Raw genomic sequence first — 144,179 nt, 5'->3', positions numbered from 1 at the left:
TTTTCTAACACGGTCTGGTTCAATGACACGAAGGATCATGTTTTGTGGGGCTTCGGATGCCATTGCTATAATGAAAACACATTTTAGGTTAACCAACATGTACATAAGTTGTTGGTTAACGGTAAGGATATCCAGTTAGGGTTGCCCAGATTTATAAATTGCTGTAAAGTTTAGATTATATATCTGCTGTGCATCAACCAATCCCAAATTCAATATTCAGATTATGCACTGATTGATGTGAATCTGTGATTTATAAAGAATTTCTTACCAACAGAGTGGCCTCAATTTTGTTTCACGTGTATAAACCTCTTTGTAGTCAGCAGCAGCAAGCCATTTATCTTGTATGCAGAGAGCGGAAGTGTATCATTGAAGTCAGAGTGCAGGTGGACTGACAGGCTTTTCTCTGTGGCTGACAGTTTGTACGACCCCAGTTGTTCTACATACCAGGAGTCATAATCATAACAGAGAAAGAAAACATTCTGATTCAGAAGGTAGATCTGTGCTATTTTGCAAAATTTAGAGAGACCCGAAATTCAGGGAAAGCCTCTTTCAGTATCTGTCTGTGATCACTGATTTGGCTAATAAAATAGTCCAATGTTTCATCAGTAAATGATGGACACAACGCTAATTCAACCACCTCTTTTAATTCCATCAAAACTGCCCATGCAGCATCACCCTCTGGTACTTTCCTACCTACAAGTAGTGGAAGTAGTGTCTGAGCAGAGTGGCATTTTCATGCCCATTGCCTCCTGTTGTTCCCCGAGTCAGGAATGTTTGGGGAATTGGATAAGGTCTATTTACTTTATCAGTGTACTGATATTGGAATGATGCAATCGTTTGGTTCAAATACTCTAAAGAGAAGTACTTCAGACAAATCATCTCTTTAATACAAAGAGCAAGTTCAACAGGAACAATGCCCTCTAAAAGATCATGTAGTATATCTGGAGGAAAACCTGTAATTGGATGGAAGTATTGCAATGTCTCACGTAAGACACAATCACCTTTAACACTAAACTGGCTGCTCAAAGTGTCATTTTCCAGGACATTTTGTACATGAAGATTATGACTGGCTTTGTTTCTGTGAACAAACTCTTCCACTCTGACTTCAGCTTCTTGACACTGCTCACCTTTGGCCATGCAGAATCTGCAAATATATTCTCCTCTGAATGACTCTAAAAAGCCAGCTAATCCATGGGCAGCCAGATTGTCAGCAGACACACAAAAGATGGTACCTTTCACATTCCGACCAAGAGATTCAATGAACACACCATCCCGTTCAAGAGTGTGAACATCACATAGCAATGGAGCAAGTACAGCTCCATATCCGTATTTCTGAAGGTCTGTCACTTTAGCTAGCAGCGCTAGTTGGATAATGTGTATTGCTGATCTGTATTTGGGTGGCAGATTTGCAAGGACCCAGTATACTGCACAAAGTTTGTAAATTTTATGTGACGTGCCAAGGGGGTTAGCAACTTCAAGCTCATCAATATAAAGCTGGATTGATAAATTTAGACCTTCTGTGGAGAATAACTGATTTTCATGAAAATGAGAACCATCATGATAAGACATATAATGACCAGGCTCAGAGTTTGGTTCTCTGATATTGCTAAGAAGGTCTGTGTTTTTAAAAAACTGAGTCATTTGAAGAATTGGAACATAAACATTGGTATGACAAGATGACTCTACAATGTATTCTATTGGCAATACCAATGGGTAGTTGTCCGCGATAAACTCCTTTCTCCGTTTGGAAGATGACACCTCAGCGCCCTTAGCAGTAGAAGTAAATACAACATTTGAGTCCATGACAGCACTGACAACTTCATTAAGCACAGAATCTGTAATATTGTAACCATATATCATTTACTGCCTCCCTGAACAATGGCTGAGATAAAGAGAAAATCTGATTTATGTGGTCCACTATTTCTTGTGTAGCTGTGTTTGACACATGCAAAATAGCCTGCATCTTAAGAAATAAAGAAGCTACATTAACTTTAAGCTGACTTTTTAGATTCAAAGTATCACAATGGTCATCATCCTCAGTTTCTGTGCTCTGACCCAGACACTCTTCGAGCAATTCACCGGTGACGACAGAGCTAGTGGCTCGGTAATTGATGGAATGGTCAAAGACAACATCTTGAAAGTCTGATGCAAAACTGGCTTTGTGCACTCTACTTTTATGGGAATTGAATGAAGAGTACACTTTTGTTGTCTAGGTGCAATCTTTGTATGGACATGCTACTGTTTCATGCTTTTTTAAGTGTATTCTTAGGTGACTGAGGACTACAGATTCAGAAAAAGGTTGCTGAAAAGTGCATAGATAGCACTTGAATGTGAGAAGTTCCTGACTCTGCCCTGTGCTGCTGCTAGGTCCTGGAGTATGGTATCTTGACAAATGAGTACTCAGTGCACTAAGTGTCTGAAATGTGCATATGCAATCATGATGGAGGCATGGTAGTGGGCTAACTCTGGAAAAGTGGCTGTGCTGTAATCTACAATATTTAAATAAATGTGTTCTGGTAGCGGAACAAGCCGAACACAACTTACACTGCCAGGTCATACTGGAGGCATCAGCATGAAAGAGAAAAAATGTTCTAGTTTCCACCACCTTCAGAATTATCCACAACTTAAATTTAGCAGCCTAAATTTTCCTCATACTTAACTAATACAGCACATCAAAAACACAAATATAGATCAAAACGTAAATGGCAACCTATTATCAGATAAACACCTACTATCATTAGGGGGCAATACAGGATTTTACACTCAGTTTGGTAGGACGAGTAGACACGTTTTATGCGGTGTCAGCTTAAAACTTTAACAAGGGATCGCGTGCAAAACAGAAAAAGGGATCATTTCACAAAACAGACACATGCAACCGTGATAGTCTGCAGACTGTGATAGTCTACACACTGGTAGACGATCAAACCCACTGATGTGTGTTCACAGTGATGTATTTCTCAGCATCTTTGCTTTGTGGTCAACAGGGCACACATCTGCACAATCTGTAAACAGAGTCATGTATTAACAGAGAATTCCTTACTACGGCTCAACAATTTCATGGTGCCAGGACAATCTGGGACCACTGTTGTGGAAATGGATCACATTTACAGAAATACAAGCAACTGAGGCAGACTTGGCTCATCACTGAATTCACAGGAGTTCACAATAATTTGTTTTTCAGTTTTTCTTACATAATTAAATGAATATTTTAAACTGTTCCTGACACACCACTTATTATTGTAGATGGTGAACATTATTTTCAAACCTTTACAAATAATTTTTTAATTGAAATAATTTCAAATTCAGTGAACTGAAAACACTGAAAACTGATCAATGTTTTCTTTAATAAAATAATAAATGAGTAAGAAATCTCCAAACACTGCGGAACTGTCGAAACACTGCATCAAGATTGCTGTTCATTAGGTGCCAATCCAATACAGAAATTATATATTATATATTCATTTTTATGAATTATATAATCATATTTTTACTTGTCTATTAAGCTTTTACTTTTTACTGGTTACATGTACCTGCCCACTGTGGCATAAACTGGACAGAGCTCTCTTGGTTGCTTGCCTACTACTGGTATTTGTCAATCCTTGAATAAAAATTAAGGATGAAAAATTATTTTTGATTTTTTCATACTCATCTGTTGCGTAACACTATCGCTCATTATTTAAACAACTGTATCTTTATTTAACATGAACCACAGTCTCTATTTTACTCAGGTCTCTAACAAGCTAAGTGTTTGTGTTCTTTGATGTTTTATCAGATGACAGATATAACAAGAGAGATTTAAACCAAGGTCAAGGGACTAAGGATTGAAAGGAATTCATTACACTCTAATGTCCCCAAAGAAGCTTAATTTAATTTTGATGTTCATACATATTGTTTTTGTATATAACTACAAAGTTTTGTAAACCTTCTCCCATCTCATGCTTTATTATTTTGGACATACCTAACACCAGAGAGTCTGAAAGGTCATATTGCACCCATCAAATGCACCATCACAATAGAGAAAATTCAACGGTTAAAAGACTGGAAGAGTCGGCCACAGATGACAGAACCACGCACTCTGCCTACCACGAAAACTCTTTCTGGGAGTATTTGTGTGGAGAATTAGGAATATCCAATGTTCTGCAACACAGAACAAGACTTAGAAATATTTACAAGAGACATTCAAAGGTAAACCAGTGATGCCTTTATAATTATTTTATCTCTGGAAACTGAATAGATTGGACCGGTAGTTCTTATTGTTTAGAGCTTAGCTTGACCAATTTTCAAAATACGGTTTAACAGCTTATATTAAGCCCTTATCATGAGCACAACAATTGTAAAAGAGTACATAACATCATTTATTATTATAAAAATATTATTATTCTAAAATTATTATTGTAAAAAATAATTAATAATAATAATAATAATAACAACAACAACAACAACAACAATAATAATAATAATAATAATAATAATAATAATTCATTAAGATAATTAGTTTTGGTCCAAGCCTTTTAGGATTTCACATACATTGTACAATTACCTATTTTATGAAAGCCATATTAATATTCCCTTAATGTACTTTCTTAAAAATCAAACTTTTAGGAACTTGGAGAAGAAATGACAAGCTCTGTTACAGAAAGAGCCCCTAGCCCTTTGCCAGTTGATGAGGATAATGTGAGTTTAAATATGTAAACATGTGTTCTTCCAGTGATATTTAAATACTACAGTTTATAATTTTCATGATTTTGGTTTAGTCAAGAAAGCATACATATCAATAGGTAATAGATTGTGGGGAAGTAACCAGCTATGATCATAAATGATGTGAGAACATAACTTGCACTAGCTCAGTATAGGGTGTCAAAGGGTTTACAAGCCTATAATCACTGTGTTATTCTGTAGTTACTCATACAATTAATGGACTCAATAATAATAATAATAATAATAATAATAATAATAATAATAATAATCATAATAATAATCATAATAATAATAATACATTTATAATGATATTCTACATTTGTAAATAAAATAATACTGTGTTATTTTAGTCCACTCTTAATTTTTTAATGTCTTAACTGTGCTTTACTCTGAAGATGAAATTGAGTGATATGAATGTGGTTATATATGTTATGTTATCTTAGTATTCAAAATAGTATTGAAATTTTATATCTACAACTGTTTGATATGACTGTCAGTTAATCTCATCAGTGACACAATGCATACACAATGAAGGGGAAATTAATTACTTGAAATAAATTGTGTAAACTGAGCCAGCCTAAATGTCTTGACTATCACCAATATACTTTATTTCAAGAAAATTAAGTTAAAATATGTATCTCTTTACTTTATTTATCCTATCATTCGAGTTTTAATAATATGCATCCATAACATTTCCAGAGTTACAAAAAACAAAATATAATAGGATATACAATAGTGTCTAGCCTATGGTGTCATACTTTAATATATATAAGTTATAGGTAAATAGGCAAACGAACTAGACAAGAAAAAAAAATTAATTATTCATTTTCATGTATTCAGAAACACTAACAGAGAAATAACATTTGTTTTAAGCATTCTTTTTTACCTTACATTTTTCAGCAGCTGGAACCTGCAAGACCTTCAGACTTAAGAGAATGATAAACACAGTGTGAGTGATTCACTCCAGGAAATACAGGTCTGATCACACATCATCAGACATACCTAATAGTGCTTATGGTTTAACTTTGGTAAATTAATTTATGAAATATAGATTGTTTTGGAGGATATATATCATGAAGCAAAGAAAAAATATATGGACTGATTGAGTGCTGTATTACAGGACAAAGAACAAAGCACCAGGTCTTCAGCTTCATCATATGGCAGTAATGAAACTGAAAATATGGATGATCAGCACATTTTCACCCATTCTTTGCCAAAGCAACCCTGCTTCTTTTTTATCACTAAAAAGACTGGCAAAAAATAAGATGTAAACAGCACAAAGGGAGATTCAAAAACCTGCAATGGACTAACATAATTGCAAAGGGACTTCAGTCAGTCCATCTTTACTGTTCTTTTGCATTCAAGCGCCACAGTGTTAAGGCAGTAGGGTCAAAACAAAAAACACCACTTTTTCATTGTTTGGCATATTGTGTTTTTGAGCACTGTCCAGTTTGTGCAGAAGTTAAAATTGAGGATGAGTCAACTCTGAAAGCTGTAGTTACCTTTCAGGGAGATGCTGTGTGTCACAGTACAGAGGAGCTGAAGAGGAGACCAATTAGAGCTGAAGCTCGGAAAGAAATAGGGATGACACTAAGTGGAAAACCACCCAGGGCACTGTATCTTGAATCTCTGCATAAATTGGAAGAACCTGTGGTGGAATCTGGATGCAGAGATCAAGCTCCAAGTCCTGGAGTTGTTAAAGTGATTTCTTGCCAGCACCGAAAAAAAAGAAAGCATGAGAATGAAATGATGAGCCTGCAGCTAATGATTGAGGAACAAGCAGGCACTGATGATGACGTGCTGCAAAAGGTAATTTTACACCCTAAAGGTGTAATGCTATGGTCTCAAAAGACCATAGAAATATACCATCAGAGGACAGTGGATGATATTCTATATTTGGATGCAACAGGTAGCATCATTCAAAAAGCGAGAGGAACAGAAACTCCGTTTTATGTTTATGAACTCGTTGTAAGGAACCCATTAAAAGGGGCCTCACCACTCCCAGTTGCAACTTTCCTAACCTGTGATCATACAACTGCATCTGTGAATTATTTCCTGAATGCATTTCACACCGATTATCTGAAAATATATGGACAGAAAATCACGACTAGGCCAATTATGGTTATTTGTGATGGATCCATTGTCTTAATGCAATCGGTATCACTTACATTTTGCAAAATGACCTTGGATAACCTCCTACATTTGTACTTTGAGATTGTCACTGGACAAGCCAGTAGTAAACACTTCAGGATTCCAATTCTTCATCGTTGCCGTAGTCATGTAATGAAAAATGCCAAAGACTTGTGCAAAAAACAGTAAGTTATTCTTTTTGGTTTATTAAATAGGTATTATAGACATTTTAATTAATATAAAAAGCCATTTTGATTAAGTGCTTTTAATTTGCATTGCTCCCAAACACTACCGGCTGGCAATGCATGTCTTTGGCTTAATGACATGCACCAGTACACTGAGAGAGCTTGATGAGGTTGTAATCAGTGCTGCAGTTTTGTTCTCAAGTACTCACAGTGGTGAAAATGTGAAGAAGCACTTTAACAACCTGCAGGTGATGCTAATAAGACTGCAAACGTCAGATGTGGATGAGATCAACACTGTTCCAGAGGAGTTTATGGTAAACGCACACACTATATTATATTATATTAATCTTATTGGGTCCCTGGAGGACTAGTGCCACAGTGCTCTCACCGGCCAGGGAACCAACCCTAGCCACTGGGGTTGTGTGCAACAGTGTGCTCTCAGTGCCAGTCCCAAGCCCAGATACAATTGGGGAGGGTTGCTTTAGGAAGGGAATCCAGCATAAAAACTGTGCCAAATCAAATATGCCGACCAATGATCAGCTGTGGTGACCCCTAATGGGAGCAGCCGAAAGAGGAACAACATTAACCATATTACATTAAATTAAGTTAATTATATTATATTAAGTGAATTGTTTATACATCTCTGTGCTTTTCAGACTGATATGGGAGTAGGAGCTAATCCATTTGAGAAACATTTCAGAGCAACCCTTGAAAATGCAGTGTTTGACAGTACAGGAGACAAAAATATTTATTTTTGTCCAACATTTACCACTTCTCGGGTCTTTTAAACCTGTTTCTTTTGTGACTGTCATTTATTACAAATAGTCAAAACAATCATCAGAAGGCGTAATTTGTAAACAAACAAACAAACAGACGTAAACAAAGGAGGTCATTTTATAGAAACAATGTTTAATTTATTCATCATACCTATAGATTTAGTTCATTCATTACAGAATAATTAATCTTTCATAATGTAACGCCATTATAGTTTCTAGTATATACAACAGTTTCTAAAAAAATTTTCTAAATTGACTGTTACTTGTTGTGTTTGTTTAACCTTTAGAGCTTGTCTGAACTAAACTTCCCATTGAAAGAACCATTGCCCGAAGATTATCCAAAGGCATCTTCTGTGACCACAACTAGGGCTGAAACGATTAATCGAGTAAATACAAAAAATCATCGAGGCTAATTATTTGCCTCGAGGCTTCGTTTAGTCCACATGTGTCAAACTCAAGGCCCGTGAGAGCAATCAATAAAAGTCTATGCTGCTTTATATCGTAAGTTGACCATAAACTACATCTCCCTCAATGCATGTCGATTTTGCGACCCGAGAAGTGAGTGCAGTGTCCGCCACTAGAATGCAGTGTTTCCACATTAGCGTTTAACTAAGCAGTATTGAGAAGCATCTACAAATAATAACAACAAAATGTTCAAGAAGAGAAAAATTGATGCAGAAGGAAGACAATTTAATGAAAGTGAATACATGTTTGTGCTTCAAAGAGAAAAACCGATATGTCTTGGAGTACAATATGGCATTTTGACACCAGACACGGAGATAAGTCTGCCAAATTTAGCCTCCAAGAAAACAAAAAAAAACAAACAAAAAAAAATAAATTGTACAAGAACTAAAAGGCAAACTGCAATCACAGCAGGACAAAAGCAACAGCCCAAAGTGATGCAGCTTTATTGCTAGCTTTATTGTGGCTGAAGAAATCGCCAGAGCTTCAAAGTGTTTTTCAGAGGGGGCATTTACAGACTTTACAGACCAAATACAGACTTTTAAAAATATAAGTTTGTCAAGAAACACCATCACAGACCGAGTTAAGGAAATCTAACAACACATTTGTTTTTGTAAAAGCCACTACTGTCACACATGTTCTTAGCAGCTCACAATCATTTGTGGTATAGTTCTGCCCCTCTCAAATGTGACAAAGTTCTTAACAAAGTTAATGTAGTGACTTGTTTGATTATTAAGACAATTAAGAGGGTTTATTCTCCAAATAACTCTAATTTCATGTTGAAAAATGTGTTTCATGTTGAAGAAATTTTGTGTATGGACTCTTGTTCTTGTTCCAAGTTACCTTGTTACCAGCTGTCCACTGATTTTTGCCTCTTAGAAAAGCCACAAAGCCTTCCAAGAAGACAGTAAAGGCATATGTCATGCTTGAGCTGTAGTTAGGCTGAAACTTGAAAGTTAAGTTGGACGACATAAATGCAATGTTTAGGTATTATTTTTATTATAATAATATAATATTATAATAATTATTTTGATTTATGCATTAGTTTTAGTTTCTACTCTTTACCTTTTTTAAAGCGATGTGAAATTGATTTTTGTATTTTTATTTATTTATTTTATTTTTTATTTATATTTTATTATTATTATTTTTTTATATTTGCATTTGCTTTTTGACTGTAATATGGCAATTCAATGCATTAAATGGGTTTAGTTTTCAATGTTATTAATGTATGCAATTTCAGCAATAAAAATGTTCATTTTTAAGAAAGGAAACAAATTAGTTGTTTATTTTAAGAGACCTATCTTATTTTCTCTTGTATATTTAGTATTGTTCTTTAATAAAGAAAAATGACTTCTTATCCGATTACTCGATTAATCGATGGAATAATCGGTAGAATACTCGATTACTAAAATAATCGATAGCTGCAGCCCTAACCACAACACAGGTAATTTTAAAGGAGTATTGCTATACTAGAACAGATCTGAGGACTGTTACTGATGCATACAAGCATATTGTTAAGTAAAGATTAACCACATCCAGATCCCGCCTCCAACCACACACAATCACAATTAATTAGCAATATGTGCCACTTACATATCCCATTACACTGTGTCACCTACATTAAGTAGGTCTTTAGTATTTATTAGATTTATGTGTATGTTTAGGTGCTGGACGTTTGGGAGAAGAACCCAACCGAAATGGTAGTGGCTATGATAAAATCTTCTGATGGCCAGGCTGAATATACACTTAGGCACAATGAGTTCCTCACGCTGAAGCCTTATGAGTGGCTTGTTGGAGAGGTTGGTTGTGGTTGCATTTAGCCTCTAATTTCTCACACATTACTACACATTGGACAGCTGTACTATGGGTAGCAATACCCAATCTCATACCTGCAATTAATGCATTTTTAATTTCTTTTGTGTGATAAAAGTTGCCTTATTTTACAGGCAATTGAATGTTTTAATTGTTTAATTAAATTAGTGCAATGACAGAAATTTGGAAATGCGATCTCTGCCTTTAAGCCCTTTGGTCTTTGTATTCTTTATAGCCAAGGTTTATTTAAATAAGACCAATAATTTATTTATTTATTTAGTTTCTTTTTTTAAATTTGTTTAATTATTTATTTACTTTACTAAATTAATGGTGTTTGCACTAAAGAAACTTTTCTACTTGTTCTTATCTTATTCTTTTGGTTAGTATTCATGTTAATGTTGTAAACTTTTTAAAAAAATAAGCATTTACATATTTCTCTGTGTGCTTGTGTGTGTGTGTGTGTGTGTTGTGTGCAATAAGAAAATGACTAGGTCATATCTGAGACATTCATCATCCTCCTGGTTCAGTTAGATTGACAGATCTTGTGATTTTGAAGAGTAATTACATAAAAATTGTACAGTAGAATTACTTGATCTTTATTCTGAGCATAGAGGAGCTCAGTCTGAACTGATATCAGTTAGTTTTGTCATCTACCAATTTGGAATGTCCCTTTTATAATGAATCAAAATAGCCTCCTGGTTCAATTAGATTGACAAATCTTGTGAGTTTGAAGAGCAATTACATAAAAATTCTACAGTAGAATTAATTCATCTTTATTTTGAGCATAGAGGAGTTCACTGTGAACTGATCTGACTGGGTTTGATTGTCTACCAATTTGAAATGTCTTCTTAATAATGAATCAAAAAAACCTCCTGGTTCAGCAGAATTTATTGATCTTCACTGTGAGCATAGAGGAGCTCAGTCTGAACTGATATCAGTGAGTTTTGTCATCTACCAATTTGAAATGTCCCTTTTATAATGAATCAAAATAGCCTCCTGGTTCAGTTATTGATAGATTCACTGATTTTGAAGCGCAATAAATTTAAATCCAAGAGTGTCGCTAAAAGTGTTCCTTTTTACTAACTTTTTTCCTTTTTTCCTTTTTAAACTATCTGGTAGCTCAACCGTTAGGACATGAATTTAAAATTGTAGACACAAACTGCCGCCTTTTCTTGATACTAACCTGTGAAAATATTGTCTGCTCTGTGTACGCCAACATATATGTAGGGCCAGGCTTTCCAACTACTGGCAGTATTTTACACTAATTACTGAATTTAATCGATTTAAATAGGGCATAAACAATACTGAAAATTTAGTAATTTAAGTACATTGGAATCTATCCATTTAAGTTCCGTTTACATCATAAAGTATGAGTTTCATAAACTCAAACAAAAGAAAATGTAATTTTCACCCAACATTTTTAAATTAGTAGAACTTCTAAACAAATTTTAAGTTTTCACTACTTAATTCACTTAATTAATTTCAACATTCGGGTTTACAGTGTGGGTAGAGCACAAATGACCCTGTAAGAAACGGCTGGAGAGTGGCACTATAATACCACATCTTGCATATTGCAAGAGCTATATTATTGCTCTTGGGGTGCGATGAGCGTATGGACAAAATAAATACATATATATATAAATAGATATTGTTGTGTTTTAAGTCTTATGCAGTTATTTATACTATGCAGTTATTTTAATATATGATTTTAGATTGATCTCTCAACTCTGAAAATATTACAGTTAAATATTTATTCTTCTGCCCCTTGAATCATAAATGTTCAGAACTTGCCCACTCTTGAGCTGCAAACCGCTCTTTTGCACAATAGGCATAATAACTACCACTGATAACAAAATGTTTAGACACACAGCATATTTTACCTCGCATCCTTTTGTTGCAGTAAAATACTCTCCTTGTGCATATTTTTTGTAACATATGATAAAATTCAAATGGTTCATCTTTTTGTGTGAGTCAAGTGGTATGGTTTGCTTAACGTCGTAAAGCATAATCAAATGTGTGCACATATGTAACAATAGTGGGCATACTCGTTGTGAATCAGGCAGGGGAACCACACAATGCAAAACTGAATGCTTAGGAAAGTGTGTCATTGTAGCATTTCTTCTCTGGTCTATGTGGGTTAGGGAATTAAAATGACTTGTTCATTTAGGCTATAGAAAAAAAATTGCTTTTGACTGAAAAGCAGATTCTGACTACACACCCTTCTAGTACCATGAGTGCAGTCATTTGGGAAAGTGGAAAGTCTATGCCTGTAAATTGCACTTTTGTGTTGGCCTGTTCCTTTCTACCATGAAAGGAAATCTAATTGTCAATTTAAATATGACAAACAATGTGGCTGGCATGGTGGCACTTATGGACCAGCTAATTCTCCCTGGAAGCAACGATTTGCCAGAAATCCAAGGGTTGTTAATACCTGTAAGTGGGCAGGTTGTGCCCAGTTTAAACCTAGGCCTAACCTAGAGCCCTAAACCATATTTCCAAGAGAATGGCTCTTGGAAAATTAAATCATCTCATTAGGCAGTCATCATCATTGGCATGGAAATCTTGATGGTATCTAAAACAAGTTCTTGTCTTATTCGCTGGTTGGCATAGTCTTCTAACAATGCCAAAAATACCATTGTGTCAGAAAATGTATCATTCTGTAGCCTATTTATATGTGAAATTACTTCAGAGCTGTTAGTAGCCTGGAATTACCCACAGTGAATACCAACCCATAACGAGTTACTATTCTGTTTGGAGAAGGGAATTTTAAACAATTATAAATTTAAGCAATAAATTTAATACATAGAAACAGTTTTTTGACCAGTCTACACAAATTATTTAATTTTTTTTTAAATCAGAAACATAAATAATACTTTATTTTAGTCTATGGCATGAATTTTTATTTTTTAGGGAAATATTTCACCCCACTTTTTTGGGAGATTGGGCATTCCTGATGATATATCAGTCATAAAATTTGTCCCCCTGACACCCCCCACGAGATATTGGTTTGTTGCCTCAGGGCAACAATGTGCTTTGAGGGTACTAAAACATCAAGATTTTCTGTAGTTCTGTAGTAAAAGTTTAATTATAAGAAACATCCACAAATGGTTTATCAATCACAATACAAATCTTAATGTTAAACATTAATAAACAAATAAATAATAAACCTTTTCACATTTCATATAAGCATTTAAATCAACAACTGAATGACCAATTGACTGTGTGTATGTGTGTGTTTAGCATTAGCCTGTGTGCATGTGTATACGTGCAAGAGTGTGTGTTTCTGTGTCTCTGAATGTGTTTGTGTGGGGTATTGAATCAGTATTTCTCTTTTTGATGAAGCACACTCTGATTTCCTATTCTGTGTGGAACCTAAGGAAGAATTTGCTGGTGGATGTGAAACAGAAGTGGACATCACATTTCTGGCACTTGGCTTTTGGTGTACCTTTGAATCCTGGTACCTTATATCTCCCCTTCTTTTCAGCCATAATCAGGCACACATCAGGGACTGGAATGGGTGCAGCAGGTCCTTTTCTCTTCTTCTCCTCATACTCACCAGTAAGCGTGGAACTGGGACAACCTCTCTTGCACACCACACTCTTTCCTCTTTTGCAGAGGCCTACAGCAATGTATGATTTGAAAGTATACAGCCTCATTTGTACCTCCTGTCTCATGCCAGTGCTGTCACAATCTCCTCTATAGAGCAGCCAAGCAGTCACAATGGTCATATCCAGGAAGTGGAACACCTGCTGGTGGTACCACTTCTTTGATCTGATTTTGTTCAGGTACAGTGCAATCAGCAAGTTAATTAGAACCACCCCATCTATATTCTTGTTATATTCTTTCACCACAGCAGGGAGACTTTGGTAATCACCTTTTGTTTGCCTTCCCACCTGGCAACCTCGGTGCCTGGGTGTACTCCAGTGTAATCACTCAGAAGAGTCACTGAGCGGTTATCATACCACTTCACAACATGCAAGGTGGTTTCTTCAACCATGGCCATCTTCTTTCCAAAAGATCCACAACCTTCAGCTCAGCATTGCACATCAAGTTGACATCTGGTAGACTGTTTCCACCAACAGTACCAGTGCAGTGAATTCCCTCCACGACTTTGCACATCTGCTGAACATGGTGAGGTGGGAAATGACATCATTTTTGCAAATTTGCAAATTGTATTTTTTATTTATTTATTTTATTGCAATAATACACAAATACGCAACATAGAAATAATCATTTTAGAAAGTCACCATTAATAATTTAACAATTTGTAGCATCAAAAAAAAAAAAAAGATAAAAAAGGGAAAAGAGCCATGGGACAGACAGAACTATATAAAATTCAATTCACCACTTACAAGGCACCACATATGCAGCATAACTACGTGTTGTGCATATGTGCAGTGTTATGTCTCGGGCGAACACTAATTGGTTGACGGGGAGGCATGTCTGATTGCTTACAGAGTAATCAAATTCAGATTAATATTTTTTAAATCAGAGTTATGCTGTTCAAAATATATCTGACATGTAAATAAAATGCCAGATAATGAAGTGTAAAACAAAAATTCCTCTCATTGCATACTTTCCATGTGCTCAGACATGACTTTCTGGAAGTAAAGTCCATTAAAAACCTTTAAAGAGTAATAGTCTCAGTTTAAACATATTCGCTCTGTGTCCATTGTCTTTAATTTAAAAAAAAAATTCTCCTCAAAAATAAAACCTTTGCACTGAACAGCAAGTATAAATGAACAGGAGTAAGTTTTCCCCCTGTGTTTGATATCATTCATGACTTCAAATTTTTAAAACCAGTTGAACTAACTCAATGTAGGCTAGAACAGATTCAGTGGAATCTTTGACAGTTATGTAAGCCTTAAAGATTTAATGTGTGAAATGAAAAGATGTAATGATTCTGTGCACACATCATAGCTTGTAGCTCCTAAAGGTAGGTCTCTCTTCTGCAAACTAGATTAGAACTGTTCCTTCAGACATGTCCAAGTATTCTAAGTCCCTTTTTCTAGCAGCTGCATAAATGGCTGTATAACCCTGTGGCAGTCTTGTCCATGAGTATTGTTTACTATTATGTGTAAAAGCAAACAGATACTGACTATCTGGATACAAGGCAATTGAAAAAAAGGCAGAACACAGCCTACAACTGTAAATTGCATAGCATTACTGGAATGGATATTAAGATCATATTAGTGTTGGCACTAAGAGTGTAATGGATATGACTGTTTGATTAATAGCATGATTACACTGATTTTTATCTATTATCTATTTGTCTCTCTACAACAAGACCTTGTTGTAATAGGAAAGAAATAACTGGCTGTTTTTTTAACAGCTTCTGGGGCTAGGCAGTATTGTTTCTCACATGGCAGAGGGACACCAGGTTAAAGTTTGAGAACATGTGGTTTGGCAGATGAAACAAGACCCAAATGATTCTTGTATTTTTTTCAGTGTGAGGTGGGGGAGGTTATACTGATTTCAACAGCTTGTGTGGCATCAAGGTTTCAAAGAGAGACATGTGGGTTTGAGTTTTCTACCTCAAAAATTTCCATCAGCTCAGGTGGTAAATCAACTTTAAAAGTGTAGCCCTCTGACACAGTGTAAATGTCAGTCAAGTGGAGTCTAAATAGTACATTCAGTTTCGACTCTAGTTTTTGCTGATACCCAGAATCGAGTGGACCTGGAACATAAGAAAGTATACAATGTAACCAAGACAGTGTTTCTTGAGTTAACAATGCAGAAGTGACAGATGGATTGACCTTTGCTAATGTCTAAGCAAGCTGTTGTATTATCAAATTTTGCATCTGCAGTAAAGGCAGGCTCAAAGTGGAGGACAGAGAGTCAGAAAACATTTGCAATTGCCAAAGTTTATTTTCTGGGACATCTAAATAGAGACTATCATCTTTACAATGATTTGAGGCATTTAATTTACATTTCTGATTTCTAACCTCAGCAATTCCTACAGAAATACCTTAGTGCTCAGTGACAGCAGCTATATGCTGCTGTAAGTCTTCGACATGTGTGTAGGTAGGAGTTTGTGAAGGTTGAGGCAGTGTTTGTGGTTGAGGAGAAGACTGCTGTCATAGAGTTGTGGTAGTGACCATAAGCAAAAATTCTGTTTTAACCTATGTAGGTGGTGCAGAGGATAAAGGAGTTAATTTTTGATAAAGGGGCATGGCTACAGTAGCAGACACATGCTCAGGAAAACTTATATGTTTAAGTAGGCTGCATCCTCCTACCAACAATACACAATGCATTTTCTCACAGGATGATTTATCTGCATTACAAGCCCACAACTTTAAGCAGCACACTGCATAAGCTGCAGCAGCTGGGTCTTTATTATGTAGATCTACTGTGTTTGCTCTTGTTAAGGTCAGGGACTTTACAGTAAACACCACTAAGGGACCTTTCCCTTGCTTTACTAGACTTTCTGCCCATTGCAGTTTACTAGTGTCAGTTCAGGTTAACGGTTCAGGTTATAGTCACAGTAGTTCAAAGTAAGTCACAGCAATTCACAGTTAGTCACATTCAAGCACATTTAAACACACTTAAGCACACACAGTTACATGCAATCACAGGCCTATATTTGAAGAGTAAACCTCTCTCCATCTGCTGTGGGTCAGCTGGAACCCCCATTACTCCCTCCAGGAATGACAGTAGTCCTTAATATTTCAAACCAGACCCCACTTAGGTCACCTCGACCCCCCACCACTCCCTCCGGGATTGGCAGTAGTCAGTATTTCACACCTCTTGGGTCACCTGGACCCCAACCACCACTCCTTCTAGGAATGGCGGTAGTCCTTTATTTCAGAACAAAACCCTCTTGGGTCTTGTAAAAGCATCTTAATTAAATTTCCTCCTTACTTTGTTCTGTCCCCAAAATCAGAGTAGAGATTAGATTGATTGTGTCTAGCTGAAAGCTTTCTTGGGATCCCACTTCTGACACCAGGGTTGTTAGAGAATTTTCCCTATTCCCAATAAAACCAACAGACAATCTTATAGATCAAAAAGAGAGACGTTTATTCTTCCTCTGCGAGGGAGCAGACCTCAGCAATACAGCAGCAGTGAGTTATCACTTCAGCTATACCACAGAAGTGAACCCACAGTCAGAGGAGAAGTAGTTCTTTTATAGTGAGGTTTAAACAATGGAACAATTTCTCTTAGGTTACAAAATTATGAACAGTCATAACTGTATAATAAAAGCTTCAGAGGTTTCCTATATCCTCAAGCAACCAATCTGCACAGGAACACTCATTGACAGAATCATCATATAAAAGCAGTGATTAAACTGATAACACAGAGAAGCAAAATTATATAAGGGGAGACATGATTAGGACTAGTGAAGGCAGAAAGTGTTTGGGGGGGGGTACAGTACAGACTCAGAAATGATGGAATGCCATATATTAAAATGTTATTGTTCAGAAATGAGTGTTGGGGTTTTAGTACTGGAGGTGGATTGGGAAACAGTCGGAGGGTAGAAGAGTCCAGGGTTGAAGAGGACTGGCCACAGCCTACTTCACCAAATGACAGTCTGGAACAATACTTACCAGAACCAGCTGCTAATTACACTTCCCCAAAGAGCCTGTCTGCTGCTTTATCTAAGCACTTTAACTAACTTTAATTTTTACTTTAACTAAGCACTTTAAACCCCCCCTCCCCATGCAGAAGCATGCCATTCTCATTATCAATGCCATGAGGGACCTAATGGTTTGTGCTCAGACAGATAGGTCATTTTCCACATCAGGTATAAGTCTAAACTCAATCCTTATCCTCATGAGTGCCTGTATGCCAGTATGCTTTATTACACATGTATTGCATTTGCTCAGGCTCTGGGAAGCCTGTGGCATTCCTGCTCTTAGTGTTGAGTCAGATCTCTACTGATGGACCAGGCATGAGCAATTTCTTACAAATACTCACCCATGTGGTGACACATTTCGGGGTGCACCACATGCTCCCCAAGAACAAAAGTGGCTCCTGTCACTTGACCTTAAGAATTCACAACCTCAAGACTTCAACTCTCACGTAAAACGTTTACATGGATGGAGGCTGGAGGGGATATGGATAAGGGGAGGAATAATAGAGAAAAGGATATGGCGTAGGCTGGACTGCGACTGCATTCACTGTGGGATGTGGCTGGTAAGCTGGTTGGCCCAAAGATGAATAGGTGAAGATGTAGCCTGGTCGTCTCTGCCTAGTACACTGCCTCACAGGTGGGTGATGTTCAGGATGGGGTTCTGGAATGTTCTCCTCTCGGTGGAGTATCTGAGGTCTCTCTCGATCGTTGTCGAGCTGAGGTTGGGGCGGGCTTGGTTCATCCTCGCTGAGTGTTAGCTGCTCCTCTTTTGTGACAATGTCTAGTTGTTGTTCGTGTTCTGTGTCATATCTCTGTTCTTGGTACACTTCACTTGGTCCAGGTTTGTCTTGTGGCCCATAGACAACATTTTGAACCGGTTGTCAACTCTGCTCTCTTGGATTGCTCACAGGTATTCGCAGCCAGTAACAAGGCACACTTTCGTCTTCCTCCGAGTCACTCGTGTCTGAGCTTAGTGTCTGTCTTGGAGTCTTTGGTGTTTTGGGGGACTTCCTGATTTTCTTTCCTGACTTGGATTTATCAGTGGTCGGATTCTGGGTTAGGTTTACTGGCAGGTCATTCACTTGTAATAGAAGGTTTCTAAGCAGAGTGTGAATAGAACGACCTCCTGTCTCTGGACTTACTTTGTAGACAGGGTTATCTCCAACTTCCTCTCTCACAATGTAGATTGTCTGTTCCCAGTAGGGCCTCAACTTTCCAGATCCACCTCTGGTGGTGGCAGGTGTTCATGTAAAACTGTTCCCTGTTGATTTTCAAATGTGATACCCCACTTTGCTTACATGCGCTGGACAATGTATAGATGGGTAAACTAGATGGCCATCTGGGTGAACCCAGATTTCAAACGCATTAGGAACACAGCTTTTAGAATGGTAGAACTTTTAGAAGCTTTTGTCTTTCAGGTAGGTCTTTATAGTAGTCACTTGTGTGTGTGCAAGTTTGGTTGCCTGAAACCACACAGGAAGTGCGCAGTATCTGCCCTAGTTTTGCCAAAGGAAACCAAGTGTGAGCTTGACATTTTATACAGTGACCTTGGAAGGCAACTGAATCACATCTACCAAGCCACAAGACATCAAGCCACAGTGCTTCCAAATTTGACCAAAATTATGAACTACACATAAAAACATAGCAAGAGTCTGTATAAATGTTAACAGTCTGTTTCTCTGCCAGAATACAATGCAATGCAAGAGTTCAGCTGCTTAGGCTGAAATGCCTTGTCGTAGTCCGTATGTTTCAATAACATCATGATCTGTCAAAATAGCACAAAAATCAAATCTGGATTATCTAGAGGTGTTTGAGCTAAGTCTGGCCACACGAAGGTGACTTAATCTACCACAGTAAAAAAATTCATGCAATAGTGAGTAATTTCCATCAGAATCTGAAGATATTTGCAGGATTGAGTAATATGAGGATACAGTAATATGAAGAAAAGAAAGAATGTTCACCAAATATCCAGAATGTCTCTGAGCAGATATGTGCTGTGTTGATATGTTATTTAAAACGTCCACCACTACATATGTAGTATACACTGTACGGGGGTCACCTAGCACAACAGTGGAAGATTTGCCAATTAGATCAGAGACAGCAGCGATAACACAGAGACTAGAGGGCATACCTTGCAGGGCTAAGTTTCAGATATTAGTAAGCCACAGGTCTCATGTGGATGCCATAGTTCTGATTGAGCACCCCCATAGCCTTGTTGTTCATGGATTTAAAGGTGCATACCATTTTGCTCACTGCAGCTTATTTGGTTGGTCTTTGAATGCTTGGATGCACTGCATGGAGAGCATAGTCAGGAATCCAGTGATGGCAGAAATTCACCATACCCAGAAAAAACATCATATCTTTCTTGGTTTTAGACACAGGAAGTCTTTGTACTGCCTCTCTTCACTCTGAGGAGATGGATCTCTATCCCTTAGACTATTGCATCTGAGGCTGTGCAAATTGCAACTTGCCAAAGTGGTGTGATGACCTTTGTCAGCTAACATGGAGAGGAGTTTCAATGATTCTGTGACACACATCATAGCTTGTAGCTCCTAAAGGTAGGTCTCTCTTCTGCAAACTAGATTAGAACTGTTCCTTCAGACATGTCCAAGTATTCTAAGTCCCTTTTTCTAGCAGCTGCATAAATGGCTGGACTCTCTGTATAACCCTGTGGCAGTCTTGTCCATGAGTATTGCTTACTATTATGTGTAAAAGCAAACAGATACTGACTATCTGGATACAATGCAATTGAGAAAAAGGCAGAACACAGCCTACAACTGTAAATTGCATAGCATTACTGGAATGGATATTAAGATCATATTAGTGTTAATGGCACTAAGAGTGTAATGGATATGACTGTTTGATTAATAGCATGATTACACTGATTTTTATCTATTATCTATTTGTCTCTCTACAACAAGACCTTGTTGTAATAGGAAAGAAATAACTGGCTGTTTTTTAACAGCTTCTGGGGCTAGGCAGTATTGTTTCTCACATGGCAGAGGGACACCAGGTTAAAGTTTGAGAACATGTGGTTTGGCAGATGAAACAAGACCCAAATGATACTTGTATTTTTTTTCAGTGTGAGGTGGGGGAGGTTATACTGATTTCAACAGCTTGTGTGGCATCCAGGTTTCAAAGAGAGACATGTGGGTTTGAGTTTTCTACCTCAAAAATTTCCATCAGCTCAGGTGGTAAATCAACTTTAAAAGTGTAGCCCTCTGATACAGTGTAAATGTCAGTCAAGTGGAGTCTAAATAGTACATTCAGTTTCGACTCTAGTTTTTGCTGATACCCAGAATCAAGTGGACCTGGAACATAAGAAAGTATACAATGTAACCAAGACAGTGTTTCTTGAGTTAACAATGCAGAAGTGACAGATGGATTGACCTTTGCTAATGTCTAAGCAAGCTGTTGTATTATCAAATTTTGCATCTGCAGTAAAGGCAGGCTCAAAGTGGAGTACAGAGAGTCAGAAAACATTTGCAATTGCCAAAGTTTATTTTCTGGGACATCTAAATAGAGAATATCATCTTTACAATGATTTGAGGCATTTAATTTACATTTCTGATTTCTAACTTCAGCAATTCCTACAGAAATACCTTAGTGCTCTGAACAAAACCCTCTTGGATCTTGTAAAATGCAGTGGGTGATGGTCTCACCCACTCCATTACAGATTACATAAATTTGTGTGTGGAGAATACTGTACCATCCAGGAGGGTACGGTGTTTCTCTAATAACAAACCCTGGGTGACCCCTGAGCTCAAAGACCTGCTAAATGAGAAGAAAAGGGCTTTTGCTTCAGGGGACAAAGAGGAGCTTAAAAGAGTTCAGAAGGAACTCAAATACAGGATGAGACGGTGTAAGGACAGCTACAGGAGGAAACTGGAGGAGCGGCTAACGCAAAACAATGTCAGTGATGTGTGGAGAGGACTGAAAAACATCTCAGGGCATGGTCAGTGTGGCAGGAGAGGATCAGTAAATGGTGATCAGCTCTGGGCAAATGAGTTGAATCTGTTTTTTTAACAGATTTGACTCTGTTCCCACTTCCTCTCCCACCCAGCGCTCTCCCTCTCCACCCTACGCCAGACCAGCAACCACCCCCCCCCCCCCTCCGGACTGTCTTCACCTCCACCTCACTTACACCTAACTACACTTCCCCTCACTGCCCCCCCTAGTCTTTCACAACCTTTCACCCCTGTACACTCATCTCAGTCTTCCCTCACCCCCCTCTCCTTAACAGCGAATCAGGTGAGGTGTGAACTAAGGAAGATAAAGGCAAGGAAGGCTGCAGGGCCAGATGGAATCAGCCCCAGACTGCTCAGAGACTGTGCGGACCAGCTATGTGGGGTGGTCAGGTACATGTTTAATCTGAGCCTCAGCCTGGAGAAGGTCCCAATCCTGTGGAAAACTTCCTGTGTGGTTCCAGTACCAAAGACTGCATACCCCAGGGAGCTGAACCACTTCAGACCTGTTGCCTTAACCTCCCACCTGATGAAGACCATGAAGAGGATCATCCTCTGTCACCTCCGTTCCTTAGTGAGCACAGTGCTCGACCCACTGCAGTTTGCATATCGGCCTGGCATCGGTGTGGATGACGCAGTGATCTACCTGCTGCACCGGACAATGACTCACCTGGAGACAACCGGGAGCACTGTGAGAGTCATATTCTTTGAATTCTCCAGTGCTTTCAACACGATACAGCCAGCACTGCTGCCAATACTGGAGCGGTCGGGGGTGGATGATCACCTGGCTGCATGGACAATTGACTACCTAACCAACAGACCACAGTATGTAAGGTTGCGTGACTGTGTGTCTGAGGTGGTGGTCTGCAACACCGGGGCTCCACAGGGCACGGTGCTCTCCCCGTTCCTTTTCACACTGTACACCTCGGACTTCAGTTATAACACCAACACCTGCCACCTCCAAAAGTTCTCAGATGATACAGCCATTGTTGGATGTGTATCTGATGGGAATGAACAGGAATACAGGGACGTCATCAAGGACTTTGTTGACTGGTGTGAGCGTAAACACTTGCACTTGAACACCAGTAAGACGAAGGAGATGGTGATTGACTTCCGGAGAAGGAGAACACCGCACCACATACAAGTCACCATCCAGGGCTTGGACATTGAGCTGGTGGATAGGTTCAAGTACTTAGGTGTCCACCTAAACAATAGACTGGACTGGCTGGATAACACTGATGCTCTGTACAAGAAGGGCCAGAGTCGCCTCCACCTGCTGAGGAGACTAGGGTCCTTTGGAGTGTGCAAGACATTATTAAGGACTTTTTACGACACTGTGGTGGCCTCCGCAATTCTGTACGCTGTAGACTGCTGGGTGGGAGGCAGTGCAGAGCAGAACAGGAAGAGACTGAACAAGCTGGTTAGGAGAGCCAGCTCTGTCCTGGGCTGCCCACTGGACTCTGTGGAGGTGGTGGGTGTGAGGAGGATGTTAGCCAAGCTGACATCTATTATGAACAACACCTCTCACCCCCTGTATGGGACTGTGGAGACCCTATGTAGCTCTTTCAGCAGCAGACTGCTACACCCCCAGTGTAGGAAGGAGCGCTACCGCAGGTCATTCATACCAGTGGCTGTCAGACTTTACAACACCGCATTACAGTAATGTTCAAATGTGGAATATTTTATAATTTTATATAATTTTATTTCTTACAACACTGCATTACTGTGATATTCATCTGTGCAATATTTTTTATAAATTTTATATAATTGTATTTCTTTTATTATTCCTAAGGGAGCATATATAGTTATAGTTTTAACTTTTCTTTCTTCCTTCCTTTTCTTTCTTCCTGCACTTTAACTGTCTGTGAGCTGCTGTGATAAGTGAATTTCCCCACTGTGGGATCAATAAAGTTTATCTTATCTTATCTTATCTTATCTTAAAAGCATCTTAATTAAATTTCCTCCCTACCTTGGTCTGATGGGATCCCCAAACTCAGAGTAGAGATTAGATTGATTGGGTCTAGCTGAAAGCTTTCTTGGGATTCCACTTCTGACACCAGGGTTGTTAGAGAATTTTCCCTATTCCCAATAAAACCAGCAGACAACCTTATAGATGAAAAAAAGAGAGAAGTTTATTCTTCCTCTGCAAGGGAGCAGATCTCAGCAATACAGCAGCAGTGAGTTATCACTTCAGCTATACCACAGAAGTGAACCCACAGTCAGAGGAGAAATAGTTCTTTTATAGTGAGGTTTAAACAATGGAACAATTTCTCTTAGGTTACAAAATTATGAACAGTCATAATTGTATAATAAAAGCTTCAGAGGTTCCCTATATCCTCAAGCAACCAATCTGCACAGTAACACTCATTGACAGAATCATCATATGAAAGCAGTGATTAAACTGATAACACAGAGAAGCAAAATTATATAAGGGGCGACATGATTAGGACTAGTGAAGGCAGAAAGTGTTGGGGGGGGTACAGTACAGACTCAAAAATGATGGAATGCCATATATTAAAATGTTATTGTTCAGAAATGAGTGTTGGGGCTTTAGTCGGAGGGTAGAAGAGTCCAGGGTTGAAGAGGAGCCCCCCCAAAAGCATGCCATTCCCATCATCAAAGCCATGTGGTTTGTGCTCAGACAGATAGGTCATTTTCCACATCAGGTATAAGTCTAAACTCAATCCTTATCCTCATGAGTGTCTGTATGCCAGTATGCTTTATTACTCATGTATTGCATTTGCTCAGGCTCTGGGAAGCCTGTGGCATTCCTGCTCTTAGTGTTGAGTCAGATCTCTACTGATGGACCAGGAGATGTTAGTGGCAACATAATTCATTCATTGGACTGTCACACAGCCTGTAAAAATAAGCTTGGCTTGCAAAGGTGCTTTCTCACGCGGAGTTAAATTGAGCATTTATTAAAGCGGCACTAGTTATAATGCTTCAATGACCTTCCACTAGTAGAACCTGCACTTGCCAATCATGTTAACAAAATGCAGAGTAAAAAAGAATTCAATCACAGCCAAAGACTTTGTCACATAAAGTCATGATCAGCTCACATAAGTGAAGGGACTGGCTCAATATGTCTATTGAGTATCGTAGCTGTGAAAATGTCCAAAATGCACAACTACCAGAAAGTAAATATTGTAGTGCATCTTTCTGTGAGTGACACCCCCACAATTCCAATCATCAATGATTACATAAGGGTGGCCTTGACCTTGTGCTGGTGACACAGAAGACTTTATTAGAATAAGTGTTACGGGTCCCGGGTGTGGCGACCTCAATAACAAAAAGAGTGTGTCTGTAAAATATAGGTCTATTGTTAGAGAAGTGATGACAGGAGCACGCGGGTCTTTCTCGAAATTGCATATAAGGGGGACTGGAAATTGGCCCGCTATAGGCAACCCGGATGCAATTACACTGCTGCTAAAAGGTTCTGCCTCTCGATACACTGCTCAAATACCTGTTATTAAGACAGGGCTAATTAAAATAATTACCTGATAGTTATTCAGAGTATCATCACATTGGAGAAGTGTTAAGATCAGGCATGACCAACTTCTTACAAATAATCACCAAAAGTGGCTCCTGTCACTTGACCTTAAGAATTCACAACCTCAAGACTTCAACTCTCACAAAAAACATTTACATGTGTATTTACCGTCCTCTGAAGTCTCTTTTTTTCAGTCTTTTCAGTTCAAAAGCAATGAATTGGGTATGGGACAGATAGGTGTGGGAGTGGTGTGATGGATGGAGGCTGGAGGGGATATGGATAAGGGGAGGAATAATAGAGAAAAGGATATGGTGTAGGCTGGACTGTTCTCCTCTCTGTGGAGTATCTGAGGTCTCTCTCAATCATTGTCAAGCTGGGGTTGGGGTGAGCTTGGTTCATCCTCACCGAGTGTTAGCTGCTCCTCTTTCTTTGCTGGAATCTCTTTCCAAATTCTAGGTGAAGGAAGTCAATACATACCAATTCAAGGGGCAAGTTTGACGTAATACTGACCATTGGTGTTCTCTTATGTCTAGTGGGCTTTTTCTGTTTGATGCATGGACATTTCCTAGTTATGTACTCCTCAATCTCCCTTTTCATGAAAGGCTAATAGAATCGTTCGCAGGCTAGACTCAGGACCTTCTCAACACCAACATGGCCAACAACACCAACAACTTGTTATGGAGATGTGTCAGTGCTGTTTGTTTGTAGATGGCAGGCAGGACTAGTTGCCTCCTTCCAGTAGTCTTTCTGTAGATTAGGCCATTCTCTATGTGCAGCCAGCTCCACTCTCTCAATAGCCTTCTTGTATTGGTATCAACTTTACTTTTGTCGTCTTCTGCTGGTGGCGTATTGTTTTCTTTCAGTTCCAATACTTTTCTAATAGCTGGGTCTGCTCTTTGTTCTCTGACTTGCTCGTCATGGCTAATGGTCTGCAAAGGCTCTTTGAGGGGCTGGCTTGCGGATTCTAGGTTAAGAGCTGCCACCCAGGGCATGTCTCCCTGTTGGGCTCTATTACTCCTATCCCATACAGCTCCAACTGCTTCTTCAGTTAGCTCCTCAGAGCACTCTTTCATGAAGGCATCAATGTCAAGAGGACAACGAGATACTGTCAGCATCAGTGTTGACTCTGCTTGGACGATATCTAATATCAAAGTGGAAACGTGCAACTGGCCCACCCAACGGTGTCCGACTGCATTGAGTTTAGCTGTGCTTAGAACGTATGTCGGGGGTTATTGTCTGTGAAGACGGTGAAATGTGGGACATAGAAGAGGTAGTCCTTGAATTTGTCACATATTGCCCACTTCAGGGATAGGAACTCCAGTTTCCCACTATGCAAGTGGTAATTTTGCTCCGCCAGAGTTAGTGTGCGCGACACATACCCAATCACCATCATCTTGGCATGCTGCTTCTGGTAAAGGACTGCCCCAAGCCCGTTCTGGGAGGTGTCCGTATTGAGCAAAAAAGGAAGGGTGAAGTCTGGGAATGCTAATACTGGTGGCTGGTTCATCATGTCTACCAGGCACTCAAGGATCATTTTATGTCCCTCATTCCATTGTACTGGAATCCATGAAGGCAGCTGAGGAGACTTTGCTCTTCCTCCCGGTGGTCTGAGTTGTGGCGTGTCAGACTTCACCTGAAGTAAGTCGTACAAAGGTTTGGCTATGCATGAGAAGTCTTGCATATATGCCCAATAATAGCTCAGGAATCCCAGCAGTTGTCTATCTCCAACTGTTTGTGGCGTTTTGCACTTTAGTGCCTGTACAGCCTCAATGTCTTTGGGATCCACCCTCACCCCTTCTGCAGACACCAAGCGACCCACATATTTTACTTCTCTGCTGAATAACTCACACTTCTCCGGCTTCAGTTTCACACCATGTGTTGTAGGGCTTCTAGGACTTTGTGTAGCACCTGTACATGTCCATCAAATGACATGGAGAAGCAAAGCACGTCATCAAGGTAAGGGATGCAGCACTCGTCACGGAGTGTGTTGATTATCTCCTTCATGCTCTGCTGAAAGGCTGCTGGTGCATTTGATAACCGAAGGGTATTCTGACCCATTCATAGAGTCCCCAGGGAGTGGTGAATGCTGTCAGTTACCTTGACCCTTCTGCGATGAAACCTTGGTGGTAGGCTTTGCCCTGATCCAGGATCAAAAAACAAATGTAGCCTCCAAGTGAGTCAGTGAGGTCTTGGATCCGGGGAAGCGGGTGACGGTCTGGTACTGTTTTCTTATTCAGAAGACAGTAGTCAATACACCGTCTTGAGGAACCGTCTTTCTTTCTGACACAAATGACAGGGGCACCATAGGGCGACTGCGACTTTACAATCCATCCTTTCACCAAGTGCTCTTGAATGTATTCTTTTACTTCTCTGTAGAGTGGTTTTGGGATTGATGCATAAACCTTTTGTACAGGCATGTCATCCGTGAGCCTGATTTCCATCTGCAAAGAGGGGATACATCCAATGTCACTACTGTCGCGGGAAAACGCCCCACTTTAGAGTACTTTCTCCACACATAGAGTACTTTCTCCACAATCTTTTGTTGTTCCGGACTCAAGTGACTAATATCAACTGAGGGTAACCAAGCCTCATGTGGAGAGGCCACTTTGCTAGCCTGCACTGTTGCCACTCTGACCTGTGGGTTTTCAACTCGCTGCGGTTCTGGTGTGTTTGTCTCAAGGACCTTGGCAACATGTTGGATGGTGCCCAGGGCAGTTCTCTTTGGGAGGCTGATGTCATGCTTAGAGTGGTTGGAAATGGGTATCTTAACATAAGGTCTTCGGGTGTTGTTGATCTTGTAGGAACTCCGAGATCATCAAACTGAAGAAACTGACTCTCTCTCCAACCACACACAGGACAAACAAAGACATTCCTTTACAACAAACAGACCTAAGATGGCTCCAGCTCATCTAGGTTAAATGACCGATTGTTAAACATTAATGGATGCTAATGGTCATCAGAATGCAGGAACACCCCTATAAAAGGGTGTAAATTACTCCTCAGTGGAGCTGACCTCGAGTTGACCAACACTTAAAAGGGTCTTTTGTTTGGATTAAGTGTCTGGCTGATCTTATCCCACTCCACACCACGCTACATCCTGCTGAGTTTGGAATGACCTTTGTTCTTAACTGAAAAAGAATTCTATACCCAGTGCTCCTCCACTTTAAAAGTGTTCCTTCTTTCTTTGTGTTCTGTCTTCTCCTATTTCAATGTAGTTTCTGGTTTATGTATCAAGTTTATATAGGGAACATTCCCTTACTACATGGTGTATCAAACAGGAGGGCAAGGATCTAAGATTAACTTATAACTCAGTTACGGCAACTTCTCACATGGTGGAAAGCCTGGCACTATCTCTGACTGTATTCGAACCAACAGTATAATGCAACCTTACTGTTAATGAAATTGTATAATATTAGACCTGTGTTACTCTGTAAACACACCATTGTATCCAGAAGCTAATGGTCACATGTATGTATGTCGTGTTTGGTATTTGCATGTTTGTTTTCATGTGCTGAAGCTGTTGATGGTTTGCAAATCTCAGTATCTCATATCGCACAGTTATTATAAGTATTAAAGACAAATAAGGCCAAGTTACAATGGACATTAAGAAGGATGTGACCCAGGAGGGGTTACATGCAAATTAGCTGGAGGGCCAGGCAAGCTGCTCTCCAATCATCTCCAAGCTGACCCGCGGTTGGTAGAAAAACTTAGGACGACCCCAATCTTACTGTGTATTTCCTCATCCGTGACCTGACTGTTTGAAATAAGGGGTCTTACTCTGTGTCAGGACAGCGTATTTAGCCCCAAGGCTCTGGTAAGTGGTGTGGAGGAAGTCATACTATATAGTCTGGGGATCATAGGAGATGATCTGTGCTGGCCTGCCTTGACTGGAAAATAAGTCCAATCGTTCGATATAAGAACTGTTGCGGTTCCAGTTGCCTAGTGCACATCAGCTCCTGAAACTTCTCAGTGGTCACCTTTTCTCCAAGATGGGACCTGAGGAACCCCTTCAGTTCAGCCAGAGACAGTTCATCTTTATGTATGAGCATGTCCTTGAATATGCCAGGTTTGACAATTCTCAGCACACCTCTAATGATCTCGGTCTCGGCGAAGCCTTCTCTGACTCCCTCGTCGATCTGTTTAACAAGACTGTTGTAACTCATGTCAAAGCTGTTGTTCCCAATTTGCCCACCATACACTTTGAATTCTTGGCATGGGAGGTAGGAATGGTCTTTTAGGGTAACCAGCCCCTCTGGTGTCAACTGTGCATTAGGGGGTGACACTGGACCACGTTGATGTTTGGGTGCAGTGGCCGACAGGGTAGCAGTAGCCTCATGCCATCTTAGTCTCTCACTCAATTTCTCATACACTTTTCTTAGCTCCTCTGTTGGCTGTGTATTCGGGTTGCCACTTGTAGTGGACTGCAAGTCTGGCTGGTCAGCTGTGTCGCCAGAATGTAGGGTCGACTGTGCTGTCTGGTCATAGACCATATTGGAGGGGTGGGGACTGGACATAGTGGATGCAGTGGCTTCAGGGAGTACATTGACTGCCAAGCCAACTGGAACGTCAGTATCAACAACCTTACATATCAGATCATTGAGCATAAGTAACTGGCTTCATCCTAAAGCTCCAGTAAGGCATCAGACTGAAGATAGGAAGTGACGTAGTCCATACAACTTTCTTTATCATTCTGATTGAACATAGTCGTATCATTACTGTCCGCTGCAATAGTCTTTGCAACTTCATAGAAACTGGTGCTCAACAGTGTGAACAAGCGCCCTCTGATACTCCATAATAGTCCCTTCCGTGTTGTGGGCATGGTGCCTGTTTAGTCTTAGCTCATGGTGACTGGTGAGTTGGCCTTCCCGTTCAGCAGTGCAGCTGCCTAGCGAAGATCCTTCTCTGCCTTGACCGCCCTCCTTGGGCACTCACTGACTGACTTGACTGTAGCAACGTCTCACCACCGCTGTCTAGTGCTTCTGGTATCACTGGATCTGCTCCTCGACGACTGAAGAGAAGATATCCCGGACGAGCCCCCACAGTTTGTTAGGGGTGTGGTGAGGTGTTGTTAGGTGTTTTGTTAGAGAAGTGACGACAGGAGCACGAGGGTCTTTCTCCAAATTGCATCTAAAGGGGGACTGGAAATTGGCCCGCTATAGGCAACCCAGAGCGATTACACAGCTGCTAAAAGGTTCCGCCTATCGATACACTGCTCAAATAACTATTATTAATACAGGGCTAATTAAAATAATTACCTGATAATTATTCAGAGTATCATCACATTGAAGAAGTGTTAATAAGATGAGGCATGACCAATTTCTTACAAATAATCACCAGTGTGGTGACACATTTCGGGGTACACCACATAAGTAACAGGACAATGATCCCATAATGATCAATACAATGATGGAAATAATAAACACAATAATCTCAACAACAATGTGCCAAAAAATCCACTGAGTCCCTTTAGCCATCCTGGTGCTTGGTCCAGCGTGGAAATTCCAGGCCTATTAGTGAACATGTACTGGCTCAACTGGACAGTAAGTAGCCCAAAGCCAAACCAAAATCAACTGGAGTTTGCCAGCTTATCTAAGTCACTAAGAACACTCTCTCTCATATGCTCACTTTCCCTTCCTGGGGTTTCAGTACAACTTTACATTGGGAAGCATGCTGCATGACTGTGATACTCTTTCCGCTTTGACTGGAACTGAGGAGACAGGAGGCAGGCTTATGACAACTCAGAAGGGAGTTCTTTATTTTTTCTTTATTTTCCTTCGCTTTGCTCCAGAGAACGCGTCTCCACTGCTCTAGAGTCCAGTGGCGGCGTGCTTTACACCACTGCATCCGACACTTTGCATTGCACTTGGTGATGTGTGGCTTGGATGCAGCTGCTCAGCCATGTTAACCCATTCCATGAAGCTCTCACAACTTTACATTGGGAAGCATGCTGCATGACTGTGATACTCTTTCCGCTTTGACTGGAACTGAGGAGACAGGAGGCAGGCTTATGACAACTCAGAAGGGAGTTCTTTATTTTTTCTTTATTTTCCTTCGCTTTTCAGTGATTTTATATCTGTGAATATGCAAGCACACACCCACACGTGGTCCTGTGCTGCTCAGCTCTCTGTCTTGTGGCTCTTGTCTCTCTTATCCTTCATTTGGTGGAGCCACTGGAATACGGCATGGTCCAAACAGAGGTTGAACGCCCATCCTTACAGATATAGGTATAGTGTAGAGGGTGAGGACCGCCCACTTGATGGCCAGACACTCTTTCTCGATTGTGCTGTACTTGCTCTCTCGCACCCAGAGCTTGTGGCTGATGTACAGCACAGGGCACTCTCCTCCACCACCTGGGACAATATGGACCCCACCCCTCTGTCGGGCACGTCAGTATGCAATACAAAGTGGAGAGAGAAGACACGAGAATGTAAGAGTGGTCCACCACAGAGTGCAACTTTTACCTGAATAAAAGCCTATTGGCATGGCTCCATCTACTGGACCGCTCCCTTTTTAGCCTGAGGGCTGGTGACATCTGTCAAACCTACTGTTATGACACTGCTAAACTGGGCTCTAACCTAGGCAGTTAGTGCAGAGAGTAACCTAGACTGGAGTTGGATGGAGGATAGCTGGGTTGTTGGAGGAAGGAGGAGACAGTGGAATTGTGCTCGATAGGTACAAAATTTATTACAAGGAGCAAAAATATATACGTAAGATACCAAAATACCCAACTACATATAAGAAACACTTTACAAAACAGGTCTTTGAAAACAAATGACATGTGGAATGGCAAATTGTTTCACAGATGGCTCTCTAGGGAGAGACCAAGACAGTACCAAAGGAAAAAACAGAATAAAAAGCTTCTAACCCTATTCATAAATTTAACTTCTTACCTAACTACCCAGAAGAAACTAGCAGCTACACTGCCTTTACCAAAATATAGGGGGTGGTACCAGCCTACTAACCTAGTGTGGCTAGACAAAGAAAACACTACGTGAGGTTAACATACTGTATGTGCGTGCACTTGCTTACCTGTTCCTCTTCCTTAGGGTTATACCAAAAACTGCACGGTGGAGGGGAAAACAATAGAGACACTGAGACATCAGTGAGGACAAGCTAACTAACACATAAGCAGACACCAAAGACAGTTAGCACAATTAGCACACATTAAAGTACAGAAGCTTAATAAAGCAAGCAAAGTCAAACACAAAGCAAACCCAAGCGAAGTACTAAAACAACGAGCAGCGTGTATTTGTGCTTGACCCAAAACCTGTCTCGCTGTTGTTGCCATGAGCCTTTTAAACCCAGAGCTCCTCCCATTTTTACATGCTCCCATCATCGACTGGCCTAGCGGTTAAGCTGAATGACCGTCCACCAATCGGCAGGAACTGCAGAGAAAGGGAGAGGGTGAGAGAGAGAGAGAGAAAAGAAAAAAAAGGAGCAAGTGAAGCGGCAATGAACATAAGCAAGTGCACTCGAATCTCTGTGCACGTAACACCTAAGATAATAGCCAGCCAGCCAGCCCCAGAAACTGTCACACCTCCATTTGGGTCTTGGGTCTTGGGAAGGCCGCAATCACCTTATTATCAATTTGGGGATGCACATGTGTTGAATAAAAGCCAGTCACACCTAACCGATCGAGCAGACCATCAATGCGGGGCATTGGATATGTGTCAAATTTAGACATCTCATTGACGTTTCTAAAGACCACACAGAAACGGACCGAACCTTCTGCCTTGGGAACCATGACCACCAGATTGGACCAGTAACTCTGGGACTCCTTGATTACCCCCATATCTGTGTAACGGACTGCATCAATTTCTGCATGAATACTATAGTTCCAGTTAGGAGGGTGTGTTCTTTTCCTAATAACAAACCCTGGATCACAAAGGACCTGAAGGAACTACTGCACAAAAAAGAAGCAGGCTTTCAGGCAGAAGGACAAGGAACAGTTGGTGCAAAAGAGTTGAAGGTGAGAGGGAGAACAAATAAGCCTAAAGAAGGATGCTGGAGGGTAGGCTTCAGTAGAACAAAGCAAAGAATGTGCAAGCTGGCATGAAGCAGATGAGCGGCTTCAAAGCAAAACAACAACCTGTGGGGGGCAGTCTAGAAAGTGCTAATGAGCTGAACTTATTCTTTAATAGGGTCATCATGACTCCCTCCTCCACTATCTCCTCCACTACCTCACCACTACTCTTCCCCAACCCCCTGCAAGATCAAGCATCTTCTCCCACTCTGTCATCTACACCAATTCTCCCCAGCTCGTCTCACAACTGTTCACCCCCTCATCCCACAGCTTTCTTCAGTGGACTCACATCTCTACATTCCCCAATTACTCCCTCACTCAACAGCGAACCTCAAGGAAATCAAAAGTCTCACCCCCCACCTATCTATCACTACCAGCCAGGTGAAAAGACAGTTGGAGCTGAAAGCTGAAACTTGGGGAAAGCTGCAGGGCCTGACAGAATCAGTCTCAGGGCATTGAATATTGAGGCATGGGAAGTTTTAGGTTTTCGCCACACATAGCGCTTTGAGTTTTGGCCAAAAAGCTCTTAGTCTCATCTGACCAGAAAAACTTTTCCCACATCACAGCTGGGTCACTCTCATGCTTTCAGATGATACTTTTTGAGTAACGGCTTCTTTCTTGCCACCCTCTCATACAAGCCAGTGTTATAGACTGCTCTTGATATGGTTGACTGGCGCACCATTACTCCACTCCCAGCCACTGAACTCTGTAGTTCCTTCAAAATGATTGTTGGTCTCCCTGTGGCTTCTCTCACAAGTCTCCTTCTTGTTTGAGCACTGATTTTTGAGCCGTGGCCTTTTCTTGGCAGTGCCTGGGTGGTGTGATGCAGCTTCTACTTCCTGATTATTGACCCAACTGTGCTCAATGGGATATCCAAACACTTGGATATTATTTTGTAGCCTTTCCCTAATCTATGTATTTCTATTACTTTTTCTCGAACTTCTGTAGAATGCTCTTTGGTCTTCATTTTCCTTCAGATTCACAGCCAATGAGGGTTCAACAATGGGGTTTTTATCCAGAAAATGTGACAAAAACTTTAATGATTCACAGGTGGATGCCAATGGTAAGGTATTTGGTCTTAGTTAGAGCAATTTCTTTCATCAATGTAAACTGGGAGCTTCCACAGCACAGGGGTTTAATACTTATACAAGCAAGTTATTCCAGTTTTTTATTTTCATAAAATATTTCCCAACATAAATCTAATGTCACTTTACAATAATTGACCTTGAGTTTCAGTGTTTTAAAATAAAATATCAAGCAGAATGAAATTTCAGTGTACCATTTGCAATTCAGTTATATGAGAGAACTGGTCAGCGGTATACTTTTGCAAGGTACTATATTCTTATTGTGTTTCAGTTATAGTTGAATTACTGAGTTAAATTACCTTTAGAATACTTCTAACTCTCTGTGCTGCTGTAATTCCCTCTGGGATGAATAAAGTGATCTATCTATCTATCTATCTATCTATCTATCTTGTGCATGGCCATTGTTCAGGCAAATGACAGGGGCAGCTGCATATCACCACCCCTGGTGACCAGGGTGTGATCAGGTCGAGGCAAAAATACATCAGAAAATTCCATTTGGCAAATTGGCAACCTCTGTGATTTGGGATGGTGAGAGGTAGTCTCCACAGGGGACCAGGGTGGATTGAGCCACATATTTTAGGGTCACCTCCAATACTAGCTCCTCCCTCTCTAGAACAACTGTCACCAAAGCCATGGGTCCCAGCTCTCTCTCTGGTTTTAGAGAATTAGGTGGAAAATCTGCCACGCCCCACCTCGTGTTCACATTACCTCATAGTCAACATCCCCGACTCACCATGTGACCTCGAAAGGCCGTTACCACTTTTCAAGTAATAGTGGAGCTTGATGTGGGTAATAATACTACCACTTTATCTCCCTGTGAAAACTCACGTAGCCGAGTGCCCCATTATACAGTTGGGATTGACATTCTTGTTCCTGTAGCAAATTCTCCTGTGTTAATTGCCCCAGTGTGTGGAGTTTTCTCTCAGGTCAAGAACAAATTTCACTCTTGCTCACTGAAAGTCCCTCCTCCAAATCTTCTCTGATGACATCTAAAACGCAGCAAGGTTTGCGCCCGTATAGTAATTCAAATGGGGAGAACCCCCTGGAGGCTTGCTGGACCTCTCGTACGGTGAATAATAAGGGTTCAAACCATTTATCCCAATTTTGAGCATCCTCATGCACGAACTTCTGAATCATATTTTTAAGGGTTTGATTAAATCGCTCGACCAGGCCATTTGTCTGAGGATGGTAAATGCTGGTATGAATTGATTTAATCCCTATGAGTTCATGTAGATCATGAAGGGTGGTGACATAAACGTGGTGCCCTGATCAGTCAGGATGTCTTTCAGGATCCCAACCTAAGAGATCATTTTTAAGAGTGCCTCTGCAACACTGCATGCTGAGGTGTTGCAAAGAAGCATAAGTTTGAGGTACTGTATAGTGTAATCCACCAGGACCAACACAAAGCAATGCCCTCGTGCAGTCTGTTCCAATGGCCTGACGAGGTCCATACCAATTCTTTCAAAGGGGACCTTGATTAATGGAAGAGGGTGCAATGGCACTTTTGGGGTGGCCTGCGAATTCACGAGCTGACATTTGCAACATTCAACACACCAGCGGTGAACAAAGCTGCGAATGCCCGGCCAATAGAAATGGGCCATGAGATGGTTCAGTGTTTTGTCCAGACCTAAATGCCCCACCATAGGATTATGATGAGCCACCTGGAATAACATTTCCAGATGGCTCTTTGGGACCAATAACTGGGTTGTTTCTTCCTTTGTTTGGGTGCCCTGCATCACTCGGTATAATCTATGTCTGAAATGCCGGCCAGTTTGTTCCCAAAATCAGGGGATGGGTGAGCCAAGGACTAACCACTGCCTCTATTGTATGGTTTTGTCCCTGGAATGAAATAGTGACAGCCACTAGTGGATATTTGTGCATATCCCCATGTACATACCTCACCTTTACCAAGTGTGCTGTACCCAATGCTTCACCTTGAATCAGGTATTGGTGAATTGAAGTTTGGTTACAGCCCAGTCCCTGCTATGTACCCCCTTGAATACTCACCAGTATGCGCTATGTCCCAGCTCGATCGAAGGAGGCCTGTGGCGCGTAGCGGACCCAGACCAACACCTCTCCATCAAGTGGCATTGCTCCTGGAAATGCCTGGGTTCCTCGCAACACCAGCACACTAGCCCAGGCCTTACTCCCACACCTGTGGCCTTGGAGTTACCGACCTGAGGGGGGAAGAGACAGAAACAGGAGCAGAGAGAGGGGTAGGGAACTGGGGAGGGGTAGGGGGACTGGTTTCAGGGGAAGTGGCCCCAATTTCCTTGGTGCGGGGATGAGGAGAGGTCAGGGAGAAAGAGGGAAGAGCGAGAGAGAGAGAAAGAGAGATTCTGGCCAGTGTGACGATTTCCCTCAACTAATATGTAACATATTTGGTGATGAGTGTAAACTGGAACAAAATTTTGGTGAGGTTTTCGGTGAATGACATGTTGGACAAAGGGAATCCACTTGAACTTTGCTGAGCACCAAACAACTATCAGCAAGTGAGCTAATGCTAACAATGGCCATGGTAGGAACTGTGACTCCCTTTGACTCCCAGTCGCAGACTTGGGAGGAGTAGTGCAAAATGCTAGTATTTTTTTCACAGCTAATGATATCACTGAGGCAGACAAGAAAAAGGCTATTTTGATTAGCTGTGTTGGTCTGGCTACATATAGCTTAATGAGAAGCTTGGTAAATCTAAAGCCTGGAGAGAAAACTTTTGAGGAGTCAGACCCCATTCACACCTTTTAATGTGCGTCCTGGGTGATCGGATCACAAGTAGACTGCTGAAATGCATAGCCGTTCAATTGCCCGATTCAGATTAAGACAATATTCTGATTCCCCAAATTCTGATTCTCACCCCTGGAATATGCATGTTTTAATGGGAAATTTGTTGCATGTAAACACCTTATTCAGAAAATCCACTGAAAGGAGATATGTGTGCATGCTCAGTTTGCAAGGAATTGTGGGTGCTAACAGATACTTAGCTGTAGGCTAGGTATTTAGGAATGGCAACTAAGGCATACTTGCAACAACCATGTATACAGGAATATTCTGATGACTGTGCATGTATAAACATCATATTCGCAATATGGTATATATATTCCCGAATATAGACCTTAAATGGAATTTGCTGTGCATGTAGACGTAGCCATTGAGTGACTCTCACTTGGAAAAGTGACCATTAAATTTAACATGTGGCTGAGGGTGGGGGATGTGCAATAATTGGAGAGTTTCCTTTTGTGTACAAATGTTTTTCAACAAGTTAAAAATAAAATATTCACTAAAACTAGGTTAGTATAGGTTTATAAACTCTATCATATATATCATATAATCATATATATATATATATATATATATATATATATATATATATATATATATATATATATATATATATGATTGCAGAAGACTATGATCCCAATCTGTGCCTATGTCTACTTAATGGCAATTCAGGTTTCACCCTTTATCAGCGCAGGTTGATATTTGCTTGATTTACAGATGTTAAAAAGACTATTCTACAATTATTGTATACCCCTTCTCTTTCTTTTTGCAATTACTGGAATTATTGACTCAATGACACATTAAAAGATAGTACAGGCTTGGTTGGACATCATTGCTACCTTAGACGATTTGTAAATGTTAAAGGCTCAGCGACCCTCCTCCTCCTTTTGTTATATGTATGTGTTTTATTGTTGTCATAATAACAGACAATAAAAAAATGTTTTAAAAAAAACCCAGTATGTCAGGTTCTTTTGACATGTTATCTATAACTGCATGTGTGAATGGCTCATTTGGAATTCTTATTGACAGATCTATGTGGGTTGTACCTTTCATTGGGGATAAAAAGATACAAATTTGTACTTTGCTGCTATCAGAGGGGCATTGTACCTTTTTAGTTAATCAAAGGTGCACATATGGTCTCATAAAGAGTAGTACTGTACCTTTGAGGGTACAGTTTTACAAAATGTACCTATTAGTTCAAGAATGTACTCATATAGCTCCTTGTACCTTTTTGAGAGTGGATACCACATTAAAAGGATCATCTGCTCTTCATGGGCCTGTGCTTTTGCGAGTTGGACGTTACTTCAGGACTTTGTTGAAAGGTCTTATCATGTGTGCCCATGAGCATAAGAAGGTATACAGTTAATATTCCCTGTCCCTAGAGGTTACCTGGTTTTCAAAGGACCAATATTTACATATGTAACTAGCATTGTAAACTTTGCTCTCCACCTATACTGCATTATTTATTAGGGGACTGTCCTTACAATTCCACAATCAGTGAAATACTCACAATTGACACAAGCTTGTTAAAATAAAATATATTAAACCATGAACTTGATTGCATTCTTAATTGCTAACAGCAGGTGTTTAAAATTGTTCATAATTCTGTCTTGGTGACTTAATGGTCATACAGAGGTTTTTGGTGGTTTAGGACTTGCTGTTATTGCTAAAATTCCTTAAAAATACTATAAAGTTGGAAGTCCTAATATTAGGGTTACAGCACCCTTTTTTAGTAGTTTCTCCTAAATCTATCAGTTAGGTGCTATTTCAAGACACAAAAAGGGGTGGAGAGAAACCTATTAAAAATTCATCAATTGATCAAATGAAATTCATTCAATTCATCATTGAATCCGTCCTCTGCACTTCAATAACTGTCTGGTTCAGCTCAGCTACCATATCTGATCTCAGAAGACTACAGAGGATAGTCCGGACTGCAGAGTGAATCACTGGTACACCCCTCCCCACTCTCCAAGAACTGTACTTATCCAGAGTGAGCAAAAGGGCTGGCAAAATCACTCTGGACCCAGCACACTCCCTCTTTGAACTGTTGCCGTGTGGATCTGAGCACCAGAACTTATTTACTTTTCAAATTTGCACATAACATACCTGTACATACAAAATTGTCTATTTTGTATATTGTGTTTTTGCTATTTTGTACATTGTCTATTTGTATATTATTCTTTTTATTATCTGTGTCTTGTCTTGTCACTGTCATTCTGTTGCACTGTGGAGCTTCTGTCACTATAACAAATTCCTTGTATGTGTAAACATACCTGGTAATAAAGCTCATTCTGATTCTGATTCTGAAAAAAAGGACCTTGACTTTGAATTGAATAAATAACAATTACAAACAGAACTTCATAAATGAGTTTTATGTTGATTAACAACTAACAGTATGTATCAGCTAAGTATAAATGAGGTCTCACAATTAGCACTTTCATATGTGAGATTTCAATAAAGCAATATTATTCAGTTAACAGATATAATAAAAGTAACGTATATAGTAAAAGCCAAGCAAAATACAAAGTTTCTTGGGACATTTCAGACAAAAGTTGTTCATCAGCTGTGCAAGCAAAGTGCTTCTAAAAATGTTTAAAGTGAAATCAGTAAATATCAGTAAATGATTGATAATGTAGTTCCAAGACTGAAGATGAGCTCTTTCTCCTTACACGTCCTCAATTCATTGCTCCCATAACAACTAGCAATGCAAACAGAGATGTATTTAATGTTGTCCATCACTGTTGAAGTGTCTCCTCACTAGAAGAGAGAAATCCTTTATTCTGATGGTGTGAAGGTGCTCGACATAACAATCAGCCAGTCTCCTGCTGGTTTCTCTGATGTACAGCTGATTGCATCTCTTACAGGGTAGATAGTAAACAACTCTTGCGCTGATGCATGAGGACTGATGGGTGACAAAACCTGATATATAATATAGCCACTAAAACAACAACTATTGTTGCTGTTATTATGAACTTTTATTAAAAACTTCAAATATCCTTTATACACATGGACATTAATCATTAGCAGGCATTGATTGCATTAAACCTGTGACTCACTGATCTTGTACACATAATCAAATGCATGTTAAAATAAAACCTGAATTAAAGAAAGGATTTTACAAAAGATGTTGCTCTTGTATTTAAATTGAATTCTTTGCAAATGACAACCAAATATGTGCAAAGATGTTTATGAATTTGTTTACTTTTTCCCCATATTAAAGTGTTTTGTGGTCATACTAGTAGGTCCACTGACATCATTATCTTATATGTAAAAGCATGCTAATACAAGTAAAGCTCTTTTAAATTGTAGGAAAGAGAAATTATGCCAAGACTTTTGTGTGGATGCTGTAAGAGGGTAAAATCTTCAGAACCCAAGAGCATCTTCTTTAACCTGACAGCCCAGTAGAGCGTTACCTACTCGTACACACTCTGACTGGTTGATCACTGAAACACACACATACAATCACATCATCATCATCATCATCATGACAGTAAAACAATGTAAAAATGTTAATGTTAAATTTGTTAATGTTGTGCTGGTTAGGCATTCTTTTAAAATCAAAACTGCTTACTCAAAATGTGGAAATTTTTGCTCAGGAAAAAATCAGTTGTTTTGTTTAATATGTTTCATTTCACAGTTCACTGACTGATTTCTGAAAAGTAGAATTTACCTTTCTGAGTGCGGATCCATGCCACTGCTTTCATGGCCAAAATTTGCCACTCAACCTGTGCATCAATCTTAAAGCCATGTAACCAAATCAGTGCCAGAAGTGTAGCCCAGACATCTGGCTTCACCTGCACACAAAACCAAATAGGAAACTTACACTACATACCCATGATGGATAAAACCATCAATATATAATAATCATCTTAAACAATCACTCATACACTGAGTAGATGCTTTACTTAAAGTATTTAATGCAGAATACAAGAGTATAGCAGTTGACGCTTCAGGGCCTTGTTCTGGCAGTCCGAGGATTATACCATTGTATGTATATTTCTTATAAATGTTATGTATATTGTCTTATAGGTATATGTCTTAAAATATATGGTTAAACAGAAACAAAAATATTTAACAAAAGTGCTAGGGGTAAGAGTAGGAGTTTGGTGTCAAGACTATGGAACTGTATTTATGGAAATTCAACCTGGACACTTCCCCTCCAGACTGCCAGAGGGCGCTCTTCCCTTAATTTTAAATTGCTTCTTCATTTACACTGCTCATTTCTTGTATTTAAAAACCATGTGAACTTATCCATTATTGAAGCTTTATAGTTTGCCAGTCATTTGTGTGATTACTGAACTGTTTATTTTGCCTAATTTGCACCTTGTTTTTGCCTTTGTCTAGCCTTTTTGTCTTTGATGGTTTTTCTGATATCTGGTATTTTGACCCTGTCCTGACCACATTTTGATATTGTCTTGGATTTGTCTATCTCCTGAATGTTTTTTTGTTTGTTTGTTTGTTTTTGTGATGCTAATGATCCACACTGCTTTGACTGATTTTCCTGTCAATAAACCTCATGCAGTGGATCCCTACTCTGCCTCTGTAAGCCTCTTGTTACAAATCTTCTAATGCACCATTTGATATCCTTAAATTAAAATTTTTGGGAACTCTATAAGACTCTATGAGTTGTATGTAATTATTAAGTATTATTAAGTAAAAAATGGTAATAGTTTAGGCTTCAAGGGTAAATTGCATCGGGATCACATGTTATATAGACATATTTGGTGTGTATTAACCTGTGCAGGAATCTGCTTGATCAGCTCTTCTTCTGTCCTCCCAAACACCTCTGCAAGAGCAGACTCCATTTCCCAGCAACCTGAAGCCTTTTGGAGGGAGATGAGCTGCAACAACAGGTCCTTTGGAGCCTCAGAAGTTTCTGCAGAGATATAAGTATAGATATACAAACACACATGTTGATCTTACTAATTAGTAATTTTGTTTTAATTTTATTTCTAACTGGTAATAAAAAGGAGAAAAGTTCATTAAAGCACAGACACACACACACACACACACACATATACATATATAAATTATATATATATATATATATATATATATATATATATATATATATATTTGACATTACCTGGGTTAATGTCAAAACCTCCATCACCTAAAGCAAAGAAAATTTTTTTACCACAAACATTTGAGAATTGAGCATTTACACTAAAAAGAGCAAAGTCAGAGAAAAATCACATTGTGTACACTTACATTCTACCACTGGATGATATGCTCCAACAGAGTGAAGGTCCATTAAGTAGGGGGGAAAAAATAGAAAGGAAAGAATGTAAGATATTAGTTTCATATTCAACAATGAGTATTTTAAACTTTCAGGAACTAAATGAATTTTTTGATAGATTTCCTGTAGATTCTTTAGATTTTGTATTAATTACTTTTTTACAGTAAAAATACTTTTTATTGTAATTTTGTGGCTATATATGATGTACTAATTACAAACTCGCATAATCAGTAACTTACTAGCTTCAGCTTGAGCACATTGACTTATCACTGAAGCAAATGAACAAAAAACAGATTTCTTTCATTAATCATGTGCTCTGGATATAATATGTGCATCATTGTCTCATCATAAATTACAGCAGGTTACTAAATATTGATAACATTAACTCTACATTCATTTGTAAACACTGAAACTTCAGTCTCAGTTGTAATTAAGATGTTGGTTCATATTGCTCATAGTGGGCTTAATTTTACTCTTTTACTTGAAGAGTTAATACAGGTGTTGATTATTTGGCTTATTTGGGTAATTACTTTGCTAATGTTACTCGTGCTTGTGCACTCTTTACCATGGTATGATCAGCAGCTTCATCTACAGCAACTTCTGTTGTAAAAGTTCCATTCCACACAAAGATACTTTACATAAATATAATCTTCTTTAACGCCAGTATTTTTAGGATTCTCACTTTCAGCTTTCCAATAAAGCACTGTCTTACTAGAAATAATTCAGACTAATGAGCACATACATGTAGATGGCCAACTTGGATATTACACCCCTGGCCTACGTGGATATTTTGTTGCTTTTTTGAAAAGTAAATACAACTGCTACAGCAAATTATTTTTAAAAAATAAATAAATAAATAAAATAAAACATTGAAGGGAAATCAGGTGTCCACATATTTTTGGCCATATAGTGTATATGCAATGATGTTTAAGATGTTTCAGGGTGGGGACACTGAGGGCCATTCCAAAAGCTTAAGCTTGCATTTCCTGAAGTAGTTCATGGTGGATTTTGAGGTTAGGTTTAGATCATTGTCCTGAAGCCAGCCACTTTTCAGCTTCAGCATCACAGCCTGGTTTGGGAGCAGTACCAAGCAGAATAGACAGTTTCTCCAGAGGGTTGTGAGATCTCTGCTGAGCGCACCATCCACCATCTATCTGAGCTCCCTGACTTGCCATCTATCTATAGCAAGCAGTGCTGGACCAAGGCCAGGAAGATATTGAAGGACCTCAGCCATCTGAACAGTGGGCTCTTCTCTTTGTTGTGGTCAGGAAAGTGCTTCCACTCCCTGAAGGCCAACACAGAGAGAATGAGGAGGAGCTTTTTCCCACAGGCCATTCGACAGGACAACACCTAGGACTACACCTTGCATTTGTTTGCACAACTCTCACACCCCCTCATTCCTGTTAATATACCCATATTACCCCACATTTATAAATATTTATTTATTATAAATGTTAGCTATTTCACTGCAACTACCTCAGCCCAATGTTGCACAGCGTTGTATAGCACATAAAACTATATATATCTGCGCTTTATTCCACATATAGTCCATACTTTTTCTGCTATCTATCTTTTATATCTTTTATACTATATTTTTTATATTTTTCTTTTTCTACAAGTAAATTCTGGTTTATGTCAATTCTGTTTTTATGTCACTGGACAACCATAAAAGGCATTTCACTGCATGTTGTACTGTGTATGTTTGTGTGTGACCAATAAAATTTGAATTTGATTTTGATATTCTTGACCTGAGTAATGAGTCCTAATGAGTCTTAATGGGTCAATTACAGCCTAACAAGTTAATTAAAGTTCTGAAACGTTACGATTGGAGTGCCATCCAAACTTTTGCACATTTGCTTCTTTTCACTTCATAAATCAATAAAATATGTAATTAGGGCATGGATGCCCAAACTTTTGCATACAACTACCCATGGAAAAAAATGTAAATAAAATTGTGATGTATCTATCTTTAAAGTAGCAATGTGTTAGCTGTATAGTTAGAGTTAACTGTAGAGTTAATAATTAAAAATCAGCTATAAATCGGTAAATAATACTGTAAATGGCTGAACTGCAGTGATAATACTGGCTTCTTGATTGAACATTCACACTTCTATTTAACTTCACTAGCAAAGTCAGAGCAAAAAATGTCATTCATGTTCACGACTATGTTCATGTTTTGTTTCTGTTTGCATGCTTTTTGTTTCTTATGTTCTGTAAAGCTGCTTTGAGAAAATGTTCATTGTTAAAAGCGCTATACAAATAAAATTGAATTGAATTGAACTACTGTGCTAAATAAAATGTAAAGCCCTGTTACTATAATATAATAATCACAGCTGCAGACATTCTGCACGATGAAATAATAGTGCTAATTGTCAGGTCCACGCAATCCATGGACTCCACTTCCCAGAACACACCAAGGCCTCCAAACATGGCCGCCTCAGACTACACTCCCCAGAACACACTGCTATTAACCCGCTCCCAACCTGGACTTCTGAGCGCACACACGCACACACACACACACTGTAAAAGAGACTCTCATTCATACAGATTTCATGAAATAAATGCTCAGTTTGTCCCGCGCATCTGACTTTACCAAGTCGTGCTTTCAGTGTTGGTTATTCCAGTTTTCTGATTATTTGCCTGTTTCCTGATTCTCGTGTTTTGCCTTAGCCCAGTGTACTCTGTTTGTTGGCATCTGTCAAGGGGTGGGATATATCAGGCAGCAAGTGAACAGTCAGGTCTCGAAGTTGATGTGTTGGCAGCAGAAAAAATGGGCAAGCGAAAAGGTCTTTGACAAGGGCCAAATTGTGATGGCTAGATGACTGGGTCATCTCCAGCATGTGCGTCGCTTACCTGGGGAAGAGATGGCACCAGGATACACTATAGGAAGAAGGCAAGCCAGCGGAGGCAGTGTGATGCCCTGGGCAATGTTCTGCTGGGAAACCTTGGGTCCTGGCCTTCATGTAAATGTTACTTTGACATGTACACCTACCTAAACATTGTTGCAGACCAAGTACACCTCTTCATGGCAACGGTATTCCCTAATGGCAGTGACCATTTTCAGCAGGATAATGCGCTTGCTACACTGCAAAAATTGTTCAGGAATGGGGAAGGAAGGTGTTGACTTGGCCTCCAAATTCCACAGTTCAGTCTGATTGAGCATATGTGGGATGTGCTGGACAAACAAGTCTGATCCATGGAAGAAGTAAGTTTAGAAATATGTTTATAAGATTTAGATTTTAAAAATGGAACTCGATTCTTAAAATGCATACAGTTGGGATGTTTTATTGGCTCTAAACATTTTTTTACTACAAAAAAGCTCAAATAAACCTTATTCATAAGGAAACATTTACAGAAACAGAAAGCATGATATTAGTCTCATGTTACACAAAACCTTTCATCTGTTTAGACAAACCTATTTTAATTAAACAAAAGGAAACAAAAAGATTAGATATCCATGGGCTCTGGAAATGACATGAAGTTTTGAACACAAGAAGAACATGATTTGTCAAAAAGAAACTGTGGGGAAAGCTCAGCTCATACACTAATAGCTATTAGTTACATCACACAGGTTTTAGTGATGAGATGGCAAAATGTAGCTGTCTTTTAGGCTTTTTTGCAGAAACAAGCATGATATTTCTTGGATTATGAATATATAGTCCTTTATATATTTAAAATCTTCAGGTTCTTAACTTATTACACTCAGCTACATTTGCCTCAAGTATAGAGCTCGTTGCTAGTAATCACTAAGTGCTATACTTCTTGTAGGTACAGAGAGCAGTCATTCTCTGATATTTCAAAGAATGTTTATGTTCTTGACAATAAAAAGTTTCCCAACTTGTAAACTGACCGATAGCCATGCTGTGTCAGTTACTGTTCAATTATGGTTCAACTGCATTTGACCGAAGTTGTGGATGGCTGCTTGTACGGAACAACCACAGCCAAACATATTCATTGCTAAAGCCAAGTGACATCTATTAGATTCTTTTTCACTCAGGTATAATATGCTAATTGTTCTCTAAAATAATTTTCACCAGGTCAATGATTTTTTTTCTCCTGTAGTCTCAAAAGCACTTGTATACAGTTGAGGATATTTGGCCAAAATACCCTGTTTCTCTGCAAACTTTGTGTATTATTGTGAACTTTTACTACTTGTACCATTATTAATAAAGTATTTCCTAGAAGTAATTCTAAAATAATTCAAAGTAATTCTTTGTCGCAATTATATTATACTGTATATTTATATTCATAAATAACATTAAATGCTGCTTTTTGCAGTAAATCAATGTCAATCAAATCACACCTTTAAACCATTAATAACAGACTCTGACTACAATCAAATATTCAAACTGACAGTAACAGTTATTATATTTAACTTCACATAAAGTCAGAGTAAAAGAAACATTTTATGCACTTACCCAGTTTCTTTACCGATTTCATTTGACCACCTTGAAGAATATTACATGTAAAAAAAACATTGTGTTACTAATAAGGAATATACTGTATATTGTGTGTGTGTATGTACGTAGGTATATATATATATATATATATATATATATATATATATATATATACATATTTACATGTACAGTCAGGTCTGGAAGTATTTGGACAATGACAGTTTTTATGTGATTTCGCTTTTATACAGCACCACAATGGATTTGAAATAAAACAATCAAAATGTGATCAAAGTGTAGACTTTCAACTTTATTTTAAGAAGTTCCACAAAAATATGGCATTTACCATTTAGGAATTACAGCCATTTTAAGCAAATTACTTCCATTTTCAGGGGCTCAAAGGTATTTGGACAAAGTGACAATTGTAAATATAACCATAATTTTAATACTCGGATGAAAATCCTTTGCAGTCAATGACTGCATGAAGTCTGGAGCCCATGGACATCACCAAGTTTCCACTGAGTTTCCTCCCTGGAGGTGCTTTGCCAGGCCTTCACTGCAGCCACCTTCAGTTGCTGCTTGTTTGTGGGTCTTTCTGCCTTCAGTCTTGTCTTCAGTAAGTGAAAATCATGCCCTATTGGGTTGAGATCAGGCGACTGACTTGGCCATTGAAGAATATTCCATTTCTTTGCCTTCAAAAAGTCTTGAGCTGCTTTCGCAGTATGTTTAGGGTCATTATCCCCCTGCACTGTGAAGTGGCGTCCTATCAGTTTTGTAGCATTTGGCTGAATGTGAGCAGAGAGTATAGCCCTATACACCTCAGAATTCTTATTTCAGAACATGGGAAGCTTTTTTAGATGTTTTCTGGCAAAGTCGCCAGTACATTCCTTCTTTTTAAGAATGTACCAAATTGTTGATTTGGCCACTCTTAAAATTTTTTCTATCTCTCTGATAGGTCTCTTTTGTTTTTTCATCCTAATGATGGCCTCCTTCACTTGCATTGAGATCTCCGTGGACTTCATATTGGTAGCTCCAGTCGAACAGCTGCCAAATGCCAACTCAATACCTGATATCAACTCCAGACCTTTTATCTGCTTCATTTGTTTTGAAGTAACGAGGGAATGGACCGCACCTGGTCAAATAACTTCATGTCAGTCAATTGTCCGAATACCTTTGAGCCCCTGAAAATGGAAGTACTTTGTTGAAAATGGCTTTAATTCCTAAATGGTAAATGGAAATGTAAGTAGGTAGTTTAAAATAAAGCTGAAAGTCTATACTTTGATCACATCTTGATTGTTTTATTTCAAATCCATTGTGGTGGTGTATAAAAGCAAAATCACAAAAACTCCGTCATTGTCCAAATACTTCCGGACCTAACTGTGTGTGTATATATATATGTATATATATATATATATATATATATATATATATATATATATATATATATATATATATATAATATAATATAATATATACATCAAACATTAGAAAGGGGGAAAAATGCGGTCTCAGTGACACTGAGTGTGGCATGGTGGTTGGTGCCAGACATGCTGCTTTGAGTGTTTCAGAAACTGCTGATCTCCTGGGAATTTTACACAGTAAAAGGTACAAAGAATGGTGCGAAAAGCAAACAAACAAAAATAATCCAGAGAATGTCCAGATTTGTTCAAGTTGACAAGAAGATTATGGTAACTCGAATAACCAATCTTTACATCCATGGTGCACAGAAAAACATCTCTAAATACACAACACATCAAACCTTGAGGTGGATGGGCTACAACGGGAAAGGACCACATCAGGTTCCACTCCTGTCAGCCAAGAACTGGAATCTGAGCTTCAGTGTGAACAGTCTGACCAAAACTGGACAGATAAAGTTTGGAAATACTTGGAACTGTCCAGTTTTGGTTAGATTGACTGAACATTCTCTCTAGTCAACAAGGCATGAACTGTTGCTCACAGGATGTTTTTGTTTGTTTGTTTGTTTTTCACACCATTCTGTGTAAACTTAAGAGACTTGTGTGTGAAAATCTCAGAAGATCAGCAGTTTCTGAAATACTCAAAGCAGCACGTCTGGCACCAATAACCATGCCACAGTCAAAGTCACCGAGATACATTTATCCCATTCTGATGTTTAATGTGAACATTAACAGAATCTCTTGACATGTATCTGTTGCCGCATTATTGGCTGATTGAATAATTTGCATGAATGAGCAGGTGTACAGGTGTTCCTACTACACTGGTTGGTGAATGTATATATACAGTCAGGTCTATAAATATAATAAGTTTTTTTTAAAAAGAAAGAAAATATGTTAATAAATATTTAGAAGAGGTATGCAGGTATGGAGAAAAATTAAAGTTCCCTTAGCTAATAGTAATTAGTACATTGGTTAATATGCATTGGTTAATACTGACAAATAATAAACTTCAGCATTAATAAATGTAGTTAAAGTAAGTTAATCGACATTTTAAATTAAATTATTTAAATGTTAATGAAATACATGTGCCTCATGACTCATGCTTATCCAATCCATGTCTCCAATCCACACCAATTAGCAAAACATTATTGCATGTTCCAAAATGTTGACATTTCTGAACTTGGAATTAAGTATTAAGCCTTAATTCTGAATTTCGTCACTTAATAACTTAATAAATTAAGATGATGGTTCATACTGGTCATAGTGGGCTTAATTTTTTTCATTGGTCGGATAAAGAACAGTTGACTGTTTGGCTTATTTGGTTTATTATTTTAAGCAAATCATTTGATAAGTTATTTTGTTAGTGGTTGTTACCAGCTAAGGAAAACTTAACGTAAATCATTGCAGAGATATGTTTACATTTATGTTGAAAAGATTTGTATAAATTAATATAGTTGGAATATTACTCTCTGAGCATTTCCTCTACAAAAGTGATTTAAATAAGCCTTTGTCATTTGTTAAATAAACAATTACAGGCCTCACAATCTGAAAAGCACCATAAATATAAATTATTGCCTTGGTAGTCCAAAGTCTGAATAAAAATACTGGAGACCTGTTTAAAGGTCCTAACAGTAGGCACATTTTATAGATGAAAGGAAGTTTATAATGAGTCTGATGTTTAACAAGTATTTAGTCTAACATTCACTTACAGATTCTAGGAATACCCACTGGTATAGCCGAACTCATCTCTGTACAGAGGCAAACAAAAACTGTATGTTAGGTGATTCATGTGCTTCTTACAATGTATACATGCAGAAAAGCACAATAATTGTAATAATATTCCTGGAAGATTTGTTTGTGCAAACCAGCTATGAGTTTCCTGTAGAATTTTTGTAATTAAGTTTTTAATTTATTGTACATTTCTGCAAATGTATAATCACTAAATAATGACATGAATGACATGTTGCATGGTCATATCATATCTTTCATTTTACATTGAGACAGACAGTGGCTATATGGTCACATATTCAGCAGTGATAAGCGTAACTATACAATAGCATTTATTTTGCAGTTATAAACAGAAGATAATAGTAAATCAGTGCAATTACTGCAATTAATTTAATGAACCATGTAATATTATTAATTAATGTCAAACTGTCCCCTCAAATTGTTAACATATTTTATGAAGGAAATACAATACAATATTTGTCTCATGATTAATAAGTATGTACAAACTCCTGTGTTCAGTTACTTACGGTAAGATGGCATAGATGAACCTTGCACCCCCTCTGAATATATACAAACAAAATCAGTATGTTAGATTCTCCATGTTCTCTGTATGATGTTTTTATGCATAAAAACACTAAATCCGTCAGTGCTAATCATAATAATTCTTAAAAAGTTTTAAGATAATCATATTATATCCATCTTTAAATGTGTAACTGAACAATAGCAGTTATTGTAGCAGTTATAAACATAATACAATAGTAAATCATTGATTAGAATCAATTATTCAAACTGACAAGAACATCTTTTACTGAATTTAGCTTAATGAACCATGTAATATTATTAATTAATGTCAAACTGTCCCCTCAAATTGTTAACATATTTTATGAAGGAAATACAATACAATTAGTCTAATGATCGCTAAGTATTTAAAAAAATCCTGTGTTCAGTTACTTACGGTAAGATGGCATAGATGAACCTTGCATCATCACTGAATCTATACAAACAAAATCAGTATGTTAGATTCTCCATGTTCTCTGTATGATGTTTTTATGCATTAAAAACACTAAATCCGTCAATGCTAATCATAATAATTCTTAAAGAGTTTTAAGATAATCATGTCATGTCCATCTTTAAATGTGTAACTGAACAATAGCAGTTATTGTAGCAGTTATAAACATAATACAATAGTAAATCATTGATTAGAATCAATTATTCAAACTGACAAGAACATCTTTTACTGAATTTAGCTTAATGAACCATGTAATATTATTAATTAATGTCAAACTGTCCCCTCAAATTGTTAACATATTTTATGAAGGAAATACAATACAATATTTGTCTAATGATTAATAAGTATTTACAAACTCCTGTGTTCAGTTACTTACGGTAAGATGGCATAGATGAACCTTGCACCCCCTCTGAATATATACAAACAAAATCAGTATGTTAGATTCTCCATGTTCTCTGTATGATGTTTTTATGCATTAAAAACACTAAATCTGTCAATGCTAATCATAATAATTCTTAAAGAGTTTTAAGATAATCATATTATATCCATCTTTAAATGTGTAACTGAACAATAGCAGTTATTGTAGCAGTTATAAACATAATACAATAGTAAATCATTGATTAGAATCAATTATTCAAACTGACAAGAACATCTTTTACTGAATTTAGCTTAATGAACCATGTAATATTATTAATTAATGTCAAACTGTCCCCTCAAATTGTTAACATATTTTATGAAGGAAATACAATACAATATTTGTCTCATGATTAATAAGTATGTACAAACTCCTGTGTTCAGTTACTTACGGTAAGATGGCATAGATGAACCTTGCACCCCCTCTGAATATATACAAACAAAATCAGTATGTTAGATTCTCCATGTTCTCTGTATGATGTTTTTATGCATAAAAACACTAAATCCGTCAATGCTAATCATAATAATTCTTAAAAAGTTTTAAGATAATCATATTATATCCATCTTTAAATGTGTAACTGAACAATAGCAGTTATTGTAGCAGTTATAAACATAATACAATAGTAAATCATTGATTAGAATCAATTATTCAAACTGACAAGAACATCTTTTACTGAATTTAGCTTAATGAACCATGTAATATTATTAATTAATGTCAAACTGTCCCCTCAAATTGTTAACATATTTTATGAAGGAAATACAATACAATTAGTCTAATGATCGCTAAGTATTTAAAAAAATCCTGTGTTCAGTTACTTACGGTAAGATGGCATAGATGAACCTTGCATCATCACTGAATCTATACAAACAAAATCAGTATGTTAGATTCTCCATGTTCTCTGTATGATGTTTTTATGCATTAAAAACACTAAATCCGTCAATGCTAATCATAATAATTCTTAAAGAGTTTTAAGATAATCATGTCATGTCCATCTTTAAATGTGTAACTGAACAATAGCAGTTATTGTAGCAGTTATAAACATAATACAATAGTAAATCATTGATTAGAATCAATTATTCAAACTGACAAGAACATCTTTTACTGAATTTAGCTTAATGAACCATGTAATATTATTAATTAATGTCAAACTGTCCCCTCAAATTGTTAACATATTTTATGAAGGAAATACAATACAATATTTGTCTCATGATTAATAAGTATGTACAAACTCCTGTGTTCAGTTACTTACGGTAAGATGGCATAGATGAACCTTGCACCCCCTCTGAATATATACAAACAAAATCAGTATGTTAGATTCTCCATGTTCTCTGTATGATGTTTTTATGCATAAAAACACTAAATCCGTCAATGCTAATCATAATAATTCTTAAAGAGTTTTAAGATAATCATGTCATGTCCATCTTTAAATGTGTAACTGAACAATAGCAGTTATTGTAGCAGTTATAAACATAATACAATAGTAAATCATTGATTAGAATCAATTATTCAAACTGACAAGAACATCTTTTACTGAATTTAGCTTAATGAACCATGTAATATTATTAATTAGTGTCAAACTGTCCCCTCAAATTGTTAACATATTTTATGAAGAAAATACAATACAATATTTGTCTCATGATCGCTAAGTATTTAAAAAAATCCTGTGTTCAGTTACTTACGGCAAGATAGCCTAGATGAACCTTGCATCATCACTGAATATATACAAACAAAATCAGTATGTTAGATTCTCCATCTCCTCAAATTGTTAACATATTTTATGAAGGAAATACAATACAATATTTGTCTCATGATTAATAAGTATTTACAAACTCCCGTGTTCAGTCACTTACTGGCAGATGCATATGGTACAAATGGTCCCATTGATGCACATACCCTCATCCTCCCTGAATATATACAAACAAAAAACAGTATGTTAGATTCTCCATGTTCTCTGTATGATGTTTTTATGTATAAAATTACTAAAACTGTGAACTCTGAATTATCATTATAATTCTCATATTATTAGATTACAGGTGGAGTAATAGGACTCTGAATACTGACTTGGGGTAGGAATTCTCCTCGTCACCAGTGGTCCTTTCACAGCTTGTCCGCTGCCCTTATGGACAGCTATGAAGGCTGTGTGTGAGCTGCTCACTCCAGACTGCTTACTCAGTTCCACCACTCTGGCCTTCAGAGCCTTTTTATCAGCTCCATCAACTTGCTCGTCCCTTTCCAGAGAGCAGATCAGAGAGCGAGCGCCCAGCCTGTGGATGGCCAGTCTGCACAAACAACACACACACACACACATACACACACATACACAAAGCTGAATGAGTAACAATTAAACAAACTACTCTGACTGCTATTCTATTGTGTTGCATAATATTGAGTACTGTAACCAAGCTGATATTTATGATAGTAACAGATATGACAGCTAAAGCCACACAGACACACAGGGTTTATTATATGATCACAGATACATCATGAGACATTTAAAACAAAGAAATTGTTTCCTTGTACTACTTGTAGCAGTTACCCGCTATTCTCGGCAGGCTTCAGTGAGAAGTTGACAGTGTTTGAGACCTCTTGATCTCCTAGGCGGTACCTCACTGATATTTTCCCCTTAGCATCTGGTTTCTGACACTCCTAGGGACAGAGAAAAAGGCTTTATGATTATGTGATTATGAGTAAAATTAATTGTATCAGACTTGCAATTTAAACAATCGTTTGAGCTGAAATTACTCTCACTCATGTTGTAGTTTTTCCTCTAGGAAATATGCATAAATAATGGCAAATCCGTGGACTAATGAACACAGAAATAAGGGAAAGCATGCAAAACAGTTTCCAAACAGTACAGTTTTCCTATAAAAAAGTGTGAAAAAGCTCTCACCTCTCCTTTCAACTGGGCATAAATCAGTGCTCTTTGACCATGGAAAAGTGTTTTAATCGGGGGGCTCAGACGGGTGAAAGACACATCACTCCAATCCTCAGTGATATCAATCACTGCTGGTTGTAAAGCATAGCGGAGAGACTGCATTACCTAGCATTGGGGATTAAAAACAAATAATGTTCGATAATAAGTGTGAAAATGTAGAAATATTTCCAATAAAGTCCCCCTCTGTTAGTCAGTGGAAAAGTGAGAGATAGAGAACAGGAATAATTATTTGTACATACTGTAAATGACCATAAATGACATAAACTTAAATTAAATTGTGGTTACTAAAGTGATTCATTATTTGACACCATTAGGTTTTAGTACAAATTACTGTTTATATCTGTATGTTTCTTTGTTGCTGTGTGAGAAGAACCCAGTCTTACTTTGGCCTGCATGCGCTCAGTTCCTGTGATGAACTGGGCGTGGCCAGAGCTATTCTCAGCCAATCCTGTAATGAGTGTAGAACTTGCACCTTCACCAATCCCAAATGAGAAGCATCTGTTTAAACAAAGGAGTGGATTATAAATCCCTTATGAGCCTTCTAGATATATAAATTGATCAGAAGAAACACACTAAGTAAGAAGTAAACAGAGTGGGGGAAGCTGTTATAGGAAAATAATCAACCATGTGATGGTGTGATGTGGCCATGATGTGAGGCCTTTCTCTTCTTTCTCTCTCTTAAAATTAATTTAAAAAATTAAAATAAAAAAAGGAGCACAGTGGAAAACGTCTCCAGGTTACGTATGTAACCATGGTTCCCCGAGGGAACAAGACGCTGCGTCACGAAACACTATGGGAACACCCCCGCATGACCGCGCTCTGAATCACGTGTCTAATCCGTCCAATGGATGGGCGAGACGTCACGGGCGGGGTGACGTAGCGACCCGGAAGCATAAAAGCCCGAGCGGCGAGCCCCGCGTTAGCTTACTGGAAAATCAAGCAAGCGCCGCAGGGACGCCGGAAGTGTGGCACCGAGACGCAGTGTCTCGTTCCCTCGGGGAACCATGGTTACATACGTAACCTGGAGACGTTCCCCTTCAGGAACTCGAGCTGCGTCACGAAACGCTATGGGAACGAGTATACCCACGCCGCCAGACTTACAAGTCCCTGCCTCCAGGAGGAGGCAAGCCTAAGGCACAAGGACAGAGGAGCCGGGAGTGGCTCGCGTATCCAGGTCATAAAACCTGGCAAAGGTCAGGGGCGTGGACCATCCCGCCGCGTTGCAGATGTCCTGTATGGACACACCTGCCAGAAAGGCCTTAGAGGCTGCCACCGCTCGGGTAGAGTGAGCCTTGACCCCCAGGGGACTGGGGAGACCAGAGGACTCGAAAGCCAGAGAAATGGATTCTACAATCCACCGGCTCAGGGTCTGCTTAGAAGCAGGAAAACCCCTCTTAGAGGGACCAAAGCACACAAGCAATTGGTCCGCCTTTCTCCACAGGGCAGTTCTGTGGACGTATGCGTCCAGTGCTCGCACTGGACACATACAATTGAGCTTCCGATGGTCGGGCTCCCTGAAGGGAGGAGGACAGAAAGCCTGCAGCACGACCAGCCATGGTGCCGAGGAGGGGACTTTCGGTACGTATCCCGCTCGGGGGTACAAGAACGCTTTGGCCAAACCAGGCGCAAAGTCTAAATATGTAGGGGCCACAGAGAGGGCCTGAAGATCCCCCACTCTCCTAAGAGAGGAAATTGCCAAGAGAAAGGCAGTTTTTAACGTCAGAAGACGGTCCGAAATCTCCTCTATGGGATCTAAGGGGGGTTTGCTGAGAGCCTCTAAAACCACGGCCAGGTCCCACGAGGGGACCCGAGATCGAGCTGGAGGTCTGATCCTCAGCGCACCGCGGAGGAAACGTGTCACCCAGGGGTGCCTGCCCACTGACTGGCCATCGAGAAGGGCGTGGCAGGCCGCAATAGCCGTCACGTACACCTTCAGGGTGGAGCGGGTCAGCCCCGCGGAGAGGCGGGCCTGCAAGAACTCCAGCACTGTACCAACTGGGCAGTGAACAGGGTCAAGCCGGCGGTCTCCGCACCAGGAAGTGAAACGTTTCCACTTCAGGGCATACAGTTTCCTCGTAGAGGGAGCTCTGGACTGGAGGATGGTCTCCACAACCTCGGTTGAGAGACCGGAAGCGCGGAGTTGTGCCCCCTCAGAGGCCACACCCACAGCTTCCACAGCTCCGGGCGGGGGTGAAGATGGCCCCCCGCCTGTGAGAGGAGATCCCTCCTGATCGGAATCCTAGCCGTCTAGGAGGGAAATCAGGTCCGAGAACCATACTCGGCCCGGCCAGAATGGGGCTACTAACAGTAGGCGAATTCCGTCCCGGCGCACTCACTCCAGAACTCCCGGGAGCAGAGCGACCGGAGGAAAGGCATACAGACGGGGCCTCGGCCACGGCTGTACCATGGCATCCAGTCCGAGAGGAGCTGGATGAGTCAGAGAGAACCAAAGGGGACAGTGCGACGTCTCCTGCGTCGCAAACAGATCAACCTGGGCTCTGCCAAACATACGCCATATGAGCTCCACCACCTCGGGGTGGAGTCTCCATTCCCCGGGCACCGGCCCCTGCCTCAACAGGGCGTCCGCTCCCACATTGAGATAACCAGGGATGTAGGCTGCTCTCAATGAGAGGAGCTTCCCTTGGGACCACACAAGGATCTGGCGCGCCAGCCTGTAAAGGGGGCGCGAACGCAGACCTCCCTGGCGGTTGATGTAAGAGACCACCATCGTGTTGTCGGTGCGCACCAACACGTGGCGGCTTCTTAGGTCTGTGAGAAAGTGTTTCAGAGCCAGAAACACGGCCAGCATCTCCAGGCAGTTGATGTGCCAAGTGAGATGGTGGCTGCTCCACAGACCACGGGCAGGACGGCCACTCATGACCGCTCCCCATCCGGTGAGGGACGCATCCGTCGCTAGCACTACGCGGTGACCAGGAGGTCCCAGGACCGGGCCCTGAGACAAGAACCCAGGTTCTCTCCACACAGCTAAGGCACGGCGGCATCGCCCCGTGACCTTGATCATGCAGAGCAGGTTTCCTCTGTTTCGGAAAAACCCCCTGGTCTTGAGCCACCACTGTAGGGGTCTCATGTGCAGCAGGTCAAAAGGTATCACGTTGGACGCAGCTTCCAATAGGCCCAGCAGTCTCTGAAACTGCTTTACAGTGAGTGACCGGCCTACTTTCACTCTCGCGACCGCTGTGAGGACCGACTCGATCCGAGCAGGAGACAAACGTGCCTGCATCGTGGTCGAATCCCACACGACGCCTCTCTGAGCTGGAGAAAGCACGCTTTTCTCGGAGTTTGGTCTTAACCCCAGTTCCTTCATATGGGCGAGAACGACATCTCGATGCCGAGCCGCCATCTGCTCTGAATGAGCTAAAATCAACCAGTCGTCGATGTAATTCAGTATGCGGATGCCCTGGAGTCGCATAGGAGCCAAGGCAGCATCCACGCGCTTCGTGAAGGTGCGGGGTGAGAGTGCTAGGCCGAAGGGAAGAACCCGATACTGGTAAGCTTCGCCCCCGAAAGCGAACCTCAGGAACTTCCTGTGTGGGGGAAGGATCGAGATGTGGAAATATGCATCTTTTAGGTCGATCGTGACAAACCAGTCCTCGGACCTGATCTGAGACACGACCTGAGTGACCGTGAGCATCCTGAACTTCAGTCGTGCGACTGAGAGGTTCAATTGCCGCAAGTCCAAAATGGGACGCAGCCCTCCCCCCTTCTTGGGAACAATGAAGTACCGGCTGTAGAACCCGGACTCTCTGTCGTGAGGAGGGACCACCTCGATGGCCTCCTTCCTCAGGAGAGTGTGTACTTCCTGCTCCAATACCAGAACCCCAGAAAAACGAGGCGGAGGTGAGCCGAACTGAATTCGGTAGCCTCTTTCTACAGTACGCAGGACCCAATGAGACACATTCGGCAGAAGTTTCCACGCTGCCAGAAAGCTCACTAAGGGAATCAGTCTTTCGAGACTGACCTCTGGTGCAATAGAAGCGGTTAGCTGGGTGCCCTGAGGCGGCGAACTGACAGGGGGTAAATGAATTAACCGCTGCGAAGGACTCAGAAGAGGCCGCGAGCCTCCCAGACCCGCTACGTTGCCGGGCGAGAACTGGGAGAGGCGCTCGCCGGAGGCTGCTGCACCCTGAAGCACCGTAGGTGGCAGGGTTGGCAGATCGACCTCCTGAGGGCACTGGGGGGACCCGGGCACCGTGAGATGAGGTGTACGCCGTGTCGCCCCAGAGGGGCCCGCCCTCGGAAGCCCTGGGCCAAAACCGTCAGGGCTTCTTAGCTGCAGCCCTTCTGGACATGAGGACAGTCCTCAGATCCGCCTTAGCACCCGAAGGGCTGGGCCCAGAGCGTCGTCGCGACTCCTGCTCCCGCCTCGGGGGAGCATGGGAGGCGACACTCTGTTGGAGGGGGCCGTACACGGAGGGGGCTGCCCCCGCCCAGCAGCCCCACGAGCTAGAGAGCGACGGGGGAGGAACCGCTGGGACGTCGCCGCCTGAGCACGGGCCTGCTGGTATCTCTCGACGACGGAATCTACAGCGTCGCCAAACAGGCCCGAGGGAGTAAGCGGGGCGTCCATGAGCACAACCCTGTCCTTCTCTTTCATATCGGACAGGGTCAGCCAGAGATGCCTCTCCGCCGCCACCAGGACTGCCATAGACCGACCGATAGCACGGGCGGTCTCCTTGGTGGTGCAGAGGGACAGATCAGCGGCCCGCCTGAGCTCCGCTACCTGCTCAGACGGCATCTCCCCATGCTCATCCAGCTCTTTAAGCAGGTTGGCCTAGTACGCCTGTAACACCGCCATGGTGTGCAGACACGCACCAGCCTGACCTGCTGCCAGCGCTGAGGTGGTCCGCAGCGGCTTGGTAGGCAACGCCGGAGCCTTAAGGGACGATGCAGCAGCAGGGGACAGATAGCTAGCTAGCGTCTGTTCAACCCTGGGCATCGCCCTGTAACCGGAGTAGTCCAGCCCTGCCACATTAGCATAATGGGAGGAAGTGGGACTGAACAACCGGGCTGAAAAGGGCCTATTCCAGGACCTCAACACCTCAGTGTGGAGGTCTGGAAAAAAGGGCAGGCTCCGGGGCGGAGGTGGCGGCCTACTGCGCAAAAAGCGCTCATCTAGCTTGGAGCACTGAGGCTCAGGCCATGTCTCAGCGGGTCAGTCAATGCTCAGCTTAGCGACTGCCCATGTAACCACCTCGAGCAGCTCGTATCGAGGAGACTGCGGCTCTGGGTCGACGCTCTCCACATCGACCTCCTCGGAGGACGATAGGCGGAGCGCCGAGTCCGCTCCCCGGGGGGAAGAAACCGCAGAGCGTCCTTCCGAACCCAGGGAGGGGACAGTTGACCTGGAGGGTGATGAAGGAGAAAGGGACGGGCCCGTCTCCATTCCCTCCGCCAGGTCCATCTGCGAGCCCCACGAGCGCAACCGCCGCTCTGCCTCGGCAGAAGCGGGGCCGGCACCGCGAGGCACGCTAGTGAGGGCTCCCTCCTCAAAGAGAGCCCAACGGGAGCGGAGAGTACACAGCGGTAAACGCTCACAATGTGCGCAGCCGGCTCCCTCGAGAGCCGACTGAGCGTGCTCCGCTCCCAAACAGGCAACGCACAGACTGCGTGTATCCCCGCCCGTAATATATCGCGGACAGGGAGGAACACACAGCCTGAAGCGCTGCCCGCTCTCACCCTTAGACTTGTCTTTGGCTTTTGGCATGCCGCCGACAAAACACAAAATAGACAGACAATAGACAAACGATAGACATAGAGCGCTTGCTGAAAACAGGAAGCTAACGCGGGGCTCGCCGCTCGGGCTTTTATGCTTCCGGGTAGCTACGTCACCCCGCCCGTGATGTCTCGCCCATCCATTGGACGGATTAGACACGTGATTCAGAGCGCGGTCACGTGGGGGCGTTCCCATAGCATTTCGTGACGCAGCTCGAGTTCCTGAAGGGGAACTAAGATACAGCTCCACCTCTGACTCTTACATAGCACTAACAGTCTCCTTTAATAAATGTTAAATAAACTTTCTGCTTAGAGAAAGATTCACCATAGCAATTGTACATTATTTACTTTGTAAATTAACAACTTTTTTCTCTTTTAAAATACATTTATTGTTAGGCATGAATAATGAATGTCTACCATACAAGTCCCTGTAAGCTGTTATTGTAGAAAAGATACAGATGACTACTGAACACTCACATGCAGCAGTTGTGTGTTACAATACATTTTCTTTGTTGAGGTGGGTATCAGATTTGCATTAGTTATTTAAACCAGTTTGCTCCTTAGTGAAATTCTGAAAATATAATGCTAATTCTCCCAATGTAAAATATATAATACTTGTACCTCACAGTTATCTATATGTATTATGAATTCTTTACATATTTCTCCTTTTATTTACTCAGTTTTATTCAGAAAATAAACTGTATACACATCATGAATGTTTTAAGCTTAAACAGCACGTGCCTGTGGAAATCAGCATTGCTCCTCACACAGTGAAGAACATCTCTGGTGTTTCCTACTTCACCATCTGTAAATATGAACAGCTGAGAAGAAGAAAGAAGAAATTGGAAAAATTCCAATGAAAAATATTAGTAAAGATGAACAAAAGTCTTTTACAACAGGTTCTTTTGCAATTGTGTGTTGACACTGCAGTGGTACTTCATTGCCTAGTAAAGCTGGCTTGTGTCCTAGACAAGCTAGAACACAAAGGCAGACCTCTAGCATTTGCTTTAGATTCTGCAGTGAGTGATAAACCCTATGCAGGACACATCATAGGTGGAGTATCCATGGCAGCCATTTATAGGTCTTTCCAAACTAAAGTAAAAAAGATTTGGTTCAAAAGACCCTTTAAAACAGTTTTTTTTAAAGGGAATAGCTGATGGACATTTTGCTTCTGAGGTTTTTTTTTTTTTTGTGTTGAATGAAATGATGGCAACAGTAACAGGGCAGCTTAATCGTAGGTCCAATATGTAAGAAACCTTCTATTTATTAGTGTTAAAGTGTAAACTGTAGTGTTAGCAGGGTCAGCAAATAAGCTTTTTGATACAAGTTTCTTGGTTTTATAGTTACTTCAGGTAAAAAGTAGTCAGGAACTCTGTAGCTTTGTCCATTTGTTTATTACTAAATTGCAATACTTCAATCATGGTCAGTGATGGTATAACAATAAAACACTGTGAAGGGTGGGACTCTGCGAGAGAGAGAGAGCATATGGCGTAGTGGTGATCTACTGGCCTCGACTAGAGATATAAATCGAAACAGGAAATTCTAAACAGGTAAATGAAAAAAATGAAGTTCCGCTTCTCATTGATAAATCACTGCAGGTTTGGATGAAAAACAATGTTACCTGTCTTGGGTGGTTGGGGATGCAAGGCTGTTTGTAAATGTGTTCCAGAGGTCGCAGAATTTCTGTACCTCCCATGTCTGCTCGCATCTCCTTTACCTTCTTCACAGCCTGCTCCATAGTGTCCTGACTGTACTGCACACTTTTCCTAAAGCCAGGGAATCACACACCAAACGCAACAAAGCTGTGACACAGCACATCTAACCGGCTCTGTATCACTCTCACACACTCACTAATCACTTGATCCAGGTCAGCTATCCCAAGAATACTGGAATGAGGTGGGAACACACCCCGGATGGGACGCCAGTCCACCGGCGATCAACATGCACACATTCATTCACACCTAGTAGTGGTTTGTTTTAGCCAATATACCAACTGGCATGTTTTTTGGGAAGTGGAAGGAAAACAGACAACCCAAAGGAAACCCAAGGTGACACGAGAACAACATGCACAGAAGAGCCACACAGACAGAAACCCAAGCTGGACCTGTGAAGCATTGAGGCTCCTTGTTGCTACCACCCCACCCTGAATTGTTTCATCTCATTTCATCCACGCTTGTGTCTGATTAATGAACTGAGTGACAGAATACTACATATTCCCTGGTTCATAATAGTGTTACTCACAGAAAGAAGGATTCATAGTGAGAGCCAAAGCCATAGATGTTGAAGTAACAGCCCACGGGGAGACTCTTCAGCAGCAGGAGCAGAGTGTCCTAAACACATCATTATTCACATAGTCAGTATTATTATTTTTTTTTAAACCTAAATTCATTTGAAAAATTATTATAATTTTTAAAATAATTTTTCATATGGCAAAAGCTGTTATGATGAAAAAAGAAAAATAGCTATAGATCAGTTAAGTGTTGAGTCTTACCCTGGCACACTCGATGCGTTTTTGTGCATCTGGCCCATTATGCATGCTGCAGTCCATACTGCCAGATCTGTCCATAACAAACACAAACTCACCACATGACGACACAGAGGACATCACTGACTCAGGAAACTCTGGATAGAAACTGACCATGACCACAGGGTCTCCCATGAGAGATCCTAACAGGAGAAAAAAATAAAGAGAAATGTAAAGAAAGGAAAGCAAGAAAAGAAGAAACTAACACATAACTAACCAAATTAGTTTAGCTTTTGTTCTTGTTTTAATAATAGTAATTTTCCAAAGGTGCTCAAAATTCTCTGAAATCCATACATTTTTTTCTTTTACTGTGAAATCGTACCTGGCTGTGCCGTGGGAGCTCCAGCCTCCACTATAGCAGTGAGCTGATGGGGATTCTGATAATATAGATACAGCTCAACATCTCGGTCAAACATATGACCTGCACAAAGGCTTACCTAAACACACACCCACACACACACACACACACACACATACACACTCAGTATACGTATATACGGTATCCTGAAATAAGTATTTGGACACTTTTGATTTTGTTATTTAATATACTTCCAGTGCAAATATGTTCACATTTACATCTCAAGTTCTAGATATAAATGCTGCAAAAATATTCTCATGCAAATTGCACCTTGTGTTTTTATAAAAGACGTTGCCATTTTTTGGTCAGATTTCATGCAACCGGTATAACCCGTGGAAAATTTAAAGGAGCTTCCTAATGTTCTTAGTGACAAAATTATTAAACAACACTTGAGTGGCAAAAGCTACAGAGCCATAGCAAAGACCTTAAACATCCCTGTCTGTACATTTGTTTCAATAACATGCAGGTGAAACCACAACAAATCGTCCCAAGACAACTTGTACACTTTTGACCCAATACAAATACAGTATATTATTATACTGAATAGATGCATCCTAAATGAATACAAATAAAGATTAAAAATGGGCGGACAACCTAGGTTTTTTTTTCTTTTTTCTTTTTTTAGAAAGCTTGCTTATAAAATGATAATAAGCACTGCATTTTTCTCATCTTTCTGAAATGTCAGAAACCTAAAAAAAAGACTAAATCTGATTAAATATTATTAGGTGGCTATTGCTGTCAACTGTATCCTAAATATTAGTTTCTTGACTTGGGAAAGACATCACTGCTTTGAAAAAGTTAGCTTGCTTACTCAATCACATTAGATAAAAAATGCAAAGTTGCCACAAAGTTCCCAGAGTAAAGTATGTAGATTAATGGCTGAAATGTGCTTTTTCTACCATTAATCGACACACAATAATCCATAATAACAGAGCAAAAACATGATTTTAGAAATTTTAGAAAAACTGAAATCTCTCATTTAAATAAGTGTTCAGGTGTTCATTTGTTACATTTACAGCCATTAGCATTAGCATTAGCCATTAGCCCTTACCCAGAGCAACTTACAGAAGTGCTTATGTAGTCGCTATCAAAAACACATCTTCATGTTAGTTCACTAGACTAAGAGCACCATCAGGGAGTATTGTAAGTCTAAAATGTTACAGTATGAAAAGAAAACACAAAACAGCCAGTGACTTTTTGGACTGATAGGGGCAGTTCATTCCACCACCTGGGTGCTTCCTTGTACCTTGATAGATAGTGGGTCCAGTCGAGCTGTGCTAGATGCTTGGAGGGAGCGTGGTGCAGAGTGGGTGTGATAAGTACGTTAAGGTATGCAGGTATTGGTCCATTTTTTGGTTTTGTAGGGAAACATCAGTGTTTTAAATCTGATGCAGGCAGCTACAGGAAACCAGAGGAGGGAGCATAGCAATGGGGTGGTATAGGAAAACTTGGGGAGTTCTCATGCAGCTGCATTAGGGATTAGTTGCGGGGGTCATATGGTGCACAGGGACAGACCTGCCAGGAGTGAGTTGCAGTAGTCCGGTGTTGAAATGACAAGGGACTTAACAAGCACCTGAGTGGCCTTTGTGGATAGAAATGTCCAGATGATGTAAAATTGAAACCTGCATGATTGAGCCAGTTTAGCCATGTGATGTGAGAAGTATAGTTGGTTGTGCAGGACTACCCCAAGTTTGTGTACAGTGACAGATGGACAGATCTGAGAGTTGTCCAGGGAGATCACAAGATCTTGATATGGGGTTGCATCTTCAAGGATGTACAGCAGCTTGGACTTGCTGGGATCCTGGAATCCGTAGAGAAACATGAGTGTCTGAGGATGAGTTAAGTGTCATCAACATAGCAGTGGTATGAACCCATATGAGGATATGACCTCACTCAGAGCGCGGGTATAAAGGGAGAACAGATGGAAACCCAGCACTGAGCCATGTGGGACACTGGTGGAGAGTCTGAATAGAGCAGATGTCACCTCATATGACCATGCCTCCAGGTAAGAAGCAAAGCATTGCTATGCTGTGCCACAAATTCCAAGACTTATGAGGATGCACAGAAGACTTTTGTGATTGATTGTGTTGAAGTCTACTGAAAAGTCAAGGAGGATGAGGACAAAAACCGTCTGACAGCATGAAACTTCACAGTAACAGCCACAAGAGCAGTTTCTGTGGAGTGTGCCACTTTGAAGAAAGACTGATTAGGATCATGGAGGTCATTCTGGATAGGATAGAGATATAGTTGATTGTATACAGCATGTGAAAGAATTTTGGAAAGAAAAGTGAGAAGTGATATAGGTCAGTTGTTGCTGATGTCTGAGGTATCTAGAGTGGGTTTATTCAGCATGGGAATAATCCTTGCTTTCTTGAATGCAGTTGGTACATGACCAGATGTTATGGAATGATGGAAGTGATGAAGGGAAGGATGTCTTGTGAGATGGTCTGGAGCAGCAAGGGATAGGATCCAGCAAGCAGGTTGTGGGATTGTGGGACAAAATAGTCTGCAGGATCTTATCTGTAGAAAGTGGAGAAAAATGGATTAAAGAAAAAGGAGAAGAAGACTGAACGTGTAGTGTAGAAATCAGGTTAGGAAGAATGAACTGGCAGATTTTACCAATCTTCTCTTTAAAGAAGGTGGCAAAGTCATCAGCAGTGAGGGAAGGAGGGTGAAGGAGGAGGTGTAGGGTTGAGTGGGGGAAAAATATTGAATAGATCAGATGCAGATACTTCCAGTTTGCCCTTATATCTCCACTTGCTGCATACCACATCTGATAGCCAAGAGGCAGTGCAAGAAGACTTCCTAGGTTGGAAGATAAAGGGCAAAGGAGATCAAAGGAAGGTCAGTGTGAAGGGCATAAAAGTGATGATATGAAATGTGGAGTAGGGTAATGTCAATGTTGACAGCTGGAGACGGTTGACTCAAGACCAGATCTAGAACATTTCCTCCCTTACATGTTGGAAGGGAGGTTTGAGTTTCTGAGTAAGACAAAGGAGAATGTCAAGTTCTTCAATTATACTGTCACATTTGTCCTAATGTTTGATATAAACATTAACTGAAACTCTTGATCTGTATTAGTATGATTTTATGCATTGTGCTGTTGCTACATTTATGGCATTTGGTAGATGCACTTAACCAAAGTGACTTACAAAAGTGCTTTGAAGTCTATCAAAAATACATTCTGATATTGGCTCACTAGGTCACAAACTAGGAATACCATCAGTCCAAAACTCTGTTGGGGAGGTAATAGACAAGTGCTCAGACAATACATTTTTTTTTCTGTAAGTGCTAACTTAAGTACTTTAGGAAGAGGTAAGTCTTTAGACGTTGTTTGAAGACTGCCAGTGACTCAGCTGTTCGGACATCTAGGGGAAGTTCATTCCACCACCTTGGCACTAGAACAGAGATGAGTCTCGATGCATGCCTTCATTGTACCCTGAGAGATGGTGGGACCAGTCGAGCAGTGCTAGAGGATCGGAGGGAGCGTGGTGCCGTGCGAGGTGTGATAAGTGCTTTGAGATTAGTGGGTGCGGGTCCATTTTTGGCTTATTAGGCAAGCATCAGTGTTTTAAATCTAATGCGGGCAGCTACAGGAAGCCAGTGGAGAGAGCGTAGCAATGGGGTGGTGTGGCAAAAAATTTAGCATAGTCGAAAACCAATCATGCAGCTGCATTTTGGATCAGTTGCAGAGGACGAATGGCGCTCAGAGGCAGGCCTTCCAGGAGCGAGTTGCAGTAGTCCAGTCTTGAAATGACAAGGGACTGAACAAGCACCTCTGTGGCCTGTGTAGAAAGAAATGGACGAATTCTTCTGATGTTATAAAGGAGAAATCGACATGAGCGTGTCAGGTTAGCAATGTGAGAGGAGAAGGACAGTTGATCGTCCATGGTTACCCCAAGGTTGCATGCAGTAACCGAAGGCGAGATCAGAGAATTGTCTAGGGAGATTGCAAGATCCTGAGATGGGGATGAATCACCTGGGATGAACAGCAGTTCAGTTTTGCTGGGATTAAGTTTCAGCTGATGAGCTCTCATCCATGATGAGATGTCTGGCAGACATGTTGATATCCGAGCAGAAACACGAGTGTCTGAGGGAGGGAAATAGAGGATGAGTTGAGTGTCATCTGCATTGCAGTGGTATGAAAACCCATGTGAGGATATGACTGCACCAAGAGATCGAGTATAGAGGGAGAACAGGAGAGGACCAAGTACTGAGCCTTTTGGGACACCAGTGGAGAGTCTGCAGGGAGCAGATGTGGATCCCCTCCATGTGACCTGATATGACCAATCTTCCAGGTAGGAAGGAAACCACTGCCATGCTGCACCACGAATTCCTAGACTCATGAGGGTGGACAAGAGAGTCTTGTGGTTCGTTGTGTCAAATACTGCTGAAAGGTCAAGGAGGATGAGGACTGAACACAGTTTGGCTGATCTAGCAGCATGTAGCTTCTCAGTGACGGCCAAAAGGGCAGTCACTGTGGAGTGTCCCGGTTTGAAGCCAGACTGATTGGGATCTTGGAGGTTGTTCTGTGAGAGAGAGCAACACAGTTGATTGTACACGGTTCGTTCAAGGGTTTTAGAAAGAAAAGAGAGAAGTGATACCGGTCGATAGTTGTTAATGTCAGAGGGATCCAGAGTGGGTTTCTTCAGGATGGGAATAACCCTTGGTCTCTTGAATGAGGTTGGTACATGACCAGATGTTATGGAGCCACTGATGATAGTGGTGATGAAGGGGAGGAGGTCTTGAGAGATGGTCTGGAGCATTGTGGAAGGGATTGGATCCAATGGGCAGGTGGTAGGATTGCAGGATAAGATGATTTGCAGGATCTCTTCTGTTGTTAGTTTAGAAAACTGTGTCAGCGAATGAGAAGGAGAATCCTCAGTGTGTAGTGTAGGTGTAGGGGTAGAAGTGAATGTCTGGCAGATTTTTTCAATCTTCTCATCATACAAAATGGCAAAGTCTTCAGCAGTCAGGGAGGATGGAGCAGGAGGAGCCGGAGGGTTGAGTAGTGAAAAAAAGATGTTGTGGAGCTTGCGAGGATCTTGTGCAGAGGATTCCAGATTTTTTTTGTAGAAGGCAGTCTTAGCAGAAGTCACTTCAGATGAAAATTTGGACAGGAGAGCATGGTAAGAGACAAGATCTGTGTCGAGTTGCGATTTCTTCCACTTCCTCTCTGCTGTTCTTAATTCTCTCTGATTACTGCGTAGCACATCCGATAGCCAAGGAGCAGGGCAGGAAATCTTCCTGGGTTTAGAAGATAGAGGGCAGAGGAGGTCCATGGATGAGGAAAGTGAGGAGAGGAAAGTGTCAGTGGCTAGCTCCAATGGTAGGGAGGAAAAGGAGTCAGGGACAGGAAGGGATGATAGGGTGCAGGAAGCTAAGGAGGAAGGGGAGATAGAGTGGAGGTTTTTACGAGTGGAAGAGAAGTATTGATGGCTGGTGGTTTTAGGCAGGATAGGGAGGGTGATGGTGAAGGATACCAAGAGATGATCAGAGATGTGGAGAGGGGTAGCACTGTCTGTAGTAGGAAAGGGGCAACAAGATCCAGGGTGTTTCCTCCTTTATGTGTAGGAGAACATCTGTTGAAAGTTAAGAAGAAGGAATGCAGAAGAGGGAGAAGGCAAGAGGACTGGAGCTAGTCAGCAGGGAGGTTGAAGTCTCCGAGGACAGTAAGAGGGGTGCAGTCAGTAGGGAAAAGACTGAGGAGCATGTCCATTTCTTCAAGGAAGGCCCCTAGGGGACCAGGAGGGTGGTAGATGACAACGATGAGAAGGTTGATTGGAGAGGTAACTGTAACTACATGGAATTCAAAGGATGAGATGTTGAGATGAGACAGGGAGAGTGGTGTGAAGCACCATCTCTGAGACAACAGCAAACCTGTACCACCACCCCTGCCAGCTTCTCGTGGAGTGTGCGAGAAAGCATAAGCAGAGGATAAGGCAGCCGGTGTAGCTGAGTTCTGTGGAGAGATCCAGATCTCAGTTAGTGACAAAAAGTCAAGAGAGTAATGGGAAGCTAAAGCTGAGATGAAATCAGCTTTCTTTACAGCAGACTGGCAGTTCCAGAGCCCACCTACCACCACTGTTTGAGATTGAGACAACAGAGGAGGGTAAATGAGGTTACCGGTAGTGCGGCCTCTGGCTTGTGCATGAGAGCTTCGGGGTCTGTGAGAGGCAACAACAGAGATTGGTTTGAGGCACATGTCTGCAGCCTAGTCAGGAGTGGGGTTAGTGAAAATAAAATGCTACATGATTAGCTACATAGTTACGCAAGTAAGGTAGTCTACAGGTATTAAATTGTCTGGTGACTATATATAAAAAATATACTAACAAAAGAAACGTATAATGTACAGGGTACTCCCTAAGCAAATGGACAGATTTTCTTTTTGTTGTTTTCAAAAGTGCAGAAGGAGTGAGAGAAAGTGATAAACTCTATGCCAAAAGATAATGTTTAAAAAAAACATTTCTAAACAATTGTATACCAGTCATGAAGAAGTGATATGAAAGATAAATGCCTGTATTGATTTAACTGATACATTTTTTTACTCAGTGAATCAGTAACACTGAGATTGATTCATCAATCTTATTCAGTTAATTGTTATACACAAATACTAGCAAGTCACTTAAACTTCTCGGCTCCACATGGACACATAAATCACATTTACAGGCTAAAAAAAAATTCTTAAAAATTCTCCCTCTCTCACACACACACACAAATAGTGGAAGAGGGGAGAGACGAGCACTTTGAGGGAGAGAGAACCGACCAGCATAGAGCCGTGTGTATGTGTGAGTGTGTGTGTAGTGAGCTTTCAATTGTCCTCAGCCTGCCTCCTGCTTCCTCATTTCTGAACCAACCCATGGGAAGTGTCACACACACCTTTGCCTTTGTGTGGTCTGTGTTGAGAAACATCAGGGGCTCTAGAGGACATTTGGACTCCACTTTAGTGATGGGGTTTGGAGAGCTCACATGTGCAGTAAAAGAGAGAGAGTAGGGAATACCAGTGGAACTAGATGTTATCTCTGACACTATACCAGCACTTGTACCTGAAAATAAAACAGAAACCAGATTATAGGATTCATTTACCAGTAAGTTTACCCATTTAGCTAAGTGCATGTTTGATCAGTATAATTCCTTACATGGAGGTGAGTGTGTGACAGTGAAGTATATCACATTTTTTAATAATGTGTCTTTGGTACGTGACAGTAAGGTGTGTGCTGGTGGATGTGTGTAATACCAGATGGTGTGTATCGGGGGTTGAGCACCGCAGGCAGGCAGAAACACAGTGAATGGTCAGCCTCTACACTCAGCTCAGTGATATAGACGAAGGTGACAGCAGCGCTCTGGCCTGGGGGCAGAGAGCCCACACTCAGCTTGAACACGTCCGCAGACTCCTCACTCTCCTCCAGCAGAAAGGCCTGTTCACCTGAACTCAGTGCATCATCGTACTGCTCCCGCGCCTGACACAGAGGCAAAATACATGTGTTTATGTCACATTCCCTCTCAGTGTAGACAGGCATCCTGTCTACCTACATTCTACAATCCACGCTGCACTGACATTCCCGTTAACTAGTCTACAGGATACTGCAGTTTATCACTTTCAGGAAAGCCCAGCGTCAGTTATAATAACTGTTCCATATCTATATTTAACACAAATATATGACTCAAAAACAATAACATTAACAAAATAAAAAGCACACAAATGTTTATCCTATCCATTATGTTGTCAGTGGTGTACTTTCGATTAAACATTGAACAGGTCAATATAGTTAGCAAAAACTGTCAGGGGTTGATGTCGGAACTGTTTCACTCACCTCCTGTTTCTCCTGCACCTCAGCCACTATCTCCTGGTCTGCAATCTTGGCACTGAACTGGCAGAGAGCAGCTCCTGAAGGCATGGGGAAGACAAACACAGCCTCCAGGGGGCGCTCTTCCTCATTTACATACTGCAGGGTGGAGGTCACTGCCGCAACATGCCCCTGAACCTGCAGATCCACCTCGATGTGCTTTAGGGGAACTGAGCAGGAAAAGCAGAAGCCATAAAACACTGAGAAGAGTGTGTAGGGAACACAAAGGTGGTAGGAATTAAACTTAAACAAATCTCATTTGGCACTTTTCCTAAAAAAATTTTCACAGTAGTAAAGATATTAACAAAAGAAATTTAGGCAACAGAACAGAACTGTTTCATTGAATCAGTGATGAAGTGAAAGTAACTTTTATCTCAGGTGATGAGAAAAAGACTTGTGTATGATGTCGATCATTAAAACTAATCATCAGCATATCCAATTGTAAACACATCATTTTTAAAAATTTGTCATTAATATTGTTTTTCCATAAGTAGATTAAGCTATAAATGTAAGTCTTTAAATGCAGCCCCCCCCCCCCCCCCCCTTTTTTTTTTTTTTTTTTTTTTTTTTTTACTTTTGGGGAAATTTAAAATGCTAGATCTTTACTTCTAGCTGAGATATGTGCAAAAGAGAAACATATTTCAGTTCAGAAAAGCCTGTAGTTCTCAGAACTATATAAACCTGAAAATGTCAATATTTTACCATGTGAAGAGTTTTGGCAGGCCTCCACACATATTTGAATTTATTTGGGTTTGTTTTGGTGTCTACTCCATATCAAGCATCATTTGGCCAGGTCTTAAAATGTATTAAAAGAATTGAATTGAATTTTTTTTGAAAATTTTATTGATTCAAAGCAACACAATACATATGTGACCCCCAACCAGATTTTTTGCAGCCAGGGATGTTGATGTGCCAACATCTACAGTTCAGCCATACCATTTACAATCTTTGGTCTGATATGGCAGTACAAGAAAAGTGACCGGACCAAACATGAAAAACAATCAACCGACACAAATTCACTGAAGGTGAAAGATGCGTATTTACCTCTGTTATTGGTCACTGTGGCCTAGCAATGGCTAAAGTCTCTGGGTTACTGATCAGAATGTCGTAGGTTTAAGCCCCAGCACCACCAAGCTGCCACTGTTGGGCCCTTAACTATCTCTGTATCCCACAGAAGAGCTACTGTAGCACAGTTAATGCTGGCTATGATAGAAAGGTGTCAGAACACACAGTGCATCACAGTGTATGGGGCTGTGCAGCCGCAGACCAGTCAGAGTGCCTATGCTGACCCATGTCCACTGCTGAAAGTGCCTACAATGGGCACGTGAGCATCAGAACTGGACCATGGAGCAATGGAACTTTGAATATCTGCATCAGACCTATATCATATTTTAATCAATTTCAAGCATATAGTAAATGTGTAGCTTCCTCTTATTATAACCAGGTCTTTCACAACTCAGGAAAAGTTTGCAGTCTTGTTGTAAAGTAGCTGAATGTATCAAAAGCAAAACATGTACAAAAAAAAAAAAAAAAAAAAAAAAAAAAACCTTGAATGTAAATTCTCTCATTCAGAGAGAGAGAGAGAGAGAGAGAGAGAGAGAGACAGAGTGAGAGATTTCTTTTTTCTTTCTTAAAAAGACAACATCGGCGCATGTAGATAATGTAAGCAGGTTAGCATTTTTCCACCTCAGAAATATCGCTAAGATTAGAAATATACTTTCGCTAAGTGATGCTGAAAAACTAGTCCATGCATTTATCACGTCCAGATTAGATTACTGTAATGCTTTACTATCTGGATGTTCGTCTAGATGTATAAATAAGCTTCAGATAGTTCAGAACGCAGCAGCGAGGGTCCTTACTAGGACTAGGAAGTATGAGCATATCACGCCAGTCTTATCTACATTACACTGGCTCCCAGTAAGATTCCGCATCGATTTTAAAATATTACTCCTAACCTATAAAGCATTAAACGGTCTCGCTCCGCAGTATTTAAGCGATATGTTAGTACCTTACGTTCCGCCGCGCCTACTTCACTCTAAGGATGCAGGCTGTCTATCAGTACCCCGCATTGCCAAAACCATGGCAGGGGGCAGAGCTATCTCTTACCAAGCCCCAAAATTATGGAATAGCCTCCCAGTTAATGTATGTGAAGCAGACACAGTCTCAGTGTTTAAGTCGAGGTTGAAGACTTATTTATTTAACCTATCATTTAGCGACTAGTGTTTTAGACAAAGGAGTAAATCTGGGGACTCGTGGATGTTGAGTGTTATGGTGATCTGGTGTGTTTGGATGCTGTCTTCCTCACTCTCGTTAGTCACTCAGGTTTGTGACGGCAGAGTGACTGTATGCCTTACATATCGGGGATCTCTCACGTCTGTGTTTACCCCTGGTTCTCCTTTTAGTTATGCTGTTATAGCTAGTCCTGCCGGAGTCCCCTGCACTCCTCATTAAGTTTTATCTCCACACGGTGACTGTGAGTGTACCTAACCACTTTCCTTCTCTTTCTGCCGAGCTACACTCCTGAGCTGCCGGTGATCCAGACCCCCCTACGCTCTGGACCAGATGAGCATCACTCCTGAGCTGCTGGTAATCCAGACCTCCCCCACCCCTTCACTCTGGACCTGTCCACCGGCAATGCTTCATACTGCCACGAAGACGCTTCAGCTGTTTTCCATGGACTACACCAACACACATTGTACACACACACATGCGCACTACAGTGTAAACCCATATGAGGATGGGTTCTCTGTTGAGTCTGGTTCCTCTCAAGGTTTCTTCCTATCACCATCTCAGGGAGTTTTTCCTTGCCACCATCGCCCTGCTTGCTCATCAGAGATGTCACACACACACACTTCACTTTACTTTTGTTTGTGTAAAGCTGCTTTGAGACAATGACCTTTGTAAAAAAGCGCTATACAAATAAAAATGAATTGAATTGAATTGAATTGAACATTAAATCTTACCTGGCTCATTCTTGTTTGTCAACAGACCACAGTTCACCATTTTGCTCTCCTTTTGTGGGAATCTTTGTAAAATCCTGACAAGAAAACACTGTTTATCCGTGCAAGATTAAATTTACTAACACTCTGAGTGTCTCTCTCTCTCTCTCACACACACACACCTAGAACAGGGCTAAACAGTAACAGACTGAAAGTGAAAGAGGGGAAAAGCCCTCCTACAGTTTACAGTCAGCAGACGCCTGCAGCTGCAGCAGGGTTAAATTAAAGCTGCAGACGTCCATTTTGTTTTTGTCAAACATTTGTCTCAGCTGTTCAGCTCAGACTAATCATCACTGTACAGCTGCTGAGGAGGAAACCGTAAAAAACAACTGTAATGTAAAAGCAAAACCATTATAACCATAGATACAGGTGTGTCATTACACTGTTGCTGGATGTGTCCTGAAAAACACTCTGACTTTCTAAAATGCATGGTTAGTTTTTCTATCCAAACACATCTTGAGCACATTGGGTCATTTTAGATTTGCACAGGGTTGGACAGTTTTGTGTAACTGGAGACTTGCAGACTTTTGGGGCCATAACATGGGGAATACCTGTGTTTACACATACTTTCCCCCAATGAATGTTAACTTTTAAGCCTTTTTTTTAAAGAGAAAGCAAGAAGCACATTTGTTGGCAAAAACAACACTAGATGGAAACAGGCTGATATTTTCACTGTTTTTAGAATCATGTGGCAGCAGCACAAGGTTTTATGTGAGATGCTTTTCAGGCTCAAGGTTGTATGTGAGATGCTTTTCTGCTCACCACGGTTGTAAAGAGTTCGTATTTGAGTTACGGAAACTTTCCGGTCAGCTCAATCCAGTCTGGTCATTCTCCTCTGATCTCTCTCATCAACAAGGTGCTTCAAACTGCAGACCCTCTGCTCACAGGATGTTTTTTGATTTTCGCAATATTCTGTGTAAATTCTAGAGGCTGTTGTGTGTGAAAATCCCAGGAGATCAGCAGTTTCTGAAATATTCATACCAGACCATCTGGTACCAACAACCATGCCACATCTTAAGTCACAGAGATCACATTTCCCCCCCCATTCTGATGTTTGATGTGAGCGTTAACTGAAGCTCTTGACCGGGATCTGCATGATGTTATGCATTGTGCTGCTGATTCATAATTAGCTGATTTGATAACAGTGAGTGTAAGCCTGATAGGAAGACTCTAAAGTTGACATTGTATATAGTAGGCTTATCCAATTTACTTTTGGCAGCTGCATACTTAAACAAACGTAAACAGTAGGTGATAACAAATGAATTACCATACCATATAAGAACATTATAACATGTTTTGCCCACAAAAGCAAATCTTTAGGACTTGCATTTTAATATGCTTTGTGAATTAAAGTTAATTAATGAGTAATTAATTAATGAGTTAAAGTGGTAAATGACTTACTACAAGCCTCTGATCAGGGTTGTGTCTCCTTGCTTGTGTTGCTTGACCTTAGTGCAGCTTTTGATACCATTGATCATGCTATTCTCCTTGATAGACTAGAAAATGTTGCTGGCATTAAGAGAACAGCCCTCTCCTGGCTCAGGTCTTATTTGACTGATCGGTATCAGTGTGTAGATGTAAATGGTGACTTCTCTACGCATACTAAGGTAAAGTTTGGTGTTCTACAAGGTTCTGTTTTAGGCCCACTGCTTTTTTGTTTATATATGCTACTTCTGGGCAAAATTATTTGTAAACATTGTATTAGCTTACACTGTTATGCTGATGACACACAGTTGTATGTTTCAGCAAAGCCAGAGAGACACCAGCTTAATAAAGTTGAGGAATGTGTAAAGGACATTAGACATTGGATACTTATCAACTTCCTTCTACTTAATTCTGACAAGACAGGATTATTTGTACTAGGACTACATGCAGCTAGAAGTAAGCTTTCTGATTACATAGTAACTCTGGATGGCATTTCTGTTTCATCATGTGCAGCAGTAAAATACCTTGGTGTGATTACTGACTCCTGTCTTTCATTTGAAGCTCATGTAGATAATATTACTAGGACAGCCTTTCATCTCAGAAATATTACTATGATAAGAAATATAATGTCACTACTATTGCTTTTGTTACCTCTAGGTTGGGTTATTGTCTGGATGTTCCAGTAAGTGCATAAACAAGCTCCAGTTAGTCCAGAACGCAGCAGCCAGAGTTCTTACTAGAATCAGAAGATATGACCACATCACCTCGATCTTATGCACCCTGCACTAGCTTCCAATCAAATTTCCCATTGATTATAAAATTTTACTATTGATCTATAAAGCACTGAGTGGTCTCACGCTGCAGTACCTGAGCGAACTTTTGGTCATTTATGATCTGCCACGCCTACTTCAATCAAAAGGTGCAGGCTACTTGTTGGTACCTCGAATAGTGAGGGCTACAGCAGGGGGCAGAGCTTTCTCTTGTAAAGCCCCACAGTTATGGAACAACATTCCAATTAGTGTTCGGGACTCAGACACAGTATCAGTGTCTAGGCTGAAAACATATTTGTTTAGTCAAGCCTTTTGTGAATAGTTTTTTCTTAGGTAAAACAGCAGATCTGGAGGGTTCATGAGCATAGAGTGTTGTGGTGAACTGGGATGTTTGGATGCTGTCGCCACAATTCTCACGCGTTCACTCAGGTTTGTCGACAGTGGAGTGGCTGCCGCTTTATGTCCCAGGGTGCCCTCATCTCTGTGTTACCTTCTGGCTCTCCCTTTTAGTTGTGCTGTCACAGCTAGTCTTGCAGGAGTCACTGCTTGCACTCTGCACACAATGTACATATTCTTTAACCATTACGTGACAAGTAGCATACCTAACAGTCTCTCTCTCTCTGTGTTGAGCTTTATATACTACTCCTGAGATGTCAGTGATTCTGATCCCTTCTGCTCTCTGAACCTGCCTGATCCATCTTTGATGCCCTACTTCTAGTTGGAGTTCTCTTGGAAACCACTCGCAGCTGCTGAGAATGACCCCACATGGACAGCCTAAAGTTACAGGAGATTACTGTGGATGGTACAACTTAGAAACCATGAAGATGGCTTTGGACTTCAACTGATATGAACAGTCTTGCTCTGATGGCCTAGCACTACAGTTGCTATGACAGCTTTAGGACTGCAATTCCCACGAAGAGTTTTGCACTCAAGTCTCCATCAGTGAACAGTTGATAACTTTTAAGATTTCACATGAAAACTATAATGAATTTTCATGGTTACACAATTGCACTTTCTGATCATATAGTATACAGTTATAGAAGGGAATTATTTATAATCACACTATCTGTTGTCACTCAGATGAGGATGGGTTCCCTTTTGAGTCTGGTTCCTCTCAAGGTTTCTTCCTCATATCGTCTCAGGGAGTTTTTCCCTGCCAGCATCACCTCTGGCTTGCTTATTAGGGATAAATTCATAAATTTAAAATTTATATCCTGAATTAATAAATTTCTTTAAAGCTGCTTTGTGACAATATCCATTGTTAAAAGTGCTATACAAATAAAATTGAATTAATTTGATTTTATTTCTTTATTCATAAACATTAAATATGATCCTAAGTCCCAATATTAGAATTACCACACCCATTTTTATGAGTTACTCCTAAATCTGCCAGTTGGAAGCTACTTGAAGAATCAAACATGGAGAGAGCAGAAACATTATGTAAAAAGGACCTTGATTTTGAAGTGAATAAATGAATATTACAGACACAACTGCATAGATGAGTTTTATTAAGTTGATTACCAACTAACAGCAGAGATATAATAAAAATAAAGTATATTGTAAAAGCCAAGTGAAAGTTTCTAGAGAAACACAACATTTCAGACAAAAGTCCTTTGTCAGCTGTGCAAGCAAAGTGCTTCTAAATCCGTATAAGGTGAAACCAGTAAATATTCAAAATGATTGATAATATCTATTGTCAAAATATGACAATCATTCCAATCATTCCACAACAGCAATGTAAACAGTGATGTCACTAATGTTATCCAACACTATTGAAGTTTCTCCCCTGCAGTGAGGAGTGATGGGTGAGAAAAACTGATCCTTTAGGACCTGTGATTTTAGTGGCTGTAAATGAATTTATAAGTTGAACATACTGAACAGTTTATTAATATTATTAGTATAGCCACTAAAACAACTATAGTTGTTGTTGTTTCTAACTACTATTACAAATTTCAAATACCCTTTATACATCTGGACATTAATATTTGGCACGGAACAACTGCATTAAACCTGTGACTCACTGATCTTGTACACACAATCAAATGCATTTTAAAATAAAACCTGAACTAAAGAAAAGATTTTACAAACAAATATGATGTTGCTCTTGTATTTTAACTGAATTCTTTGCAAATGACAACCAAATATGTGCAAAGATTTTTATGTATTTGTTTACTTTATCCCTACAGGATAAACAAGTTTCCAGTGTTTTATGGTCATACTAGTAATTCCCCTGACATCATTATCTTATATATAAAAGCATGCTAATGAAAGTAAAGCTTTTTTAAAATGCAGGAAAGAGAAATGATGCCAAGGCTTTTGTGTAGATGCTGTAAGAGGGTAAAGTCTTCAGATCCCAAGAGCATCTTCTTTAACCTGACAGCCCAGTAGAGCGTTACCTACTCGTACACACTCTGACTGGTCTACCACTGAAACACACACATGTAACATGTAAAAATGTTAGTGTTAAATATGGTAATGTGCTGGTTAGACATTTCCCTTAAACAGAAAACTTCTTAATCAAAATCAGCAGTAAAAAGTCAGTTGTTTTGTTTAATATGTTTCATTACACAGTTCACTGACTGATTTCTGAAAAGTAGAATTTACCTTTCTGAGTGCGGATCCATGCCACTGCTTTCATGGCCAAAAACTGCCACTCAACCTGTGCATCAATCTTAAAGCCATGTAACCAAATCAGCGCCAGAAGTGTAGCCCAGACATCTGGCTTCACCTGCACACAAAACCAAATCGGAAACTTACATACAATCACCGTCCACTTTATTAGGAACTACTGTACACATTCATGTAGTTATCTAATCAGCCAATCATATGACAGCAGCACAATGCATTCAATTAATGTTCACATCAAACATCAGAATGAAGAAAAAGTGTGATCTCTGTGTCATAACCTAACACCAAACTGGCAAGGATGTTGGTAGCAGTTGGGCTGGTTTGAGTATTTCAGAAACGGCTTATCTCCTGGGAATTTCACAACAGTATCTAGAGTTTAAAATGGTGCGAAAAAGAAAAACACTGAGTGAGCAACAATTCTGTGGGTGGAAACACCTTGTTGATAAGAGAGGTCAGAGGAAAATGGCCAGATTTGTTTGAGCTGCCAGGAATGATGTAGTAACTCAAATAATCACTTTTTACAATCATGGTGAGCAGAAAAGCACCTCAGCATGAACAAAACATCAAACATTGATGGATGTTTGGATAGGCTACCACAGCAGAAGACCACATTGGGTTCAACTCCTGTCAGCCAAGAACACCTGATCTTTTTCTGGTCTTCAACTTCAACTCTGAACATTCACTGAAACGCTTGACTTGTATCTGCATGATTTTTTGCACTGTGCTTTTGCTGCATGACTGGCTGATTAGATAATTGTATGAATGTGCAGGTGTAACAGGTGTTTGTAATAATGTGGACGGTGAGCGTACATACCCATGATGGATAAAACCATCTATATATAAGAACAATCATTTATATACTAACTAGATGCTTCTACCCAAAGTGACATGATACAGAATACAAGAGCATAGCTAGAGCAGTTGAGGCTTCAGGGCCTTGTTCAAGGCTATCTGATAGTCAGAGAATTATATTATTATCATATGTATATTTCTTATAAAGTGTTATGTATATTGTCTTATACTGTATGTATATGCTTTAAAATATATGCTTAAAAAGATACAAAAATATTTAACAAAAGTGCTAGAGGTAGGAGTAAGAGTTTGGTGTTAGGTTATGAAAATAGATTTACATAACATCCAACCCAGACACTTCCCCTCCAGACCGCCAAATGGCCTTCTTCCTCACATTTTGAACTGCTTCTTCAGTTACACCACTCATTTCCTATTTGGACTATTTAAAAACCACATTAACTTGCTCATTGTTGCAAAGTCTTACAGTTTGTCAATCATTTGTTTGAGTTCTGTGCCATTTTTATTTTGTCTATTTGCATCTTGTCTATTGCCTTGTCTTGTTTTTGTCTTTGATGGTTTTTCTGATATCTAGTATTTTGACCCTGCCCTGTTCTTTGACCACTTTTTGTATATTGTCTTGGATTGTATATCTCTGGGATGTTTTTTGGTAATGACCCAGACTGTTTTGACAGATTTTCCTGTCAATAAACTTCCTGCATATGGATCCTTACTCTACCTCTGTAAGCCCCTTATTACAATTTCATATCCTAAAATGTCATATCCTAATTTTTTTTTTGGGAAAGACACTACTAGTTATATGTAATTATTAACAAGTATTATGGAAAATAGTAATAATTTAGGCTTTAAGGGTAAAAATCCATTGGGGTCACACATGATGTTACATAGATGTTTTTATTGTGTATTAACCTGTGCAGGAATCTTCTTGATCAGCTCTTTTTCTTTCTTCCCAAACACCTCTGCAAGAGCAGACTCCATTTCCCAGCAACCTGAAGCCTTCTGGAGGGAGATGAGCTGCAACAACGGGTCCTTTGGAGACTTAGACGTTTCTACAGAAATGTAAATATAGACATATTTACCACTGTCTCATCAATTTGTGACATGTGCAAAAGTTTGGACACCCTACTAAGTCAGTACTTAGTAACACCCCTTTGATGGATATTACAGCTTACATATTACATATTACAGCCAGCAAGGAGTCTTTCTATTCTTGTTTTAGGAATTTCCATCCACTATTCTTTGCAGAATGCTTCTAGGGTTGAAAGCCATCTTGGATACACAGCATATTTATAATTTACCTACATATACTCAGATGTGTTCAGGTCAGGAAGCTGTGAGGGCCATTCCAAAATCTCCAGCTTGTCTTTCTTGAAATAGCTTATGGTGCATTATGAGGTAGGTTTTGGATCATGGTCCTGTTTTAGAACCAAATCTCTTTTCAGCTTCAGTTTCTTGACTGAATGTGACACTTGTGCTTCCAGAATTTGCTGATATTTACTGGAATCCATTCTTCCATATTCCTGTGCAATTTTTCACGTGCCACTGGCTGTCACACAACCCCAAAGCATAATATATGCACCCCCATGATATAAAGTTGGAAAAGTGTTCTTTTCTCCTTTTTTACTTCATACACAACTTTGGTGATTGGGGCAAAAGCGTTCCATTTTTACTTTATCAGTCCACAGCACTTGTTTCAAAAATGCCTCGGGCTTATCTAGATATTGTTTTGCATACATTAGACATTGTCTTTTTCTGATGAGCTTGCAGGTAAAGTTTCCTTCTGATGACTCTTCCATGCAGATCATGTTTGTGCAAGCAACGTTGGAGAGTAATCCAGTGCACCACCAGTCCTGTGTCAGATAAACCTTCTTACAGGTCCTTAGTGTCATTTGAGGATTTTGTTTTGTCTTCTGGCCAGCATACGGGTAGATCTGTCAAAGTTTTCTTGGTCTTCCGGATCTTGAATTGACTTCCACAGTTCCCCTTAACTGCCATTTTTTTATGTCATTTCAGACAGTGGAAACTGTAAGCTTGTAGCAGTTTGATATTTTTTGTAGTCTGCTTTGTAAAAATCAATTAGCAGATCATCATTCAGCTGCTTAAAGGATCCTATGGGTTAGAGAATTTACTACACTCACTGATAGTTTTTCCAAATAACAATTCCTAACTTGCCTAATGAGTCCTAATAAGTCAATTAACATCTACCAAGTTAATTGAGCTCTGAGATTTTACAACTGGAAGGATGTCCAAACTTTTAAATTCAACAAATATAAAGTAACTATGCATTAATATTTGCAGAAAAAAATATTATTTAAAATAGTTTGCAGAGGTTGCTTACTTCTTTTCACTTCAAAAATCAACAAAATATGACATATCTATATCTTTGAAGTAGAAATGTGGTCTACTAGATAGTTAATAACTGTAGTAAGAACTTAATAGTGGCTCTTCAATTGTTCACACTTCTATTTAAATTCACTAACAATGTTAGAGCAAAATATTTTGTATAAATTTAATCTCTATTACAGCACAAACCCACTGACACAGGGGAGATAAAATAAATAAGAAAAAAAAGGAAGGAAAGTAAAATATTAGTCTCATGTGAGTATGTAAAACTTACTGTTATCAAAATAATTTTGTGCTGATGTTCCCAATACTTCCATAGACTCACCTGTAGGGCAAAATAAAAATATGATATGTGTATCATTGTGTCATTGTGCATAGACCAGTTCTGGTCTCATCAAATGACAACATTCTTAATGGCTTTGCATTCCACAACAAAAGATAGTAAATAAGTTAACATGTTCCATTACTGCTCCAGATGTGATGCAATTGCAGTGCTTAACATATTTTACCAAAAAATGCATACAAACAAACACAAAAACAGATACAAATAGGTGATTTTTAAAGAAAGTTTGACAGAAAGGTTCATAGAGCATCTGTTTGAGAGTAGAGGTGTGCATCGAGACTGTGATCCTGTGGGACGCAACACAGGCACGAGCTAGCAGTCAGATATGAAGCTAATGGGACGAATAAAGACCACGTTCATTCACATTAAATTATGCTCCTGGTTAGTTTATATTTTGAGAAATAGAACCAAATTAATTTATATGAATATAATCTGGGCAGGTGCAAACAAAACTAGTAACTGTGTGAACTTAACAGTGTTTCCAGAGGCATAGTGGTAGTGTTTAAATATAATTATATTATTATAAAAAGTTCATATTTAGGCAGTACAGATATTTGGAGCACTACAAACACATAGATCTTACTAGTAACTAGTAACAAAAAGGAGAAAAGTTCAAAAGGCACTATTATCCTACCATCATGGCATTATCTTTGTCATGTCTGAAATGCACTGCAGCACTACAATAACAGCAGAATGTATAACAGCAGTATTTTCAAGTATCACTTTGATTTTTAATTTTTCACTACCCAAGTGGATACATTAGAGATAATATTTTTAATGATACAGTCCTGTCTACAATCTAATTTGATTGAGGAACACATTTAGAACTGGGTTATTGGTATAGACTACTGTGAGGAAAATGTCTGTATGAAGCTGCTAAGACTGAAGAAAAGAGAACACAGTTTCTGTTGTATCATTTTATATGACAGAGCTGTCGAATTCTCAGATCTGACTGTTCAGAAAATGTTGATCAATTTTCCATAACAGAAGCGCTGAAGGCAATTAATTAATCATACTTCTCTTTTTACTGTAATTTGGTGGACATTTATCGAGTAAGAAATACAAACTATTCAGTAACTTACTAGCTTCAGCTGAAGCATATTCAGGCATCACTGTACAGAAACAAATATATAAACAAACAAAAAAATCAGGATTCTTCTTCATTAATCATGTGCTCTGAATATAATATGTGCATCATTGTCTCATCATGCATTTTATTGGACATTGGTGGATCCCAGTGATTAAAATACTTCCTAAAGTATCTAAATAGTTTTGTACTGCACAACAAGTAAAACATATGATAACACTGCTATATTAATTAACATTAACAAACCATGAACCTCGGCATTAATAAACCATAAAAAAATGTTAAGAAATGCAGATTTGAATCTGAATACAGATACTGATATTTGGAGCACTAAACTGATACAAATAGTGTTACTGTCTTAAACCCATGACATATATGTAGTTAAAGTGAATTAAAAAAGTTATGCATACTTACAAATTGGTGCTGCTATACGACAATTTACACAAATGTTGTTGAAGATCAGATATAGAAAAAAAAGAAGAATTAATATGTTAAGAAATATGTTAATAATTTTTAGATTTTAAAAATGGAAAATAATTCTTAAAATGCATATATTTGGAAAGTTCAGTGGTTCTGAACATTTTTACCATGGAAAAGCTAGTTGTTTTTTTAAATACACTACAGTAACAGAAAAAATAAGATATTAGTCTCATGTTCAAAAAGTATTTAGAAAGTATAATGTTCAATTAATTGCGGGAACTAAACCAACATCTCCTTTTAGACACACCTATTTTAAATAAACAGAAGGAAAAAAGTTTAGATATCCATCTGCTCTGGACATGAGGTGCAGTTCTGAACACAAGAGGAATGTGATTTGTCAAAAAAAAAAAAAAAACTGTGGCTAAAGCTCATCTCAGAAGACCAGATTGGAATTCGTAAAGAAATACAGAGATGAGCTACAAAAGCTCTGGAACCAAGATTAACCTCTACCAAAGTGATGGAAAGGCCAAAGTGTGGAGAAAGAAAGGATCCGCTCATGATCCAAAACATACGAGCTGGAGGTAGTGTCATGGTTTGGGCTTGCATGGCTGCTTCTGGAACGGGCTGAATAATCTTCATTGATGAGGGAACTCATGATGGTAGCAGCAGAATGAGTTCAGAAGTCTACAGAAACATTCTGTCTACCAATTGACAGAGAAATGCATCCAAACTAATTGGGAGGAACTTCATCATGTAGCAAGATAATTATCTAAAAACGCTGCCAACAAAACAAAGAACTTCATCAGGGAAAAAAGTGCAATTGAGCATGCATTTCACCTCCTGAAGAGGAGACTGAAGGCAGCCCTAAAGCATGATGCTGCCACCACCATGCTTCACTGTGGGTATGGCGTGCTTTTGGTACTTTTTTTGCACCAAACATACCTTATGGAATTATTATACCTTTTAGAGTTTTTTGCCACATGGTTTGGGGTGATTTAGTTGGGCTGGGATGTTTTTTTGTGAGAAAAGGCTTCTGTCTAGCCACCATACCCCATAGCCCAGACATGTGAAGAATACAAGAGATTGTTATCACATGCAAAGAGTTTTCAGTACTTTTTCAGATATTCCTGCAGCTCCTTTAATGTTGCCATAGGTCTTTTGGCAGCCTCTCTGGTAAGATTTTGTCTTGTCCTTTTATAAATTTTAGAGGGACATCCTGTTCTTGGTAATATCACTGTGGTACCCCATTTTCTCCACTTGTTAATGATGGCCTTCACAGTGTTCCATGGTATATCTAATGTTTTAGAAATTCTTTTATACCCTTCTCCTGATCGATACCTTTCATCAAGTGAGATACCGTACATGTTTTGTAAACTCTTTGCAGACCATCGCTTCAGCAGACAGATGAAACCAAGGAGATGTCAAGCAAAGCTTGCAGAAACAGCTGGTCTTTATTTGGGGTTAATCAGAATAATTTCATTGATGACAGCTGTATGATAATTACTTTTGAACATGAGATTGAATGTGATTGGTTCATTCTGAACACAGCCACATCCCCAGTTATAAAAGCATGTGCACACTTACTGTATGCAGCCAGGTTATTGTTGGTTATTGAAAAAGTTTTGACATGATTTATCTTGGTTTATTTTTTTTACATCACAAGACCTGCCATTTTAATAGGGGTGTGTAAACATTTTACATCCATTAACAACCGGAAGAGTTTAGGCTTAGCAGTTATTTTAGCTAGATGTAAAAATAACCTGAATTTTCAGATTCTTCTTTAAAGACTTTACAGTACTGGCTTAATGCTTTTCCTCACTCCTGGTCCTGTACAACACCTCATCACTGTATTGGGACACTATTTTGCACTGAGCCAGTCTTATAGTTGAACTTTACCACCATCCACTATTCATATCCATACGCACTGCCACTTTACTTCTATTAATTTTCCCTTTTCTTTACTTTTCACATATTCACTCTATACAATACTATATATCCCTAGTCATTTTATTGCTGGTTACAATATTTACACTGTTGACAATGTTTGCACTGCACTGCCACTTTAATTAAACTCAAGTCTGCTGTTTATATCTACAATGTTTTCACACCACTGCACTACCATATCACACTCTTACACTGTAATCTATCTATCTATCTATCTATCTATCTATCTATCTATCTATCAATTTATCTATCTATCTATCTATCTATCTATCTATCCTTTTTACTTTAAAATAGTTCAGATTTGTCCTGAGATTTCCGCTCTGCTTTTATTTGGCAACCTTAAACATTTTATTACCTGGAACATTAGTGACCCACGTTGATGGCACTGTGATATCTGTAGAGTTGCAACTTCAACACGCTACATCCAGTTCGTTGTACAATGAAATCTGGCAGGATATTTATGGATGCACAGCTTCATTAAAATAAGTGCGAGCAAAAAAGTATGCACACTTACCCTTCTTTGCTACGGTACATGATGAATTCCAACATATTAAAGATAAAGTTTAAAGAAAGAAAGAAAGAAAGAAAATATGTTATAAAATATTTAATATTATAAAATAATATTATAAAATATATAAAATATATAATATTATAACATAGAGACATAAACAACACATCACATTAAGGTTACTTTAACATTAAGTATTAAATTAGTTAATATTACAGCATTGGTTAATATTAACAAACAATAAACTTCAACATCAATAAATTAGGATTTACAAAGTAAGTTAATTGACATTCAAATTAAATAGTTTAAATGTTAATAAAATACACCTGCATTGATTAATGTTTATTCAATCCATGTCTCTAAATAAGCCTGCATCAATTAACACAAGTTATATTACTGCCTGTTCCTAAATGTTGATAACTTTCTGAACTTGGGTGTTTATACTGGAAATTGGTATTAAGCCTCGATTCTGAGTTTTGCCACTTAATAAATGCAAACATGTTTAATAAAAAATAAATGCAAAAATGCAAGATGTTGGTTCATATTGGTCATAGTGGGCATACTCATTGCTGGGATAAATAATGGTTAACGCAGGTGTTGAATATCTCTCTTATTTGGTTTATTATTACAAATAAATCCATAAGATATTTTGTTCATGTTAATTTTGGTATAAAGCTAAAGTTTATTGTTTCTCAGGTTAAGTAATGTGTTAAATAAAGTCAGCTAAGGAAAATGTATTGTAAATCTTTGCCATGATAGTAGGTTTACAGTTACATTGAAAAGATTTATATTCTTCTTTATATTAATATAGTTGAAATATTGTTGACTCTGAGGATTTCCACTACAAAATTCCTTCAAATAAGCCTTTGTCATTTGTTAAGTAAACTATTACAGTCAGGCCTCTCGATCTGACCAAGCATCAAAAATTATTGTCTTGGTTGTCCAAAGTCTGAATACAAAATAACAAAGAAAGTCCCAACAGTAGGAAAATCTAACGGATCAGAGGAAGTACAGTATTTAGTCTAATGATCACTTACTTACAAGAACTAAAAAGACGCATCGGTGCACCAATAATAGGTAACCCTGTACAGAGGCAAACAAAAGCAGGATGTTAGATCATTTATGTGCTTTCTGTAATGTTTTCCATGCAGAAAAGCACAATAATTGTAATAAGATAAGATAAGATAAGATGAGATAAGATAAGATAAGGCTTTATTGATCTCAAAGGTAAATTAGAGTGTTCCAGCAGCATACATAAAAAACAAGACACAAAGAATAAAATAAAGATAAAATTAGATAAAGTAAAATAAATACTGAAAATATTAAAAAATAAAATAATATTTAAAAGTAAAAATATATGCATGCATAGCATAAATATAATATAAATAGTAAATCTATATAGCATGTATAATATACATCTATAGCTATGCTAATGTGCAGGAAGTACAGTATATTTTGTTGCAGCCATAACATTATGACCACTGACAGGTGAAGTGAATAATATTGATTATCTCGTTACAATAGCACCTGTCAAGGGTTGAGATATATTAGGCAGCAAGTGACCAGTCGGTTCTCGAAGTTGATGTGTCGGAAACAGGAAAAATGGGCAAGCGTAAGGATTAGAGAGACTTTGACAAGGGCCAAATTGTGATGGCTAGATGACTGGGTCAGGGCATCTTTAAAACGGCAGGCCTTGTGGGGTGTTCGTGGTATGCAGTGGTTAGTACCTACCAAAAGTTGTCCAAGGAAGGACAACCGGTGAACTAGCGACAGGGTCAAGGCTCACTGATGTGCGTGGGGAGTGAAGGCTAGTCTGTCTGGTCTGATCCCACAGAAGAGCTATTGTAGCACAAATTGCTGAAAAGTTAAAGCTGGCTATGATAGAAAGGTGTCAGAACACACAGTGCATCGCAGCTTGCTGCGTATGGGGCTGTGTGGCCACAGACCTGTCAGAGTGCTCATGCTGACCTCTGTCCACTGCCAAAAGTGCCTACAATGGACAGGGGAGCATCAGAACTGGACCACGGAGCAATGGAAGAAGGTGGCCTGGTCCGATAAATCACATTTTCTTTTACATCATGTGGAAGGCCGGGTGCGTGTGCATCATTTACCTGGGGAAGAGATGGCACCAGCATGCACTATGGGAAGACCGCAAGCTGGCGGAGGCAGTGTGATGCTCTGGGCCCTGGCATTCATGTGGATGCTATTTTGGCACATACCACCTACCTAAACATTGTTGCAGACCAGATACACCCCGTCATGGCAACGGTATTCCCTAATGGAAGTGACCTCTTTCGGCAGGATAATGCACCCTGCCACACTGTAAAAATTGTTCAGGAATGGTTCGAGGAACATGACATTTTAACATTTTAAGAGTTCCAGGTGTTGACTTGGCCTCCAAATTCCCCAGATCTCAATCCAATCAAACATCCGTGGGGTGTGCTGGCCATCAAGTCCGATCCATGGAGGCCCCACCTCGCAACTTACAGGACTTAAAGGATTTAACGTCTTTGTGCCAGATACCACAGCACACATAGTGGAGTCCATGCCTCGTCAGGTCAGGGCTGTTTTGGCAGCAAAAGGGGGACCAACACAATATTAGGCAGGTGGTCATAATGTTATGGCTGATCGGTGTATGTATAATACTATGTATACAGTATAATCCACAGATAATAATCTGAGATTTCCACTCTACTTTTATTTGGCAATCTTAAATATTTTATTATCTGGAACATTAGTGACCCACATTGCTGGCACTGTGATATCTGTAGAGTTGCAACTTCAACACGCTACATCCAATTCGTTGTACAATGAAATCTGGCAGGATATTTATGGATGCACAGCTTCATTAAAATAAGTGCGAGCAAAAAAGTATGCACACTTACCCTTCTTTGCTACGGTACATGATGAATTCCAACATATTAAAGATAAAGTTTAAAGAAAGAAAGAAAGAAAGAAAATATGTTATAAAATATTTAATATTATAAAATAATATTATAAAATATATAAAATATATAATATTACAAAATAAAGACATAACACATTACATTAAGGTTACTTTAACATTAAGTATTAAATTAGTTAATATTACAGCATTGGTTAATATTAACAAACAATAAACTTCAGCATCAATAAATTAGGATTTACAAAGTGAGTTAATTTGTTAATTTTTTTATTTAATTAAAATTAAATAGTTTAAATGTTAATAAAATACACCTGCACTGATTAATGTTTATTCAATCCAAGAAAGAAAATATGTTATAAAATATTCAGAAGAGATATGGATAACACATTACATTAAGGTTACTTTAACTAACATTAAATACTAATTTTTATACGTTGTAATTTCACACTGAGGGTGGAAAAAGTTTTGACATGATTTATCTTTAATTTTTTTACATCACAAAACCTGCCATTTTAACAGGGGTGTGTAAAGATTTTATATCCATTAACAACCGGAAGAGTTTAGGCTTAGCAGTTATTTTAGCTAGATGTAAAAATAAACTGAATTTTCAGATTCTTCTTTAAAGACTTTACAGTACTGGTCCTGTACAACACCTCATCACTGTATTGGGACACTATTTTGCACTGAGCCAGTCTTAGAATAAGCTCATTGGACAATAAAGTTGAACTTTTCCATCCATCCATCCATCCATCCATCCATCCATCTATCCCTTTTGCTTTAAAATAGTTCAGATTTGTCCTGAGATTTCCACTCTACTTTTATTTGGCAATCTTAAACATTTTATTACCTGCAAAATTAGTGACCCACGTTGCTGTCACTGTGTCCAGTTGCAATTTCAACACATCCAATTCATTGTACAATGAAATCTGGCAAAATATTTATGGATGCACAGCTTCATTAAAATAAGTGTGAGTAAAAAAGTTATGCGCACTTACCCTTCCTTGCTACGGTACATGATGAATTCCAACATTTTAAAGATAAAGTTTAAAGAAAGAAAGAAAGAAAGAAAATATGTTATTAAATATTTAGAAGAGATACGGATAACACATTGCATTAAGGTTACTTTAATAAAATTAAGTACTAAATTAGTTAATATTACTGCATTGGTTAATATTAACGAACAAAGGCTTCAAAGGCTTATTTGTTAAAGCATATTTATCTGAGGATTTCAAAGGCTTATTTGTTCAAATAAGCCTTTGTCATTTGTTAAGTAAACTATTACAGTCAGGCCTCTCGATCTGACCAAGCATCAAAAATTATTGTCTTGGTTGTCCAAAGTCTGAATACAAAATACTGAAGAAAGTCCCAACAATAGGAAAATCTAACGGATCAGAGGAAGTATACAATTAATCTGATGTTCAACAAGTACAATATTTAGTCTAATGATCACTTACTTACAGTAACTAAAAGAAGTCATCGGCGCAGCTGCACAACAAAACTCTACAGAGGCAAACAAAAACAGGATGTTAGATCATTTATGTGCTTTCTATAATGTGTACATGCAGAAAAGCACAATAATTGTAATAAGATAAGATAAGATAAGGCTTTATTGATCTCAAAGGTAAATTAGAGTGTTCCAGCAGCATACATAAAAGACAAGACACAAATACACATAAGAAATAAAGTAAGAATAAAATAAAGATAAAATGAGATAAAGTAAAATATATACTGAAAATATTGAAAAATAAAATAATATTTAAAAGTAAAAATATAAAAATGCATGCATAGAATAGATAAAATAGTAAACCTGTATAGTATGTACCATATACCTCTATAGCTATGCTAAGGTGCAGGAAGTACAGTATATTGTGTTGCAGTTCTATACAGTATAATAGCTATGTATACAGTATTATCCACAGATGAGATAGTTATCCACAGGTAATAATCTTCATTGTGTTAAATAAAAGAGAATTCATTGTGTTAAAAAAGGTCAAGTATTTTTGTACTTGTATTTGACATTTGTATTTAAGAACTGAACCAAAGTGTCAGTGGGATGGGCGCATTTATTATGCCTCAAACAAGGAGGTTAGATTCTCAGTGTGCTCTGGATCTGATATTTGCAGAACTGTTTTATACTGTAAACTGCCTATGAGCTTCCTCTTGCATTGTTTAAAATATATGTTTGTTTTTTTTTTACTCTACATTTCTGCATATGTATAATGACTAAACAGATTGCCCGGATGCATTAAAAATAATGACCAGGTGAAACAAGTCGATTAAATGATACCAGTAATGATTCAGGTTAATGATCACATTTATATGATGACCTGAAAGAGTTAAGAATAAAATCATTTCATCTCTGTCTAACATAAAATATCATAATATAAGGCTTTTGTACAGTTAAAACAAGGTCATACACTATGTGGCCAACAGTATGTGGACACCTGATTATCACATCTATAAAAGCTTGCTGGACATCCCATTACAAAATCATAGGCATTAATATGGAGGTCCCCTTTTGTGGCTATAACAGCATCTATTTTTCTGGGAAGACTTTCTACAAGATTTTGGAGAAGTTTGTGCCCATTCAGTCAAAAGAGCATTTGAGCATTGATGTTGGATGTTCAATCCCTAGCACCACCCAATGTTGCCACTGTCGGGCCCTCAAGCAAGGCCCTTAACCTTCTCTGCTCCAGGAGTGCCATTATGGCTGACCGTGTGCTCTGACCTCAACTTCCTAACAAGCTGAGATTTGTGAAGAAAAGAATTTCACTGTACTGTACATGTGACAAATAAGACTGCTTCTTCTTCCTCTTTTGGAAAAGGATATGGTCTTCCCCAAAATGTTGCCACAAACTTAGAAGCATACAATTGTCTAAAATGTCTTTGTATGCTGTAGCGTTAACATTACCCTTCACTGGAACTAAGTGATGCAACAGAGGATAGGTGCCTTTTATGCGCTACACAGTTCAGCATACGGTGGCTCCCATTCTGTGAGTTTCTGTGATCTACCGCTTCATGGCTGAGATGTTGTTGCTTCTAGATACTTCTATTTCACAAAATAGCACTTAAAGTTGTTGGAAGATCTAGCAGGACAGAAATTTCAAAAACTGACTTGTGCCAAAGGTACCACCTTTAAAAAGTCACTGAACTATTCAGTACGACCCATGCTACTGCCAATGTTGTCTGTGAAGATTGCATGGCTATATTAGCCATATATGCATATATGGCCATATTAGCAAAGAGTAAGGATGAAACACCACATTATGCTTCACTGGAACATACTTTTGACCATACAGTCTATCACAGATTATACAACATATTGCTTTATATCATATATTTCATTTTACATTCAGACATAGACACTGTCATCTGCCTATGTTCAGTGGTGATACATGTAACTGTACAATAGTTACTGTTTTAGCAGTTGTTGTTTTGGCAGTTATAAACAGAATACAATAGCAAATCATTAGTCACGTTTACATGGACACTTTTTGTTTCAATCGGAATGAAATCAATCAGATTGATTAATCGCAGTGTTTACAAGAACGCTGAATAAAGTAATCGGGCTGATATGCGCGTTTACATGACAGAATCTTCTGACATGCGCACAGTGCACGATTACACGTTTCCAGCCGTTCCAACACGCAGATACTAGCAGCCACTCTCTTGCCATTGCTTCTTTTTTTCGTTTTAAAAAGCAGACTTAACATTTGCCTGTTTCAGCTGCTAATTAGAAGACGACGAGCGCGTGATGTGTTGTGTGGTACTGCGTCTATTTATCAAGCAATTAAAATGCCCTTTCCCGAGCCCAGAACAAGGCGTCTGTGGATGAGGGTCCGAAGCAAGGACTGGTGGGACAACGTCGTCTTGCACCACTACACAGATGAGGAGTGGAAGGAGAATTTTAGGATGACACGACAGTCATTTATGACACTATGCTCAATGGTGGAGGGGAACATGGCACCTTATGAGTCTACGGTCAGAGCCCCAATACCGCTGACAGCCGTGCGTCATACGTCATTACGTGATTTGTATGTCATTGCGCAGAACTATCTGGTTTCATTTTCAACCCGATGAAGTGTTTATATGTCCTCTCCATCGGATTAGAAAAGGTTTAAACCACCCCTTACGATCCGAATGAAATTTTAATCGGTTTTGGCCAATTCATTCCGATTGACGTGTTTACATGTGACTTTTTAGATCTGATTGTGCTTCTAATCCAATTACGATCGGATTATTAGTGTCCATGTAAACGTAGCTATTGATTAGAATTAAATATTCAAACTGATTCAAACTAAATGAATTATTTCATTTAACTCACTGAGCCATGTTATATTATTAATTATTCTCAAACTGTACCCTCAAATTCCCAACATATTAATGCATACATATTAATCCATAAGTATTTACAAACTCCTGTGTACAGTTACTTACGCACAGACCCTAGTGAACGTCCCAGGAACACTGAACATAAACAAACAAAAACAACATGTTAGATTGTACATGTGCTTGATGTGTTTATGCATAAAAGCATTAAATCCATGAATGCTAATCATAATAATTCTCATATTATTAGATGACAGGTTGAGTAAAAGAATACTGACTTGGGGTAGGAATTCTCCTCGTCACCAGTGGTCCTTTCACAGCTTGTCCGCTGCCCTTATGGACAGCTATGAAGGCCGTGTGTGAGCTGCTCACTCCAGACTGCTTACTCAGTTCCACCACTCTGGCCTTCAGAGCCTCTTTATCAGCTCCATCATCCTGCTCGTCCCTTTCCAGAGAGCGGATCAGAGAGCGAGCGCCCAGCCTGTGGATGGCCAGTCTGCACAAACAACACACACACACACACACACACACACACACACTTACACTTCAGGTTCAATACTATCCATGGATACTATCAGATATAGTAGCTTTGACAAATATTGAGTACTGTAAGCTGAGTGACAGGTATGACAGCTAAAGCCACTCAGCCAGGGTTTATTATATGATCACACACATCATAATCACATCATGATAAGATGAGATACTGGTTGATTGTACTACTTGTAGCAGTTACCCGCTATTCTCGGCAGGCTTCAGTGAGAAGTTGACAGTGTTTGAGACCTCTTGATCTCCTAGGCGGTACCTCACTGATATTTTCCCCTTAGCATCTGGTTTCTGACACTCCTAGGGACAGAGAAAAAGGCTGTATGATTATGTGATTATGAGTAAAATTAATTGTATCAGACATGCAATTTAAACAATCGTTTGAGCTGAAATTACTCTCACTCGTTGTACTTTTTCCTCTAGGAAATATGCATAAATAATGGCAAATCCGTGGACTAATGAACACAGAAATAAGGGAAAGCATGCAAAACAGTTTCCAAACAGTACAGTTTTCCTATAAAACAGTGTGAAAAAGCTCTCACCTCTCCTTTCAACTGGGCATAAATCAGTGCTCTTTGACCATGGAAAAGTGTTTTAATCGGGGGGCTCAGACGGGTGAAAGACACACCACTCCAATCCTCAGTGATATCAATCACTGCTGGTTGTAAAGCATAGCGGAGAGACTGCATTACCTAGCATTGGGAATTAAAGACAAAGAATGTTCAATAATAAGTGTAGAAAATGTAGAAATATTTCCAATAAAGCCCCCCTCTGTTAGTCAGTGGAAAAGTGAGAGATAGAGAACAGGAATAATTATTTGTACATACTGTAAATGACCATAAATGTCATAAACATCGAATAACTTAAATTACTTACTAAAGTGATTCATTATTTGACACCATTAGGTTTTAGTACAAATTACTGTTTATATCTGTATGTTTCTTTGTTGCTGTGTGAGAAGAACCCAGTCTTACTTTGGCCTGCATGCGCTCAGTTCCTGTGATGAACTGGGCGTGGCCAGAGCTGTTCTCAGCCAATCCTGTAATGAGTGCAGAACTTGCACCTTCACCAATCCCAAATGAGAAGCATCTGTTTAAACAAAGGAGTGGATTAGAAATCCCTTATGAGCCTTCTAGATATATAAATTGATCAGAAAAAACACACTAAGTAAGAAGTAAACAGAGTGGGGCATGCTGTTATAGGAAAATAATCAACCATGTGATGTGTGTGATGTGGCCATGATGTGAGGCCTTTCTCTTCTTTCTCTCTCTTAAAATTAATTAAAAAAAACAAAACAAGCAACACAGTGGAAAACTAAGTTACAGCTTCACCTCTGACTCTTACATAGCACTACCAGTCTCCTTTAGAAATGTTAAATAAACTTTCTGCTTAGAGCAAATTTCACCATAGCAATTGTACATTATTTACTTTGTAAATTAACAACTTTTTTCTCTTTTAAAATACATTTATTGTTAGGCATGAATAATGCATGTCTACCATACAAGTCCCTGTAAGTTGTTATTGTAGAAAAGATACAGATGACTACTGAACACTCACATGCAGCAGTTGTGTGTTACAATACATTTTCTTTGTTGAGGTGGGTATCAGATTTGCATTAGTTATTTAAACCAGTTTGTCCTTAGTGAAATTCTGAAAATATAATGCTAATTCTCCCAGTGTAAAATATATAATATTTGTACCTCACAGTTATCTATACGTATTATGAATCATTTAAATGCTTTACATATTTCTCCTTTTATTTACTCAGTTTTATTCAGAAAATAAACTGTATACACATCATGAATGTTTTAAGCTTTAAACAGCACGTGCCTGTGGAAATCAGCATTGCTCCTCACACAGTGAAGAACATCTCTGGTGTTTCCTACTTCACCATCTGTAAATATGAACAGCTGAAAAGAGAGAGAAGAAATTGGAAAAATTCCAATGAAAAATATTAGCAAAGATGAACAAAAGTCTTTTACAACAGGTTCTTTTGCAATTGTGTATTGACACTGCAGTAGTACTTCATTGTCTAGTAAAGCTGGCTTGTGTCCTAGACAAGCTATTGTTTAGGATACAAAGCCAGGACACAAAGGCAGACCTCTAGCATTTGCTTTAGATTCTGCAGTGAGTGATAAACCCTATGCAGGACACATCATAGGTGGAGTATCCATGGCAGCCATTTATATGGTCTTTCCAAACTAAAGTAAAAAAGATTTGCTTCAAAAGACCCTTTAAAACAGTTTTTTTAAAGGGAATAGCTGATGGACATTTTGCTCCTGAGTTTTTTTTTGTGTTGAATGAAATGATGGCAACAGTAACAGGGCAGCTAAAGTGTAGGTCCAATATGTATGAAACCTTCTATTTATTAAAGTGTAAAATGTAGTGTTAGCAGGGTCAGCAAATAAGCTTTTTGACACAAGTTTCCTGGTTTTATAGTTACTTCAGGTAAAAAAAAGTCAGGATCTCTGTAGCTTTGTCCATTTGTTTATTACTAAATTGCAATACTTCAATCATGGTCAGAGATGGTATAGCAATAAAACACTGTGAAGGGTGGGACTCTGTGAGAGAGAGCATATGGTATAGAAGTTTGTCTCTTCCCTCTGATGTCATGATATCTTCCTCGTGCCGTTTCCGTTGAGAGTACGCAGTGCGCAAATTGACAGCTGCTTCTCTTCGCGTTCTCTCTGTTTTTTTTTTTTTTTTTTTGTGAAATCGCTTGGTTCATCTACTTTTTTTTTTTTTTTTTTTTTTTGGTGAACATTTCCATCTTCACTTATTGATCTCCGGACTGGACTTATAATCAAAGTTTTCACCTCTTTTGGACGTTAACTCGCCAAACGCTTTACACCCCCAAGAGCCCTCTGCCCGGACCGATGGTGTGCTTGTACCGCTTGACTGTGTTGGTGAGTAAGTCTCCACTTTCTCATTGATTCGTTGTGCTTGGTACTGTCTATAGGTTGTCTCGGGTTTGGCTAATGTGGTGCTACGCGGCCACACTTCATGGCGCTCACGATCCCTCAGCCCTGATCTAACTCTGTGTGTTTGTTCTGGGCACTGCCGATGGGTGGGTTTCCACCTTCTCCCCGCGCTGTGCCCTGTGTACCACTGTCTGGACTGGCTAACGAGGGTCAGTGTTGTGTGTCCTGTGTATCGTTGTGGTGAGTGTTGTGCTTCGAGTCATGTATGGGATATTTTTCTTAAATAAATCTCGTTTGGTAATTTTGCCCTACTCAACACTCGGTCTTTAACTGGGAAAGGAACGTTTCTCCGGGACTTCATCGCTGACAATAACTGTGATATGCTGATGCTCACAGAAACCTGGCAAGTATCTAATGACTTTGTTGAACTTAATCTGCTTTCTCCTCCTGGTTTCAGTACTTTGACTAAGCCCCGAATTGGAGGCAGGGGTGGGGGCCTGGCGATGGTCTGTCGCCACTGTCTTCATATTGAGCTGTCTCCTTTCCATGAGGTGCCATCATTTGAATATTTGGCATTTAAAATCACTAATCACTCTTCACTGCTTATCATATTGGTGTATCGTTCTCCTAAAATGAACATGCAATTTCTTTCAGATTTGTGTGAATTGCTGAGAACTGCTTCTGCCCAATCTACAGCTACGCTATTGCTAGGGGATTTCAATATTCATGTTGATACTGATACTGTTCATGCTCTTGAGTTCATGTCTGTCCTTGATTGTTTTAATCTGCAGCAACATATTGATTTTCCAACTCATGTACATGGCCATACACTGGATTTGGTTTGTTCTACTGGTATCGACATTACTGCCTTAAAAGGCTCTGACATAGGTATTTCTGATCATAAACTGATTTTCTTGTAATTTTTTAATTCCAAAGCCTGTTGTTAAATCCTTGATTGATTATCGTGCATGGAAGTTGGCTGATCCTCTGTTATTTTCTGCTGTACTCAGTGATTCCCCCCTTTCTGACTGCTGCAGTCTTTCCAGTGCTGAAGACATTCTTAATGTCTATGATGAAAGTATCTCTACTATTTTGAATCATTTTGCTCCCTTAAAATCTAGACAGGTCCCATCCTCGTGCACTTCTCCTTGGTTCAACACTGAGCTTAGGGCAATGAAAACCAAGGGCCGCCAGCTAGAAAGGCTTTATAAGAAAACTGGCCTGATTGTTCACTCCTTGGCATATACCGAACACATTAAGCAGTACAGGAACGCTCTTAATGAAGCACGTTCATCTTATTTCTCTACTCTCATTACTAAGTCCAAAAACAGGCCTAAAACATTATTTACTACAATTAAAAAGTTAACTCAGCCCCCCTCACAGTCTCTAGAGGGTTTTGATCAACTGTGTGATGCTTTCCTGAACTTTTTTCAGAGTAAAACTCCTCATACCTGTCAACACGCTACCTCTGTTCCCACTAGTGAACTTCTCTCTTTATGCCATGCTCATAGCTTCTCTAGTTTTGACTCTATTGTCCCCACAGTGGTTGATGAGATAATCAGGCTGTCTAATTCTTCTACTAGTCTTCTTGATCCTGCACCTACCTCTTTACTGAAAAATTGCTTGCCTGCTTTGTCACTACCCATCACTCATTTCATTAATATCAATTAATCAATGTCATCTGGAACTGTACCATCTAAGCTTAAGATTGCTGCTGTCACCCCGGTTCTTAAAAAGCATGGTATCGATCCTTCTTCCCTAAGTAGCTATAGGCCCATTTCAAACTTATCTTTTATCTCTAAGATATCAGAAAAAGTTGTTGCCTCCCAGTTACAGACTTTCTTAACAGCACACAACCTCTACGAGCCCTTTCAGTCTGCCTTTCTTCCATTACACAGTACTGAAACAGCCTTGGTTAAGGTTATTAACGATCTTCTCTTAGCCACAGACTCTGGTGCTCTTAGCACTCTCCTTCTGTTAGTTCCCCTTCAGGAACTCGAGCTGCGTCACGAAACGCTATGGGAACGCCCCCGCGTGACCGCGCTCTGAATCACGTGTCTAATCCGTCCAATGGATGGGCGAGACGTCACGGGCGGGGTGATGTAGCGACCCGGAAGCATAAAAGCCCGAGCGGCGAGCCCCGCGTTAGCTTCCTGTTTTCAGCAAGCGCTCTATGTTTATTGTCTGTCTTTTTCCGTCTTTTTTTGTGTTTTATCGGCAGCATGCCTAAAGCCAAAGATAAGGGCGAGAGCGGGCAGCGCTTCAGGCTGTGTGTTCCTCCCTGTCCGCGATATATTACGGGCGGGGATACACACAGTCTGTGCGTTGCCTGTTTGGGAGCGGAGCACGCTCAGTCGGCTCTCGAGGGAGCCGGCTGCGCACATTGCGAGCGTTTACCGCTGCGCACTCTCCGCTCCCGCTGGGCTCTCTTTGAGGAGGAAGTCCTCACTAGCGTGCCTCGCGGTGCCGGCCCCGCTTCTGCCGAGGCAGAGCGGCGGTTGTGCTCGTGGGGCTCGCAGATGGACCTGGCGAAGGGAATGGAGACGGGCCCGTCCCTTTCTCCTTCCTCACCCTCCAGGTCCACTGTCCCCTCCCTGGGCTCGGAAGCATGCTCTGCGGTTTCTTCCCCCCGGGGAGCGGACTCGGCGCTCCACCTATCGTCCTCCGAGGAGGTCGATGTGGAGAGCGTCGACCCTGAGCCGCAGTCTCCTCAATACGGGGAGCTGCTCGAGGTGGTTACGCGGGCAGTTGCCAAGCTTAACATTGACTGGCCCGCTGAGTCACGGCCTGAGCCTCAGGGCTCTAGACTGGATGAGCGTTTTTTACGCAGTAGGCCGCCACCTCCGCCCCGGAGCCTGCCCTTTTTTCCGGACCTCCACACTGAGGTGTTGAGGTCCTGGAATAGGCCATTTTCAGCCCGGTTGTTCAGCCCCACTTCTTCCCATTACGCTAATGTGGCGGGGCTGGACTACTCCGGTTACAGGGCGATGCCCAGGGTTGAACAGACGCTAGCCAGCTATCTGTCCCCTGCTGCTGCATCGTCCCTTAAGGCTCCGGCGTTGCCTACCAAGCCGCTGCGGACCACCTCAGCGCTGGTAGGCAAGGCGTACACGGCAGCAGGTCAGGCCGGTGCGTGTCTGCACACCATGGCGGTGTTACAGGCGTACCAGGCCGACCTGCTTAAAGAGCATCTCTGGCTGATCCTGTCCGATATGAAAGAGAAGGACAGGGTCGTGCTCATGGACGCCCCGCTTACTCCCTCGGGCCTGTTTGGCGACGCGGTAGACTCCGTCGTCGAGAGATACCAGCAGGCCCGTGCTCAGGCGGCGGCGTCCCAGCGGTTCCTCCCCCGTCGCTCTCTAGCTCGTGGGGCTGCTGGGCGGGGGCAGCCCCCTCCGTGTACGGCCCCCTCCTACAGGGAGGCCCAAAAACAATGCGTCGCCTCCCGTGCTCCCCCGAGGCGGGAGCAGGAGTCGCGACGACGCTCTGGGCCCAGCCCTTCGGGCACTAAGGCGGATCTGAGGACCGTCCTCATGTCCAGAAGGGCCGCGGCTAAGAAGCCCTCACGGTTTTTGGCCCAGGGCTTCCGAGGGCGGGCCCCTCTGGGGCGACGCGGCGTACACCTCATCTCACGGTGCCCGGGTCCCCCCAGTGCCCTCAGGAGGTCGATCTGCCAACCCTGCCACCTATGGTGCTTCAGGGCGCAGCGGTCTCCGGCAAGCGCCTCTCCCAGTTCTCGCCCGGCAACGTAGCGGGTCTGGGAGGCTCGCGGCCTCTCCTGAGGCCTTCGCAGCGGTTAGCTCATTTCCCCCATGTCGGTTCGCCGCCTCAGGGCACCCAGCTAACCGCTTCTATTGCACCAGAGGTCAGTCTCGAGAGACTGATTCCCTTAGTGAGCTTTCTGGCAGCGTGGAAACTTCTGCCGAATGTGTCTCATTGGGTCCTGCGTACTGTAGAAAGAGGCTACCGAATTCAGTTCAGCTCGCCTCCACCTCGTTTTTCTGGGGTTCTTCCCACTGTGGTGGGTCCCGAGCAGGCTCTGGTATTGGAGCAGGAAGTACATACTCTCCGGAGGAAGGAGGCCATCGAGGTGGTCCCTCCTCACGACAGAGAGTCAGGGTTCTACAGCCGGTACTTCATTGTTCCCAAGAAGGGGGGAGGGCTGCGTCCCATTTTGGACTTGCGGCAATTGAACCTCTCAGTCGCTCGACTGAAGTTCAGGATGCTTACGGTCACTCAGGTCGTGTCTCAGATCAGGTCCGAGGACTGGTTCGTCACGATCGACCTAAAAGATGCGTGTTTCCACATCTCCATCCTTCCCCCGCACAGGAAGTTCCTGAGGTTCGCTTTCGGGGGCGAAGCTTACCGGTATCGGGTTCTTCCCTTCGGCCTAGCACTCTCACCCCGCACCTTCACGAAGTGCGTGGATGCTGCCCTGGCTCCTATGCGGCTACAGGGCATCCGCATACTGAACTATATCGACAACTGGTTGATTTTAGCTCATTCAGAGCAGATGGCGGCTCGGCATTGAGATGCCGTTCTCGCCCATATGAAGGAACTGGGGTTAAGACTAAACGCCGAGAAAAGCGTGCTTTCTTCAGCTCAGAGAACCGCTTATCTAGGCATCGTGTGGGATTCGACCACGATGCAGGCACGTTTGTCTCCTGCTCGGATCGAGTCGGTCCTCACAGCGGTCGCGAGAGTGAAAGTAGGCCGGTCACTCACTGTAAAGCAGTTTCAGAGACTGCTGGGCATATACCGTTATACCGTTTGGCCTGCTGCACATGAGACCCCTACAGTGGTGGCTCAAGACCAGAGGGTTTTTCCGAAACAGAGGAAACCCGCTCCGCATGATCAAGGTCACGCGGCGATGCCGCCGTGCCTTAGCTGTGTGGAGAGAACCTGGGTTCTTGTCTCAGGGCCCGGTCCTGGGAGCTCCTGGTCGCCGCGTAGTGCTAGCGACGGATGCGTCCCTCACCGGATGGGGAGCGGTCATGAGTGGCCGTCCTGCCCGTGGTCTGTGGAGCGGCCGCCGTCTCACTTGGCACATCAACCGCCTGGAGATGCTGGCCGTGTTTCTAGCTCTGAAACACTTTCTCCCAGACCTAAGAGGCCGCCACGTGTTGGTGCGCACCGACAACACGACGGTGGTCTCTTACATCAACCGCCAGGGAGGTCTGCGTTCGCGCCCCCTTTACAGGCTGGCGCGCCAGATCCTTGTGTGGTCCCAAGGGAACCTCCTCTCATTGAGAGCGGCCTACATCCCTGGTCATCTCAACGTGGGAGCGGACGCCCTGTCGAGGCAGGGGCCGGTGCCCGGGGAATGGAGACTCCACCCCGAGGTGGTGGAGCTCATATGGCGTATGTTCGGCAGAGCCCAGGTGGATCTGTTTGCGACGCAGGAGACGTCGCACTGTCCCCTTTGGTTCTCTCTGACTCATCCAGCTCCTCTTGGACTGGATGCCATGGTACAGCCGCGGCCGAGGCTGCGTCTGTACGCCTTTCCTCCAGTCGCTCTGCTCCCGGGAGTTCTGGAGAGAGTGCGCCGGGACGGAATTCGTCTACTGTTAGTAGCCCCGTTCTGGCCGGGCCGAGTATGGTTCTCGGACCTGATTTCCCTCCTAGACGGCTCCCCATGGGAGATTCCGATCAGGAGGGATCTCCTCTCACAGGCGGGGGGCCATCTTCACCCCCGCCCGGAGCTGTGGAAGCTGTGGGTGTGGCCTCTGAGGGGGCACAACTCCGTGCTTCTGGTCTCTCAACCGAGATTGTGGAGACCATCCTCCAGTCCAGAGCTCCCTCTACGAGGAAACTGTACGCCCTGAAGTGGAAACTTTTCACTTCCTGGTGCGGAGACCGCCGTCTTGACCCTGTTCACTGCCCAGTTGGTACAGTGCTGGAGTTCTTGCAGGCCCGCCTCTCCGCGGGGCTGACCCACTCCACCCTGAAGGTGTACGTGGCCCCTCTCGATGGCCAGTCAGTGGGCAGGCACCCCTGGGTGACACGTTTCCTCCGCGGTGCGCTGAGGATCAGACCTCCAGCTCGATCTCGGGTCCCCTCGTGGGACCTGGCAGTGGTTTTAGAGGCTCTCTGCAAACCCCCCTTCGAGCCCATAGAGGAGATTTCAGACCGTCTTCTGACGTTAAAAACTGCCTTTCTCTTGGCAATTTCCTCTCTTAGGAGAGTGGGGGATCTTCAGGCCCTCTCGGTGGCCCCTTCCTATTTAGACTTTGCGCCTGGTTTGGCCAAAGCATTCTTGTACCCCCGAGCGGGGTACGTACCGAAAGTCCCCTCCTCGGCACCACGGCCGGTCGTGCTGCAGGCTTTCTGTCCTCCTCCCTTCAGGGAGCCCGACCATCGGAAGCTCAATTGTACGTGTCCAGTGCGAGCACTGGACGCGTACGTCCACAGAACTGCCCTGTGGAGAAAGGCGGACCAGTTGCTTGTGTGCTTTGGTCCCCCTAAGAGGGGTTTTCCTGCTTCTAAGCAGACCCTCAGCCAGTGGATTGTAGAATCCATTTCTCTGGCTTTCGAGTCCTCTGGTCTCCCCAGTCCCCTGGGGGTCAAGGCTCACTCTACCCGAGCGCTGGCGGCCTCTAAGGCCTTTCTGGCAGGTGTGTCCTTACAGGACATCTGCAACGCGGCGGGATGGTCCACGCCCCTGACCTTTGCCAGGTTTTATGACCTAGATACGCGAGCCACTCCCGGCTCCTCTGTCCTTGTGCCTTAGGCTTGCCTCCTCCTGGAGGCAGGGACTTGTAAGTCTGGCGGCGTGGGTATACTCGTTCCCATAGCGTTTCGTGATGCAGCTCGAGTTCCTGAAGGGGAACGTCTCCAGGTTACGTATGTAACCATGGTTCCCCGAGGGAACGAGACGCTGCGTCTCGGTGCCACACTTCCGGCGTCCCTGCGGCGCTTGCTTCATTTTCCAGTAAGCTAACGCGGGGCTCGCCACTCGGGCTTTTATGCTTCCGGGTCGCTACGTCACCCCGCCCGTGACGTCTCGCCCATCCATTGGACGGATTAGACACGTGATTCAGAGCGCGGTCACGCGGGGGCGTTCCCATAGCGTTTCGTGATGCAGCGTCTCGTTCCCTCGGGGAACCATGGTTACATACGTAACCTGGAGACGATCTCAGCTCAGCTTTTGACACTGTTTGTCATGAGATACACCTCTCACGGCTTTCAGAAATTCAAAAGCACAGCCTTTGAATGGTTTTCCTCCTATTTGACAGGGAGGCAACAATTTGTCATTTGTTATATTTAACTCTGATAAAACTGAGGTAATTCTAATTGGCTCTAAAGCTGTTGTATCTAAATTTTCTGGTCAACGGATGGATCTGGATGGTGATCTGATTATGCCCTCCACGACCGTTCGCAATCTTGGTGTTCTCATTGATTCCACTCATTCATTTAATGATCACATCGGTAAAGTGGTAAAGACAGCTTTTTTCCACCTACGTTATATCTCTCGTATTCGAACCTCTCTCAGACAGCAGGATGCTGAAACTGTTATACATGCCTTCGTCACATCTCATCTAGATTATTGTAATTCACTTCTTTACGGCCTGTCAGCTAAAAATATCAAACGATTACAATATGTTCAAAACTCTGCAGCTCGCTTGATCACCCACACGAGAAAGAATGATCACATTACCCCAAACCTCTATCACCTTCATTGGCTTCCGGTTTCCTTGCGCATAAACTACAAGATACTAATCCTCATTTATAAAGCTCTCCATAACCTTAGCCCGGCATATTTATCCGACTTACTTCTGCCTTATATTCCTGCCCATTCCTTACGATCTTCTAGTGAGGGATTGTTACTCACTCCTAAGTTTCGTCTGGTGACTATGGGAGCTAGATCTTTCAGTGTTGTGGCTCCCAGATTGTGGAATGCTCTTCCCCAAGACATCCGTCAAGCATCCTCCCTTCTCTCCTTCAAAAACCTCTTAAAAACACATTTTTTCTCTGAATATTACTCTTCAGTTCTCAGTCTGTAAATTGTACCCTGTTATGGACGTTCATATAAATTCTTTCTGCATCTCTAAGCTAATTTTGTAAGTGGGCTCTGTATAGGTATGTGTTATGTGTTGGTATGTGCATCTCTAATCTAGCTTGGTACCGATCTCTGTGTATTACTTTCAGCTCTTGACATGTGTTCTGTCCTTTGATATTGATGTTTATGTGTATTCCTTAAATCTGACTTGTAAAGTGACCTTGGGTGTTGGAAAGGCGCTATATAAATAAACGTTATTATTATTATTATTAGTGATCTACTGGCCTCGACTAGAGATCTAAACAGGAAATTCTAAACAGGTAAATGAAAAAAATGAAGTTCCGCTTCTCACTGATAAATCACTGCAGGTTTGGATGAAGAATAATGTTACCTGTCTTGGGTGGTTGGGGATGCAAGGCTGTTTGTAAATGTGTTCCAGAGGTCGCAGAATCTCTGTACCCCCCATGTCTGCTCGCATCTCCTTTACCTTCTTCACAGCCTGCTCCATAGTGTCCTGACTGTACTGTACACTTTTCCTAAAGCCAAGGAATCACACAACAAATGCAACAAAGCTGTGACAAAGCACATCTAACCGGCTCTGTATCACTCTCACACACTCACTAATCACTTGATCCAGGTCAGCTATCCCAAGAATACTAGGCATGAGGTGGGAACACACCCGAATGGGACGCCAGTCCACAGGAGATCAACATGCACACATTCATTCACACCTAGGGGTGGTTTATTTTAGCCAATATACCAACTGGCATGTTTTTTGGGAGATGGAAAAAAAACAGACAACCCAAAGGAAACCCAAGGTGACACGAGAACAACATGCACAGAAGAGCCACACAGACAGAAACCCAAGCTGGACCTGTGAAGCATTGAGGCTCCTTGTTGCTACCACCCCACCCTGAATTGTTTCATCTCATTTCATCCACGCTTGTGTCTGATTAATGAACTGAGTGACAGAATACTACATATTCCCTGGTTCATAATAGTGTTACTCACGGAAAGAAGGATTCATAGTGAGAGCCAAAGCCATAGATGTTGAAGTAACAGCCCACGGGGAGACTCTTCAGCAGCAGGAGCAGAGTGTCCTAAACACATCATTATTCACATAGTCAGTATTATTATTTTTTTTAATTAAACCTAAATTCATTTGAAAAAAATTTTTTAAATAATTTTTCATATGGCAAAAGCTGTTATGATGAAAAAAGAAAAATAGCTATAGATCAGTTAAGTGTTGAGTCTTACCCTGGCACACTCAATGCGTTCTTGTGCATCTGGTCCATTATGCATGCTGCAGTCCATACTGCCAGATCTGTCCATAACAAACACAAACTCACCACACGACGACACAGAGGACATCACTGACTCAGGAAACTCTGGATAGAAACTGACCATGACCACAGGGTCTCCCATGTGAGATCCTAAGAGGAGAAAAAATAAAGAGAAATGTAAAGAAAGGAAAGCAAGAAAAGAAGAAACTAACACATAACTAACCAAATTAGTTTAGCTTTTGTTCTTGTTTTAATAATAGTAATTTTCCAAAGGTGATCAAAATTCTCTGAAATCCATACATTTTTTTCCTTTTACTGTGAAATCGTACCTGGCTGTGCCGTGGGAGCTCCAGCCTCCACTATAGCAGTGAGCTGATGGGGATTCTGATAATATAGATACAGCTCAACATCTCGGTCAAACATATGACCTGCACAAAGGCTTACCTAAACACACACCCACACACACACACACACACACATACACACTCAGTATACGTATATACGGTATCCTGAAATAAGTATTTGGACACTTTTGATTTTGTTATTTAATATACTTCCAGTGCAAATATGTTCACATTTACATCTCAAGTTCTAGATATAAATGCTGCAAAAAATATTCTCATGCAAATTGCACCTTGTGTTTTTATAAAAGACGTTGCCATTTTTTGGTCAGATTTCATGCAACGGGTATAACCCGTGGAAAATTTAAAGGAGCTTCCTAATGTTCTTAGTGACAAAATTATTAAACAACACTTGAGTGGCAAAAGCTACAGAGCCATAGCAAAGACCTTAAACATCCCTGTCTTTTAAACCTTAAAAAATGGAAAGTTACCAGAAAGTTCCCAGAGTAAAGTATGTAGATTAATGGCTGAAATGTGCTTTTTCTACCATTAATCGACACACAATAATCCATAATAACAGAGCAAAAACATGATTTTAGAAATTTTGGAAAAACTGAAATCTCTCATTTAAATAAGTGTTCAGGTGTTCATCTGTTACATTTACAGCCATTAGCAGATGCCCTTACCCAGAGCAACTTACAGAAGTGTTTATGTAGTCGCTATCAAAAACACATCTTCATGTTAGTTCACTAGACTAAGAGTACCATCAGGGCGTAAGAGTACTGTAAGTCTAAAAATGTTACAGTATGAAGAGAAAACACAAGACAGTCAGTGACTTTTTGGACAGATAGGGGCAGTTCATTCCACCACCTGGGTGCCAGGACAAAGAAGAGTTTTGATGTATGTCTTCCTTGTATCTTGATAGATAGTGGGTCCAGTCGAGCTGTGCTAGATGCTTGGTGGGAGCGTGGTGCAGAGTGGGTGTGATAAGTACGTTAAGGTATGCAGGTGTTGGTCCATTTTTTGGTTTTGTAGGGAAACATCAGTGTTTTAAATCTGATGCAGGCAGCTACAGAAAACCAGAGGAGGGAGCATAGAAATGGGGTGGTATAGGAAAACTTGGGGAGTTCTCATGCAGCTGCATTAGGGATTAGTTGCGGGGGTCATATGGTGCACAGGGACAGACCTGCCAGGAGTGAGTTGCAGTAGTCCGGTGTTGAAATGACAAGGGACTTAACAAGCACCTGAGTGGCCTTTGTGGATAGATATGTCCAGATCCTACTGATGATGTAAAATTGAAACCTGCATGATTGAGCCAGTTTAGCCATGTGATGTGAGAAGTATAGTTGGTTGTGCAGGACTATCCAAGTTTGAGTACAGTGACAGATGGACAGATCTGAGAGTTGTCCAGGGAGATCACAAGATCTTGATATGGGGTTGCATCTTCAAGGATGTACAGCAGCTTGGACTTGCTGGGATCCTGGAATCCGTAGAGAAACATGAGTGTCTGAGGATGAGTTAAGTGTCATCAACATAGCAGTGGTATAAACCCATATGAGGATATGACCTCACTCAGAGTGCGGGTATAAAGGGAGAACAGATGGAAACCCAGCACTGAGCCATGTGGGACACTGGTGGAGAGTCTGAATAGAGCAGATGTCAATCCATTCAATGTCACCTCATATGACCATGCCTCCAGGTAAGAAGCAAAGCATTGCTATGCTGTGCCACAAATTCCAAGACTTATGAGGATGCACAGAAGACTTTTGTGATTGATTGTGTTGAAGTCTACTGAAAAGTCAAGGAGGATGAGGACAAAAACCGTCTGACAGCATGAAACTTCACAGTAACAGCCACAAGAGCAGTTTCTGTGGCGTGTGCCACTTTGAAGAAAGACTGATTAGGATCATGGAGGTCATTCTGGATAGGATAGAGATATAGTTGATTGTATACAGCATGTGAAAGAATTTTGGAAAGAAAAGTCAGAAGTGATACAGGTCAGTTGTTGCTGATGTCTGAGGTATCTAGAGTGGGTTTATTCAGCATGGGAATAATCCTTGCTTTCTTGAATCCAGTCGGTACATGACCAGATGTTATGGAATGATGGAAGTGATGAAGGGAAGGATGTCTTGTGAGATGGTCTGGAGAAGCAAGGGATAGGAACCAGCAAGCAGGTTGTGGGACAAAATAATCTGCAGGATCTTATCTGTAGAAAGTGGAGAAAAATGGATTAAAGAAAAAGGAGAAGAAGACTGAATGTGTAGTGTAGGAATCAGGTTAGGAAGAATGAACTGGCATATTTTGCCAATCTTCTCATTAAAGAAGGTGGCAAAGTCATCAGCAGTGAGGGAGGGAGAATGAAGGAGGAGGTGTAGGGTTGAGTGGGGGAAAATATTGAATAGATCAGATGCAGATACTTCCAGTTTGCCCTTATATCTCCACTTGCTGCATACCACATCTGATAGCCAAGGGGCAGTGCAAGAAGACTTCCTAGGTTGGAAGATAAAGGGCAAAGGAGGTCAAAGGAAGGTCAGTGTGAAGGGCATAAAAGTGATGATATGAAATGTGGAGTAGGGTGCCTTCCTTGTACCCTGAGAGATTGTGGGACCAGTCGAGCAGTGCTAGAGGATCGGAGGGAGCGTGATGCTGTGCGAGGTGTGATAAGTGCTTTGAGATATGTGGGTGCTGGTCCATTTTTGGCTTTGTAGACAAGCATCAGTGTTTTAAATCTGATGCGGGCAGCTACAGGAAGCCAGGGGAGAGAGCGTAGCAATGGGGTGGTGTGGGAAAATTTAGGAAAGTCGAAAACCAATTGTGCAGCTGCATTTTGGATCAGTTGCAGAGGACAAATGGCGCTCAGAGGCAGGCCTTCCAGGAGTGAGTTGCAGTAGTCCAGTCTTGAAATGACAAGGGACTGAACAAGCACCTGTGTGGCCTGTGTAGAAAGAAATGGACGAATTCTTCTGATGTTATAAAGGAGAAATCGACATGAGCGTGTCAGGTTAGCAATGTGAGAGGAGAAGGACAGTTGATTGTCCATGGTTACCCCAAGGTTGCATGCAGTAACCGAAGGCGAGATCAGAGAATTGTCTAGGGAGATTGCAAGATCCTGAGATGGGGATGAATCACCTGGGATGAACAGCAGTTCAGTTTTGCTGGGATTAAGTTTCAGCTGATGAGCTCTCATCCATGATGAGATGTCTGGCAGAAATGCTGATATCCGAGCAGAAACTCGAGTGTCTGAGGGAGGGAAGGAGAGGATGAGTTGAGTGTCATCTGCATTGCAGTGGTATGAAAACCCATGTGAGGATATGACTGTGCCAAGAGATCAAGTATAGAATGAGAACAGGAGAGGACCAAGTACTGAGCCTTTTGGGACACCAGTGGAGAGTCTGTGGGGGGCAGATATGGATCCCCTCCATGTCACCTGATGACCGACCTTCCAGGTAGGAAGCAAACCATTGCCATGCTGCACCACGAATTCCTAGACTCATGAGAGTGGACAAGAGAGTCTTGTGGTTCGCTGTGTCAAATGCTGCTGAAAGGTCAAGGAGGATGAGGACTGAACACAGTTTGGCTGATCTAGCAGCATGTAGCTTCTCAGTGACGGCCAAAAGGGCAGTCTCTGTGGAGTGTCCCGGTTTGAAGCCAGACTGATTGGGATCTTGGAGGTTGTTCTGTGAGAGAGAGCAAGACAGTTGATTGTACACGGTTCGTTCAAGGGTTTTAGAAAGAAAAGAGAGAGGTGATACTGGTTGATAGTTGCTGATATCAGAGGGATCCAGAGTGGGTTTCTTCAGGATGAGTAAAACCCTTGCTCTCTTGAATGAGATTGGTACATGACCAGATGTTATGGAGCCACTGATGATAGTGGTGATGAAGGGGAGGAGGTCTTGAGAGATGGTCTGGAGCATTGTGGAAGGGATTGGATCCAATGGGCAGGTGGTAGGATTGCAGGATAAGATGATTTGCAGGATCTCTTCTGTTGTTAGTTTAGAAAACTGTGTCAGCGAATGAGAAGGAGAATCCTCAGTGTGTAGTGTAGGAATAGGAGTAGAAGTGAATGTCTGGCAGATTTTTTCAATCTTCTCATCATAAAAAGTGGCAAAGTCTTCAGCAGTCAGGGAGGATGGAGCAGGAGGAGCCGGTGGGTTGAGTAGTAAAAAAAAGATGTTGTAGAGCTTGCAAGTATTTTGTGCAGAGGATTCCAGCTCTTCTTTGTAGAAGGCAGTCTTAGCAGAAGTCACTTCAGATGAAAATTTGGACAGGAGAGCATGGTAAGAGACAAGATCTGTGTCGAGTTGCGATTTCTTCCACTTGCTCTCTGCTGTTCTTAATTCTCTCTGATTACTGTGTAACACATCCGATAGCCAAGGAGCAGGGCAGGAAATCTTCCTGGGTTTAGAAGATAGAGGGCAGAGGAGGTCCATGGATGAGGAAAGTGAGGAGAGGAAAGTGTCAGTGGCTAGCTCCAATGGTAGGGAGGAAAAGGAGTCAGGGACAGGAAGGGATGATAGGGTGCAGGAAGCTAAGGAGGAAGGGGAGATAGAGTGAAGGTTTTTACGAGTGGGAGAGAAGTATTGATGGCTGGTGGTTTTAGGCAGGACAAGGAGGGTGATGGTGAAGGATACCAAGAGATGATCAGAGATGTGGAGAGGGGTAGCACTGTCTGTAGTAGGAAAGGGGCGACAAGATCCAGGGTGTTTCCTCCTTTATGTGTAGGAGGACAGCTGTTGAAAGTTAAGAAGAAGGAATGCAGAAGAGGGAGAAGGCAAGAGGACTGGAGCTAGTCAGCAGGGACGTTGAAGTCTCCGAGGACAGTAAGAGGGGTGCAGTCAGTAGGGAAAAGACTGAGGAGCATGTCCATTTCTTCAAGGAAGGCCCCTAGGGGACCAGGAGGGCGGTAGATGACAACGATGAGAAGGTTGATTGGAGAGATAACTGTAACTACATGGAATTCAAAGGATGAGATGTTGAGATGAGACAGGGAGAGTGGTGTGAAGCACCATCTCTGAGACAACAGCAAACCTGTACCACCACCCCTGCCAGCTTCTCGTGGAGTGTGCGAGAAAGCATAAGCAGAGGATAAGGCAGCTGGTGTAGCTGAGTTCTGTGGAGAGATCCAGGTCTCAGTTAGTGACAAAAAGTCAAGAGAGTAATGGGAAGCTAAAGCTGAGATGAAATCAGCTTTCTTTACAGCAGACTGGCAGCTCCAGAGCCCACCTACCACCACTGTTTGAGATTGAGACAACAGAGGAGGGTAAATGAGGTTACCGGTAGTGCGGCCTCTGGCTTGTGCATGAGAGCTTCTGGGTCTGTGAGAGGCAACAACAGAGATTGGTTTGAGGCACATGTCTGCAGCCTAGTCAGGAGTGGGGTTAGTGAAAATAAAATGCTACATGATTAGCTACATAGTTACGCAAGTAAGGTAGTCTACAGGTGTTCCTATTAAATTGTCTGGTGACTATATATAAAAAAATACAAACAAACAAACAAAAGAAACGTATAATATACAGGGTACTCCCTAAGCAAATGGACAGATTTTCTTTTTGTTGTTTTCAAAAGTGCAGAAGGAGTGAGAGAAAGTGATAAACTCGATGCCATAAGATAATGTTTAAAAAAAACATTTCTAAACAATTGTATACCAGCCATGAAGAAGTGACATGAAAGATAGATGCCTGTATTGATTTAACTGATACATTTTTTTACTCAGTGAATCAGTAACACTGAGATTGATTCATCAATCTTATTCAGTTAATTGTTATACACAAATACTAGCAAGTCACTTAAACTTCTCGGCTCTACATGGACAGATAAATCACATTTACAGGCTAAGAAAAAAAATCTTAAAAATTCTCCCTCTCTCTCACACACACAGACACACACACACACACACACACACACACACAAACAGTGGAAGCGGGGAGAGACGAGCACTTTGAGGGAGAGAGAACCGACCAGCATAGAGCCGTGTGTATGTGTGAGTGTGTGTGTGTGTGTAGTGAGCTTTCAATTGTCCTCAGCCTGCCTCCTGCTTCCTCATTTCCGAACCAACCCATGGGAAGTGTCACACACACCTTTGCCTTTGTGTGGTCTGTGTTGAGGAACATCAGGGGCTCTAGAGGACATTTGGACTCCACTTTAGTGATGGGGTTTGGAGAGCTCACATGTGCAGTAAAAGAGAGAGAGTAGGGAATACCAGTGGAACTAGATGTTATCTCTGACACTATACCAGCACTTGTACCTGAAAATAAAACAGAAACCAGATTATAGGATTCATTTACCAGTAAGTTTACCCATTTAGCTAAGTGCATGTTTGATCAGTATAATTCCTTACATGGAGGTGAGTGTGTGACAGTGAAGTATATCACATTTTTTAATAATGTGTCTTTGGTACATGACAGTAAGGTGTGTGCTGGTGGATGTGTATAATACCAGATGGTGTGTAGCGGGGGTTGAGCACCGCAGGCAGGCAGAAACGCAGCGAATGGTCAGCCTCTACACTCAGCTCAGTGATATAGACGAAGGTGACAGCAGCGCTCTGGCCTGGGGGCAGAGAGCCCACACTCAGCTTGAACACGTCCGCAGACTCCTCACTCTCCTCCAGCAGAAAGGCCTGTTCACCTGAACTCAGTGCATCATCGTACTGCTCCCGCGCCTGACACAGAGGCAAAATACATGTGTTTATGTCACATTCCCTCTCAGTGTGAGGCATCCTGTGTACCTACATTCTACAATCCACGCTGCACTGACATTCCTGTTAACAAGTCTACAGGATACTGCAGTTTATCACTTTCAGGAAAGCCCAGCGTCAGTTATGATAACTGTTCCATATCTATATTTAACACAAATATATGACTCAAAAACAATAACATTAGCAAAATAAAAAGCACACAAATGTTTATCCTATCCATTATGTTGTCAGTGGTGTACTTTCGATTAAACATTGAACAGGTCAATATAGTTAGCAAAAACTGTCAGGGGTTGATGTCGGAACTGTTTCACTCACCTCCTGTTTCTCCTGCACCTCAGCCACTATCTCCTGGTCTGCAATCTTGGCACTGAATTGGCAGAGAGCAGCTCCTGAAGGCATGGGGAAGACAAACACAGCCTCCAGGGGGCGCTCTTCCTCATTTACATACTGCAGGGTGGAGGTCACTGCCGCAACATGCCCCTGAACCTGCAGATCCACCTCGATGTGCTTTAGGGGAACTGAGCAGGAAAAGCAGAAGCCATAAAACACTGAGAAGAGTGTGTAGGGAACACAAAGGTGGCAGGAACACAAAGGTGGCAGGTGAAAGTGACTTATCTCAGGTGATGAGAAAAAGACTTGTGTATGATGTCGATAATTAAAACTAATCATCAGCATATCCAATTGTAAACTCATCATTTTTAAAAATTTGTCATTAATATTGTTTTTCCATAAGTAGATTAAGTTATAAATGTAGAGGTAAATGGTAAGAGGTAAGTCTTTAAATGCAGCCCCCCCCCCTCCCCTTTTTTTTTTTTTTTTTTTTTTTTTTACTTTTGGGGAAATTTAAAATGCTAGATCTTTACTTCTAGCTGAGATATGTGCAAAAGAGAAACATATTTCAGTTCAGAAAAGCCTGTAGTTCTCAGAACTATATAAACCTGAAAATGTCAATATTTTACCATGTGAAGAGTTTTGGCAGGCCTCCACACATATTTGAATTTATTTGGGTTTGTTTTGATGAATACTCCATATCAAGCGTCATTTGGCCAGGTCTTAAAATGTACTAAAAGAATTGAATTGAATTTTTTTTTGAAAAATTCAAAGCAACACAATACATATGTGACCCCTAACCAGATTTTTTGCAGCCAGGGATGTTGATGTACCAACATCTACAGTTCAGCTATACCATTTACGATCTTTGGTCTGATATGGCAGTATGAGAAAAGTGACCAGACCAAACACGAATGAAAATCAACCGACACAAATTCATTGAAGGGGCGTATTTACCTCTGTTATTGGTCACTTTGGCCTAGCAATAGCTAAAGTCTCTGGGTTACTGATCAGAATGTCTGCTCCAGCAAGTGAACAGTCAGTTCTCAACGATGATGTGTTGGAAGCAGGAAAAACGGGCAAGAGTAAGGATCTGAGCAACTTTGACAAGGGCCAAATTGTAATAGCTAGACGACTGGGTCAGAGCATCTCCAAAACTGCAGGTCTTGGGGGTGTTCCTGGTATGCAGTGGTTAGTACCTACCAAAAGTGGTCCAAGGAAGGACAACCAGGGAACCGGCGACAGGGTCACGGGTGCCCAAGGCTCACTGATGCGTGTGGGTAGCGAAGGCTAGCCCGTCTGGTCTGATCCCACAGAAAAGCTACTGTAGCACAGTTAATGCTGGCTATGATAGAAAGGTGTCAGAGCACACAGTCAGGGCCGCATTAATGCACGGGCTTACCTGGGCTTAAGCCCAGGGTCCCGGGCGCGGGGGCCACGGTGATGCCGGAAAAAAATTAACCGCTTTTTATAATAAGTTGACAGTCCCTTTAAAATTATGCTTTATCGCTTTGCTTTGAATGCCCGTGGCTGAATGCAGTTCCTGCGCGAGAAGTGTCAGTCAAAATCTCTCACTGACCCCTGCAATCATCAGTGACCTTTATTTAACGTTCTGTCTGAAATCCAATAAAAATATCCATTATTGTGTAACGTTTCTGAACGCGTCCAGTGATTGGCCTGTATCGAATTCACACGTGACATACTCACATTGAAGTCTTAATAAGCAAACTGCCGCCATCGAGTCAAATGGACGAGTTGATGAGATGTCTCGAAAATACGAAAGCGGATCTCAAAAGAGAAAAATAGCGAAAAGTAAAGTTGAACGTCAGTCAAATTTGTTGACAAAGCTTACGGCATATTTTAACCCAGGCAAAGGAGAAGCTGAAGACGAAGATCATATTAAATAGCCTTTATTTATTTATTTATTTATTTATTATTTATTTTTTTATATCTTATACAGCCCCAGCATTGGATGATGAACCACGCACCTCTGACGTCTTAAATGACTGCATTGAGGAAAGCTTGGAGAATAACGCAGCAAGTGAACAAGTTCTAACTTCACGCTCAAATCAACAGGATTACACAAACACAGATCCAGGTTGCTGGGGCTGCATTAAAGAAGAAGCAATGGAGTACTGGACTGAGAAAGGACCTTTAATATGCCAGAACAGAAATGTGCAAAATATGTAGGACTATGTGCAAAGTTTATGCAATGATATTTGTGTATATTGTACTTGAATCTTGATGACTTACTGGTTTTGATATTTTGTTAGGGCATTTATTCCAGCAAAATAAAAGGCTGATAACTTTGTGATTAAGATTGTGTGAATGTAGGCTGTAATTCTGGTGGATGAAGGGCCCCACAAGAGGTAAAGCCCAGGGGCCCCTTACAGTGTTAATGCGGCCCTGCACACAGTGCATTGCAGTGTGCTGTGTATGGGGCTGTGCAGCCGCAGGCCAGTCAGAGTGCCTATGCTGACCCATGTCCACTGCTGAAAGTGCCTACAATGGGCACGTGAGCATCAGAACTGGACCATGGAGCAATGGAACTTTGAATATCTGCTTCAGACCTATATCATATTTTAATCAATTTCAAGCATATAGTAAATGTGTAGATTCCTCTTATTGTAACTAGGATAAAATCTTAGTAACACTGATTTTGTCGTGCAGGACCATGTGATTTTACGCGCATGACTAATGAATAGTGGCTTTGGGTGTCATCTAATGACTGTGTATATGGGAACCAGTGAGTCATAGCTACAGTCACTGGTCGCGCGCGCTGCTCTCTGGGTTGCGCAGGTGCAGTAAATTGCTCATCGCTGAGTGTTTATGTTGGGAAGCGCAGTTTCGTCACTTTTAGGTTGTTGACATTCCCCCAAAACCAGCTACACCTGAAGAGCGACGCAAATTCATTGGTCTTTCACAACTCAGGAAAAGTTTGCAGTCTTGTTGTAAAGTAGCTGAATGTATCAAAAGCGAAACATGTACAAAAAAAAAACCGAGCTTTAATGTAAATGTTTTCATGAGAGAGAGAGAGAGAGTAAGAGATTTCTTTCTTTCTTTCTTTCTTTCTTAAAAAGACAACACTAAATCTTACCTGGCTCATTCTTGTTTGTCAACAGACCACAGTTCACCATTTTGCTCTCCTTTTGTGGGAATCTTTGTAAATTTCTGACAAGAAAACACTGTTTATCCGTGCGAGATTAAATTTAATAACACTCTGAGTGTCTCTCTCACACACACACACACACACACACACCTAGAACAGGGCTAAACAGTAACAGACTGAAAGTGAAGGAGGGAAAAAGCCCTCCTACAGTTTACAGTCAGCAGACGCCTACAGCTGCAGCAGGGTTAAATTAAAGCTGCAGACGTCCATTTTTTTTTTGTCAAACATTTGTCTCAGCTGTTCAGCTCAGACTAATCATCACTGTACAGCTGCTGAGGAGGAAACCGTAAAAAACAACTGTAATGTAAAAGCAAAACCATTATAACCATAGATACAGGTGTGTCATTACACTGTTGCTGGATGTGTCCTGAAAAACACTCTGACTTTCTAAAATTTATGGTTATTTTCTTCTACCCAAACACCGCTTTGAGCACATTGGGTCATTTTAGATTTGCACAGGGTTGGACAGTTTTGTGTAACTGGAGACTTGCAGACTCTTGGGGCCATAACATGGGGAATACCTGTGTTTACACATACTTTCCCCCAATGAATGTTAACTTTTAAGCCTTTTTTTAAATACATATTTCAGCTTGTGATCTTGTTATCATCTTAAATTTGTGTATTTTCTTTTCTTTCTTTCTTTTTTTTTTTTTTTTCCTTTTTGTTTTGTTTTGGGTTTTTTGTTTTTGTCCCCTGGGAACCTTGGTGCTCTACTGCCACCTACTGGTGTGGCTTCAGTGCTCAAACAACCTACAGGGGGACAAACTAAATAAAAATTACAGTTTTAAAATTATTTTAGAGTAATATTCTGAAAAATGCCTTTTGTGAGAAATTGAACAATTTTTCATAAGCAGAAACACAATGGATTTTTAAACAGTTCAAAGCATTTAAGAGAATGCATGAAGCACATTTGTTGGCAAAAAAAAAAAAAAACAGCACTAGATGGAATCATGGGCTGATATTTTCACTGTTTTTAGGATTTGAAACTGAGGATGCTATTTGGAATGGAAAATTCAGTTACCTTTTTTTGGGCACGAATATAATGATGTTAAAAGCAGATGAGAACAGCATGAATCTGAAATTGGGACTAATATAATTATTCAAATTAAATATAACAGATATTATGACTGGCAGTACATGTAGATATACAGTAAGCCTGCTAATTTGAAATGTAAATTGCCATTTTATATAGTAGGCTTATCAAACTTACTTTTGGCAGCTGCATACAGACCAAAACAGGTTATAAAAGGTTATATAAAAAAAAAAGATTTATTGTAACACATAACACTTATGACATGTTTTGCCCACAACTGCACAGCTTTAGGACTTGCATTTAAAATGCTTTATGAATTAATTTTATTTCTTTATTCATAATCATTAAAAATGATCCTAACAAGTCCTAATATTAGAATTACCACACCCATTTATAGGAGTTACTCCTAAATCTGCCAGTTGGAAGCTACTTGAAAAATCAAACAGAGAGAACAGAAGCATTATGTAAAAAAAGACCTTTGATTTTGAAGTGAATAAATGAATATTACAAAAACAACTGCATAGATGAGTTTTATTAAGTTGACTACCAACTAACAGCATGTATCAGCTAGCTATAAAAGAGGTCTCATAATTAACACTTTCATATGTGGGATTTAAATAAATCAAAATTATCTGGCTAACAGATATAATAACACTGACATATATAGTAAAAGCCAAGCAAAATAGAAAGTTTCTAAGGACATGACATTTCAGACCAAAGTCTTTTATCAGCTGTGCAAGCAAAGTGCAAGTTCTTCTAAAGCTGTATAAAGGGTTAGATAATGTAATAATAATAATGTAATATTTATGTGATAATGTATTATTTACTGTCAAAACATGACAATCATTCCATGGTGCTCCAGAGTTCCAAGACTGAAGATGAGCTCCTTCTCCTTACACATCCTCAATTCATTGCTCCCATAACAACAACTAGCAATGCAAACAGAGATGTATTTAATGTTGTCCATCACTGTTGAAATGTCTCCTCACTAGAAGAGAGAAATCCTTTATTCTGATTGTGTGAAGGTGCTCGACATAATGATTAGCCAGTCTCCTGCTGGTTTCTCTGATGTACAGCTGATTGCATCTCTTACAAGGTAGATAGTAAACAACTCTTGCGCTGATGCATGAGAACTGATGGGTGACAAAATAATAATAATAATAATAACCTGGACATTAATCCTTAGCAAGCAACGACTGCATTAAACCTGACTCACTGATCTTGTCAAAATAAAACCAGAACTAAAGAAAAGATTTTACAAACAAATATTTTATTTCCTGTGCAATTCACAACCAAATATGTATAAAATGCTTATGTATTTGTTTATTTTATTGCTACATTATAATCAAGTTTCCAGTGCTGTATGGCCATACTAATAATTCCACTGATAACACTGCTTTAAATGTAAAAACATGCTGATAAAAATAAGGCTCTTTTGTGTAGAAAAAGTGTAAAGAAATGATGCCAAGGCTTTTGTGTGGATGCTGTAAGAGGGTCAAGACTTCAGAGCCCAAGAGCGTCTTCTTTAACTTGACAGCCCAATAGAACGTTACCTACTCGTACACACTCTGACTGGTTGACCACTGAAACACACATACACACACTTCATCTTCATCATCATCATCATCATCATCATCATCGCCATGACAGCAAGACAATGTAAAAATGTTAGTGTTAAATTTGGTTATGTTGTGCTGGTTAGGCATTTCCTTTAATGAGAAAACTGCTTAATCAGAAGGTGGAATTTTTCCAGCAGTAAAAAGTCAGGGTTTTATTTAATTCCAGAGTTTAGGCAATGACTGATTTAAAAAAAAAAAAAAAAAGAGGGTGAAATGTATTCTTTACCTTTCTGAGTGCGGATCCATGCCACTGCTTTCATGGCCAAAATTTGCCACTCAACCTGTGCATCAATCTTAAAGCCATGTAACCAAATCAGTGCCAGAAGTGTAGCCCAGACATCTGGCTTCACCTGCACACAAAACCAAATCAGAAACTTACATACACACCAATGATGGATTAATCCACCTGTGTATAAGGATCATCTTAAACAATCATGCAGAATACAAGAGTATAGCTAGAGCAGTTGAGGCTTGGAGACTGGTGTTTTATTTACTTTAAAATGTCAAATTTTAACTACTGTAAGATTATAAGGGAAATCAGTTAATAAAAATGCTGGGGGCAGGAAGAAAACTTTGGTGTTAGAAAACGGAAGAATATTTATTTGTCATCTAAAGCACCATTTCATATCCTGAAAGGTATAATTTTTAAAAAATGTTATATTGTAAATAATTAATGTAAATAAATTTAAGTAATTATTATTAGGTATTAATAAATAAAAAAATAATTTTTCTAAGGGTAAATTTTCATTGGCGTCATGCATGATGTTACTCAGACATATTTAATGTATATTAACCTGTGCAGGAATCTTCTTCATCAGCTTTTTTTCTGTCCTCCCAAACACCTCTGCAAGTTTAGACTTCATTTCCCAGCAACCTGAAGCCTTCTGGAGGGAGATGAGCTGCAGCAACAGGTCCTTTGGAGCCTCAGGAGTTTCTACAGAGATACAAGTATAGACATACAAACACATAGATCTTACTAATAACTAGTAATAAAAAAGAGAAAGGTTCATTAATATAAACACAATATATTATTTACATATACATAGTATATATAGTAAGGTAACAGTACTGCATTAAATAACATTAATAAGCCATGAACTTCAGCATTAATAAATAAGTAATGTTAAAATTGTTCATTGTTATGTTTCATGGTTTTTACTCTGAGGGGAAATAAATCCTCCCTAAACTTTCAACTGGATTCAAACCAGGAGATTGGCTAGGCCACACAAGGCATTCTTGAACTATTGTTGTCTTGGCCGATAAGATTAAATTTTCCTTTAATATGTCCCAGTACATCGCTCCATACATTTTTCGATGACGTGTTGTCACGTATTTCCCCCTCGTGCCAAGTGCTGCATGCTGCAGCTCTCAGTGATACGATGCCCATTTCTGTGTTGTCAAGTGTTTGTTTATGTTTCCACGTGCATTGTAATTTGGTTCATGTCTTGTCTCCTCATGTCTTGTCATTGGTTGTCTCCCTAGCATGTCATGATTACTTTCACCTGTTTTCAGTTTGCCCTTTCTTTTGCTTTGTTCTTGGCGAAGTAACACTCAGGGCTTCTACCAGAACTTAGCAAGCCTTGTTTTCTGTGTTTTGATATTCTGGTTTTTGATCTTGTCTTGCTACCTGGTTTTTGGATTTGCCCTAGTATTGTTGTTTGCTGATCGCCTGACTATCTGCCTGTGTCTTTGCTTCATGTTTTGGATCTGTTTGCTAGTTTATTTAATAAAACTGTAAACTGCATTTGCGTCTGTCTCCGACTCTGTCGCCTGACACGTGTAATGCCCCAGTACCAGAGACCCAGAGACGCAGCCCCATATTATGATACTCCCACATCTGTACTTCACTGTTGGCATGGTGATCTTGAGATCATACATCAACCCTTCTTTCCCTTCATTCTATTTTTGTTTCACTTCACAGGTATATAGTTCTAATGCTTTGCAATAGTTCTAATCCTTTGCTTTTAGCAAAGGAGTTTTCTGTGAGGTGTAGAAATGATGATTGCAGTTCCTTGCTTTTCTTTTTTGTGTGACTACTGGCTTCTCTTTTAAATTTTAATTTAAATTAAGTTTAATTTTTGTTTTTGTTTTTAAAAATCTTTTATACTTATGAATACTTTTTGTTCATATTTATAAGCACAAAAGATATTATTTGTCTAAATTTGAAGTGGCTATACAACATGCACTGAAAGTATATTAACTAACATGGACAACATTGTCCAAATTCTTATTTTCTCTCACTGTAAATGTTACTTAAATACAAGTGCACTAACAAATGTTCAATCCATGAACAACAGTAAGTTGACATAAATAAAGGAAACAAAAAATTATAGCATGTTCCTCAATGTTGAGCGGACAGATAGGACAGAAACAGCTTACAGAAAAAAGAAAGACTGCGTTTATTAACATTAAATTAGGCTATTGTTAGAAAATACTACAGGTAGGTGCAAAGGAAAATAAGTTTTCCAGCACTTTCAGGGGCATATTTGGAGCACTAAACAGATATACATAGCATTAATGCATTATACCTTGGACATACATGTATACTGTATGTAGTTACAGAGAAAAAAAGAACTGGAACAAATTATTATATCCATCTTTGAAGTAGCCAATAATTAAAAACAGCTATATAAATATATAAAATGTTTCTTTAAATGAAGCTGGAGACATTGTCTTTAGTGGTGACAACTGCTAGTTCATGCCACACTTTGGAATAAGGTACAGTTCTATCTTAGCAGTTATTTTAGCAGTTATAAAAATATATATAACAGATGATTTATCAACTTCAGATATTCTGACCAACAACATCTTTTATTCTATTGAACCCAAGTCTAAGCAAAATAAATAAATATAATATAATAAAATAAAATAATAGTGCATACTTACTATTTGCCTTTGCTGTAAGACAATGTTGTGAAGGTCAGATTTAAAAAAGAAAATATGTTAATAATATGTTTAGAAATATTTTTATAAGATTTAGATTTTTTAAAAAATGGAACATGTTTCTTAAAATACATCTAGTTGGGATGTTCAGTGGTACAAAAAAAAAACAATTAATTCTCATTTGTAAGTAAACAATTACAGTCACGGAAAGAAAATATGACATTACCTTCATGTTCAATAATAGATATTTAGAAAATATAATGTTCAGTAACTTACAGAAACTAAAGCATTTCATCCATTTAGGCACACCTATTGTGATGAAACAGAGTGACAAAAAAAGGTTAGATTCTCCATGTGCTCTGGATATGACACTTGCATCACTGCCTCATTCTGTTATGCAGCTATTACATTTTCTTAGGTATTGTAGCTTTTTAGTATGATTTTTTTTTTAATGTACATTTGTGCATAATTTCAATGAAGTCATAATATTACACGTGACCAAATGAAACAATTGCATTTAATTTACCTTAGTTTCTAGCATTTCAACATTACACTGCTTAATTACAATGGATATAAAAAGTCTACAAATACCTGTTAAAATGGCAGGTTTTTCGTGATGAAAAAAATTAAACCAAGATAAATCAGAAACTTTTAACGGGAATAAAAGTAAAATAAAAAAAATTACAATAACCTAGTTGCATAAGTGTGCATACCCCTAAACTAATACTTTGTTGAAGCACCTTTTGATTTTATTACACCACTCCGTCTTTTTGGGTAAGAGTCTATCAGCATGTCACATCCTGACATGGCAATATTTAAAAAATAAGCCATTCTTTTGTTGATTTGGATGTATGCTTTGGGTCATTGTCGTACTGAAAGGTGAAATTCCTGAAAGTTTTGCACTAAAATTGACCGGTATTTGTAGCTATTCATGATTCCCTCCACCTTGATGAAACCCGCAGTTCTGGCAGAAGAAAAGAAGCCCTAAAGCATGATGCTGCCACCACCATGCTTCACCGTGGGTATGGTGTTCTTTTGTAATGTGTCTTTTTTTGTGCCAAACATATCTTTTGGAATTATGGAATTATTATAACTTTTGGAATTGGTCTCATCAGACCATAACACATTCTGCCACATGGTTTGGGTGATTTAGTTGAGCTTTTTTGTGAGAAAGGGCTTCTGTCTATCCACCCTACCCCATAGCCCAGATGTGAAGAAGATGAGAGATTGTTGTCACATGCACAAGATGAGAGATTGTTGTCACATGAGTAATCAGTACTTGTCAGATATTCCTTCAGCTCCTTTAATGTTGCTGTTGGTCTCTTAGCAGCCTCCCTGGTATGTTTTTTGTCTTGCCTTTTTGTAAATTTTAGAGGTATGTCCTTGTTCTTGGTAATGTCACTGTGGTTCTCTATTTTCTCCACTTGTTAATGATGGCCTTCACAGTGTTCCATGGTACAGCTAATGTTTTGGAAATTCTTTTATACTCCTCTCCTGATTGATTCCTTTCGACAGTGAGACCCTGTACAAGCTTTGCCAGCTCTTTGCAGACCAGGGCTACAGCTGTCAGATGAATGCAAGAAGATGTGAAGAAAATCCTACAGGAACAGCTTGTCTTTATTTGGGGTTAATCAGAATAATTTCATTGATGACAACTGTTTGATAATTACTTTTGAGCATGAGATTGAATGTGATTGGTTCATTCTGAACACAGCCACATCCCCAGTTATAAAAGGGTGTGCACACTTATGCAACCGGTTATTTTAACTTTTTTATTTTATTTTATTTTCTAAGCCTTTGTCATTTATTAAGTAACTGATTACAGACAGGCTTCTCGATCTGATCATTCATCATGTTATAAATTATTGTCTTGGTTTCTTTTAAACTGTTTTTAAAAGTCCCAAAAGTAGGCTCATTTCATGGATGAAAGAAAGCACATAATTAGTCGAATGTTTGACAACACGTGTTTAGTGTAATGTAAGTGACTTACGGGGCAAGAAAATGTCAAATGGTGAAGCTCTACACAGGTCTGTACAGAGGTAAACAAACAGGTTGTTAGATTATTTATGTACTTTCTACAATATGTACATTCAGAAAAGCACAATAACTGTAATATTCTTATTGAAGGATTAGTTTTGTAGAAATGAAGTCAAGTATTTAGAAACTCTCATTTGCAATTTGCATTTAAGAACCCAATGCAAAGAGTCAGTGGCATGGGCGCGGCTATTATGCCAGAACAAACAAGGAGGTTAGAGTCTCCATGTGCTCCGGATGCGATATGTGTGGCACTGTTTTATACTGCAAACTAGCTTTTAGATGTAGGCAATATGCCAAAAAATCATATTACAATTCTCAAAGGCACATCTTATTTAGGTTTTTTCACATTTACATTACATTTCTGCATATGTATAATGACTACACAGAATGCCTGGAAGCATTTAAGATAATGACCAGCTGAAACAAGCTAATAAGATGATTATGCTAGTAATGATTCAGTGCACTGATCACATATACAGTATATAATTACATGACAGAGTTAAAAATAAAATCATGTGATGTCTATTTATAAAGTAGTTGAATGGTCACTAGTTAGTTTGTGAATAAAAATGAACATAAAATAACATAATATGAGGATTTTGTATGCTTAAATCAAGGTCATATCATGTGCATGATACAATGCACCACATCATCTTTACCCATCTTTACAAACTGTACCATCAACACAAGTCTCACCACATTTCATGAAGGAAATACAACACAGTAATAGTCTCATGATGAAGAAGTATTTACAAACTCCTGTGTACAGTTACTTACGGAAAGACCTTAGTGAACATCCCAGCATCACTGAAGATAAACAAACAAAACAGCATGTTAGATTGTACATGTGCTTGATGTGTTTATGCATAAAAGCATTAAATCCATGAATACTAATCATAATAATTCTCATATTATTAGCTGACAGGTTGAGTAAAAGGACTCAGTGAAAATAATACTGACAATCAGCATGAATTCTCCTTGGCATCATTGGTCCTTTCACAGCTTGTCCGCTGCCCTTATGGACAGCTATGAAGGCTGTGTGTGAGCTGCTCACTCCAGACTGCTTACTCAGTTCCACCACTCTGGCCTTCAGAGCCTCTTTATCAGCTCTATCATCCTGCTCGTCCCTTTCCAGAGAGCGGATCAGAGAGCGAGCGCCCAGCCTGTGGATGGCCAGTCTGCACAAACAACACACACACACACACACACACACACACACAAACACACACACACACACACACACACAAACACACACACACACATACACACACAAAAAGCTGAATGAGTAACAATTAAAACAAATTACTGTAACTGCTATTCTATCATGATAATCAGGATGACTTATTTAATTAAGATTTATGGTGTAATCTTAATCATGTGTCATTAGCAATATGAGGTGCTTCTGTTTGGGATTTATCAGTTCCCACTTTTCTTGGAGGATAAACATCTTTAAGTTAATATCTCAAACCTAAATGCCTTGACTAAATACTACTCATTTCATTTCAAAATACCCTGAATGACTCACATCCTTCATAATCTGCTAGCTGGTTCACTATCTATGGATACTAACAGATATAGTAGCTTTAACTAATATTAAGTACTGTAAGCTGATATTTGTGACAGTGAAAGATATGACAGCTAAAGCCACACAGTCAGGGTTTTTTATATGATTACACACACATCATAATCAGAGAAGAGAAGTTTAAAAAGAGGAAACTTTTAAACAGTACTTGTAGCAGTTACCCGCTATTCTCAGCAGGCTTCAGTGAGAAGTTGACAGTGTTTGAGACATCTTGATCTCCTAGGCGATACCTCACTGATATTTTCCCCTTAGCGTCTGGTTTCTGACACTCCTAGGGAGAGAGAAAGAGACTGGTGATTATGAATAGACCCAGTCATTTCCTTGTAAGAGACTAGCAATTCAAACTTTAAGTTTAAGTCAAAATTTACCTCACTCATGTTGTGCTTTTTCCACTATGAAATTTGTAAAATAAAATTCATGGACTGATATGTGATATAATATGGAGTTGAGGAAAAGCATGCAAAATAATTTGCACACAGTACGTTCAGATTTAGAATCTGAAAAAAAGGTTTTCTGTAAGACAGTGTGACAAAGCTCTTACCTCTCCTTTCAGCTGGGCATAAATCAGTGCTCTTTGACCATGGAAAAGTGTTTTAATCGGGGGGCTCAGAGGGGTGAAAGACACACCACTCCAATCCTCAGTGATATCAATCACTGCTGGTTGTAAAGCATAGCGGAGAGACTGCATTACCTAGCATTGGGGATTAAAGACAAATAATGTTCCATAATAAGTGTAGAAAATGTAGAAGGAATGTATGAATGACACAGCTGGAGCAACAGTACTTTTAATATGCATGGAAACATTTTTCCTTCCACTAGGCTTAGAAATAGTTCCCAATAAAGCTTCCTATTTTTTGTCAATGGAAAAGGAGAGATATTAGGACAGGTATAATTATCTGCTGTACATACTGTAAATGACTGCTTATACTGTATATAAATAACAATAATTTGAATTGTGAATACTAAGGTGAGAAGTGATCCACTATTTGACACCATTACATTGTGGTATAAATCCCACTTATTTCTGTCGTTTCTTTGTTGCTGTGTGAGAAGAACCCAGTCTTACTTTGGCCTGCATGCGCTCAGCTCCTGTGATGAACTGGGCGTGGCCAGAGCTGTTCTCAGCCAATCCTGTAATGAGTGCAGAACTTGCACCTTCACCAATCCCAAATGAGAAGCATCTGTTTAAACAAAGGGGTGGATTATGAATCCCTTATGAGCCTTCTAGATATAGAAATTTATCAGAAGAAAACTCTGAAACACACTAAGTAAAGAATAAAACACAGTTATGCATGAAAGAAATAATTAACCATGAGGTGGTGTGATGTGGCTACGATGTGAAACCTTTCTCTATCTTAAAACTGATAAGAAAAAAAACACGGCAGAAAACTTTAAGTTTCAGTTTTATCTCTGACAGTTAAATAGCACTAGCAGAGTCTCCTTTCAAAATTTTAAATAAATGTTCTGCTTACAGAAAGATTCACCATAGCAAGTGTTACACAGTTTACTTTGTTAAATAACAATTTTTTTTCTATTTTAAAATCCATCTACTGTTAGGGTTGAATAATATGGACATCTGCCATACAAGTCCCTGAGAGCAAGTTGTTACTATAGAAATGATAACTACTGAACTCTCCTATGCAACAAACAGGAGTGACACCAGAAGATGCTCTCTCTCTCTCTCTCTCTCTCTCTCTCACACACACACACACACACACACGCGCACGCACACACTTATGTTCACATCAACCATCAGAATGGGGAAAAAATGTGATCTCAGTGATTTTGACCACGGTATGATCGCTGGTGCCAGACAGGCTGATTTGAGTATTTGTATAATCGCTGGTCTCCTGGGATTTTCACTCACAATAGACACATCATTACTCACAGTCACCATTTACTCAGAATGGTGCAATCAAGAAAAAAACACCCACTAAGCGGTAGTTTTGTGGACAGAAATGCCTTGTTGATGAGAGAGGTCAATGGGGAATGGCCGGACTAGCTGACAGAAAGGCTGGAGCTGACAGAAAGGCTACAGTAACTCAGACAACCACTCTGTACAATTGTGGTGAGCAGAAAAGCACCTCAGAACACACAACATGTCGAACCTTCAGGCAGATGGGCTACAACAGCAGAAGACCACGTCGGGTTCCACTTCTGTCAGCCAGGAACAGAAAGCTGAGGCTGCAGTGGGCACAGGCTCACCAACACTGGACAGCTGAAGACTAGAAAAACGTAGCCTGGTCTGATGAATCTCGATTTCTACTGAGGCACACAGATGGTAGGGTCAGAATTTGGCACCAACAGCATGAATCCATGGACCCAACCTTGTGTCTGTTGGAGGTGGTATAATTGTGTTGGGAATGTTTTCTTGAAAATTTCAGCAGAAATTGTTTGTAGCCTTCCCCAGATCTGTTCCTCGACACAATCCTTTCTCTGAGCTCTGCAGACAGTTCCTTTGACTTCATGGCTTGGTTTTTGCTCTGATATGCATTTTCAGCTGTTACACCGTATATAGACAGGTGTGTGCCTTTCCAAATCATGTCCAATCAATTGAATTTGCCACAGGTGAACTCCAAGCAAAGTGAAGAAACATCTCAAAGATGATGCAGAGAAATGCACTTGAGCTAAATTTCAAGTGTCATAGCAAAGGGTCTGAATACTTACGTCAGTGTGGTATTTAATTTTTTTTCTTTTTAATAAATTTACAAACTTATCACAAATCTAGTTTTTGGTTTGTCATTATGGGGTATGGAGTGTAGATTTATGTGAAAGCATTTTAGCATAAGGCTGCAACATAACAAAATGTGAAAAATATAAAGGGGCCTGAATATTTTCTGAATTGTATATTATATATATATTTATATACAGGATTGTTCTTTTAAACCAGCTTACTCCTTAGTGCAAATACTTTTTTAAATTTAAACACTATATTTATCTTTTCAATTACTCAGTTTTATGTAATAAAAGGTATACATAATGAATACTTAAAGATTTAAAGAGCACGTGCCTGTGAAAATCAGCATTTCTTCTCACACAGTGAAGAACATCTTTGGTGTTTCCTACTTCACCATCTGTAAATATGAACAGCTGAAAAGAGAAAGAAATTGGAAAACATCCAGGGAAATAATTAATAAGTAAAAAATAAACAACAGACTTATGTGTTGACACTGCACTGGAACATCACTGTGAAGTTGGGGGACACAGTCCAGACCTCCAGCATTTGCTATAGAACTGAAGTGATGAAAATCATTTGCTTCAACACTCATTTTCGAAGAGAATAACCAATGGACATTATGCTTCTGAGATTTTTTGTATTGTTAAAATTTAGTTTTCTAGTATTCTATTGTTAAAATGTAAAAAGTAGTGATACTGCAAATAAGCTCTTTGATGTAAGTTTCATATTTTTATCATTACGTCATGAAAAAAAGAAAGTCAAATTGCCATTGCCAGTCCATTTGTTTATTATTGAATTGTTATACTTATTCTGATTTACATCAGTGTCAGTGATTATGTAAGGAAAAATACACAACAGACCAAGCTGTTACATGAAAATATACCACACAGGGATGGGGGCTATAATGTAAATTATAGCCACGATAAACAGTCTTTCCCTCAGCAACAGCATCTCTCTCTCTCTCTCCCTCTTTCTCAAAAACTTCAGTTTGTCTTTTTACTGAGAAACTAAAAACTGGGAAAGAGCCACTGTTTCAGAGCACAGACACCTGACAGCCCTTCCACAAATGGTAATTAAATGTGTCCTAACAAACTTTAATTATAAAGTTTTCTTTACTAATCCATTTATTAGATTATAAGGAAGTCCCAAGCCATGCTGTTACACAAAAATAATACACATCTTCTGACCAATCAGATTCAAGAACTGCTCTGTGGTATAAGTGACTTGACAGGGGAGACTTGAAAGGGGAGACAGTAGGGCAGAATGCTGATCACTTCAGAATGGACTGCAGCCAGTGTCTGGTACAATTCCTTGATAAACATGACTAATAACCATCTACTTATACAGAAAGAGCTAATTTGGCTACTATGGCATATAATAATACTAATATACTAATAATGACTAACCACAGACCTTTTCCCCACTGTCTGTCAGCAAACATGCAAGATTATTTTGTTTACTCACCACTAACCGACTAGTACAAAGTACTTTATTAACTATTCCAAAGTACAAAGTACTTTATTAACGTTTTGCAGGATAGTCAATACAGTGTATTTTAGTGTACACTATACATATAGTGTATAGGGATCCGAAAAGCTCACTGTGCTATGGTACTCAAAAGGACACCGGGGAACAAGTGCACAGAAATGCATAAACACAGAAGTGAAATTTAGTTTTACTTAATGTCATATTTGAATACTATCTTCAAGATCTTGAAGGTTGTGTTTCTGAGGCTGAGCCTATGAGTAACACATTCTGTAATCTTATTACTTTTCCCTGTAAAAAAAAACAAAAAAAAAAATGTGTGCTCCTAACAACTTGAGTTTTCAAGTGTTTTTATGGGTTTCCAAGAGTAACTAAAAAGTAAAGTACTAAGTAATATAAAAACTTTTGTTCAGAATGTAATAGATATCATAATCCCATTACAGTTTCAGAGGAGTAATTCATAATTTGTCATGGCTTACTCTTTTTGAGTACCTACCCTATCTAATACATACTTCAGTGTGTAAGGTGTATGTATGAGATTTCACTTCTCTACTAGTGAAAAAATGCATATTATTTTCTGAACTGTACTTACTGACCTTTATATATTGCTAGACCTGCATGAGCTGTTATTTATAATGGTTTACAAGCAATTTTCATCATTATGCACAGCTTTACACAATTATTACTTGTCTATTATTTTTCACATTGCACTTGTCATTTTAGATTAACTGTAGTTTTGCACACATTTTATCTTACACTTAAATTATTACCCTGGATCAGACAACAATAAAAATCTACTAGACTTGACTTGAGATATAAATCTAAACTGGAAATGCTAAACAGGTAAATATAAAAATGAAGGTCAGCTTGTCATTGATAAATCATTGCAGCTTTGGATGGAGAATAATGTTACCTGTCTTGGATGGTTGGGGATGCAATCCTGTGTGTAAATGTGTTCCAGAGGTCGCAGAATCTCTGTACCCCCCATGTCTGCTCGCATCTCCTTTACCTTCTTCACAGCCTGCTCCATAGTGTCCTGAGTGTACTGCACACTTTTTCTAAAACCAGGGAATCACACAGCAAACACAACAAAGCTGTGACACAGCACATCTAACCAGCCCTTTATCACTCACACTCATTCATTTTTAGTAACTGCTTTATCCTGGCCAGGGTCAGCCTATCCCAGGAATACTGGGCGTGAGGCAGAATTACATCTTGCATGAAATGTCAGTAGGGCAACTTGCACACATTAATTCATTCACGTCTGTATCATTTCATCTTATTTCATCCATTCTTGTGTCTGATTAATAAACTGAGAGACAGAAATACTCCATATTCCCTGGTTCATGTGAGGGTTACTCACGGGAAGAAAGATTCATAGTCAGAGCCAAAGCCATAGATGTTGAAGAAACAGCCCACAGGGAGACTCTTCAGCAGCAGGAGCAGAGTGTCCTAAACACATCATTATTCACATAGTCAGTATTAATTTTCTATTCAATCTAAATTCATATGAAAATATATTTTCATTTTTAAATAGGAAAGTTGCTATGATGAAAAAAGAAAAATAGCTATGGATCAGTTAAGTGTTGAGTCTTACCCTGGCACATTCAATGCGTTTTTGTGCATCTGGCCCATTATACATCATGTCGCTCATACTGCCAGATCTGTCCATAACAAACACAAACTCACCACACGACGACACAGAGGACATCACTGACTCAGGAAACTCTGGATAGAAACTGACCATGACCACAGGGTCTCCCATGAGAGATCCTAATAGGAGAAATAAATAAACAGAAGTGTAAGAAAGCAACTAAAGAAGAAACTAAGACCTTTCCATTTTGTTAAATTTGTACTATTCAAAAGATAGTGGATAGAAAATGAATACACACTCTTTAATTATTTTCATATTGCGGTGGTCTAAAATCTTTAATTAAAATAGAATAAATCAGTTTTTTTTCTAGCTAATCTACACACAACACTTAACAAGTGAAATGCTAACAATAAAACATTTATAACATTATGTAAAAATGAGCAACTACGATATCATGTTTTGATAAATATACACCCCCTTTACTATAATTCAGAAATAACCAATTGGTTCGAGGTCACACAGTCTCAATATTTTCAACATCTGTGTGGAATCACAGCAATTTACTTCATAGCTTGAATAAAAACTGCTGTTTATTAAAATTCTTCAGTTTTCAAGTGCAAAGCCCCATAAAGGCAGCAGCATGGGCTCCAAAGACCTCCAAAAACAACTCTGTGACGAAGCCATGGAAAGGTGCACATCAGGTGTGGAATATAAAAAGATTTTTAAGGCTTTAAAGACACCCTGGTGCATTATGTCCATCATTAGGAAGTGGAAAGTGCATGGCACTACTTTGAAAGGTCTACAGGATTTTATGGCCAACAGAAGAAAACATGTGCAACAATATCAAAGATATTACACACATCTGGCCTGCATGAGAGGGTGGCAACAAAGCCATTTCTCAAAAAAGCTATCTGGGGTCCCGATTAAAGTTTGCACAAAGACACCCGAAGGATCCTGCAACAAATTGGTGGAAGGTTTTGTGATCAGATGAAACCAACGTAGAACTTTTAGGTATGAATGATAATATGGCCCATCACAAAAACAACACCAACAAGCATAATGTTGTGGGGAGGTTTCTGATCTGCAGGAACTGGGGATATTTTCAAGACTGAGGGGAGGATGAATGGAGCCAAGTACAGGGACATTCTGAGGAAGAACATGATGAAAATTGCAAAACCCCTGAAAATCGGTCAGAAATTCATATTTCAACAGGACAATGACCTCAGGCATAAGGCCAAAGCTACCATGGAGTGGCTTTCTAGAAACAAGATGGAAGTTCTGGAGTGGTCTATTCAAAGCCCTGATGTAAATCCAACTGAAAATCAACATTTTGAAAAAACTTTTTGTTTGTTTAATTCCTATTGTGGTTGTAAAACTTTGAGTTTTGAGTAGATTTCATTTTAATAAACAGATGAAATCGTACCTGGCTGTGCCGTGGGAGCTCCAGCCTCCACTATAGCGGTGAGCTGATGGGGATTCTGATAATATAGATACAGCTCAACATCTCGGTTAAACTTATGATCTGCACAAAGGCTTACCTAAACACACATACAAACACACACACACAATTCTGTCCTCAGAATGATTTACATAATACAAAATCTGCAATTGATAGGTATTCACCCTCCTTTAGCAATCAAAATTAGAAATAGTGTTTAATTAAGTTCACACTAAATATGTTAAACAGAGTACACCTGTGTTAATTTTTAACTCCACCTGTGTCCAATTGTATGCTTGCACAATAAAACTCTCTGATTTTGGGAGGTGTCACAGCTAAAATGGCAGACCAGCACAATCCTGCTGTCATAAAGACCAAAAGATGGAGTTTTTAGGAGGAAAAAAGATGAATATGATTATTAAAACATCAGCAAAGCTTTGAACCTTCTTGGAGCACTGTAAAATATATTAGAACAAAGTAGAAAAGTATGGCACAACCCAGACCCTACCAAGATTAGGTCAAACTAACTGCTCAGGCAAGAAAGGCAATGGTCAGAGAAGTGTCCAGGAGTCCAGCTACAACACTGAAGGGGTTACACAACTCACTGGCTGAAACTTACAAAATTCCTAGTTCCAACCTTCTTTTATTCCAAAATGATGGAGCCCACTGTGCTCCTGGGAAAATTCATAGCTTTAGAAATGATTTTATACTCTTGCCCTTATCTACCTCTCCACAGATTAAGACAGATTTGATCACAGAGAGTCTCTTGAACTTAATGGCTTGGATTCTGGTCTGACATGCATTACGAATTGTGGGACCTGTCTGAGACCGAAGTGTGCGTGTGTCTAAATTCTGTCCAGTCAAGATCAGATTAATATTCTTAGATTAACTTGTATTTTTCTATACATAATATTGTGAGATTGCATTACACAAACACATAAAACATTGTCTGAAACTGTAGTCTTGGCTTTTCAATGTGCTTGGTGAAGAGGTAGGTCTTTAGTCTTTGTCTGAAGCCAGCCAGGGGGAGTTCTGTCCACCACTTGGTTTCCAGGACAGAGAAGAGCCTTACTTGTACCTTGAGAGATCGTTTATCCAGTCAAGCCATGCAATAGGCTTGAAGGAAGCATGGTATAGCATGGGTGTGAAAGGTTCTTAAAGGTAGACATTTTTTGGTTTAGTAGGTAATTATCAGCATCGCAATAGAGTGGTGTGGGAGAACGTGTGGAGGCTAAAAATAAGACATGCAGCTGCATTCTGGATCAGTTGCAAGGGTCAGATAGCATGCGGGGGAAGACCTGCAGGGAGCAAGTTCCAGTCTCAAAATGACAAGAGATTGAACAAGCATCTGAGTGGCCTTTGTGGATAGAAATGTCCAGATCCTCCTGAGGTTGTAAAAGAGAAATCTCTATGACCAAGTCAGTTTAGCAATGTGAGGTGAGAAGGATATTTTGTTGTGCAAGACTACCCGATGGTTGCATGTAGTGACAGATGGTGAGATCTTATTTCAGTAATTTGAACTAAATAAACTTGAAAAAAAATCAGTTCCTTTCTTAGCACTGGCTACGTACCTAAATCATTGAAACTAGCATTTATCAAATCCTGATTAAAAACCTGACCTTGACCCTTGTCAGCCACCTAACTATAGGCCAATATCAAACCTCTCATTTATCTCCAAGATCATAGACAATGTTGTAGCACATAGGATACCGCATAGGAATAACATTCATGAAAGCTTTCAGTAAGGATTTGGTCCTCACATAGTACTGAGACAGCACTGGTTAAAGTGGTAAATTACCTACTACTGGCCTCTGATCAGGGCTGTGTTTCCTTGCTTGTGTTGCTTGACCTTAGTACAGCTTTTGATACCATAATAATTGTTACACCCCTACTGGCAAGTCATTGAAAACTCCACATGGACAGATAGGTCAACATTTTTAGGATAAGAAAAAAATTCTACATTTATTTTATACATGTGCCCTCTGCTCTCTCTCTCCGTCTTACACACACACACACACACACACACACACACACACACACACACATACATAAACATACCTTTGCCTTTGTCTGGTCTGTGTTGAGAAACATCAAGGGCTCTAGAGGACATTTGGACTCCACTTTAGTGATGGGATTTGGAGAGGTTATGTGTGCAGTAAATGAGAGAGAGTAGGGAATGCCAGTGGAACTAGATGTTATCTCTGACACTATACCAGCACTTGTACCTGAAAATGATACAGAAACCAGATTATAGGATTTATTTACCAGAATGATTACACTTTCAGCTGAATGCATGTTTGTTTAGCATGATTCCTTATATTGAGATAAATAAGTGACACGGTGGTATGTCAGATATTTTTCAGTAATGTGTGTTAAGTACAGTGGATAAAAAATGAATATACATGCTTTAACTATTTTTTTTTTTTTTTTACATTTTTTGGCTTATAAACTGGAATTATAACAGAACTAATCTATTTTTTCTAGATAATCTACACACAGCTCTTAACAATGTCAAAGTAAAAAGCTAACAATCAAACATTTCTAACATTAAAAATACAATATCTTGGTTTGATAAGTAAATAACCGTTTTACTGTAACATCCCTTAAACAATCTCAGGAAAAACCAATTTCAAGGTCACAAAGTCATTTATTTATTTCATTACCTGTGTGGTGTCAAAGATTTCACTTATATAGCTCGAAAGAAAAAAGTTGTTTACCATGGCCCTTCATGTTTCAATTGCATATCCTCACAAAGCCAGCACCATGGACTCCAAAGACCTCCCAAAACAACTCCGTGACAAAGTTGTGGAAAGGTACACATCAGGTGAGGAATATAAAAAAAGTCCAAGACTTTGAAAATACCCTGGAGCACTGTTAGGTCCATCATAAAAAAGTGGAAAGTTGCATGGCACCACCCACAGTCTGCCAAAATCTGGGCATCCATCAAAACTAGTTGACTAGGAAAAAAGACATGATCAGAGAAGCCACCAGAAACCAAATGGCAAATTTGAAAGACCTGGCCAACAGAGGAAAACATATATTCCATAAATCTGGGGGGCACTTCTCAAAAAAGTCCATTTGGAGTGCCGTATGAAGTTTGCACAAAGACACATGAGGTATCCAACAACAAACTGGCAGAAGGCTTCATGGTCAGACGAAAACCAAAAAAGTGGAACTTTTTTGGATGAATATCAACACACCCCATCACCCAAACAACACCATTCCGAATGTGAAGCATGGTATTGGAAGCATAATAGTTAAGAAATGAGGAACTTTCAGATCTGTCAATTAAATGCTTTCTTTTTTAAAATTAAAATGAATTCACTGCATTCATGTGGTATGCTGTGCTGTTTGGGTCATCCATCAAGCTTATAGAACCTGACACAACAAAATGTTCAAATTTTAAATGGGTGTGTATTCATTTTCTATCCACTGTATGTGACAGTGCGTGCTGGATGTGGATGTGTGTGTTTAATACCGGCTGGTGTGTAGCGGGGGTTGAGCACTGTAGGCAGGCAGAAACGCAGTGAATGGTCAGCCTCTACACTCAGCTCGGTGATATAGATGAAGGTGATGGCAGCGCTCTGGCCTGGGGGCAGAGAGCCCACACTCAGCTTGAACACGTCCGCAGACTCCTCACTCTCCTCCAGCAGAAAGGCCTGTTCACCTGAACTCAGTGCATCATCGTACTGCTCCCGCGCCTGACACAGAAGTAAAGTACATGGGTTAAGGCCACATTTTCTCACTGTGTGATGAATAGTAGGCATATGCCTACTTAATTTTTATTACTTAGAAGACAGGTAATGATGTGGTTAGTCCTTTATTGCTGCACTAACATTCATGTTAACCAGTCTACAGGATACTGCAAGTAAGATCATTAGATAATCACTTTCAGGAAAGCTCAGCATCAGTTATGGTAACTGTTCCATATCAATATCCAAAAAGCAACAGAATTATCTATATTTATCACAAGCATAATAACTAAAAACAATAACATTACCAAAAGTACTCATTATTCAGACACACAGTAATAAGTACAAAAATGTTGATACCATCCACTATGTTGTGAGGGGTGTACTGTGATTAAACACTGAATAGGTCAGGATTGTTTACAAAAACTGTCAGGGGTTGATGTCGGAACTGTTTCACTCACCTCCTGTTTCTCCTGCACCTCAGCCACTATCTCCTGGTCTCCAATCTTGGCGCTGAATTGGCAGAGAGCAGCTCCTGAAGGCATGGGGAAGACAAACACAGCCTCCAGGGGGTGCTCTTCCTCATTTACATACTGCAGAGTGGAGGTCACTGCCGCAACATGCCCCTGAACCTGCAGATCCACCTCGATGTGCTTCAGGGGAACTGAGCAGGAAACACAAAATTGCAGAAATTAAGCTTTATATCACATCTGGAGTTTTTCATGAAAGATTATCCACAGCAGGTGTGAGAAGATTCAGTTAATATAAGATACAAGCACATGCAGTCGGGGTTGCCCCAGATCTTTAAAAAGTCTTTAAAATTTCTTAATATATAATTTTTAATTTAAGGTCTTCAAATGCTTAGTTTATGGTTTAAGGCCGATGTAGAAATCATTCTTGGACGCAATGTAATATCTTTGAGAATTTGTCTTTTTGTGGTTTCCTGTTTTACATTTCCTCAGTTTCTATGTTTCTATTACGTTTTCAATGTAACTATCACTGGGTCACTTAACTTTTGTTAAAAATCCCAGTGGTAAATGCAGTCAGTCTGCCTAAAAATATCCAAAACCTTGAAAACTAAGCGTAATTTGCTCGCAATTTGCTAGTTATACACTGCACTGTGGCGAAACAGAAATAATCCAGTTTTTAATCAGATACTATTTCTCAAAATGTCCATGACGATCTGTGCTGTTGTGTCATCATCAAAAGAGAAGACTGCTTACACATTATACAGATGATAAAGTTTTAAAATTTTTAAATGGCCTGATAAAAGACATTAATAAAAGAAAGTTTGCCAACAATGAATCAGTGATTATTTCCTTACTGATGTTAGCAGACAGAGGTTAGTGGAGTGAAAAATTGACCAGACTCTGGTAAGTGACTTTTTCCTTAGGTGATGAGACAGAGACTCACGTATGATGATAATCCATGTGATATGTTTATAATAGGATATGCTCATTGTCATTCGTTAAAATTTGTAGTCACGGTTGTTTTTCCAACAGTGTTAAGAAGTATCACCTCTTAATAATTATTATCTTATATTATTTTCTCATAATTATCATCTCAATTAATTCACAAGGCTTCTTATTCACCAGCTTATTTGGATTTTCTTATTTGGATTTTCTGTTCCATCTTGAAAGGGTCAGTAGTTAACCTGTAGATGGTGTCGTGAAGCACTCTAATATCACTTATACATGAGTGTCATCACTAAATAAAAGGAAAAATATCTGCTTAAATTTTTATGCCATTATCTCCTCATTCACAAAGCGTACATATGTATATACATACACACACATACATAGTGACACAATTTTGTAATTTTGCCGCTGTACATCACCACAGTGGATTTGAAATGAAGCAATCAGGATGTGACTGAAAGAAACTTTCAGCTATAATTCAAGGGGTTTAACAAAAATAGTGTATTAACAGTTTAGGAATTCCAGCCATTTTTTTACAGAGTAAAAAAGGTCTCTCTGCCTTCAGTTTTGTCTTCAGTTAGTGAAAAGCGTGCTCAGTTGGGTTGAGGTCAGGTGACTGACTCAGCAATTTAAGAACATTTCATTTCCAAGCTCTTGGGTTGCTTTCGCGGTACTTATTGGATCATTAACCATCTGTACTGTGAAGCGCTTTCCTACCAGTTTGTATTATATATACATACATGTATGTAATATGTATATGACAAATAAAGAACCTTGAACCTTTAACGTTCATCTCTCTGTCAGGCATTTCCCCCCTCGTGCCGAGTGTAGAAGCTCTCAGCGCACTTAGGCACCGGCAGCACTTCCGTGTTGTCATGTCTTTGTTTATTCTGCCACGTGTGTTTTTGTTTTGATTCATGTCCTAACTCCACCCATGCCCTGTCACTGGTTATCTCCCTTATGTGTCATGATTATTCTCAGCTGTGTTCAGTTTGCCCATAATCAGTGTGTATATCTCCACCTGTGTGTACCAAGCCTTTCTGTTTTCGTGTTTGATGTTCTGGTTACCTGACTTTCACTAGCCTCCTGATTCTCGTGTTTAGCCTTAGCCCTGAGTACTCTGTTTGCTCATCGCCTGACTACTGCCTGTTTCCTGTTTTTGACCCTGATTCACATTTTGGATTTGTCTGACTGCCTCTTTAATAAAAGCCTTAACTACGACTGCATTCATCTCAACTCGAGAGAGAGAGAGAGAGAGAGAGAGAGAGAGAGACGAATGGTGACAGGCCTATATACTATAGACCTAGTCATCTGACAATAATAATAATCTAATGTGAGGATTAAATATGTTAGCATGTTAGATGTTGGGGATGATCAGGGAAGTCGAAATTTATGTGCTGTATCTCAGACTACACTCAAAAAGCATTCATACATTCTTATTCATAAATATATGACCAAAGGATACTTTTATAGCTATAAGACTTTTATAGCTATAACATGATAAAAATACAATGGAAGTATGTAGAGTAAAATGGAAATACTAAACAATTTTTCATTCTAAATGAATCTAATTATGTTGTTTAAAATTAAAATATGAAAAGGAAAATAAAATTAAAAAGGAAAATTCAAATATAAAAGTGACTTTAGAGAGAAATTTAACTGCTTCAGACCTATCTCATATTCTCAATCAAGCATATAGTAAATGTCTAGCTTAAAACTACCTAGGATAAAACCGTGCAGGACCACGTGATTTTATGCGCATAACAAATAAATAGTGGCTTTGGGTCTCATCCAGTGACTGTATACACCGGGCAAAAAAATAAATAAAGTGAGGTGAAGTGATGTGACGTGTGGCCAAGTATGATGACCCATACTCGGAATTTGTGCTCTGCATTTAACCCATCCAAGTGCATGCACACAGTAGTGAACACACACCCGGAGCAGTGGGCAGCCTTCTTTTTTGGCTGCGGCACCCGGGGAGCAGTTGGGGGTTCGGTGCCTTTCTCAAGGGTCTCGCCTCAGTCATGGTATTGAGGGTGGAGGAGAGCGCTGTGTTCATTTTTATTTTTATTTCAAATGGGCCAAGACATACAACAAATCATTGTTCAGAAAATTATTCCTGAGAGCTCCTGTGCCACCATTTGCTGGTTTCCTTTTGCTGCAGTAAACTGTTTGTTTGGGGAAAAGCTAGAAACAGGGAAATTCACTTATACAGTCTTCTTGTATGCAAAGGTAAAATCATGATAATGATTCAAATGTGTGATGTCAAATTCAAACTAACACACGTCTGTGTGTACAAAATGTTCCAAAAATATTTTCTGGGATTTTTTTTCCCTTAAAAGATTAGTCATTATTTGGTTATCTGTCACACCATCAAGGGCCACAAGACTTAAACATTTAAAGAAATCAAAGGGAAAAGCTTCCCATAATAACTTCCTTTATCTATTTGTTTAATTTTTGCTCATTTCCTTGCCAATGATTTGTTGTTAAGACCATTAAAAGCTAAATATTTCACTATTTTGGGCTTGGCCCTTTTTTATATATGGTGACCGATGATTCACAGATACAGTCACTGGTCATCTCTGCGGGGTTGTGCTGGGAAGCTCAGTGTCATGCATGACTGGACACTTCCCAAATCCAGCCACACCTCACCAATCCGCTGTTCAGTGTAAAGCGACGCAGACTCACTGGGCTAAGTGTATTTCTCATTTACAGCTGAGGAAAATTGAACAATCTTGTTGAAAACAACACAAACATTAAGCAACCAAAGGCATCAAAAGTTAAAAGGAGTGTACAATACTACTACTACTACTACTACTACTACTAATAATAATAATAATAATATTAATAATAATAATGAGTGAGTGAGTGAGAATGAAGTTTTTTAAAGAGATGGAAAAAGTCTAGAAATAAAGACAACATTTCTGAAGCTTACCTGGCTCCCTGTTGTGTGTTAACAGGCCACAGTCCACCATTTTGCTCTGCTTTTGTAGGAATCCTAACACACTGGTGATATGACAGTTTATCAGTGCGAAATTAAATTCAATCTCAGACACACACACGCACACACACACACACACACAAAACACAGATAATCGTTAACGCTGGAATGAACGTTAGAGAGAAAAAAAAAAGAGAAGTATGTCTTACAGTTTGCGGTCAGCACACAGGGTTAAACCAAAGCAGTAAAGCGGAATTTTGGCTGTTAGTGACTGTATTTCTATCAGCGGAAGTCAGGGGCGGTTTAGAGGGGTAAGGGATTAGGCCACGCCCCCCAGATTTCCTCTACTCTAGTCTTAAAGGAAACTAAAAGGAATTACTGTGCATTCAAGTTCGTATTTACGAGTTGGAAAGTCGTAACTGTGCGTTCAAGTCACTTTGGTCGGAGCGAGATGGCGGTGTACCTTTTAATTATTTTCTTAATTAAAGAGAAGGGTCTGTCTGCGTCGTGGAAGACTACAAACCACGCCCACTACAAAGAACGCCCACTACAAGGAACGCCTACCAACAAAGCGCACTTTACACAACATTCCCATGCCCACTCTCCCCAAACCTAACCCTAAACCCAGCCCTATCCCTGTGCTTTATGTATTTGTTGTGGGCGTAACTTGTAATGGTGGGCGTGGCTTGTAAGGGGCGTGGTTTGTAATCCTGCAGGACGCAGACAGGTAGACTTGTAATTAACTACAAAAAATACAGCAATGGTTTTTAACTCAATTTCTAGAAAATGAACAAAGAATGTGCATCAGGTGTGTTTTGGTTTTTTATGTTTTTAATCAATTTATGAAGCCACTGTAAACATTGTTGGTACATATATCATGATTGTACAGTGCTATCATGTTTTGTGGAGGCAATTAGCTTGTTTTATTGTAAATATAAAAATCTGACAGAGACATGTCACCGCTAAATACACATTCAGTTTCAACTAATTTACCGTCAGCTACAGACTTTGCATCCACTAATTCCACCATGTTTTCTTACTGACACACCATCCCAACTCTGACACTCAGAGCTCAAAGAAAATCCAGAGTTTCCCACTCGTAATTACGACTTTGTGGTGGCCTTCATGAGCATAAATGCGATCTTTCCAACATGACTTGAATGTACCATTAATTTCTGTGGGAAAATCAAAATCAAAATAAAATCATGATTGTTTCATTTTTAAGGCACAAGCTACCGTCAAACAAGCTTGCCACATTAACCCTTAAACAGGCAACGTGCACCACAAGATACACACACTTTAGTTTCTTATAGAGGGCATAAGAAAGAGTTTTTCACCCAATCCTGTTATCATTTATCATAGTTGTGTCTGTTTTGAGTATATAGGTCAAGTTTTCTGTGACTGTTTAGTCAGCCTGATCTAAAACCAACATGGCCGCTCCTGGTGCAGTACATGCTGACTTTGTGGTAAATAATTATATAGTAATCTTACTTTTCTTCAAAGAAATAACTGCTAATATTAATTGTGAACATTGTCTTAAGATGCTGAAGAAGGAAAAAAAAAGTCATATGTTGTTCAGGCTGTTATTTAGCACAACTGAAGTGTGTGTGTCTCTGGCATTGTCTACGATTTCCTGAGAACCTATCAAAGTGCTTGGACTTGGACTTGTTGTTGTTGAGGTCTGAAAGACCATCAAAAACCCAAAGGAATTTGTTGGACTTTGACTTTGACAATTTTTTCACTTCATTATTGCACACCTGAATGAATCACTTGGCCTGTGGAGTTTGGGCACCATTCACAAGAACAGGCTGAAAGGATGCTCCCTGGAAGATGACCGTACTCTCATTAGACAAGGAAGGGGCAGCTTTGATTACAGAGTGGATAATGAGGCAAAAGTGGCGATTGTAAAATGGGTTGACAACAAAGGTGTCACATTAACCAGCTCCTGTGCGGCTGTAAGTCCAGTGAAAGAGGTCAAGCGTTTCTCTAAAGAAGAGAGGAGATGAGTTGGGGTCCCCTGTCTGAACATTGTTACACAGTACAGTGTCCACATGGGAGGAGTTGACCTGGCCGACATGATGGTGGCCTCGTACCGTACCCCTGCAAAATCATGGTGGTGCATGAGTTTGTTTTTGCAGATGGCTGATATAGCCATAAACAATGGATGGCTCCTGTATTGCAGAGATTCAAGGGGTCTGGGTGAGCAAAAAACATAAGAAGCTGAAGACATAGATAGATAGATGGTACTGAACTACAGAAACACTATCCCACTGTCCTCATAGATGGTTGTGCAGAAATGAAAAAGTAAAATCAAATTTAAAGAAAACATACAGTAGGGAGCCTGCAGTTCTTCATTTTGATACAAATATTGTAATAATAGTATACCCCTGTTTAACTTCCAGGGCTGCTAGATTCTTTTTATGGGAGTTGCCTATGATTATTTGACAAAAGAAAATTTAAATTAATAATAAAATATTTGTCCTGTGATTTATGATGTGTGGTCTTGTGTAGGTTAATTGTCTATAGGCTAATAAAAAGACAGATGGTGCATGTGGAATGTAGAATGGAGGTGGTAACTGCTACATCGCTAGATATAATATATATATATATATATATATATATATATATATATATATATATATATATATATATATATATATGTGTGTATGTATAGATTATTATAAATGAATTTAAGCTACTAATAAATATGTTATAAATAAATTTAAGAAACCCTGTATGATACACTAGCCATTTATTTCTGTAACATTGTTTCAAAAATAATAATAGTAAAAGATCATAAAATTTCTCCTTCTTTTTGCCAAATCATCATTTTTAATTATATAAGCAATGCAATGTCGGACAAGTGTAACACTTATAGGTTGGTCTTGTTTTTATGCTTTGTGCGAAAAATACAATTTTTAACATGTGTTTTATGCTTTTTTTAAAAAATTATTTTAAGTGTTTTATGCTTTGTGGATAAAATACCCAAAAAATGATAAATGTGTATTCTGTGAAATATATAATATAATATGAATGCAACACGTATGCATATGTTTCACCTACATAAAATTTATAGGCCAGTAATAAATGTTTACTTTTATTAGATTTACATAATGCATGTATAATGTTGTGCCAGTTCTGGTAAATCTATCTAATCATTTTAAACTATTAATTAATTAAATAAACAACAATTCCCCTTCTGGGGGCTTTTTTTTTTTTTTATTCCTCTGACTGTTTTTAAAATGGAGCCTTTCAAAATGATGCATTATCAGCTAAACCAGCATGCTCAAGCCTATTTTGCATCTATGGACCCCTTCTTTTGAGTAAATCAAATAAACAGACCCCCTTTTGATGACATGTTAGTCAATGTCTACCATAGTTTTAATTTCGTAGAGCCACACAAGTGTTTTATTCCTTA

At 40.0% G+C, this 144,179-nt stretch overlaps 4 protein-coding genes across 8 annotated transcripts; all 4 read right to left on the bottom strand.

Moving 5' to 3' along the window:
- Positions 1-39,328: 39,328 nt before the first annotated feature.
- LOC113529678 (von Willebrand factor A domain-containing protein 5A-like) lies at positions 39,329-73,773 on the bottom strand. Of its 2 annotated transcripts, XM_053237220.1 has the most exons (28): positions 73,535-73,773; positions 70,539-70,741; positions 69,962-70,184; positions 69,604-69,770; positions 62,689-62,803; positions 62,334-62,509; positions 62,084-62,172; positions 61,464-61,608; positions 60,584-60,663; positions 54,493-54,607; positions 54,065-54,214; positions 53,711-53,820; positions 53,236-53,453; positions 53,025-53,078; positions 52,854-52,886; positions 52,424-52,456; positions 51,994-52,032; positions 51,566-51,598; positions 51,136-51,168; positions 50,706-50,744; positions 50,278-50,310; positions 49,732-49,770; positions 46,629-46,658; positions 42,183-42,203; positions 42,058-42,084; positions 41,708-41,847; positions 40,642-40,765; positions 39,329-40,414 (listed from the first exon to the last, which is right to left on the bottom strand). In XM_053237220.1, exons 1-28 carry the CDS (start codon positions 73,572-73,574, stop codon positions 40,335-40,337), a joined length of 2,589 nt encoding a protein of 862 aa, XP_053093195.1. In that variant the 5' UTR covers positions 73,575-73,773; the 3' UTR covers positions 39,329-40,334. The 2 variants fall into 2 exon arrangements, with proteins under 2 accessions (XP_053093195.1, XP_053093196.1); XM_053237221.1 differs by lacking the exon at positions 51,994-52,032.
- Positions 73,774-77,256: 3,483 nt separating this feature from the next.
- On the bottom strand, positions 77,257-88,826 carry LOC128318776 (von Willebrand factor A domain-containing protein 5A-like). Of its 2 annotated transcripts, XM_053236640.1 has the most exons (8): positions 88,734-88,826; positions 86,890-86,931; positions 83,391-85,863; positions 82,972-83,001; positions 81,821-81,871; positions 80,113-80,252; positions 78,370-78,493; positions 77,257-78,191 (listed from the first exon to the last, which is right to left on the bottom strand). In XM_053236640.1, exons 4-8 carry the CDS (start codon positions 82,997-82,999, stop codon positions 78,112-78,114), a joined length of 423 nt encoding a protein of 140 aa, XP_053092615.1. In that variant the 5' UTR covers positions 83,000-83,001; positions 83,391-85,863; positions 86,890-86,931; positions 88,734-88,826; the 3' UTR covers positions 77,257-78,111. The 2 variants fall into 2 exon arrangements, with proteins under 2 accessions (XP_053092615.1, XP_053092614.1); XM_053236639.1 differs by lacking the exons at positions 83,391-85,863; positions 86,890-86,931; positions 88,734-88,826 and having other exon boundaries at positions 82,972-83,371.
- Positions 88,827-89,048: 222 nt separating this feature from the next.
- On the bottom strand, positions 89,049-116,494 carry LOC117595696 (von Willebrand factor A domain-containing protein 5A). The gene is made up of 16 exons (XM_034307260.2): positions 116,291-116,494; positions 113,179-113,381; positions 112,605-112,827; positions 112,247-112,413; positions 106,158-106,272; positions 105,803-105,978; positions 105,557-105,645; positions 104,937-105,081; positions 95,456-95,535; positions 94,600-94,714; positions 94,168-94,317; positions 93,816-93,925; positions 93,361-93,578; positions 93,191-93,220; positions 90,212-90,253; positions 89,049-89,757 (listed from the first exon to the last, which is right to left on the bottom strand). Exons 1-16 carry the CDS (start codon positions 116,328-116,330, stop codon positions 89,735-89,737), a joined length of 1,926 nt encoding a protein of 641 aa, XP_034163151.2. The 5' UTR covers positions 116,331-116,494; the 3' UTR covers positions 89,049-89,734.
- A 2,151-nt stretch (positions 116,495-118,645) lies between these two features.
- Positions 118,646-141,123, bottom strand: LOC113529801 (von Willebrand factor A domain-containing protein 5A). Of its 3 annotated transcripts, XM_053236637.1 has the most exons (22): positions 140,971-141,057; positions 140,756-140,826; positions 137,995-140,535; positions 136,864-137,066; positions 136,189-136,411; positions 134,769-134,935; positions 132,696-132,810; positions 131,276-131,451; positions 131,042-131,130; positions 130,592-130,736; positions 128,527-128,606; positions 126,583-126,697; positions 126,058-126,207; positions 125,678-125,787; positions 124,895-125,112; positions 124,712-124,741; positions 123,888-123,926; positions 122,174-122,206; positions 121,901-121,912; positions 119,809-119,948; positions 119,241-119,364; positions 118,646-118,978 (listed from the first exon to the last, which is right to left on the bottom strand). In XM_053236637.1, exons 4-22 carry the CDS (start codon positions 136,945-136,947, stop codon positions 118,899-118,901), a joined length of 2,130 nt encoding a protein of 709 aa, XP_053092612.1. In that variant the 5' UTR covers positions 136,948-137,066; positions 137,995-140,535; positions 140,756-140,826; positions 140,971-141,057; the 3' UTR covers positions 118,646-118,898. The 3 variants fall into 3 exon arrangements, with proteins under 3 accessions (XP_053092612.1, XP_026775070.2, XP_053092613.1); XM_026919269.3 differs by lacking the exon at positions 137,995-140,535 and having other exon boundaries at positions 140,971-141,123; XM_053236638.1 differs by lacking the exons at positions 118,646-118,978; positions 119,241-119,364; positions 121,901-121,912; positions 137,995-140,535 and having other exon boundaries at positions 119,826-119,948; positions 140,971-141,123.
- Positions 141,124-144,179: the final 3,056 nt, after the last annotated feature.

Source organism: Pangasianodon hypophthalmus, chromosome 9, assembly GCF_027358585.1.
Source record: "Pangasianodon hypophthalmus isolate fPanHyp1 chromosome 9, fPanHyp1.pri, whole genome shotgun sequence".
NCBI lineage: Eukaryota > Metazoa > Chordata > Actinopteri > Siluriformes > Pangasiidae > Pangasianodon > Pangasianodon hypophthalmus.
This window is presented reverse-complemented; position numbering and strand designations above follow the sequence as displayed.

Bases quoted from the DNA above. Each gene is read 5' to 3' on its own strand.
- LOC113529678 (XM_053237220.1), bottom strand. From the start codon at position 73,574: ATGGTGAACTGTGGTCTGTTGACAAACAAGAATGAGCCAG. The intron at 62,804-69,603 runs GTGTGTGTGACA...GTGTGTGTTTAG, and splicing joins CAGACCACACAAAGGCAAAG to GTAAGCCTTTGTGCAGGTCA. The intron at 50,311-50,705 runs GTAAGTAACTGA...GTATATATTCAG, and splicing joins TTCATCTATGCCATCTTACC to AGGGGGTGCAAGGTTCATCT.
- LOC128318776 (XM_053236639.1), bottom strand. From the start codon at position 83,053: ATGAAGAAGAATCCTGATTTTTTTGTTTGTTTATATATTTGTTTCTGT. The intron at 80,253-81,820 runs GTAAGTTTTACA...ACATTTCTGTAG, and splicing joins ACAAAATTATTTTGATAACA to AAACGTCTAAGTCTCCAAAG. The intron at 78,192-78,369 runs GTAAATTCTACT...TGTGTGTTTCAG, and splicing joins ATGGATCCGCACTCAGAAAG to TGGTAGACCAGTCAGAGTGT.
- LOC117595696 (XM_034307260.2), bottom strand. From the start codon at position 116,330: ATGGTGAACTGTGGTCTGTTGACAAACAAGAATGAGCCAG. The intron at 95,536-104,936 runs GTAACATTATTC...CTCTCTTTTCAG, and splicing joins TCCCCAACCACCCAAGACAG to CTGTTCATATTTACAGATGG. The intron at 93,579-93,815 runs GTAACTGCTACA...TTGTTTGTGCAG, and splicing joins AAGCCTGCCGAGAATAGCGG to ACTGGCCATCCACAGGCTGG.
- LOC113529801 (XM_026919269.3), bottom strand. From the start codon at position 140,795: ATGGTGGACTGTGGCCTGTTAACACACAACAGGGAGCCAG. The intron at 134,936-136,188 runs GTATTAAACACA...TATCATTTTCAG, and splicing joins CCCCCGCTACACACCAGCCG to GTACAAGTGCTGGTATAGTG. The intron at 131,452-132,695 runs GTACGATTTCAT...TTCTCCTATTAG, and splicing joins AGCTCCCACGGCACAGCCAG to GATCTCTCATGGGAGACCCT.